The sequence below is a fragment of the Oncorhynchus masou genome, chromosome 12 (genome assembly GCF_036934945.1).
Source record: "Oncorhynchus masou masou isolate Uvic2021 chromosome 12, UVic_Omas_1.1, whole genome shotgun sequence".
Lineage (NCBI taxonomy): Eukaryota > Metazoa > Chordata > Actinopteri > Salmoniformes > Salmonidae > Oncorhynchus > Oncorhynchus masou.
In genome coordinates this window covers 55314345-55433634 of record NC_088223.1, presented here as the reverse complement: position 1 = coordinate 55433634, position 119290 = coordinate 55314345, and the positions used below count along the sequence as shown (strand labels likewise).

Below are 119290 nucleotides of genomic sequence, written 5' to 3'. Positions count from 1 at the left end.
AAGAACTGCAATGCTTCTGGGTTTTTCACGTGCAACAGTTTCCCATGTGTATCAAGAATAGTCCACCACCGAAAGGACATCCAGCCAACTTGACACAACGGTGGGAGGCATTGGAATCAACATGTGCCAGCATCCCTGCTTTCGACACCTTGTAGTGTCCATACAATTCAATATTAAGAAGGCAATATTAGGAAGGTGTTCTTAATGTTTTGTACACTCAGTGTAGCTCGTGTTCATATTTGAACAGCTTTAGTAATGACAAAATGAGATATGCCTTCTCGTGGGGATAATCCACTTTTCAAACTCACACCATTCCAGATAAGAATATCTCTATGGACCGAGCAAGGCCCAACACTAATCTGCACTTTAATTAGAACTATGAAAGGCTTTTTAGAAGCATATTTTCTCCTCTTTGCATACCTATTTCTCACCAATCCCCCTTCCATCCATCCTCCATCCCTTCCTCCCACAGCCTCTTTGCACAATAATCCCAGTAACTTGCCCTACTACTGTCATCTCAGTGGCTTCCTCCTCTAGCAGTCACAGTCCCTGTAGCTGGCTGGTGTATTAACCCAATGACGGCAAGCAATAATCAGTGGCTTAAGGCTCACATAAAAAGGATGAAATAATATACATTAAAATAAAGAAAAGATAGATTCGAGGAAGAGGGAACCGAGGGATGTCAATTGTTGTCTTGTCCTCATGTGGCTATGGGGGGGGGGGGTAGGAAGAGGAAGGAAGAGTGTGAAGTAGGAAGAGTGTGATGAGACAGAAAATGAGAGAGAGACCAACAGAGAGATAGAGAGAGAGACAGAGCACATGTGCGAAAGGGGAGGAGGGAGAGCGAGGGAGCAAACAGCGGTGGAAGTGGGTGGCATTCTCTGCTGCAGGGATCTGTCCAGGAGCAGAGCTAGACAGCGGCAATACACAGTAGTACAGAACCGAACAGAACAGAACCGCACAGACGCAGTGCTCCAGCTATAAGCAGCCCAGAGAGGACCAGGCAACAGAGAGAGAGAGATTGAGAGAGAGGTATATAAAGATAGAGAACCCGCTGTCCACAGAGCCCTCAAGAGGAACACCCCAGAGACTGGGGGAGAGAGAGGGGTGATCAAAAAGACAGAAACACAGAGGGGAGGAGAGAGGAGAGGACACAGGAGAGAGGAGAGGACACAGGAGAGAGGAGAGGACACAGGAGAGAGGAGTGGACACGGCATCTCCACGGACACAGAGAACTTTCTGCAGCGCCCGAATCTCTCTACGATGGTCTGCATTCTACGCCTTCCTGAGCCACTCAATTATTAATCTTTCGTCTTCTCATCTGATGTTGAAACATAACTTTTCCTTTTAAAAGTCTGAGAGACCGACGTCTGGGTATTTTTTACCTACCAACATATATTTGTTCCTGATACTGCTGGCTGTTTTTCTGTCTGTGCAACAGAACAGGCTTTGGGTCTTACCAGTGTGCCTGAGTGTGTGTGTAAGTTGGTGAGTGTGTGAGTCGGTGTGTGAGTCGGTGAGTGTTAGTGAGGAAGTGTGTAACTGAGCGTTTGAGTGTATAAGTGATTGAGTGTTAGTCTGAGTGAGTGAAGGATTGAGTTTTGGATTCAATGTAAGAAAGGCCGGAAGACAGGTACTGTACCTCTTACTTAAAAGTGGCTTCCTCTTTCCTCACAGTTTTCCCCATGAGGATTCTCTAAATGGGACTTAGAAATCTCTTCTCTAAGGGCCTCATCAAGAAGATATGTGTTTTCACACTGGATAATTTTAAAGGGTACGGCCTTTGCGTGTAAGGAGCCAGTGAAGGAGACATTTCTCCACCTTAGGCTCCTGTCAACTCTTTGAAGGAGGCATTCCTGTCACATATAATGAACCTTTGAGAGACACTTTGTTTCTACTCTTCTCTAACCCATCAGGAGTGGGTGAGGAGGACAGTGGCAGATCAGCTCCAGTGAGGCTCCAGTGGCCACGTCGGCCCGTCTCTGTCAGGATGGCTGGCTGTACCTGCCGCTGCAGACAGGGGGTGCTGAAGTTCATTCAGTCTCTACGCAGACTTGTCTCTGGGACGCTTACCAAAGGTACTGCACCCGACCTCATCTAACACGCCTTTACATCCTCTGTTTTCTTTCAGTTCTCTTGTTTTCCTTGGCATCCTCTTTTACTCTCACGCCAGCTATGTACTGTAGATATGATATTGTAAATATTATGCGCGAAAGGAAGTAACTGCGTCTGGTCATTTCCATGTAGAAGGACCCATGAGCACCAACATGTGAAGTTTATCGGAGCATATCAAATTGGGTGTCAAATGACAGCTAAGGGACTATATTTTTGAATATTTTAATTAAGGTATATATAACATTTTCAACCATTTGAAATGGTAAAAATGTAGAATAAGCAAAGGCTTTGTCAAAGACATTGAAATGGAGGTTTAGAAAACGGGAAAAAGACTAAAAATGTATTACAAATACAGTGCCAGTCAAAGGTTTTGGACACACCAACTCATTCAAGGACTTTTCTATATTTTACTATTTTCTACATTGTAGAATAATAGTGAAGACATCAGAACTATGACATAACACATATGGAATCATGTAGTAACCAAAAAGGTGTTAAGCAAATCTAAATATATTTTAGATTCTTCAAAGTAGCCACCCATTTCCTTTATGCCAGCTTTGCACACACATTCTCTCAACCAGCTTCAACTGGAATGCTTTTCCAACAGTCTTGAAGGAGTTCCCACACATGCTGAGCACTTGTTGGCTACTTTTACTTCACTCTGCAGTCCAACTCATCCCAAACCATCCCAATTGGGTTGAGGTTGGGTGATTGTGGAGGCCAGGTCATCTGATGCAGCACTCCATCACTCTCCTTCTTGGTCAAATAGCCCTTACACAGCCTGGATGTGTATTTTTGTTCATTGTCCTGTTGAAAAACAATTGATAGTACCACTAAGCGCAAACCAGATGGGATGGCGTAGTGCTGCAGAATGCTATGGTAGCCATGCTGGTTAAGTGTGACTTGAATTATAAATAAATCACTGACAGTGTCACCAGCAAAGCAACCCCACCCCATCACACCTCCTCCTCCATGCTTCACGGTGGGAACCACACATGCGGAGATCATCCTTTCACCTACTCTGCGTCTCACAAAGACATGGCGGTTGGAACCAAAAATCTCAAATTTGGACTCATCAGACCAAAGGACAGATTTCCACCGGTCTAATGTCCATTGCTCGTGTGTCTTGAGCCAAGCAAGTCACTTCTTATTATTGTTGTCCTTTAGTAGTGGATTAATGTCAGCAATTCAACCATGAAGGCCTGATTCACGCAGTCTCCTCTGAACTGTTGATTTTGAGATGTCTGTTACTTGAACTCTGTGAAGCATTTATTTGGGCTGCAATTTCTGAGGCTGGTAACTCTAATGTACTTATCCTCTGAAGCAGAGGTAACTCTGGGTCTTCCTTTCCTGTGGTGGTCCTCATGAGAGCCAGTTTCATCATAGTGCTTGATGGTTTTTGCGACTGCACTTGAAGAAACGTCGAAAGTTCTTGACATTTTCCGGATTGACTGACCTTCATGTCTTAAAGTAATGATGGACTGTTGTATCTTTTTGCTTATTTGAGCTGTTCTTGCGATAATATGGACTTGGTATTTTACCAAATAGGGATATCTTCTGTGTAACACCCCCACCTTGTCACAACACAACTGATTGGCTCAAATGTGTTAAGAAGAAAAGAAATTCCACAAATTAACTTTTAACAAGGCACATCTGTTAATTGAAATGTGACTACCTCATGGTGACTACCTCATTCCAGATGACTACCTCATGAAGCTGGTTGAGAGAATGCCAAGAGTGTGCAAAGCTGTCATGAAGCAAAGGGTAGCTACTTTGAAGAATCTCAAATGTAACAAAATATTTTGATTTGTTTAACACTCTTTTGGTTACTGCGTGATTCCATATGTGTTATTTCATAGATATGATGTAGAAAATAGTACAATCGCAAAACATGGTTGGGTCACCTGCTACTGTCCTACCGTCCACTGGCATACTGTTCAGCTGATAACTGTTTTCTTTCTCTTCTGGTCGTCTGGTGGTCAAAGTAAGAGTATGAAAAGTCTGGACAACCCCTACCTCACTCTCTTTCTCTTCTCTCTCCCTTCAGTTAATGTTACCTCTCCCATCTCTTCCTGACACCTACCCATGAGCCCCCTCTCTTTCCATTTACTTTAACCAGCATACTCACCCCCTGAGCACCGGCCAACATGGGATGTTCATGGACGTTGAAAAGTAGTTGAAATTTGGGCAGTCCGCCCTGGCCTTGATTTCAACGTCCACAGACGTCGCTTTTTGGTCCTTCATTTGGCCCAAACCAAATCTGAACCAATTATAGATGTCTGTATTTCACAAGTTTGGACAGCACAGTACAGTACTGTACAGTACATTGATTTGATGACAGTTCAGTACAGTGCAGAAAAGTAGAGTATAGTTCAGTACAGTACAGTCCTATACTGTACTGTACTGTTAATTAGAGTATAATATAGTGGAGTAGAGTTCAGTACACAGCAGAGCAGAGCAAACTAGAGTTGAATACACTATAAAGTACTGTCATGACGTTGGCCTGGGGGGTAGGTTTATGACAGTCATAAATACCTCTTCCCCCCTTTTTCCTCTCTCTACTCTACTGAGGTTAGATTTGCAAAACCTTTGGTGAACATCGAGATTCTGGGAACATCAGAAGGTGGGGGGAGATGAACTATATTCTGGTAATCCGAACAATGGAACATATACGGTGGTACTTAATGAATATGAAGTCATTTCGGTTGTCATCAGAGACATTCTCGTCAATGACAATTTGACATTAGCTAGGTGCTGGGTCAAGCCTGAGGCTGACAGTAGAGAACAGCAGTATCACATCAAACCATTGATGCCACTATATGACCACCCTGACTAATACAGCTCCTCTTATCACATACAGTCAATTGTCCATTTCATCTTCGTCTTTCTCACACTGTCCAATCTACCCGATGTCCTCAGAGGGCTAAGAGACTGGCTGTAGGCACGGGCTCAGAATCCTCAGAGGACTAGGAGACTGGCTGTAGGCACGGGCTCAGGATCCTCAGAGGACTAGGAGAGTGGCTGTAGGCACGGGCAGGATCCTCAGAGGACTAGGAGACTGGCTGTAGGATCAGGATCCTCAGAGGACTAGGAGACTGGCTGTAGGCACGGGCTCAGGATCCTCAGAGGACTAGGAGACTGGCTGTAGGCACGGGCTCAGGATCCTCAGAGGACTAGGAGACTGGCTGTAGGCACGGGCTCAGGATCCTCAGAGGACTAGGAACTAGGCACGGGTTCAGGATCCTCAGAGGACTAGGAGACTGGCAGGCACGGGCTCAGGATCCTCAGAGGACTAGGAGACTGGCTGTAGGCACGGGCTCAGGATCCTCAGAGAACTAGGAGACTGGCTGTAGGCACGGGCTCAGGATCCTCAGAGAACTAGGAGACTGGCTGTAGGCACGGGCTCAGGATCCTCAGAGAACTAGGAGACTGGCTGTAGGCACGGGCTCCGGTTTCTTCAACGAAGACTAATGAAGTCATTCATGTGTTCTCAATGATCTCACCTACTGAATAAGGAGGAAACAACCTGTCCACTTTCTCTCCTACTCTGGGCTGGAACATCTACACTACAGACAATCCATCAGTGCCAAATGAACCAGGCATTATTAGATGGCAGTTCAATTAAAACCCAATTGTGAACCTTTCACTGAAGGGATGTCTAATCAAATGGGGGCCATCGCGCACTTCCAGAAGTTCGGTTGGTGTGTAAAACCCCTGAATTCAGATAAGCAAATAGGTGTGAGGGGTCCCCAGGAGGGATGTCTGGCATAGCCTGATAAAACTCACTGGTAGTGTGTCAGGGATGAGCATTCCTCCCCTCTCTCTCTAGGTGCCACGGTCGGTTACCATGGTGGTGTGTCTGTGTTGGATGGTTTTTTTACGGTGAGTGAAAGCGAGGCTAGCTCTTATTTATCACCCTGGTTTACAGCTCTGTGTGACAGTAAGCTCTGGAAGATAATGAAAAAGTGCTTGACATTTTCAGAGAATGACAGTGCGATCAATCTGGCTGTTTTGGGAAGGGTACAGGTGTAAAACCACTTCCCTCGCGCGTTGGATAAAGCATGTGTGGGTGTGTTTCCTTGTGTTTGAGTCAGTGTGTGTGTTTTGGATTCTAAACCTGAATTCTTGCAGGACTAAGACCTTCCTCTCCCTGCCCCCTCCTTGAGGCTGAAGCCGCAATTGTAGTGTCCGTTTACAAAATGTGCCTCACTGCTTCCATTTCAAGGTTCTCTTTCTCTCCCTCGCTCTCCTTCCCACTAAGTACCATTACCTTGTGTACTGTATCCTCTGTCCTTTCATCCTCTCATTGCAAATATTCCAATTCCAGCCACGACGATTCCTTCTTCTCTCACACGGCACCACTGGAATATTCTGCTGCCAAATTGTCTCCGGCAGAGTCTTCTGTAGATGTAACATTAGATCCAGCAAGCCTTTATTCAGGCCCACCACACTAGCACGCAACCTCCCCCCTCCCCCTTCTACCTCTTATCTTTCCTCCCATAATGAGCAAATAATGACTGCATGATGATTATGTGTGTGTATATTTCTGTAGGTTTTTGTGTATTTCTGCAAGAGTGTCTGTAGGTGTATGCCTGAGATGCATCGTAACCTCAGGTATGAGCACAAGCAATGCTGATAGGAGGTATCTCAGGTCAGGTCCTATCTGCAGGCTGCATGGGCCTGGCTGGCGTGCCATGGGACTGCTGCTCTGCTACACCACTCATCCAGTCATCCGCTCAGATACACTCAGAGAGAGCATGGGAGAGATGGAGTGAAAAAAGGAGAGTGCCCTGCCTTCCTGGCCTCTCATGGACTGTATTTGGATTGCTATATATGACGAGTATTTGTGTGTGTGTGTGTGTGTGTGTGTGTGTGTGTGTGTGTGTGTGTGTGTGTGTGTGTGTGTGTGTGTGTGTGTGTGTGTGTGCGTGTGTGTGTGTGTGTGTGTGTGTGTGTGTGTGTGTGTGTGTGTGTGTGTGTGTGTGTGTGTGTGTGTGCGTGTGTGCGTGTGCAAGAGAGAGAGCCCTTTCTTATCACAGCCGGCCCTAAACAACAGTAAAGGTCCATGTTTTCTATTCAACCCTTTGAGGGTTGTATGGACCATTAATTAAGGGCATGTTTTTTGTCTCCATTTAAATGGCTGTGTGATATGCAATATATATATATATATTATTGTTTTACTTATTTGATCACTTAATTCTCTCCATGTACATTGTGAAGACAAGGTGTAATTATTTCCTGGAACATTATCCATTATCCATCTATTCATTGCTGGTGTTCTGTACCTTGTGTTTGGCGCATAACATCCCAGTCTCAAGGTGTTTGTATGAGCAAATGTGTCCATTGGACTGTGGCAGATCTGATTTGTTCAGGCATATCTAAACTGCTGAATTAATAAATAAATAAATGCCAAACTAATTACCATAGACATGTGAGTGAGCTGTAGCAGTTACCATGGTTATGGTTAACAGTTATTTTTTGAAAGACCTTTCAGGGGTCTTGAGGGGAAACTTGAGGGAGTGAAGCGAGACATTGAAGTGAGAGTGAGAGCAACAAGAGGCGCTGCTGACTGCACCTTCTGCCCAGTCACTCAGCTCTCTCCCAGAGGATTATGGGTAAAGTTGGGCGTCTCTTTCTTTTGAGAGACCAGAGGAGCACAAACTGAACACACACTCACACACTTGGATGCAAACAGAGACAAAGACACACTCACGAACATGCAAACACAACAAAGAGTCTTACGCACTAATACACACAGATACACACACACACATACACACAAAGGTGTGGTTGCGCGCACACACTCACAGAAAAACCTACACGACACACTTCAAATGGGCCCACACTCCTTGATACGGGCACATCTACGTTCCTATAAAGGTTATAAGGTCTGATCACGCACATTGGCATACACTCGGGTGAGTTTAGTTAGAACATCTGGACTCAGGTCCCCACTGGTTGGGGTGTGGGGCCACAGCAAGGTCATTTGTCCCCCTCCATTATATCCTAGCCCTGCCCCTTACACCCTGGCTAGACTAGCCACATTGAGTGCAAGAGCATTGCACCATAAATGTATGCGTATATGTTATTCAATCATGTCATCTACACTGCTCGCGCACGTCAATGAGCATCTGCGTTGCTAAAATGTAACTAATTTCAATTTGAGATGATTGACACGCACTGCCGTACTGCCTCTCCCATCTCCGTATTGGTTTTCACAGAGACACAAACCCACGTGGCTGCTTGAAAGATGAACAAGGAGAGATTAATCAAAGAGAACTAAATAACAACTCAAATCTGTGGAGGAATCCTTTTAATAGAGAAACACACAGTTGTGTTCTACAAAGAACCAGCTAAAAAGTGGACCATACTGTATGCATGTCAGCTATAATAACAAACCAATATTAATCTCCCAGGACAAACTAGCAACAGCTAGCTAGCTAAATATACATGAATGTTTCATGTGTGCTTCGACCTGCCCTAAAATGAATATAATTGATTCACAGTTGGTTTTGGTATTTTAACTTGATGGTGTCTGGTGGGGACAGACAAAATCCTCATGTGCACAATGATGTACACGGCATGTTGAACCAAGGTGTTAGGTATTTAATTACCCCTCTCTCTTACCCCCAGTTGCTCTCTGCAGCATCACTCTTCCCCCTCACCATCATGACCATGCTCTCCCTCATCTACCACCGCAGGTACAGTGACATTCTTTGACTCTTCATACTCACTGTGACTCAACAGTACATCCACCTGAACGCCCGGCGCACTTAAGATGTACACAGGCGACTGTCCTTTCTCCTCCTCCACTTACACCCTTCTCTCTCTCTCTCTCTCTCTCTCTCTCTCTCTCTCTCTCTCTCTCTCTCTCTCTCTCTCTCTCTCTCTCTCTCTCTCTCGGTAGTAGATTGAAGCTGACAGTGTGCACGTCACCACTTTTAATTTTTAAATCCTTTCTCCTCCCTTTTTACGTAATCTCATTCCCTCTCAGTTTATTTATATATCTGGCCTCCTCTCTCTCTCTCTCTCTCTCTCTCTCTCTCCCTCTTAAAAACACTGCCCTCATTTCTATCTCTCTCCTATGCATCTTGTTCTTTCTCTCCGTCTCCTTTGGCCTATCCTCATTTGCCATCAGTATGGTACTGTATATTACAGTACAGTTTGGTATAGTGTAGTATGGTACGGTACATTACAAAATTATATAGTATATAATGAAATAGAGAAAAAATCCACTCTTTGTTTTGTACAATTTCAAACTGTATGTACGTCTGGTATTCCATTCGCTTATACGGAAATGAGATAGCCCTGGCTTGAAGTGGTGGTGACAGGAAGACTACTGTAAAGCTACTGAAATTGTGTGCTATGCTGCCATCTGTTGGTCATGAATTTGCACCACAGCAACGTGTTACTACAGTAAGTGCGTGTTTTGTGTGTGCTCGGGTGTTCGTATGTGTTTTTGATGTGCTAAGTATGTATATGCTTGATTGTAATACAACTCGTAGAATCTACACAGCTTTGGTAGAGATAAACTGATCTGTTAGAGATGCAACTCTCTGAGTTGACAAAATGTGGAGAAATTGCTCTTTTGCTATTCTTTGGTGATCATCTCATTTCTATCTCATTTTACCACAGATGGAAATGTGCTCCTGCTCTATCAGGGGCCATGGAGAATGGCATTGAGTGAGAGACAATATCTGAAACAGAGTGAAACCAAACAAAATAGAATACGGAATAGGGGGTCATTTGAGTGTATGCTATAGGGTGAGTGTATGTATGTGAGAGAGAGAGAGTTTGAATTGGATAGGTGTGGAAAAGAAAATGTTTCGACTACGAGAGAGAGAGAAGAGAGAGAGAGAGAGAGAGAGAGAGAGAGAGAGAGAGAGAGAGAGAGATGTAAATAAATGATAAGAGAGAAGGGGGAGAGAGACGGGTGAATATTTATGAAGAGAACATGAGGATGTAAATAAATGATAAGAAAAAGACCGGAAGGGGGAACATAGAGAGAGCGTCGGGCTACGGGTGAATATTTATGAATGGAGAGCGGAAGCCTAAGTGTGCTGTCCCACTCTTCCTGTAGTATTTAACGATTAACCTCCCATTAAAGTGTCTGATTAATCCTGATGGATTTAACTCCCTTAAAATAAAGGTCAAATTAAATTAAATATGTAGAGGGCAAAGACTCAGGGGATCTTAGTCCATGTCTCAACAGTAGTACGTCTGGATGCCTTGTAGAGGGCAAAGACTCAGGGGATCTTAGTCCATGTCTCAACAGTAGTACGTCTGGATGCCTTGTAGAGAGAGGGCAAAGACTCAGGGAATCTTAGTCTATGTCTCAACAGTAGTACATCTGGATGCCTTGTAGAGGGCAAAGACTCAGGGAATCTTAGTCCATGTCTCAACAGTAGTACATCTGGATGCCTTGTAGAGGGCAAAGACTCAGGGAATCTTAGTCCATGTCTCAACAGTAGTACATCTGGATGCCTTGTAGAGGGCAAAGACTCAGGGGATCTTAGTCTGTAGAGGGCAAAGACTCAGGGGATCTTAGTCCATGTCTCAACAGTAGTACGTCTGGATGCCTTGTAGAGGGCAAAGACTCAGGGGATCTTAGTCCATGTCTCAACAGTAGTACGTCTGGATGCCTTGTAGAGGGCAAAGACTCAGGGGATCTGGATGCCTTGTAGAGGGCAAAGACTCAGGGGATCTTTGTCCATGTCTCAGAGGGCAAAGTAGGGATCTTACATCTGGATGCCTTTAGAGGGCAAAGACTCAGGGGATCTTAGTCCATGCAAAGATCTGGATGCCTTGTAGAGAGAGGGCAAAGACTCAGGGAATCTTAGTCTATGTCTCACCAGTAGTACATCTGGATGCCTTGTAGAGAGAGGGCAAAGACTCAGGGGATCTTAGTCTATGTCTCAACAGTAGTACGTCTGGATGCCTTGTAGAGAGAGGGCAAAGACTCAGGGGATCTTAGTCCATGTCTCAACAGTAGTACGTCTGGATGCCTTGTAGAGGGCAAAGACTCAGGGGATCTTAGTCCATGTCTCAACAGTAGTACGTCTGGATGCCTTGTAGAGGGCAAAGACTCAGGGGATCTTAGTCCATGTCTCAACAGTAGTACATCTGGATGCCTTGTAGAGGGCAAAGACTCAGGGGATCTCAACTTAGTCCATGTCTCTGGATGCCTTGTAGAGGGCAAAGACTCAGGATCTTAGTCAGTCTCAACAGTAGTACGTCTGGATGCCTTGTCTCAAGGGATCTTGCATGTCTTGTACATCTGGATACCTTGTAGAGGGCAAAGACTCAGGGAATCTTAGTCCATGTCTCAACAGTAGTACGTCTGGATGCCTTGTAGAGAGAGGGCAAAGAGGGGGTCCATGTCTCAACAAAGACTCAAAGGGGATCTTAGTCCATGTCTCAACAGTAGTACGTCTGGATGCCTTGTAGAGGGCAAAGACTCAGGGATGCCTGGATGCCTTGTAGAGGGCAAAGACTCAGGGGATCTTTGTCCATGTCTCAACAGTAGTACGTCTGGATGCCTTGTAGAGAGAGGGCAAAGACTCAGGGAATCTTAGTATGACAGTAGTACGTCTGGATGCCTTGGAGGGCAAAGACTCAGGGGATCTTAGTCAAGGGCAAAGACTCAGGGATCTTAGTCCATGTCTCAACAGTACGTCTGGATGCCTTGTCTGGATGCCTTGTAGGGAGTCCATGTCTCAAAGACTCTGGATGCCTTGTAGAGGGCAAAGATCTTTGTCCATGTCTCAACAGTAGTACGTCTGGATGCCTTGTAGAGAGAGGGCAAAGACTCAGGGAATCTTAGTCTATGTCTCACCAGTAGTACATCTGGATGCCTTGTAGAGGGCAAAGACTCAGGGGATCTTAGTCTATGTCTCAACAGTAGTACGTCTGGATGCCTTGTAGAGGGCAAAGACTCAAGGGATCTTAGTCCATGTCTCAACAGTAGTACATCTGGATACCTTGTAGAGGGCAAAGACTCAGGGAATCTTAGTCCATGTCTCAACAGTAGTACATCTGGATGCCTTGGTTATTTTCTCTTGTTCATCCACTCAGGTATTCATGTCTGATATCACTATTGAATAGCTAGAATCATTCAGAAAGAGTCATGATCCAATAGTAGAGACTAGTAGAGAGCACCGTCATTATAAAACAATTACAGACTCTCTCCTCCTGACTCATCTCTGCTGGTTGGTTTCCCTGTACTCACTGTCCTCGGGACCCAGTGTGAAGAGACGGACAACGTGGGCAGAGCAGGAGGGGGAGAGATGTTAAGGTTAAGGTGAGAGCAAGAGGAGAGCGACGGAGAGATGAAAGGATGATAGTTCTTGTATGGACAGATTAAAGGGGGTTTAATGGAGGCCCAGAAGCACTAAGACTTTGTTACACATTTGGCCTCTGACATTACCATCCACGTAGACAGGGAAGAAATGAAAAACGCTCATATTTCCTCCCTGATCTCTAACACTCCCTCCTCTCTTTGAGGCTATTTTCTCATCTAATCATCGGTTTCTTTATCCCCCTTTCTCAGTCTTTATCTCTTGCCCTCATTTAAATAGTCTCTACCAACTCATAACCTTTTCTCTCTCACAACATTACACCACCAAAAGTGAACCAGAGACATGGTCTCAAATGCTATTGGTTTTGTCCTCCAAATAATCATTGTTCAGTGCGTTCAGGTGCACTCCAATCTGTATTGTCCTGGTGTGTGGTCATCCCTCTGTTCTCACCGTAGGGGGACATCGAGTCAGTGATAGAGATGAACACACCTCCTTTGACCCTCCTCCCAGGGGATTGTAATGAACTCTCTCATTTCATCTCTGCTCCACTCTCTCCTCGGTGTGTGAGGGCCACTGAGTGTGTGTGACCCTGAGAGGTCCATAAAATAGCTAGTGTGGGGCAATGTTCATTGGCAAAGAGTAGAGGAACTATTTCTGCGAAGACTTACAAATGAGCATGTGTGGAGACAAACGACAGGACAGGGGCAGACGCGTTCAAGGATGTGTTGTTAATTCATCTGCTCACAACGTTTCATTGTCACGTCACACTTCAGTTTGCTGCATTTGAATGAGCATGTTGGCCATTTGTTTCCAAGTATGTTGTGTTTATTAATGCCGTTGACTTTTATGAATGACAGACAGGCGACAGGAAGAGGAAACTGTGAAGAGAAACCCATTGATTTATCACGCAAAGAAATGTCCCCTTCAAGTCTTCAGGGATTGTGTGAGATAGAGGGTAATGAAAGATTGAGGCGAGAAGAACAAAATGTGTAATCAAATGTCAAATGTCCCACTTTAATCACAATGTGTGTGTGTGTGTGTAACTCCCTGTGGACTTGTGACACTTCTATCCATAACCTCCTCTCCTCACTCCCATCTCACCCACTTATCGCCGTGTGCAACACACGCAGCCCTCTTTATCCACAACATAGAAAGTAGAGGAGGAGGAACTAGAGAGGAGGATTCAGAAAGTAGAGGAGGAGGAACTAGAGAGGAGGATTCAGGGAGCAGAAAAACAAGTTCAGAGAGAGAGAGAGGGGAGAGAGAAAGAGCGAAGATCACAGCATTTTGAAACAAAGACCATGGTTTACCGCAGAGAGAAGCACACACTGGTGTAAGAGAACAGCAGGGGCTGAGACCCGCCTGTAGAGGGGTAGAGAACAGACTAACAGCGAGGAACTCAGAAAGACAGTGAAGGAGAGAGGCCGAGAAATCCAAAGTCTTGTGAAGAGAAGAGGACCGAGACATTGAGATGGGGGTTGTGCTGGGGACTTTCTCCGTGCACACCAAACAGGTCGACTACAGAAGACGAGGTATGAGAACACCTGAAAATGTGTGTGTGTGTGTGTGTGTGTGTGTGTAGACACATGAGGAGTTCTAGACCAAGTCAATAGCACAGCACTCTCCAAGAGATGCATTTCAGAGGTTTATTATAACCTGTTTACCTATTGATTGTTCATTGATGTTGTTTATGAGGATTCAGCACATCAGTCTTTAAACACATTACAACTTTGATGTGAGAGCACTGTGTGCATTTGATTTAGAGGAGTTACTTTGTGTTAGTGTGTTTAATGCCGTATGAGGCTGCTGAAGAGTACAGCGCTGGTTACCAAACCAAGCATGTTTTAGGGCTGTGTGTGTGTGTGTGTGTGTGTGTGTGTGTGTGTGTGTGTGTGTGTGTGTGTGTGTGTGTGTGTGTGTGTGTGTGTGTGTGTGTGTGTGTGTGTGTGTGTGTGTGTGTGTGTGTGTGTGTGTGTGTGTGTGTGTGTGTGTGTGTGTGTGTGTGTGTGTTGTGGTGGCATTTATGTATATTTTCCCTATGTTTTGGGCCATGATCAAAGTGTTACAAAGTCTCTTCGTGGTTACAATTGGCTGCGAGCTGTTTTGAATGGAAAGAGGGGGGAGAGACAGTGCCAGTAGAAAGCAGAGAAAGAGAGGTGAAGAGGCTGTTAACATGAGATGAGAAGGGGAGATACAGGAAGAGAAGGGTGGGAGAGTCGGTTGGTTACACATGATTATTCACGCCTTGATGTTTAATTCATCGCTGCTGTATGTATGAATACACACTCACTCACTCTCACACATGCACACACACGCAGGCACACACAAACAGCCTCACATGACTTGCTCGGTTTGGTAACCAAGACACTACCTTTCAAGTGAAAGTGTGCGTGTAACCTGTTGACGTTCAGATGGTTGTCTATGCTACTCTACTGTATGTGGTGCTACAGATACACTGTCTGATCATCTATTTCTGCTGGTCAAGCAATGGTGACACACAGGATGGTGTTAGGAATTAGTGGAGACACACTGATCTATTGTCAATACTAAGGTGAATACAAAGGGCCTCTGACAGAGCCCAAGGATAACCAAAACACAAACTGATTTCATGGGAATGCCTAATATAGTAGATATTGGCTATTGGACCGCTTCTTATCATAGTTATCAACATCCCTTCCACAGGAATAGAATGCATCATATAACCGTTTGATGTAAATCTGCACTTTGTTGTTGCCCACTTACTCTCTCTCTCTTCTCGAAAGCCTTCCAGTCTTTTTGCTATGAGAGAGAGAGAGAGAGAGAGAGAGAGAGATCCTTTCAAGTATGAAGAGAAAGTTGAAAGGGGTGTAGAAAAAAGAGAGGGGTGCTTATGATGGGATGCATTTTTAGAACACTGACACGCAGACACACGCAGAAAGAGAGAGGTAGAGAGATGCACCGTGTTGGTACAGATCCAATGGGATTAGAAGTTCTGGGCAAAAATACAAAATCCCTCAGAATGTTTGAAGCCCTTTTTTCAAAACCACAAGAGCTTTCTGGTGGAAAATGTCCTGTCCTACTGTAACTCTCTCTGTATGTCTGTCAGTGTCTCAGTCTCTTGCACAGGCAGGAAGGAGAAAGGGGTGCTGTTGGATGAGTCCTGGATCCTGTGTAGACTGGTTATGGTTGCTGGCTTTGTTTCTGTGTATGCCTAGTTCAGATGAACTCTGTGGGGACTGACTCGGATGGCCTGCTTTCAGGACTAAATAAACCAGGTTGGTGTGGTGTGAGAGGACTGGCTATGAATTGAGTAATAAGAAGCAGACACAGCTAACTATGTATTGGCAGGCTCTGAATGCTCTAATATTTATCTTACACCTAATTAAAGCCCAGAGGGGATTCTGTCTGTCTAACTACTGAAGCTCTCCCTATCCTCCCTCTACTTCTCTTCTCTCCCTATACCCCCTCTACTTCTCTTCTCTCCCTATACCCCCTCTACTTCTCTTCTCTCCCTATACTCCCTCTACTTCTCTTCTCTCCCTATACCCCCTCTACTTCTCTTCTCTCCCTATACCCCCTCTACCACTCTTCTCTCCCCATACCCCCTCTACCACTCTTCTCTCCCCATACCCCCTCTACTTCTCTTCTCTCCCTATACCCCCTCTACTTCTCTTCTCTCCCTATACCCCCTCTACTTCTCTTCTCTCCCTATACCCCCTCTACTTCTCTTCTCTCCCTATACCCGCTCTACTTCTCTTCTCTCCTTATCCCCCCTCTACTTCTCTTCTCTCCCGAAACCCCTCTCTACTTCTCTTATCTCCCTATTTCTCTTCTCTCGATCAATCCCCTCTCTGAATACCAATTGTCCCATCATCATACTAAGGCAGTAACATATATATTCTCACAGCATGTAGAACACTGAGAGTTATGCAAAACAATATTCACTCCTCAAATGCTACAGAGATATGGTTGAGTAGAATCCCGCCATGTGCAGAGGAAAGACTGTATTAGTCTCTAATAGGCCCTGTAGCCAGAAATCCAACATAATTGGGACGAATCGGAATCTCAGTTCTTGAAATAGTTTGTTTTTCTTATAATTAATTAGGATGTGAAGTTTTGATTTAACTTCAGGAAACTCTTTCTCATCTCAAACCTCTCGGTTAATGAGAGCAAACATCAGACAAAGCAGGGAACAAAAACAAGCATCTATTTATACAGACCATTAGAGACAGAGGAAGCTCCTGCTAAAGGAACTGGGCTCCGAGACACACAAACACAGCGTGAGTTTGTGCATGAGTGTGTGTTTGTGCGTATGTGCGTATGTGCATACGTGCTTACATGCATTCAAAACTCCGTGTGGTTGATGGGATTGTGTCTACGTTTTTCTACATCATTCTAATTTCCATCATTATCTTTTTTCTCCTGAAATGGAGAATCCACATCTCCTCTACTCCTTCCTCCTCGCTGGCACTGACATGTTGTTCTTCGGGAAAATACACATGCAACAGCAAGGCAGTACCCTGCCATATGTCAAAGCAATCATGCATGAAAGGAAGCAGAGGGGTATTTTAGAGGTCATCGTGTGTGTGTGTGTGTGTGTGTGTGTGTGTGTGTGTGTGTGTGTGTGTGTGTGTGTGTGTGTGTGTGTGTGTGTGTGTGTGTGTGTGTGTGTGTGTGTGTGTGTGTGTGTGTGTGTGTGTGTGTGTGTGTGCGTGTGCGTGTGTGTGTGTGAGAGAGGGGGGTTTCCTATGGTTTGCAAAGAAGGGCACCTATTGGTGGATGGGTGAAAATAAAAAAAAGCAGACATTGAATAACCCTTTCAGCATGGCAAAGTTATTAATTACACTTTGCATGGTGTATCAATACACCCAGTCACTATAAAGATACAGGCATCCTTCCTAACTCAGTTGCCAGAGAGGAAGGAAACCAATCAGGGATTTCACTATGAGGACAATGGTGACTTTAAAAGAGTTACAGAGTTCAATGGATGTGGTAGGAGAAAACTGAGGATGCATCAACAACATTGTAGTTTCTCCACAATACTAACCTAATTGAGAGTGAAAATAAGGTACAGTATAACACATATTCCATAACATGCATCCTGTTTGCAATAACTTTGCAATAATAAATACTGCAAAAAAAATAGAAATTAACTTCATGTCATGAATACAAAGCATTATGTTTGTGGCAAATCCAACACAGCACATCACTGAGTAGGGTAACACGCCGTCATTTATTTTGCCTTGTCTTCCAGGAACATTTTGTGGGGTGAGGCTTTCAGGACTGTTGCCAACTCAGCCTTTCTTTTCCTAGGCCTCGCCTTTCTGTATCCTTGACCTATTACCTCTGCCGCTGTTAGTTGTTGTAGAACTGGTACTTTAAACAAAAAGAAACAAACAAATAAACAACAACAAACACCCATTGGTTCAACAAACACTTATTTCTAATCACTCTATATGTTACGATATATTTCAGAGAATTTGTGATGATGTTTTTTTTCTTGCCAACTTTCGGAGCAAGGTCACTGGAGACCTGTGGGTGCTGGCTAGGCTGTGGAGCGGAGGTTGTGGCAGAGGTTGTGGCAGAGGTTGTGGTAGGGGTAGAGGTCATAATGGGGTGAAGCCAACAGCTCAAACCAGACAGTTTTTTTGTGGGATACGGATGGATAAAACAAGTCTATGCCTGCCAACCACCTTTCTTTACTGAATGCGTTATGGATTCCTGTCCTCTCCGCCAGGTCAAAGGCCAGTTTCCGGAAAGCCGAGGGCTCTTTTCATTTCTGGGATATAACTCACCAGGTCACATTCGAAAGAGATTGGTAACCCACCCAAATGGCTGTGGCCTGGGGTTTTGACCTGCTTGTCTCGGCAGGGCCTCAGGGTTTTGACCTGCTTGTCTCGGCAGGGCCTCAGGGTTTTGACCTGCTTGTCTCGGCAGGGCCTCAGGGTTTTGGGTTGCACATTAAAAGCATGTGCAGTAAATGCCCTGCCCTATTCTGACCCCTAACAATAAACGCTATTCTGACCCTAACCTTCTAACCCTAACCCCTATTCTAACCATAACCTTCTGACCCTAATCCTAACCCCTATTCTGACCCTAACCTTCTAACCCTAACCCCTATTCTAACCATAACCCTAATCACCCCTATTAACCTCTAACCCTAAACTAACCATAACCTTCTGACCCTAACCCCTAATTCTAACCTAACCTTCTGACCCTAATCCTAACCCTAACCTTCTAACCTTCCCTAACCCCTATTCTAACCATAACCTTCTGACCCTAATCCTAACCGCTATTCTGACCCTAACCTTCTAACCCTAACCCCTATTCTAACCATAACCTTCTGACCCTAATCCTAACCCCTATTCTGACCCTAACCTTCTAACCCTAACCCCTATTCTAACCATAACCTTCTGACCCTAATCCTAACCCCTATTCTGACCCTAACCTTCTAACCCTAACCCCTATTCTAACCATAACCTTCTGACCCTAATCCTAACCGCTATTCTGACCCTAACCTTCTAACCCTAACCCCTATTCTAACCATAACCTTCTGACCCTAATCCTAACCCCTATTCTGACCCTAACCTTCTAACCCTAACCCCTATTCTAACCATAACCTTCTGACCCTAATCCTAACCCCTATTCTGACCCTAACCTTCTAACCCTAACCCCTATTCTAACCATAACCTTCTGACCCTAATCCTAACCCCTATTCTGACCCTAACCTTCTAACCCTAACCCCTATTCTAACCATAACCTTCTGACCCTAATCCTAACCCTATTCTGACCCTAACCTTCTAACCCTAACCCCTATTCTAACCATAACCTTCTGACCCTAATCCTAACCCCACCTTCTAACCCTAACCTTCTAACCCTAAACCCTAATCCTCCTAACCTTCTAACCCTAACCCCCTAATCCTAACCCCTATTCTGACCCTAACCTTCTAACCCTAACCCCTATTCTAACCATAACCTTCTGACCCTAATCCTAACCCCCCTATTCTCATAACCTTCTGACCCTAATCCTAACCTATTCTGACCCTAACCTTCTAACCCTAACCCCTATTCTAACCATAACCTTCTGACCCTAATCCTAACCCCTATTCGATCCCTAACTTTCTAACCTATTCTAACCCTATTCTAACCATAACCTTCTGACCCTAATCCTAACCGCTATTCTGACCCTAACCTTCTAACCCTAACCCCTATTCTAACCATAACCTTCTCACCCTAATCCTAACCCCTATTCTGACCCTAACCTTCGGACCCTAAACCTAACCCCTATTCCTTACAATAGCCCTAACCTATTCTGACCCTAACCCTAACCCATATTCTGACAATAACCCTAACCCCTATTCTAACCCTAACCCTAACCCATATTCTGACAATAACCCTAACCCCTATTCTGACCCTAACACTAACACCTATTCTGACCCTAACCCTGGCCCCTATTTTAACTCTGACCCCTAACCCTAATTCTAACCCTGCTAACTGGGGGTTATCTGGCTATGCCAGCAGACATTACCTTATGCTAACTAGCTGGCTAGTATTTATTTCACCTCAGATTGACTAAATTACTGCTAAAAACAAATGATCAACCATAAGGGGGCATTTCACCCCATTGTGGGGGGGGTGGGGGTCCTCTTAACCCCATCATACTAACCTAAATGACCTTTTTCTAAGTGGCAAAACATTTGATAAATGTACCTCAAAATCGTTTAGATGGAATGAAAAGAAAAATGTTGATGAAACAGAGGTCATTTGTAATTGATCAAGACTAGTGGCAGCTAGAGGTACTGTATATTTTTTTTTAGGGGGACATCTTGTGGTTTTTCTGAGAATTACGGGACACACACACACACCTAGCACCATGGTACCTTACCACTTTTTATTTTTCAAGCATGGTGGTGGCTGCACCATGTTATGGGTATTCTTGACATCGGCAAGGAATAGGGAGTTTTTTTATCATAAAAATAAATGGAATAGACCTAAGCACAGGCTAAATCCTAGAGTGAAACCTGGTTCAGTCTGCTTTCCAACAGACACTGGATAGACAAATTCACCTTTCACAAGATAATAACCTAAAACACAAGGCCAAATATATACTGGAGTTACTTATTAAGACGACATTGAATGTTCCTGAGTGGCCTAGTTACAGTTCGGACTTAAATCTGCTTGAAAATCTATGGCAAGACTTGAAAACGACTGTCTAGTAATGATCAACAACCAAGTTGACAGAGCTTGAAGTAATTTTCAAAAGAACATGTGCAAATATTATACAATCCAGGTGTGCAAAGCTCTTAGAAACATATGAAGAAAGACTCACAGCTGTAATCGCTGCCAAAAGTGATTCTGACATGCCACTCAGGGGGTTGAAAACTTGTTTTTCATATTTTCATTACAAATGTTAACATCTGTATTTTGTGTAGATCGTTGACAAAACAGATGTCAATAAAAACCATTTTAGGGGTGTGAATACTTTCTGATGGTACTATCTAGAGAGGTCTCACGCAGCAAGATGAGAGGCCACATAGCTTTAGATATTCCACCCTGTCATAGAGTAGACATGGAGGGAAGGTACGAAGGAGAGAAGATGAAGTAGCTTAGTGAATGTGGGTAGCATGGATCACTCTCAGCCTGACATACTCTATCTACATCCATACCATTCACTAGTCTGGAGCTGTGAGCACAGCAACAGTTACTGGCACCGCATAACAACAAGGTATGAGGAGAGAGGGAGGGAAGGATGGAAGGAAGAGGGAGGTGGGGGTGAAGAGTGAAAGACAGGGAAAAAGGAGAGTGGGGTGACCGAGGAGTGAATGAGCGCATGGGTGGGAGGGGCATGGAGAAGCAGGAGCAGCTTGTGTGCGTTTGGGGAAGGAGAATTTTAGCCATTTTTTTTCGTTCACTCAGAAACGACGGCAAAAGAACAGGGGCACCACCATAGTGAGGCCCGGCGTGGACCAGACAGAGAAGAGACAGGAGGAGGGCAGAGGTATAGAGAGGGAGAAAGCCATAGAGAGAGGAGGACTGCTGAGTCCTCAGTTTGTTTGAACAGGCGGGTTTCCACGTCGACAACATGGGCGCAGTGGTCGGCACGTTGACCATGCAGACCAAGCAGAGGAGACGACCATCCAGAGGTATGTCAACGACACTGCATTCGGAAAGTATTCAGACCCCTTGGCTTTATCCACATTTTGTTACGTTACAGCCTTATTCTAAAATGGATGAAATAAAATGTTTTTCCTCATCAATCTACATACAATACCCCATAATGAGTAAGCGAAAAACGTTTTTTTTTTTTTGTTTTTTACAAATGTATTAAATAAAACATGTAAATACCGTATTTGCGTAAGTATTCAGACCCTTTGTTATGAGACTCTAAATTGAGCTCAGGTGCATCCTGTTTCCGTTGATCATCCTTGAGATGTTTCCATTCACCTGTGGTAAATTCAATTCAATTGAGACATGATTTGGAAAGGCACACACCTATCTATATAAAGGTCCCACAGTTGACAGTGCAGGTCAGAGCAAAAACCAAGCCATGAGGTCAAAGGAATTTTCCGAAGTGCTCCGAGACAGGATTGTGTTGATGAACAGACCTGGGGAAGGGTACCAAAAAATGTCTGCAACATTGAAGGTCCTAAAGAACACAGTGGCTTCCATCATTCTTAAATGGAAGAAGTTTGGTACCACCAAGGCTCTTCCTAGAGCTGACCGCCCGGCCAAACTGAGCAATCGGGGGAGAAGGGCCTTGGTCAGGGAGGTGACCAAGAACCTGATGGTGACTGACAGAGCTCCAGCGTTCTTCTGTGGAGATGGGAGAACCTTCCAGAATCTCTGTAGCACTCCACCAACCAAGCCATTATGGTAGAGTGGCCAGACGCAAGCCACTCCTCCGCTTGGAGTTTACCAAAGGCACCTAAGACCATGAGAAACAAGATTCTCTATTCTGATGAAAACAAGATTGAACTCTTTGGCTTAAATGCCAAGTGTCACGTCTGGGGGAAACATAGGAAACCATCCCTACGGTGAAGCATAGTGGAAGCAGCATCATGCTGTGGAAATGTTTTTCAGTGGCAAGGACTGGGAGACTAGACAGGATTGAGGGAAAGATGAACAGAGCAAACTACAGAGAGATCCTTGATGAAAACCTGTTCCAGAGCACTCAGGACCTCAGACTGGGATGAAGGTTCTACTTCCAACAAGACAACGACCCTAAGCACACAGCCAAGATAACACAGGAGTGGCTTCGGGACAAGTCTCTGAATGGCCTTGAGTGGACCAGCCAGAGCACGGACTTGAAAATTATCTCGGGAGAGACTTGAAAATAGCTGTGCAGCGACACACCGCATCCAACCTGACAGAGCTTGAGAGTATCCTCAGAAAAGATTGGGAGAAAAGAATGGGAGAAACTTGCATCATTCCCAAGAAGACTCAATGCTGTAATCGCTGCCTAATATGCTTCAACAAAGTACTGAGGAAAGGGTCTTGTACATATGTAAATGTGAAACCTGTTTTTGCTTTGTCATTAAGGGGTATTGTGTGTAGATTGGTGACGAGAAAGCAAACAATGTAATCCATTTTAGAGTAAGGCTGTGACGTAGCAAAATGTGGAAAAAGTCAAGGTGTCTTGAATACTTTCAGAATGCACTGTGCATCAATCAGACAGACCACAGCGAGACAGAGAGAGAGACAAACTCAAAAGACAGACACATAGAAGACGAAAATGACTGACAAGCAGGGACACCCTAACTGGATAGAGAACCTGAACTACACTCTCATGGCTATGACTGAATAACCATGGTCCTTAACCAGCAGCTAATGATCATGAGTTTGGCTGTGACATGTCGTGGTCTCTATGGGAACTCTAAGATCGCATGTACAGGATACTGCTATTATTATTATTAGTAGTAGTAGTAGTAGTAGTAGTATTAAGCAACTTACTTCAACCTGCACAGAGAGACATAAATGGTATCCACAAGTTCATCTGACTCTGGGGAAGTAGATAAAGGGCCTCATTGCCAACATCCCAAAGTATCCCTTTAAAAGCATGAGACCTTGCGATGTTTTATTATCAACTAATAACATATTGGATCTTTCTATGTGACTTTGTTTAAATCTGATGGTCAACGATGATCGATTCAGATCATAATTCACCATAATAAGATGACAATATGGCAATACAAGGGAGACATTATTGCTTAGAACAAGTCTTAGACTGCTTTATTGCAGCATTATAGTGCATTATAGTTGTGGGCTTCAGGTCAAAGGTTACCCTCTCTAATATGTCTGATAGCTAGAAAAACAGTTAATTCAGTAAGGTGACAAATTAAGTGCTAGGGGACTACGTAAATGGATGACATTACTGTTGAGGAACAATGTCCACTCATACTGCCCTAATGGTTGTATAGTAACAAGTGTGGACAGGAAGAGAAGTCAAGGGACAGAGCAATAGAGAAACTGAAAGAGTGAGAGTGACAAAACAGAAAAAGGAGATAGAGATGGATAGCGTGACTGACACATAAGTGAACGCAGAGGAGAGCGAGGAACAGTGACCAGGGGAGGACTATGTGTGTGAAATATGTGTCGTCTTTCCTGAGGTGCACATTGCATGCTGTCCCACAGGCACGGTTGAAAGATTGTTGTCATATATAAGGATGCCCTTGAGAAAGACAGGGTTCAGAATCATTGCTCCTGACTCAAAGGCCTTTTATTACAGTTGGTGTGTGTCAGAGGAGGCTGGTGGGTGGAGCTACGGGAGGAAAGGTTCAGTCCAATGGATGGAATGGAATCAATAAAAGGGAGTCCACGTGTTTGGTACCATTCCATCAATTCCATTCCGGTCGTTACGATAAGGCTGTCCTCCTATAGCTCCTCCCACCAGCCTTCTCTGGTGCGCACGAGTGAGCATGTGCATGTGCGCTTGCTTGCGTGTGCACAGATGCACATGCATGTGTTCTCAAGAGGAGCAGAGTTAGAATGTGCGTATGTGTTTTGGCACTCAGCTCACATCTCATACCTCTTCCTGTCCGTATGCTTGAAAGGCTGTTGTCATGGAGACAGCCGGGTTGTGGGGGCATAGGAGGGGAATGTGAACAATCCTCTGTGTTTTCTGATGGATGGATTATGAAGTGATGGTACTATGATATGAAGTAGATACTCCAAGGACTACTGCAATGAGTCACACTGTGTGGTATTACATGAGGGGCACCACCAGAATCATGTTAGGCATGGCTTTCTACAAATACCCCACATGTAGTGGGAGGTTGTATACTGGAGGGATATGGATCTTTTGCCCAGACTTATTCTCAGTGATGAAATTCTCTAAATTGTTTGTTTTCTTGTTTTAAAATGGGTTAGTTGTTTAAAATGTGTTTATATTAATAGTAGATGTTAACAGAATTCCAATATACAGCATGTTCTTTTTAAATTAAAAAAAACATTTGGCAATCTTAAAAATGTTAATAGCAATATGAGTTATGGCTTGGGGGTGAGGGGGGAAATTCTGTATTCATACATCATCGCATTGACAATCAATTAGGAGAATTGATCTCCTTGATTAAAATCCTGCCATTAATTAAGGCTGACAGCAGCAGGCGGCTGTTGGATTCATCTCAAAAATCACTTGGCAACTCTTGGAAAATAATTTCACAATCACTAACACATCCAATCCCCTTCAGCGGTTTGTGAGAGAAAAATCTCCTTCAAACAGCGTGTTTTCTGCAGAGGAGAGACAGCGTGTGTTTTTCTCCTGGAGAGGAGAGACAACATGTGTTTTTCTCCTGGAGAGGAGAGACGGCATGTGTTTTTCTCCTGGAGAGGAGAGACGGCGTGTGTTTTTCTCCTGGAGAGGAGAGACGGCATGTGTTTTTCTCCTGGAGAGGAGAGACGGAGTGTGTTTTTCTCCATGGATGTGTTTTTCTCCTGGAGAGGAGAGACGGCATGTGTTTTTCTCCTGGAGAGGAGAGACGGCGTGTGTTTTTCTCCTGGAGAGGAGAGACGGCGTGTGTTTTTCTCCTGGAGAGGAGAGACGGCGTGTGTTTTTCTCCTGGAGAGGAGACACGGCATGTGTTTTTCTCCTGGAGAGGAGAGACGGCATGTGTTTTTCTCCTGGAGAGGAGACACGGCATGTGTTTTTCTCCTGGAGAGGAGAGACGGCGTGTGTTTTTCTCCTGTGTTTTTCTCCTGGAGAGGAGAGACGGCGTGTGTTTTTCTACTGGAGAGGAGACACGGCATGTGTTTTTCTACTGGAGAGGAGACACGGCGTGTGTTTTTCTACTGGAGAGGAGAGACAATGTGTGTTTTTCTCCTGGAGAGGAGAGACGGCGTGTGTTTTTCTACTGGAGAGGAGACACGGCATGTGTTTTTCTCCTGGAGAGGAGACAACGTGTGTGTTTTTCTACTGGAGAGGAGAGACAACGTGTTTTTCTACTGGAGAGGAGAGACAACATGTGTTTTTCTCCTGGAGAGGAGACACCGCGTGTGTTTTTCTACTGGAGAGGAGACACGGCATGTGTTTTACTCCTGGAGAGGAGACACGGCGTGTGTTTTTCTCCTGGAGAGGAGACACGGAATGTGTTTTACTCCTGGAGAGGAGACACGGCGTGTGTTTTTCTACTGGAGAGGAGAGGCATGTGTTTTTCTCCTTGAGAGGAGACACGGCGTGTGTTTTTCTCCTGGAGAGGAGAGACGGCGTGTGTTTTTCTCCTGGAGAGGAGAGACAACATGTGTTTTTCTCTTTGAGAGGAGAGACGGCATGTGTTTTTCTCCTGGAGAGGAGAGACGGCATGTGTTTTTCTCCTGGAGAGGAGAGACGGCGTGTGTTTTTCTCCTGGAGAGGAGAGACGGCATGTGTTTTTCTCCTTGAGAGGAGACACGGCGTGTGTTTTTCTACTGGAGAGGAGACACGGCGTGTGTTTTTCTACTGGAGAGGAGACACGGCATGTGTTTTTCTACTGGAGAGGAGAGGCAATGTGTGTTTTCCTCCTTGAGAGGAGAGACAACATGTGTTTTTCTACTGGAGAGGAGAGGCAATGTGTGTTTTTCTCCTGGAGAGGAGAGACGGCGTGTGTTTTCCTCCTTGAGAGGAGAGACAACATGTGTTTTTCTACTGGAGAGGAGACACGGCATGTGTTTTTCTCCTGGAGAGGAGACACGGCATGTGTTTTTTTTTCTGTTTTTCTCCTGGAGAGGAGAAACGGCATGTGTTTTTCTACTGGAGAGGAGAGACACGGCATGTGTTTTTCTACTGGAGAGGAGACACGGCGTGTGTTTTTCTACTGGAGAGGAGAGACAATGTGTGTTTTTCTCCTGGAGAGGAGAGACGGCGTGTGTTTTTCTCCTGGAGAGGAGACACGGCATGTGTTTTTCTCCTGGAGAGGAGACACGGCGTGTGTTTTTCTACTGGAGAGGAGAGACAACGTGTTTTTCTACTGGAGAGGAGAGACAACATGTGTTTTTCTCCTGGAGAGGAGACACGGCGTGTGTTTTTCTACTGGAGAGGAGACACGGCATGTGTTTTACTCCTGGAGAGGAGACACGGCATGTGTTTTTCTCCTGGAGAGGAGACACGGCATGTGTTTTTCTCCTGGAGAGGAGAGACAACATGTGTTTTTCTACCATGTGTGTTTTTCTCCTGGAGAGGAGACACGGCGTGTGTTTTTCTACTGGAGAGGAGAGACAACATGTGTTTTTCTCCTGGAGAGGAGACACGGCGTGTGTTTTTCTCCTGGAGAGGAGAGACGGCATGTGTTTTTCTCCTGGAGAGGAGACACGGCATGTGTTTTTCTCCTGGAGAGAGAGACAACATGTGTTTTTCTCCTGGAGAGGAGACACGGCGTGTGTTTTTCTCCTGGAGAGGAGACACGGCATGTGTTTTACTCCTGGAGAGGAGACACGGCGTGTGTTTTTCTCCTGGAGAGGAGAGACAACATGTGTTTTTCTACTGGAGAGGAGAGACAACATGTGTTTTTCTCCTGGAGAGGAGACACGGCGTGTGTTTTTCTACTGGAGAGGAGACACAATGTGTGTTTTTCTCCTGGAGAGGAGACACGGCGTGTGTTTTTCTCCTGGAGAGGAGAGGCAATGTGTGTTTTTCTACTGGAGAGGAGACACGGCGTGTGTTTTTCTACTGGAGAGGAGACACGGCATGTGTTTTTCTCCTGGAGAGGAGACACGGCGTGTGTTTTTCTCCTGGAGAGGAGACACGACATGTGTTTTTCTCCTTGAGAGGAGACACGGCGTGTGTTTTTCTACTGGAGAGGAGAGACAATGTGTGTTTTTCTCCTGGAGAGGAGAGACTGGAGAGGAGAGGCATGTGTTTTTCTACTGGAGAGGAGACACGGCATGTGTTTTTCTCCTGGAGAGGAGAGACGGCGTGTGTTTTTCTCCTGGAGAGACCATGTGTGTTTTTCTCCTGGAGAGGAGACACGGCGTGTGTTTTTCTACTGGAGAGGAGACACGGCATGTGTTTTTCTACTGGAGAGGAGACACGGCGTGTGTTTTTCTACTGGAGAGGAGAGACAATGTGTGTTTTTCTCCTGGAGAGGAGAGACGGCGTGTGTTTTTCTACTGGAGAGGAGACACGGCATGTGTTTTTCTCCTGGAGAGGAGACACGGCGTGTGTTTTTCTACTGGAGAGGAGAGACAACGTGTTTTTCTACTGGAGAGGAGAGACAACATGTGTTTTTCTCCTGGAGAGGAGACACCGCGTGTGTTTTTCTACTGGAGAGGAGACACGGCATGTGTTTTACTCCTGGAGAGGAGACACGGCGTGTGTTTTTCTCCTGGAGAGGAGAGACGGCGTGTGTTTTTCTCCTGGAGAGGAGAGACAACATGTGTTTTTCTACTGGAGAGGAGACACGGCATGTGTTTTTCTCCTGGAGAGGAGAGACGGCGTGTGTTTTTCTCCTGGAGAGGAGAAACGGCGTGTGTTTATCTACTGGAGAGGAGACACGGCATGTGTTTTTCTACTGGAGAGGAGACACGGCGTGTGTTTTTCTACTGGAGAGGAGAGACAACATGTGTTTTTCTCCTGGAGAGGAGACATGGCGTGTGTTTTTCTCCTGGAGAGGAGAGACGGCGTGTGTTTTTCTCCTGGAGAGGAGAGACAACATGTGTTTTTCTACTGGAGAGGAGACACGGCGTGTGTTTTTCTCCTGGAGAGGAGAGACGGCGTGTGTTTTTCTCCTGGAGAGGAGAGACAACATGTGTTTTTCTCCTGGAGAGGAGAGACGGCGTGTGTTTTTCTACTGGAGAGGAGAGACACGGCATGTTTTTCTCCTGGAGAGGAGACACGGCGTGTGTTTTTCTACTGGAGAGGAGAGACAATGTGTGTTTTTCTCCTGGAGAGGAGACACGGCATGTGTTTTTCTCCTGGAGAGGAGAGACTGGAGAGGCGTGTGTTTTTCTCCTGGAGAGGAGAGACAACATGTGTTTTTCTCCTGGAGAGGAGACACGGCGTGTGTTTTTCTACTGGAGAGGAGAGACATGTGTTTTTCTCCTGGAGAGGAGAGACACGGCGTGTGTTTTTCTACTGGAGAGGAGAGACAACATGTGTTTTTCTCCTGGAGAGGAGAGACAACATGTGTTTTTCTCCTGGAGAGGAGACACGGCGTGTGTTTTTCTACTGGAGAGGAGACACGGCATGTGTTTTCTCCTGGAGAGGGAGACAACATGTGTTTTTCTCCTGGAGAGGAGAGACGGCGTGTGTTTTTCTCCTGGAGAGGAGAGACAACATGTGTTTTTCTACTGGAGAGGAGACACGGCATGTGTTTTTCTACTGGAGAGGAGACACGGCGTGTGTTTTTCTACTGGAGAGGAGAGACAACATGTGTTTTTCTCCTGGAGAGGAGACATGGCGTGTGTTTTTCTCCTGGAGAGGAGAGACGGCATGTGTTTTTCTCCTGGAGAGGAGACACGGCATGTGTTTTTCTCCTGGAGAGGAGAGACAACATGTGTTTTTCTCCTGGAGAGGAGACACGGCGTGTGTTTTTCTCCTTGAGAGGAGACACGGCGTGTGTTTTTCTCCTGGAGAGGAGACACGGCGTGTGTTTTTCTACTGGAGAGGAGAGACAACGTGTTTTTCTACTGGAGAGGAGAGACAACATGTGTTTTTCTCCTGGAGAGGAGACACGTGCGTGTGTTTTTCTCCTGGAGAGAGACAACATGTGTTTTTCTACTGGAGAGGAGACACGGCGTGTGTTTTTCTCCTGGAGAGGAGACACGGCATGTGTTTTACTCCTTGAGAGGAGACACGGCGTGTGTTTTTCTACTGGAGAGGAGACACGGCGTGTGTTTTTCTACTGGAGAGGAGACACGGCATGTGTTTTACTCCTGGAGAGGAGACACGGCGTGTGTTTTTCTCCTGGAGAGGAGACACGGCGTGTGTTTTTCTCCTGGAGAGGAGAGGCAATGTGTGTTTTTCTCCTGGAGAGGAGAGACGGCGTGTGTTTTCCTCCTTGAGAGGAGAGACAACATGTGTTTTTCTACTGGAGAGGAGACACGGCATGTGTTTTTCTCCTGGAGAGGAGAGACGGCGTGTGTTTTTCTCCTGGAGAGACCATGTGTGTTTTTCTCCTGGAGAGGAGAAACGGCGTGTGTTTTTCTACTGGAGAGGAGACACGGCATGTGTTTTTCTACTGGAGAGGAGACACGGCGTGTGTTTTTCTACTGGAGAGGAGAGACAATGTGTGTTTTTCTCCTGGAGAGGAGAGACGGCGTGTGTTTTTCTACTGGAGAGGAGACACGGCATGTGTTTTTCTCCTGGAGAGGAGACACGGCGTGTGTTTTTCTACTGGAGAGGAGAGACAACGTGTTTTTCTACTGGAGAGGAGAGACAACATGTGTTTTTCTCCTGGAGAGGAGACACCGCGTGTGTTTTTCTACTGGAGAGGAGACACGGCATGTGTTTTTCTCCTGGAGAGGAGACACGGCGTGTTTTTCTCCTGGAGAGGAGAGACGGCGTGTGTTTTTCTCCTGGAGAGGAGAGACAACATGTGTGTTTTTCTCCTGGAGAGGAGACACGGCATGTGTTTTTCTCCTGGAGAGGAGAGGACGGCGTGTGTTTTTCTCCTGGAGAGGAGACGGCGTGTGACTGGAGAGGAGAGACACGGCATGTGTTTTTCTACTGGAGAGGAGACACGGCGTGTGTTTTTCTACTGGAGAGGAGAGACAACATGTGTTTTTCTCCTGGAGAGGAGAGACGGCGTGTGTTTTTCTCCTGGAGAGGAGACACGGCGTGTGTTTTTCTCCTGGAGAGGAGAGACAACATGTGTTTTTCTACTGGAGAGGAGACACGGCATGTGTTTTTCTCCTGGAGAGGAGAGACGGCGTGTGTTTTTCTCCTGGAGAGGAGAGACAACATGTGTTTTTCTCCTGGAGAGGAGACACGGCGTGTGTTTTTCTACTGGAGAGGAGAGACAATGTGTGTTTTTCTCCTGGAGAGGAGACACGGCGTGTGTTTTTCTACTGGAGAGGAGAGACAATGTGTGTTTTTCTCCTGGAGAGGAGACACGGCATGTGTTTTTCTCCTGGAGAGGAGAGACGGCGTGTGTTTTTCTCCTGGAGAGGAGAGACAACATGTGTTTTTCTCCTGGAGAGGAGACACGGCGTGTGTTTTTCTACTGGAGAGGAGAGACAATGTGTGTTTTTCTCCTGGAGAGGAGACACGGCGTGTGTATTTCTACTGGAGAGGAGAGACAACGTGTTTTTCTACTGGAGAGGGATGTGTTTTTCTCCTGGAGAGGAGACACGGCGTGTGTTTTTCTCCTGGAGAGGAGAGACAACATGTGTTTTTCTACTGGAGAGGAGACACGGCGTGTGTTTTTCTCCTGGAGAGGAGAGACAACATGTGTTTTTCTCCTGGAGAGGAGACACGGCGTGTGTTTTTCTCCTGGAGAGGAGAGACACGGCGTGTGTTTTTCTACTGGAGAGGAGACGGTGTGTTTTTCTCCTGGAGAGGAGACACGGCGTGTGTTTTTCTACTGGAGAGGAGACACGGCGTGTGTTTTTCTCCTGGAGAGGAGACACGGCGTGTGTTTTCTCTACTGGAGAGGAGAGACGGCGTGTGTTTTTTTTCTACTGGAGAGGAGACACGGCGTGTGTTTTTCTACTGGAGAGGAGAGACAACATGTGTTTTTCTCCTGGAGAGGAGAGACACATGTGTTTTTCTCCTGGAGAGGAGAGACGGCATGTGTTTTTCTCCCACGGCATGTGTTTTTCTCCTGGAGAGGAGAGACAACATGTGTTTTTCTACTGGAGAGGAGAGACGGCATGTGTTTTTCTACTGGAGAGGAGAGACGGCATGTGTGTTTTTCTACTGGAGAGGAGACACGGCGTGTGTTTTTCTCCTGGAGAGGAGAGACAACATGTGTTTTTCTACTGGAGAGGAGACACGGCGTGTGTTTTTCTCCTGGAGAGGAGACACGGCGTGTGTTTTTCTCCTGGAGAGGAGAGACAACATGTGTTTTTCTACTGGAGAGGAGAGACAACATGTGTTTTTCTCCTGGAGAGGAGAGACACATGTGGCTGGAGAGGAGAGACAACATGTGTTTTTCTACTGGAGAGGAGAGACAACGTGTTTTTCTCCTGGAGAGGAGAGAGCGTGTGTTTTTCTCCTGGAGAGGAGAGACAACATGTGTTTTTCTCCTCACGGCGTGTGTTTTTCTCCTGGAGAGGAGAGACGGCATGTGTTTTTCTCCTGGAGAGGAGAGACAACGTGTGTTTTTCTCCTGGAGAGGAGACACGGCGTGTGTTTTTCCTCGTGTGTTTTCTACTGGAGAGGAGAGACAACGTGTGTTTTTCTACTGGAGAGAGACACTGGAGAGGAGACACGGCGTGTGTTTTTCTCTACTGGAGAGGAGAGACAACATGTGTTTTTCTCCTGGAGAGGAGACACGGCGTGTGTTTTTCTACTGGAGAGGAGAGACAACGTGTTTTTCTACTGGAGAGGAGACACGGCATGTGTTTTTCTCCTGGAGAGGAGAGACAACATGTGTTTTTCTCCTGGAGAGGAGACACGGCGTGTGTTCTTCTCCTGGAGAGGAGACACAACATGTGTTTTTCTCCTGGAGAGGAGAGACGGCGTGTGTTTTTCTACTGGAGAGGAGAGACAACGTGTTTTTCTACTGGAGAGGAGACACGGCGTGTGTTTTTCTCCTGGAGAGGAGAGACAACATGTGTTTTTCTCCTGGAGAGGAGACACGGCGTGTGTTTTTCTCCTGGAGAGGAGACACGGCGTGTGTTTTTCTCCTGGAGAGGAGAGACGGCGTGTGTTTTTCTCCTGGAGAGGAGAGACGGCGTGTGTTTTTCTACTGGAGAGGAGAGACGGCGTGTGTTTTTCTCCTGGAGAGGAGAGACATGTGTTTTTCTACTGGAGAGGGAGACAACATGTGTTTTTCTCCTGGAGAGGAGACACGGCGTGTGTTTTTCTCCTGTTTTTCTCCTGGAGAGGAGACACGGCGTGTTTTTCTCCTGGAGAGGAGACACGGCGTGTGTTTTTCTACTGGAGAGGAGAGACAACATGTGTTTTTCTCCTGGAGAGGAGACACGGCGTGTGTTTTTCTCCTGGAGAGGAGAGACAATGTGTGTTTTTCTCCTGGAGAGGAGAGACGGCGTGTGTTTTTCTCCTGGAGAGGAGACAGGCATGTGTTTTTCTCCTGGAGAGGAGACACGGCGTGTGTTTTTCTCCTGGAGAGGAGAGAGACTGGAGGCGTGTGTTTTTCTCCTGGAGAGGAGAGAGGGCGTGTGTTTTTCTCCTGGAGAGGAGACACGGCGTGTGTTTTTCTCCTGGAGAGGAGAGACAACATGTGTTTTTCTCCTGGAGAGGAGACACGGCGTGTGTTTTTCTACTGGAGAGGAGAGGCAATGTGTTTTTCTCCTGGAGAGGAGAGACGGCATGTGTTTTTCTCCTGGAGAGGAGAGACGGCGTGTGTTTTTCTCCTGGAGAGGAGAGACGGCGTGTGTTTTTCTCCTGGAGAGGAGAGACGGCGTGTGTTTTTCTCCTGGAGAGGAGAGACAACATGTGTTTTTCTCTTTGAGAGGAGAGACGGCATGTGTTTTTCTCCTGGAGAGGAGAGACGTGTGTTTTTCTCCTGGGAGAGACACGGCGTGTGTTTTCTCCTGGAGAGGAGAGACAACATGTGTTTTTCTCCTGGAGAGGAGGCGTGTGTTTTTCTCCTGGAGAGGAGACGTGTGTTTTTCACGGACATGTGTTTTTCTCTGGAGAGGAGACACGGCGTGTGTTTTTCTACTGGAGAGGAGAGACACGGCGTGTGTTTTTCTCCTGGAGAGGAGACGGCGTGTGTTTTTCTACTGGAGAGGAGAGACACGGCATGTGTTTTTCTCCTGGAGAGGAGACACGGCATGTGTTTTTTCTACTGGTGTTTTTCTACTGGGAGAGACAACGTGTGTTTTTCTCCTGGAGAGGAGACACGGCGTGTGTTTTTCTCCTGGAGAGGAGAGACAACATGTGTTTTTCTCCTGGAGAGGAGACACGGCGTGTGTTTTTCTACTGGAGAGGAGAGACAACGTGTTTTTCTACTGGAGAGGAGACACGGCATGTGTTTTTCTCCTGGAGAGGAGAGACAACATGTGTTTTTCTCCTGGAGAGGAGACACGGCGTGTGTTTTTCTCCTGGAGAGGAGAGACAACATGTGTTTTTCTACTGGAGAGGAGACACGGCGTGTGTTTTTCTCCTGGAGAGGAGAGACGGCGTGTGTTTTTCTCCTGGAGAGGAGACCATGTGTTTTTCTCCTGGAGAGGAGACACGGCGTGTGTTTTTCTACTGGAGAGGAGACACGGCGTGTGTTTTTCTACTGGAGAGGAGACACGGCGTGTGTTTTTCTACTGGAGAGGAGAGACAACGTGTTTTTCTACTGGAGAGGAGAGACAACGTGTTTTTCTCCTGGAGAGGAGACACGGCGTGTGTTTTTCTCCTGGAGAGGAGACACAACATGTGTTTTTCTCCTGGAGTGGAGAGACAACGTGTTTTTCTACTGGAGAGGAGACACGGCGTGTGTTTTTCTCCTGGAGAGGAGAGACAACATGTGTTTTTCTCCTGGAGAGGAGAGACAACATGTGTTTTTCTACTGGAGAGGAGACACGGCGTGTGTTTTTTCTACTGGAGAGGAGAGACATGTGTTTTTCTCCTGGAGAGGAGACGGCATGTGTTTTTCTACTGGAGAGGAGACGGCGTGTGTTTTTCTACTGGAGAGGAGATGTGTTTTCACTGGAGAGGAGACACGGCGTGTGTTTTTCTCCTGGAGAGGAGAGACAACATGTGTTTTTCTACTGGAGAGGAGACACGGCGTGTGTTTTTCTCCTGAGAGGAGAGACAACATGTGTTTTTCTCCTGGAGAGGAGACACGGCGTGTGTTTTTCTACTGGAGAGTTTTTCTACTGGAGAGGAGAGACAACATGTGTTTTTCTCCTGGAGAGGAACACGGCGTGTTTTTCTCCTGGAGAGGAGAGACACAGCGTGTGTTTTTCTACTGGAGAGGAGGACATGTGTTTTTCTACTGGAGAGGAGACAACGTGTGTTTTTCTCCTGGAGAGGAGAGACGGCGTGTGTTTTTCTACTGGAGAGGAGAGACAACGTGTGTTTTTCTCCTGGAGAGGAGACACAGCGTGTGTTTTTCTACTGGAGAGGAGAGACAACGTGTTTTTCTCCTGGAGAGGAGACACGGCATGTGTTTTTCTCCTGGAGAGGAGAGACAACGTGTGTTTTTCTCCTGGAGAGGAGAGACGGCGTGTGTTTTTCTACTGGAGAGGAGAGACAACATGTGTTTTTCTACTGGAGAGGAGACACGGCATGTGTTTTTCTCCTGGAGAGGAGAGACGGCGTGTGTTTTTCTCCTGGGAGAGACGTGTTTTTCACTGGAGAGGAGACAACATGTGTTTTCTCCTGGAGAGGAGACACGGCATGTGTTTTTCTACTGGAGAGGGAGACACGGCGTGTGTTTTTCTACTGGAGAGGAGGATGTGTTTTTCTCCTGGAGAGGAGAGACAACATGTGTTTTTCTCCTGGAGAGGAGACACAGCGTGTGTTTTTCTACTGGAGAGGAGAGACAACATGTGTTTTTCTACTGGAGAAGAGACACGGCATGTGTTTTTCTCCTGGAGAGGAGAGACAACATGTGTTTTTCTCCTGGAGAGGAGAGACGGCGTGTGTTTTTCTCCTGGAGAGGAGAGATGTGTTTTTCTACTGGAGAGGAGACACGGCATGTGTTTTTCTCCTGGAGAGGAGAGACGGCGTGTGTTTTTCTCCTGGAGAGGAGACAACGGCGTGTGTTTTTCTCCTGGAGAGGAGAAACGGCGTGTGTTTTTCTCCTGGAGAGGAGACACGGCATGTGTTTTTCTACTGGAGAGGAGACAGGAGACACATGTGTTTTTCTCCTGGAGAGGAGAGACGGCGTGTGTTTTTCTCCTGGAGAGGAGAGACACGGCATGTGTTTTTCTCCTGGAGAGGAGACACGGCGTGTGTTTTTCTACTGGAGAGGAGACACGGCATGTGTTTTTCTACTGGAGAGGAGACACGGCATGTGTTTTTCTCCTGGAGAGGAGAGACGGCGTGTGTTTTTCTCCTGGAGAGGAGAGACAACATGTGTTTTTCTCCTGGAGAGGAGACACGGCGTGTGTTTTTCTACTGGAGAGACGGCGTGTTTTTCTACTGGAGAGGAGAGACAACATGTGTTTTTCTCCTGGAGAGGAGACACATGTGTTTTTCTACTGGAGAGGAGACACAATGTGTTTTTCTCCTGGAGAGGAGAGACAACATGTGTTTTTCTACTGGAGAGGAGAGACGGCGTGTGTTTTTCTCCTGGAGAGGAGAGACAACATGTGTTTTTCTACTGGAGAGGAGACACGGCGTGTGTTTTTCTCCTGGAGAGGAGAGACGGCTTGTGTTTTTCTCCTGGAGAGGAGAGACCATGTGTTTTTCTCCTGGAGAGGAGACACGGCGTGTGTTTTTCTACTGGAGAGGAGACACGGCGTGTGTTTTTCTACTGGAGAGGAGAGACAACATGTGTTTTTCTCCTGGAGAGGAGACACGGCGTGTGTTTTTCTCCTGGAGAGGAGAGACAACATGTGTTTTTCTCCTGGAGAGGAGACACGGCGTGTGTTTTTCTCCTGGAGAGGAGACACGGCGTGTGTTTTTCTCCTGGAGAGGAGAGACGGCGTGTGTTTTTCTCCTGGAGAGGAGAGACGGCGTGTGTTTTTCTACTGGAGAGGAGACACGGCGTGTGTTTTTCTCCTGGAGAGGAGACACGGCGTGTGTTTTTCTCCTGGAGAGGAGAGACAACATGTGTTTTTCTACTGGAGAGGAGACACGGCGTGTGTTTTTCTCCTGGAGAGAGAGACAACGTGTGTTTTTCTCCTGGAGAGGAGAGAGCGTGTGTTTTTCTACTGGAGAGGAGAGACAACATGTGTTTTTCTCCTGGAGAGGAGAGACACGGCATGTGTTTTTCTCCTGGAGAGGAGAGACATGTGTTTTTCTCCTGGAGAGGAGAGACAACATGTGTTTTTCTCCTGGAGAGGAGACACGGCGTGTGTTTTTCTACTGGAGAGGAGAGACAACATGTGTTTTTCTACTGGAGAGGAGACACGGCGTGTGTTTTTCTACTGGAGAGGAGAGACAACGTGTTTTTCTACTGGAGAGGAGACACGGCGTGTGTTTTTCTCCTGGAGAGGAGAGACAACATGTGTTTTTCTACTGGAGAGGAGACACGGCGTGTGTTTTTCTCCTGGAGAGGAGAGACAACATGTGTTTTTCTCCTGGAGAGGAGAGACAACATGTGTTTTTCTACTGGAGAGGAGAGACAACATGTGTTTTTCTCCTGGAGAGGAGACACGGCGTGTGTTTTTCTCCTGGAGAGGAGAGACAACATGTGTTTTTCTACTGGAGAGGAGACACGGCGTGTGTTTTTCTCCTGGAGAGGAGAGACAACATGTGTTTTTCTACTGGAGAGGAGACACGGCGTGTGTTTTTCTCCTGGAGAGGAGACACGGCGTGTGTTTTTCTCCTGGAGAGGAGAGACAACATGTGTTTTTCTACTGGAGAGGAAAGACAACATGTGTTTTTCTCCTGGAGAGGAGAGACGGCGTGTGTTTTTCTACTGGAGAGGAGAGACAACATGTGTTTTTCTCCTGGAGAGGAGACACGGCGTGTGTTTTTCTCCTGGAGAGGAGAGACAACATGTGTTTTTCTCCTGGAGAGGAGACACGGCGTGTGTTTTTCTCCTGGAGAGGAGAGACGGCATGTGTTTTTCTCCTGGAGAGGAGAGACAACGTGTGTTTTTCTCCTGGAGAGGAGACACGGCGTGTGTTTTTCTACTGGAGAGGAGACACGGCGTGTGTTTTTCTACTGGAGAGGAGAGACAACGTGTTTTTCTACTGGAGAGGAGAGACAACATGTGTTTTTCTCCTGGAGAGGAGACACAGCGTGTGTTTTTCTACTGGAGAGGAGAGACAACGTGTTTTTCTACTGGAGAGGAGACACGGCATGTGTTTTTCTCCTGGAGAGGAGAGACAACATGTGTTTTTCTCCTGGAGAGGAGACACGGCGTGTGTTTTTCTCCTGGAGAGGAGAGACGGCGTGTGTTTTTCTTCTGGAGAGGAGAGACAACGTGTGTTTTTCTCCTGGAGAGGATACACGGCGTGTGTTTTTTTTCTCCTGGAGAGGAGACGGCGTGTGACGGCGTGTGTTTTTCTAGTGGAGAGGAGAGACGGCGTGTGTTTTTCTCCTGGAGAGGAGAGACGGCGTGTGTTTTTCTACTGGAGAGGAGACACGGCGTGTGTTTTTCTACTGGAGAGGAGACACGGCGTGTGTTTTTCTACTGGAGAGGAGACACGGCGTGTGTTTTTCTCCTGGAGAGGAGACACGGCGTGTATTTTTCTACTGGAGATGAGAGACAACATGTGTTTTTCTCCTGGAGAGGAGACACGGCGTGTGTTTTTCTAATGGAGAGGAGACGTGTTTTTCACGGCATGTGTTTTTCTCCTGGAGAGGAGAGACACGGCATGTGTTTTTCTCCTGGAGAGGAGAGACAACATGTGTTTTTCTCCTGGAGAGGAGACACGGCGTGTGTTTTTCTCCTGGAGAGGAGAGACGGCGTGTGTTTTTCTACTGGAGAGGAGACACGGCGTGTGTTTTTCTACTGGAGAGGAGACACGGCGTGTGTTTTTCTCCTGGAGAGGAGAGACAACATGTGTTTTTCTCCTGGAGAGGAGACACGGCGTGTGTTTTTCTCCTGGAGAGGAGAGACGGCGTTTGTTTTTCTACTGGAGAGGAGACACGGCGTGTGTTTTTCTCCTGGAGAGGAGACACGGCGTGTGTTTTTCTCCTGGAGAGGAGAGACGGCGTGTGTTTTTCTACTGGAGAGGAGAGACGGCGTGTGTTTTTCTCCTGGAGAGGAGAGACGGCGTGTGTTTTTCTCCTGGAGAGGAGAGACGGCGTGTGTTTTTCTACTGGAGAGGAGACACGGCGTGTGTTTTTCTCCTGGAGAGGAGAGACGGCATGTGTTTTTCTCCTGGAGAGGAGAGACGGCGTGTGTTTTTCTACTGGAGAGGAGACACGGCGTGTGTTTTTCTCCTGGAGAGGAGAGACGGCGTGTGTTTTTCTACTGGAGAGGAGACACGGCGTGTGTTTTTCTCCTGGAGAGGAGAGACGGCGTGTGTTTTTCTCCTGGAGAGGAGAGACGGCGTGTGTTTTTCTCCTGGAGAGGAGACACGGCGTGTGTTTTTCTCCTGGAGAGGAGACACGGCGTGTGTTTTTCTCCTGGAGAGGTTTTTCTGGAGAGACGGCGTGTTTTTCTACTGGAGAGACACGGCGTGTGTTTTCTCCTGGAGAGGAGACACGGCGTGTGTTTTTCTCCTGGAGACGGCGTGTGTTTTTCCTGGAGAGGAGACACGGCGTGTGTTTTTCTCCTGGAGAGGAGAGAGACTGGAGAGGAGCGTGTGTTTTTCTCCTGGAGAGGAGAGACACGTGTGTTATTCTCCTGGAGAGGAGAGACGGCGTGTGTTTTTCTCCTGGAGAGGAGACACGGCGTGTGTTTTTCTCCTGGAGAGGAGAGACGGCATGTGTTTTTCTACTGGAGAGGAGAGACGGCGTGTGTTTTCTACTGGAGAGGAGAGACGGCGTGTGTTTTTCTCCTGGAGAGGAGACACGGCGTGTGTTTTTCTCCTGGAGAGGAGAGACAACATGTGTTTTTCTCCTGGAGAGGAGAGACGGCATGTGTTTTCTACTGGAGAGGAGAGACAACATGTGTTTTTCTACTGGAGAGGAGACACGGCGTGTGTTTTTCTCCTGGAGAGGAGAGAGAGAGGAGAGCGTGTGTTTTCTCCTGGAGAGGAGAGACGGCGTGTGTTTTTCTCCTGGAGAGGAGAGACGACGTGTGTTATTCTACTGGAGAGGAGGCACAGCGTGTGTTTTTCTCCTGGAGAGGAGAGACGGCGTGTGTTTTTCTCCTGGAGAGGAGAGACGGCGTGTGTTTTTCTACTGGAGAGGAGACACGGTGTGTGTTTTTCTCCTGGAGAGGAGAGACAACGTGTTTTTCTCCTGGAGAGGAGAGACGGCGTGTGTTTTTCTACTGGAGAGGAGACACGGCGTGTGTTTTTCTACTGGAGAGGAGACACGGCGTGTGTTTTTCTACTGGAGAGGAGAGACGGCGTGTGTTTTTCTCCTGGAGAGGAGACACGGCGTGTGTTTTTCTACTGGAGAGGAGACACGGCGTGTGTTTTTCTACTGGAGAGGAGACACGGCGTGTGTTTTTCTCCTGGAGAGGAGAGACAACATGTGTTTTTCTACTGGAGAGGAGAGACAACATGTGTTTTTCTACTGGAGAGGAGAGATTGAGCGATGAATAGATGGAGTGTGTGACGCAGAGGTTCTGACAGGAGTGTCAGATAAAGAGACATTCCACCTTGGGGATCTAAAACTACTAAACTCAGTGCCTCCTCCTTCACCACTCTCTAAACAGCCATGTCAGAACAGGTGCTGATGAATATTCATTGGGATGAGAAACCATGAACTAATTAAGAACTAACCTCAGACACTCTCTCTGACTGTCTGATTTGCCCACTGGCCTATGCCCCGTCTGGACCTGGCTGTGACTCATGGGAGATGTCTCCTAATTGTGACTGACTGCTTAAAGACCTATTTCCACAGAGGATGTATCTGGTCCTGATCATCATGGGACTGAGTCACAGGAATTGTTGTCTTTCAGATAATTGGGTTTGTTTTGCAGTGATATGTGGTATTGAAGCTCTGTCCGAAGGCCGTTGTGCATACGTAAACAGACTGTAGTTGTGGCAGTATTCTGGCTGTCTATTATAAAAGTATTGAAGCCGTTAGTATTGAGAGGCCTGGTTTCTCTTTGTACCCAGGCTGAGCAGAATGAGGGTATGTCCCTCAACATCGTGCTGGGTTTGGTTTCATGGGGTATCTCTTTTTTTTTACTCCAATTTAAATGAGGTATGTGTCTAAATCTTCCACCCGCTTCTCCTTATCCCTCCCTGTGCCCTCCAGACATCATCTGGATTCCGTTATTCTTCTCTGCCTCCATGTGTGTTTGTTTGTGTCCTCCTCTCTCTCACTCTCTTTCACTTTCTCTCTCTCGCTCTTTCTTCTTCTCCTTTTCTCTGAATCACTTCAGCCTGCTGCCTTTTCACACATTCACTCTATCTCCTACCCGCTTTTTTATCCTCTATATCATTCCCACCTTATCTATCTCCCCCTCTTTCCCTAGCTCTTTGTTGAGGACTCTATAGCAGTGAGGGGCAATTTTGATGGGTGTGTGGGCCACAAAAGATCTGAACTCATCATGAGGGGCTGCAGTGGCTTGGGGGTTTGTGTACGGACATCCATACCCCCACATGCAATCATAGCCTGCTCTAAGCCTTTTGGGGGAACTAAGTGAGAGAAAAAAAGAATTCTACACATTTTGCCATGGGGTAGAGAGAAATGTTTCCAGTTTTTTATATATCAGTCGGTAAAATCGACCATGATTACTACATGTTTAGATAGCTGGCTAGACTAACTTACTAATAAAAAAAGTTTAGCTGACAAGGGCTAATTGAGTTTAGCTGACAAGGGCTAATTGAGTTTAGCTGACAAGGGCTAATTGAGTTTAGCTGACAAGGGCTAATTGAGTTTAGCTGACCAGGGCTAATTGAGTGACTGTCAGTGACTGACATAACAAGAGAAAAACTGTAATTAACTTATGTTATTCAGGTTTTCTTTGTGCTCTTCTTCATAATTACTGGTATAGTGTGTGGGTGTGTGTGCGTGCGTGCGTGCGTTACATGTACAGAATCAGTCCAAAGTTTGGACACACCTACTCATTCAAGGGTTTTTCTTTATTTTTGACTATTTTCTACATTGTAGAATAATAGTGAAGACATCAGAACTATGAAATAACACATATGGAATCACGTAGTAACCAAAAAAGTGTAAAACATCTAAATAAGTAGCCACCCTTTGCCTTGATTACAGCTTTCACACTCTTGGCATTCTCTCAACCAGCTTCATGAGTTAGTCACCTGTAATGCATTTCAATTAACAGGCGTGCCTTAAGTTCATTTGTGGAATTATTTTCCTTCTTAATACATTTGAGCCAATCAGATGTGTTGTGACAAGGTAGGGGTGGTATACAGAAGATGGCCCTATTTGGAAAAAGACCAAGTCCATATTATGTCAGCAACAGTTCAAACAAGTAAAGAGAAATGACAGTCCATCATTACTTTAAGGCATGAAGGTCAGTCAAGATAAAAGATAAAGATATATCTCATAGTTAGTGAGGAATGAGTGTCGTTGTGAGAGTCTGTGGGTGAGTGTGTGAAGTCTGTCTCCTGTAGAAGAGCCATCTAGCCTGTATGTTTCATCTCATCATCTATAATCCCGATGATCATAAACCTGGAGGACTGTCCTCTTCCTCTGCATGATCAGTGTTGGTACTGATACGTGATCTGAATTGACTGACATCATTTAAATCAGTTCAAGGATGGAATCAAATGAAACCATGTCCACCTGATACAGTAATGATCAGAGGACCTAACCCTCTAATAACCAGAACACAATTTGTGAAGTTAATCAAATGTAAAGATTGCGTGGAGGATAAAAAAAAAAAAAAAGAGAACCAATTGAATATAAGATGTACTGCACAAAGGGATTCAAATGATAAAGAAAAGCCTATCCAGGACGGGTGTTCGGGATGGCGGTCAATACACTGTGTTCAGGGACCTATTACCATGGAGATGCCAGCAGGAGCTAGGTACTAAGGATCAGCTGATTCAGCTGTAAGGGGTTTGAAGCTTTGGACAGATTCTGTTGGAATGATGTATTATACCAATGAGGTACAGACAGACAAGAACACTCAATGTGATGTAGTAAGATCTGTGAAGTCTGGCTCATTAGGAGTTACAGGTGGGATTTGATCAGTACATCAGTCAGTCGTGTCTCTTCAATCTGAATGATTGGGGGGGGGGGCTCAGTGTCTCCCTCTGTGAATTAAAATGTCAAAAATGTCAAATGTAATTGCCAGCTTCCACTTCCTCTGCAACAGTCCCTTCTTCATTTGAATGTCCCTCCCTTGCACCCTTTCTCAAAGCCTCCGTGATGCTAACACAGTTACTGCTGGACCTGCAGGGTAGGGTAGGGTGTGTGTGCGTGTGAGGTTGGAATATTTTCCAGGTATTTTACAAACGTTCCAATCCCAGGGATAACTCACTTTTCTCCCAGGTAACCCAGTGTTTCCCACCAAACAGGAAGTGTCATGTAAAAGCATTATAAAGCATGTAAATAGGCCTGTCTGGATGTGTTTGGAGATTTGATCACAAATCCAAGCCCGATGAGCCCTACATTAAAGACATTTAATGAGCCCAAGCTCAAAAAAGACCAAGGAATTGGGGGCTTTTGATATGTGATATAGGCTACTTATCAGGAATGAAGGTAAAGACCCAAATGCAGACTGTGTGAAGTAGCAATGTTTATTGTAACCACAGGGACAGGCAAACGACAGGTCAAGGCAGGCAGGGGTCGATAATCCAGAGCAGAGGCCAAGGTACAGGACGGCAGTCAGGCCCAGGGTCAGAGACAGGCAGTAGTCAGGGGGCGGGTACAGGGTCAGAACAGGCAAAGGTCAAAAACCAGGAGGATGAGGGAAAAAGAGAGAGTAGGGGAAACCAGGAGCTGAGACAAACCACTGGTAGGCTTGAACAAACAAGTCGATCTGGCAACAGACAGACAGAAAACACAGGTAATAATACACAGGGGATAATGGGGAAGATGGGCGACACCTGGAGGGGGGTGGAGACAAGCACAAGGACAGGTGAAACAGATCAGGGTGTGACACTACATATTATGAAAGGTGTGTGTGTATATGCATCAGCCTACTAAGGCCCTAGTATATTTCAAAATTCAAATTTGCTCGCTTATCCTTGTAACTTTGTAGGCCGCAGGTGCTGCATCAGAATCGTATGCTCTCTTTCGACTTTATCACCTACTAATTGTAAGCTGATGCATGTTACACACACCTTTCATAATATGTCCCCTAATGTTATTAAACTACCTCCTCTTTCTCTATTGCTGCTTCATTCCTTCCTTGCTTTCAACAGTGAAATTAAATACGTTTAGTTGTCCTCGACTTAATCATTCTCATGACATTGTTGAATAATATAGGACTAGAATTAGATTCAGAAGGCTTTCACTTCTCTTCACGAAGATTGAATGGTTACGGGTCTGAATAAATAACCGCTATAGCCTACCACCACCGCACGTTTGCTCTTCTTTTAAACTACCCGTGAGTTCTATTGGATGCTGTATTTAACATTCAGCAAACAAGAGTCAGCGTCCCTCTTCGAATAGTCTATTGATATTAGAAATGCTATGACGTCCAGCAAGCTATTTTAGTCTAGCTTTTCCTGCACGGGACTTCAAGATCGAAAGAGCGTTTTTTAAAGAGTGAGGTCAGCGGTGCACAGGTGTGTGCGTATTGCGCAAGAAACAGAGGACATAAGTTAGAAGCTTATTATGCAAAACCCATAATTAATTATCTAAATATACAGTAAGGCTAATACTGCATTGAATGTATTACCTGAAAGAGGTAGGCTAGGACATCTATACAGTGCCTGTATTCAGACCCCTTGACATTTTCCACATTTTGTTATTTTACCGCCTTATTCTAAAATGGATTCAATTGTTTTTTTCCTCATCAATCTAAACACAATACCCCATAATGACAAAGCAAAAACAGGGTTTTTAGAAATGTTGGTTAATTTATTAAAAATATGACATTTACATAAGTAAATGTACTCTTTACTCAGGACTTTGTTGAAGCACCTTTTGTCCCACCTGAATTTGGGGAGTTTCTCTCATTCTTTTCTGCAGATCCTCTCAAGCTTTGTCAGGTTGTATAGGGAACGTTGATGCACAGCTATTTTCAGCTCTCCGCAGATGTTTGATCGGGTTCAAGTCTGGGCTCTGGTTGGGCCACTCAAGGACATTCAGAGACTTGTCCCGAAGCAACTCCTGCATTGTTTTGGCTGTGTGCTTAGGGTCGTTGTCCTGTTGGAAGGTGAAACCTCACCCCAGACTGAGATCCTGAGCACTCTGGAGCAGGCTTTCATTAAGTATCTCTCTGTACTTTGCTCCGTTCATCTTTGCCTCAATCGTGACTAGTCTCCAAGTCCCTGCCGCGGAAAAACATCCACACAGCATGATGCTGCAACCACCATGCTTGTCCATAGGGATGGTGCCAAGTTTCCTAACACTTGGCATTCAGGCCAAACAATCAAGCGGGCTGTCATGTGCCTTTTACTGAGGAGTGGCTTCTGTCTGGCCACTCTACTATAAAGGCCTGATTGGTGGAGTGCTGCAGAGATGGTTGCCCTTCTGGAAGGTTCTCACATCTCCATAGAGGAAATCTAGAGCTCTGTCAGAGTGACCATCGGGTTCTTGGTCATCTCCCTGACCAAGGCCCTTCTCTTCCGATTGCTCAATTTAGCTGGATGGTGTGCATTTCCAAATCATGTCCAATCAATTGAATTTACCACAGGTGGACTCCAATCAAGTTGCCGAAATATCTCAATGATGATCAATGGGAACAGGATGCAACTGAGCTTAATTTTGAATCTCATAGCAAAGGGTGTGAATATTTATGTAAATAAGGTGTTTTTCATTTTATTACATTTGCTAAAATATTTAAAAAACAGTTTTCGCTTTGTCATTATGGGTTATTGCTGATGTTTTTTTTTTTTTAATTAAGGCTGTAACGAAACAAAATGTGGGAAAAGTTCATGGGTCTGAATACTTTCCGAAGGCACTGAATATAGGGCTATACATCAATCTAGAACAGGACTATCTATTTTGGGGTTCATGGAGAGAGACAAAGACTGTGAGAGAGTGCTTGAGCATGCCCTGATTTAAAGCAATGATATTCGATTGATAGGCTGTTTTTTAACTCTGAAGCTGCAATTAAAAAATATATATCTCAACAATTAAGAAATAAGGTGACACCTGAAAGCCAAATGGAGATGGATAAATTTGACTCTCATTCAGTCTTTATATTACTGTAGCACAGACTATGCTGCAGCAAATGTTGTTATGTACTTGAGTGAAGACCCAAACGGGGTTTTAACAGAAAACAGAGTTCTTTAATGAAAAACAGGAATGGCATAAATCCTCTTCCAACGTAGTCAATGGAACAAAAGAACGTAGTATAATGCAGGATGCACCTGCCAGGCAGACTCCGACAGGATAGGTGGAAGCAAACGGGACGACAGCTTGCTTCTGGCATCAAAAACACAAACAAGAATCAGACACTGAAAGTAGCAGGAACAGAGAGAGAAATAGAGACCTAATCAGAGGGGAAGAGAGAACAGGTGTGAAAGAGTGAATGAGCTAGTTAGGGGAGATGTAGAACAGCTGAAGAATGAGAGACAGAGAAGGTAACCTAAAAAGACCAGCAGAGAGAGACAGAGTGAAGAGAAAGGACAGGAACAGACATAACAAGACATGACAGTACCCCCCACTCACCGAGCGCCTCCTGGCGCACTCGAGGAGGAAACCTGGCGGCAACGGAGGAAATCATCGATCAGCGAACGGTCCAGCACGTCCCGAGAGGGAACCCAACTCCTCTCCTCAGGACCGTACCCCTCCCAATCCACTAGGTACTGATGACCACGGCCCCGAGGGCGCATGTCCAAAATCTTACGAACCCTGTAGATGGGTGCGCCCTCGACAAGGATGGGGGGAGGGACGAGCGGGGCGCGAAGAACGGGCTTAACACAGGAGACATGGAAGACCGGGTGAACGCGACGAAGATAGCGGGAGAAGAAGTCGCACTGCGACAGGATTAATGACCTGGGAAATACGGAACGGACCAATGAACCGCGGGGCCAACTTGCGAGAAGCTGTCTTAAGGGGAAGGTTCTGAGTGGAGAGCCATACTCTCTGACCGCAACAATATCTAGGACTCTTGGTCCTACGCTATTAGCGGCCCTCACAGTCTGCGCCCTATTACGGCAAAGTGCCGACCTGACCCCCTTCCAGGTGCGCTCGCAACGCTGGACAAAAGCCTGAGCGGAGGGGACGCAGGACTCGGCGAGCTGAGATGAGAACAGCGGAGGCTGGTACCCGAGGCTACTCTGAAAAGGGATAGACCGGTAGCAGACGAGGGAAGCGAGTTGTGGGCGTACTCTGCCCAGGGGAGCTGTTCTGACCAAGACGCAGGGTTACGAAAAAGAAAGACTGCGTAAAATGCGACCAACAGTCTGATTGGCCCGTTCGGCTTGACCGTTAGACTGGGGATGAAAGCCGGACGAGAGACTGACGGAAGCCCCAATCAAACGGCAAAACTCCCTCCAAAATTGAGACGTGAACTGCGGGCCTCTGTCGGAAACGACGTCAGACGGAAGGCCATGAATTCGGAAAACATTCTCGATAATGATCTGAGCCGTCTCCTTAGCAGAAGGGAGCTTATCGAGAGGAATGAAATGAGCCGCCTTAGAGAATCTATCGACAACCGTAAGAATAACTGTCTTCCCCGCTGATGAAGGCAGTCCGGTGATAAAATCTAAAGCGATGTGAGACCACGGTCGAGAGGGAATGGGAAGCGGTCTGAGACGGCCGGCAGGAGGAGAGTTCCCAGATTTAGTCTGCGCGCAGACCGAACAAGCGGCGACAAATCGACGCGCGTCACGTTCCCGAGTGGGCCACCAGAAACGCTGGCGAATGGAAGCGAGCGTACCCCGAACGCCGGGGTGGCCGGCTAACTTGGCAGAGTGGGCCCACTGAAGAACGGCCGGACGAGTAGGAACGGGAACGAACAGAAGGTTCCTAGGACAAGCTCGCGGCGACGGAGTGTGAGCGAGTGCTTGCTTTACCTGCCTCTCAATTCCCCAGACAGTCAACCCGACAACACGCCCCTCAGGGAGAATCCCCTCGGGGTCGGTGGAGACCTCAGAAGAACTGAAGAGACGAGATAAAGCATCAGGCTTGGTGTTTTTGAGCCCGGACGATAAGAAATAACAAACTCGAAACGAGCGAAAAACAGAGCCCAACGAGCCTGACGCGCATTAAGTCGTTTGGCTGAACGGATGTACTCAAGGTTCCTATGGTCAGTCCAAACGACAAAAGGAACAGTCGCCCCCTCCAACCACTGTCGCCATTCGCCCAGGGCTAAGCGGATGGCGAGCAGTTCGCGATTACCAACATCATAGTTACGTTCTGACGGCGATAAGCGATGAGAGAAAACGCGCAAGGATGGACCTTGCCGTCAGAGAGAGAGCGCTGAGAAAGAATGGCTCCCACGCCCACCTCTGACGCGTCAACCTCAACAACAAACTGACTAGAGATGTCAGGTGTAACAAGAATAGGTGCGGATGTAAAACGATTCTTAAGAAGATCAAAAGCTCCCTGGGCGGAAACGGACCACTTAAAGCACGTCTTAACAGAAGTAAGGGCTGTGAGGGGAGCTGCCACCTGACCGAAATTACGGATGAAACGACGATAGAAATTAGCGAAGCCCAGAAAGCGCTGCAGCTCGACGCGTGACTTAGGAACGGGCCAATCAATGACAGCCTGGACCTTAGCGGGATCCATCTTAATGCCCTCAGCGGAAATAACGGAACCGAGAAAAGGGACAGAGGCGGCATGAAAAGTGCACTTCTCAGCCTTCACATAAAGACAGTTCTCCAAAAGGCTCTGGAGGACGCGTCGCACGTGCTGAACATGAATCGAGAGAGACGGTGAAAAAATCAGGATATCGTCCATGTAAACGAAAACAAAAATGTTCAGCATGTCTCTCAGGACGTCGTTAACTAGTGCCTGAAAGACAGCTGGAGCGTTAACGAGGCCGAAAGGAAGAACCCGGTATTCAAAGTGCCCTAACGGAGTGTTAAACGCCGTCTTCCACTCGTCCCCCTCCCTGATGCGCACGAGATGGTAGGCGTTACGAAGGTCCAATTTGGTGAAAAACCTGGCTCCCTGCAGGATCTCGAAGGCTGAAGACATAAGAGGAAGCGGATAACGATTCTTAACTGTTATGTCATTCAGCCCTCGATAATCCACGCATGGGCGCAGGGACCCGTCCTTCTTCTGAACAAAAAAAACCCCGCTCCGGCGGGAGAGGAGGAGGAGACTATGGTACCGGCGTCGAGCGAAACCGACAAATAATCCTCGAGAGCCTTACGTTCGGGAGCCGACAGAGAGTATAATCTACCCCGGGGGGGAGTAGTTCCCGGAAGGAGATCAATACTACAGTCATACGACCGGTGTGGAGGGAGAGAAGTGGCCTTGGAACGACTGAACACCGTGCGCAGATCGTGATACTCCTCCGGCACCCCTGTCAAATCGCCAGGCTCCTCCTGTGAAGAAGAGACAGAGGAAACAGGAGGGATAGCAGACATTAAACAGGTCACATGACAAGAAACATTCCAGGATAGGATAGTATTACTAGACCAATTAATAGAAGGGTTATGGCGCACTAGCCAGGGATGACCCAAAACAACAGGTGTAAAAGGTGAACGAAAAATTAGAAAAGAAATGGTTTCGCTATGATTACCAGAGACAGTGAGGGTTAAAGGCAGCGTCTCACGCTGAATCTTGGGGAGAGAACTACCATCTAAAGCGAACAAGGCCGTGGGCTCCCTAACTGTCTGAGAGGAATGTCATGTTCCCGAGCCCAGGTCTCGTCCATAAAACAGCCCTCCGCCCCAGAGTCTATCAAGGCACTGCAGGAAGCAGATGAACCGGGCCAGCGGAGATGGACCGGAAAGGTAGTGCGTGATCCAGAAGGAGAGGCCTGAGTAGTTGCGCTCACCAGTAGCCCTCCTCTTACTGATGAGCTCTGGCTTTACTGGACATGAGGTGACAAAATGACCAGCGGAGCCGCAGTAGAGACAGAGGCGATTGGTGATTCTCCGTTCCTTCTCCTTGGCCGAGATGCGGATACCCCCAGCTGCATAGGCTCAGCATCCGAGCCGGCGGAGGAGGGTGGCAGTGATGCGGCAGGTGGCAGTGATGTGGAGAGGGGAGCAACGGAGAACGCGAGCTCCTTTCCACGTGCTCGGCGACGAAGATCAAACCGTCGCTCTATGCGAATAGCGAGAGCTATTAAGGAGTCCAGACTGGAAGGAACCTCCCGGGAGAGGATCTCATCCTTAACCTCGACGAGGAGACCCTCCAGAAAACGAGCGAGCAAAGCCGGCTCGTTCCAGTCACTAGAGGCAGCGAGAGTGCGAAACTCAATAGAATAATCCGTTATGGATCGATTCCCCTGACATAGGGAAGACAGGGCCCTGGAAGCCTCCTCCCCAAAAACAGAACGGTCAAAAACCCGTATCATCTCCTCCTTAAAGTCCTGATACTGGTTAATACACTCAGCCCTCGCCTCCCAGATTGCCGTGCCCCACTCACGCGCCCGTCCGGTAAGGAGAGAAATGACGTAGGCGATGCGGGCTGCGCTCCTGGAGTAAGTGTTGGGCTGGAGAGAGAACACCACATCACACTGAGTGAGGAATGAGCGGCACTCAGTGGGCTCCCCAGAGTAACACGGCGGGTTGTTGATCCTGGGCTCCGGAGACTCGGAAACCCTGGAAGTGGGCGGTGGATCGAGGTGGAGTTGGTGAACCTGTCTTGTGAGGTCGGAGACTTGGACGGCCAGGGTCTCAACGGCATGTCGAGCAGCAGACAATTCCTCCTCGTGTCTGCCTAGCATCGCTCCCTGGATCTCGACGGCGGAGTGAAAAGGGTCCGGAGCCGCTGGGTCCATTCTTGGTCTGATTCTTCTGTTATGTACTTGAGTGAAGACCCAAACGCGGTTTTAACAGAAAACAGAGTTCTTTAATGAAAAACAGGAATGGCATAAATCCTCTTCCAACGTAGTCAATGGAACAAAAGAACGTAGTATAATGCAGGATGCACCTGCCAGGCAGACTCCGACAGGATAGGACAAGGTGGAAGCAAACGGGACGACAGCTTGCTTCTGGCATCAAAAACACAAACAAGAATCAGACACTGAAAGTAGCAGGAACAGAGAGAGAAATAGAGACCTAATCAGAGGGGGAAGAGAGAACAGGTGTGAAAGAGTGAATGAGCTAGTTAGGGGAGATGTAGAACAGCTGAAGAATGAGAGACAGAGAAGGTAACCTAAAAAGACCAGCAGAGAGAGACAGAGTGAAGAGAAAGGACAGGAACAGACATAACAAGACATGACAAATGTAGGCCTACCTGTCACAATCAAAAAAAGTTACTATGATGAGATAGATGACAGGTCTACATGCATTGTGAACTGCGTTCCATACCGAGATGGGCTGTCTGTCCCCACCCTGAGCGTTGATGATTCATCATGCGGAGGCCGTAGAGAAGCCAGATTCAGACATTGTGTATCATTTAACAGTTCCAATTTACGCCATGCTGTTCATATAAGTAATTTATTATAATTCACCTGTTTCTCACGGGTATTTATCCTGATTAAAGGGAGTGGTTTTGGGTGGTAAATCCCGATAAATTCTGCTCATAGATTATGCATGTATGAACTACACTATGACACATCCAGCACAAAGTGTGTGTGTGTGTGTGTGTGTGTGTGTGTGTGTGTGTGTGTGTGTGTGTGTGTGTGTGTGTGTGTGTGTGTGTGTGTGTGTGTGTGTGTGTGTGTGTGTGTGTGCGAGAGAGTGAGCCCTTTCTAATCACAGCAGGTCCTAAACAACAGTAAAGGTCCATGTTTTCTATTCAAACCTTTGAGGGTTGTATGGACCATTAATTAAGGGCATGTTTTTTGTCTCCATTTAAATGGATGTATGATATGCAATATATATTTTATTGTTTTACTTATTTGATCACTTAATTCTCTCCATGTACATTGTGAAGACAAGGTGTAATTATTTCCTGGAACATTATCCATTATCCATCTATTCATTGCTGGTGTTCTGTACCTTGTGTTTGGCGCATAACATCCCAGTCTCAAGGTGTTTGTATGAGCAAATGTGTCCATTGGACTGTGGCAGATCTGATTTGTTCAGGCATATCTAAACTGCTGAATTAATAAATAAATAAATGCCAAACTAATTACCATAGACATATGAGTGAGCTGTAGCAGTTACCATGGTTATGGTTAACAGTTATTTTTGAAAGACCTTTCAGGGGTCTTGAGGGGAAACTTGAGGGAGTGAAGCGAGACATTGAAGTGAGTGAGAGCAACAAGAGGCGCTGCTGACTGCACCTTCTGCCCAGTCACTCAGCTCTCTCCCAGAGGATTATGGGTAAAGTTGGGCGTCTCTTTCTTTTGAGAGACCAGAGGAGCACAAACTGAACACACACTCACACTCTTGGATGCAAACAGAGACAAAGACACATTCTCTCACGAACATGCAAACACAACAAAGAGTCTTATGCACTAATACACACAGATACACACACACACACATACACACAAAGGTGTGGTTGCGCGCACACACTCACAGAAAAACCTACACGACACACTTCAAATGGGCCCACACTCCTTGATACGGGCACATCTACGTTCCTATAAAGGTTATAAGGTCTGATCACGCACATTGGCATACACTCGGGTGAGTTTAGTTAGAACATCTGGACTCAGGTCCCCACTGGTTGGGGTGTGGGGCCACAGCAAGGTCATTTGTCCCCCTCCATTATATCCTAGCCCTGCCCCTTACACCCTGGCTAGACTAGCCACATTGCGTGCAAGAGCATTGCACCATATATGTATGCGTATATGTTATTCAATCATTTCATCTACACTGCTCGCGCACGTCAATGAGCATCTGTGTTGCTAAAATATATGTGTGTGTGTGTGTGTGTTGGGGTGATGATCGACTCCATTCATGATATGCAAGAGTGTGTTTTGAAATTGCAACATGTATTTGTGTATTTTAGTTCTGAGAGGAGCACGTCTGTGCATGTTTCCTAGTTTCCTCCAGTGGGCCAGAGGCTGTCCCTCCACCGCCCCCTCCTGAGAGGACGCTAGCTCATCACATCATTACCCAACATTCATCTCTCTCTGGCACCCAAAGCACAAAGTTACCATCTGTAGAGTTCCCCAAGTCCATAATGGGGAGACCTCTAATCCTCCCTCCCTCCCACCTCTTCCTCCATACAATCTCCTCTCTTCTGAAACCTTCTCCACTGGCTCATTTCTGTATTCTTCCTCTCCCAACATCATACTCCCCTTTTCCTCCTCTCATATTGAACTCCTCTTCTGTTTGTTTAACTTGCCATGCCTCATCCTCCTCCATTACATCCCTCTCTCTCTCTCTGCTCTCACAATCTTCTCTAGAATTCTTCTGTAGGCTTCTCTTAACTTTCCATATGTTTTGCTGTCTGACTCTCTCACCACCTATACAAAGACTTGAGACGGGGTAACTTTAAAGCTTATTCTTTCTGGCAACAATGACATTATGTACTGTGAAATAAACTGTGGTGTTTAAATTATGATGCATCTGTGACATTTCACGCTGGTTTATTGACAAACACACAATTAATATATATCTCCCTCCCTCACATACTCCCTCATTTCCCTCCCTCCTGCCCTCTCTACTCTCTAGACAAGATTGATGATGAGTTGGAGATGACCATGGTCTGTCACAGGCCAGAGGGTCTGGAGCAGTTGGAGGCCCAGACCAACTTCACTAAGAGAGAGCTACAGATCCTCTACCGAGGCTTCAAGAATGTACGCACCTCATCCTCCCTCCTCCCTTCCACTGTCTGTCTATCTTCCTCTCTCTCTCTCTCCCCTTGTCTTTCCTCTACTATCGCTCTCCATGTCTTTCCTCCGCTATCTCTCTCCCTGTTTTTCTTCCGCTACCTTTCTCCCCGTCTTTCCTCCGCTATCTCTCTCCTTGTTTTTCCTCCGCTATCGCTCTCCCTGTCTTTCCTCCGCTATCGCTCTCCCTGTCTTTCCTCCGCTATCTCTCTACCTGTCTTTCCTCTGCTATCTCTCTCCCTGCCACTCTTAAGGATACATTCCTGCCTATGTTGCCTCTCTTCTTTACAAGTGTTAATATCGAAGCACTCTTATCTCTTACTCCGATAAGTACATGCATTCAGCCTCGTGCCTTCATCACTTCATATGCTGCTAATCAGTTTGTACAGGCCTGCAGCTAGAGGAACTAAGTCTGTCATACACCATAACAACAATTAAATGCTGCGTTACCCATATACACCCAATGAGAAAATATGTAAACATATATGCTCTACACACAAACATGCTCAAACACCCACCGACACATTGACACACCCCCACATACAAGTTATATACAAATTGCTAGTTAATTAGCTGTTAAATTTGACTAACATGTTAACTCTGTAACCAAGGGTGGTGCCATTTGAGTGTAAATGATTGGTTGATCTGGGCGCTCACCAGAAGAAGCTGCATTATTTTGTTGTTTGAAGTAATGTTCTCACATGGTTTCCACAGGAGTGCCCGAGTGGAGTGGTGAATGAAGAAACATTTAAACACATCTACGCCCAGTTCTTCCCCCACGGAGGTACAGTAAACCAGACACCGCTCATTTAGACACATAACATGCCCTTTCTTGTTTGCGACTCATTTACAAGCACTCTGGGATAAAATCAAATCTCATGCCCGTATCTGGTTGTGTTGCAGATGCCAGCACTTATGCTCATTACCTCTTCAATGCGTTCGACACGACAAGCAATGGATCCATCAAGTTTGAAGTACAAACCACACACCACCACTATCACTCAGAGAGTGCTTTAAATAAAACATGTCTTTGTCTTATTTGTACTGGTGTTATCACTCAGGCCGAACTCAGTATTTTGGTCACTTTAACCTCTCTCCTTATGTGGTGACTCACTCAGGAGTTTGTAATGGGACTGTCGACACTGCTGCGGGGCACTCTGAGAGACAAGCTGGAGTGGACTTTCCATCTGTATGACATCAACAACGATGGCTACATTAACCGCGAGGTCTGTGTGTTTATTTTGCATGTCAGTTACATTGAACGATTTACATATGACGCAGTTGTTAACACAGCGTTTTGTATTTCTGTGTTAAAGGAGATGACTGAGATTGTGAGGGCCATTTACGACATGATGGGGAAATATACCTACCCTGCACTCAAGGGAGATGTCCCGAAGCAGCATGTGGATGCTTTCTTCCAGGTGACTTTACCTGACGTCATACAGTACAACGTAATACCAAAACAGATGCTTTACTGCAGAGGGTTATGAAACCCTTAGGTGTGCGCAACGGTTTAGACCACATAATAACAATTTCATACGTATTGAAAAAAATCATGTACAATTCTCTCACCTCTTCCCTCCCCACAGAAAATGGATAAAAACAAAAATGGAGTTGTGACTTTAGAGGAATTTGTTGTCGCATGCCAGGAGGTATGTATAGTACAGTATGTTTATACAATATGATATTGCTGTCGGTGTCTATGTAAGATGCTATCCCTATTTCATGATATGCTTTGAGTTCCATCATTGCCCCCCCCCTTATGGCTTACATAAGAGAACCCTCTGTCTGGCTTAGTGTGAAATGTGGACATCCTGTGGTAAAACAAATGTCTTACAACATTCTGTCTTTACCGTCTTTCTCCTCTTCTCCCCTCAGGATGAAATGATGATGAGATCCATGCAGCTCTTCGAAAATGTGATGTAAAAAGGGCGCCTGGCGGAAGGCAGGGGAGAGAGAGTGTTGAAAGAAATCGAGAGAGAATTCTGCGTGTGTGTGCTTCAGTCCGTGCGCTCCAGTGCGTACGTCCGAGCACGCGTTTTGTTTATCTGTGTGTGTCTGTCAGAGTGGATGAATGTGTATGTATGTCTATCTCTCTCATCCTCTCATCTAACTTGTCAGCGTCCATGTGTTTGCCAAACAATGTCTCTGCCTGGCTCCATGCTGTTCTATTGGATCAAATGAAGCCAGAACCGCCCAAATGACCAGCTGAGAGCAACAAGCTCTCACAGTCTCGCTGCAGAATTAGACATTCATCCACGTTCTCAAAACATCAAATTTCTAAGTGTTTTTGTTGCTCATGCTGCTCTGTATCGTTCCATTTCTCCAAACATCAAATTTAGCAGTTAAGGGTTAGGTTTAGGCACTCATTCTGAATGGTTAAGGTAAGGGTTAAGGTTTGGGATAGGGTTCAAATTAAAAATGTAAAACCAATATCCCCGACTGTAATCAAACACGCAACCTTTTGATCCAGAGTCACGGGATTACCCAAGCCTACTTGATGGTAATAGCACTCCCTGTTGCCCCTAGCGGCCAGTTTTGAAGGCATTTCCTAACGTCCTCAAGTCAAATTTCCACGCCAATCTTGAATGACCTGGCTGCTGAGAGACCCCTGGACTTGATTGTCATATTGCTGAGCCCGGGAGCATGCAGGTGAATTATCTGGATAATGCTTCCTGCCTTTTTATGTGACATGAAGGTTTGTAAATCAGATGATCATACAACACAGACTGAAGTGTGAAACAGCTGAGAAATCTCAAACCTATACGCTGCTTCCCGCTTAATATGTGGAAACCCTACCTCCGGAAACTACACTGGGCTACTTTGGGTTCTTTTGACTTTGTTCTTTTTGCCAAAATAGATGCATGCTTGACCCAGAGGGATCCCTCCCATAGAAATAGAATCGTGATTCTACTCTATGCGCCCGACCATCCATGTGCTTGACCGGGACATGGACCTTTAATAACCTCTTGACCTCTGTATTTAACTCATGCGTCCAGTGAATGATTTATGGACCAATGTGATCTACTTATCTACTTGTTTATTAACGTGTTTATGCTGTAAAATAGGAGGTTGTCCGAATGTATTATTTGTTGGTTTTAAGTGTCATATGTCGTGTCCGTTTTACTATTGTCATGGTGACCTCCGTACCTCTGTGTTGGCTTTGCTGTCGCTCTCCCGTCTATTCCTGTAGTTGTCTGTGTGTCCCTGACGGTTGCCTGTTATAATGTGTGCTTACAAATACACCCAATAGACTTGGTTTATGACTATGATGATACATAATCTTGTATGTTGGCTGGATCTAACTAATGATGGGAAATGACCATCTGCGTAATGCAATGTGAATGGTGTGACTTATCTGCTGAAGTGTACATTTACAGTATATATGTGTCTAAACCCATTGAGGAAAACAGAAATGTGAACTAAGTATTATTATGGAGTGAGGGAATGTGTCAGTAAAACAAAGGTATGGAGAGACACTGAGACACAGTAGTTAGCTATAAAAAAATATATAAAAAATGATCACAGACCAACGCCACCACTCTCCTAATGTCGAACAATTATTATTTTTCTTCAAGGAATTACTCATTTGTGTTGACTTTGTCAGTTCCTCCTCAGTGTATAAGATGGTAAATATATTGAAATAGTTTAGCTCCGGGTTTCAAAGGGGCAAAACAATATGAATACAAAATGTAAGCAACAGGTGCACCTCATACAAAACTATCTCAGACTGGGACCGATGGAAAGATTTAGATTGGAGAGAGTTTCAGCTTTAATGTTATGTTGTACAGTGCAAATGCTATCAATAAAATGTTTTAGAGAATATGTTGTGTTCTCTCTCTGTGTGTGTGTGTGTGTGTGTGTGTGTGTGTGTGTGTGTGTAGAGAGAGAGAGAGAGAGAGAGGGATCTCTGAATCAAATAAAACATTAAGATAATGATTGTATATATTAATAAATACGCCTCTTTCCTTCAAAAGCTGTGATGAAAGGACTAGACCAAAAAAAATCTTCCCACATTCTAGAAAGAAGATGTGGTTGGAACAACCTTCCTGAGTTCCAGAAAGTGCCCAGTGGGGGTTAAGGGAGTTTGAAATGTGGAGGCAGTGCAGATAGTTGAAGGAGTGAGTGGAAATGAGGAATAAATGGCAATGGGATGCCCAGCAGCCTGCAAGAACGTCTTATTCATCAGAAATACTGAAGTAGATTTATTAGAATAGTTTCTGTATTCTGTAAGTGTGTCTACCACAATCTGTGCGCATATTCAACATAACTCACAAACAAAACTTTGAGCTGTGAATATAACATTTTACACAAATTAAACCATAATCTGTGAATGTAAAAAATATTTCCCAAATTAAACCATAATATGTAATATTCACAATTAATCACAAATGAATCCATGATCTGTAAATATATTCAACATAGCTAAAAAATAAAGGTACTATTTGATCAAATGTTTAACGATTTGTGAGCAAATGATTAGAAATCCCAAACATTTACAACTGTGGAATGTGCATTTGCGCATTCAAAAAGTGCTTGTGGATCTGTAATTTACACATACATCATTTTTTGACAAACTTTCCGTCTGTTGATGTATTACTATCTACAAATCTGTGTTCAAATGAGAGTCAGCTATCTCCATTCATTGAGATAATCTTTGTGTCATTCTCATTCAGTAATTTCTTGGGTGAACACTTTCTGGCTAGATAAACTTCATCAAATGTGAGTATAAGGATGATTATTGATTTCTAGTTTCATTAAATAGTGGTGTATAGGTGTAGGGTAAGTTGGTGGTGCACTTTTTTACTTTTCCTCTTCCTTTTGTATATCACAACATGTAACGTGATTGACCACACACTACCGCACAGTAGGTGGTGGCACGCACAAACAAAGTGTGAGAAAGCCAAGATACCAAAGAAGAAGAGGAAGAATTTGAGTATAACATTTATTTATTCAAAAAATGATGTTAAAATGTTCAATAAATTACTTTCATATGAATGTTAAATTCAATCATTGGGGCATGCAACACAGAGTGTGTGCTTTCGACATGAGCCCACTAGCCTAGTCTGATTCATCAGGTTGTAATACACCATTAATTGGTATATACAGGCTAACACATTTGTGGTGTAAATGTTCCTTAGAAGCCAGAATGTTGAATAAAATAAAATGTAAACTTGCTCTACCGGTTGTCTGTGCTGTTTGTCCTTCTGCTGCGTGAAATTTTTGACTAAATATCCACAGAGTAGGGTTACTGAACCTCTTGAGTGTAGGGGGTAGTATTTTGATGTTTGAATGAAAAACGTACCCAAATTAAACTGCCTATTTCTCAGGCTCAGAATCTAGAATATGTATATCATTGTCAGATTAGGATAGAAAACACTCTGAAGTTTCCAAAACTGTCAAAATATTGTCTGTGAGTATAACAGAACTGATATTGCAGGCGAAAACCTGAGGAAAATCAAACCAGGAAGTGGCCTCTATTTTGAAAGCTCCATGTTTCAAAGCCTACCTTCACTACATTTAAAGGGGTATCAACCAGATTATCTTTCTTATGGCTTACCCATGGTGTGTACCATCTTTAGACATAGTTTCAGGCTTTTATTTTGGAAAATGAGCGAGAACGATCACATTGCGTCATTGTATGGCTGGGTGCCAGCAGCGTTTTGTATGCGCAACAGCTTGGAGCACCCTTGGGTTGTGCCGTGGCGGAGATCTTTGTGGGCTATACTCGGCCTTGTCTCAGGATGGTAAGTTGGTGGTTGAAGATATCCCTCTTGTGGTGTGGGGGCTGTGCTTTGGCAAAGTGGGTGGGGTCATATCCTTCCTGTTTGGCCCTGTCTGGGGGTATCATCAGATGGGGCCACAGTGTCTCCTGACCCCTCCTGTCTCAGCCTCCAGTATTTATGCTGCAGGGGTTTATGTGTCGGGGTGCTAGGGTCAGTTTGTTATATCTGGAGTACTTCTCCTGTCTTATTCGGTGTCCTGTGTGAATTTATTAAGTATGCTCTCTCTAATTCTCTCTTTCTCTCTTTCTTTCTCTCTCTCAGAGGACCTGAGCCCAAGGACCATGCCTCAGGACTACCTGGCATGATGACTCCTTGCTGTCCCCAGTCCACCTGGCCGTGCTGCTGCTCCAGTTTCAACTATTCTGCCTGTGATTATTATTATTTGACCATGCTGGTAATTTATGAACATTTGAACATCTTGGCCATGTTCTGTTATAATCTCCACCCGGCACAGCCAGAAGAGGACTGGCCACCCCTCATAGCCTGGTTCCTCTCTAGGTTTCTTCCTAGGTTTTGGCCTTTCTAGGGAGTTTTTCCTAGCCACCGTGCTTCTACACCTGCATTGCTTGCTGTTTGGGGTTTTAGGCTGGGTTTCTGTACAGCACTTTGAGATATCAGCTGATGTACGAAGGGCTATATAAATCAATTTGATTTTGATTTGATTTTGATTTTCTCTCTCTCTCTCTCTCTCTCTCTCTCTCTCTCTGAAGAAGATACATTCCCGGTTGATATATTATCGATTATATATTGGAAAAACAACCTGAGGATTGATGATAAAAAACGTTTGACATGTTTCTACGAACATTACAAATACTATTTGTAATTTTCGTCTGCGATGTCGTGACCGCTCGAGCCTGTTGATTTCTGAACATAATGCGCCAACCAAAATGGAGGTATTTTGGATATAAAAATAATCTTTATGGAACAAAAGGAACATTTATTGTGTAACTGGGAGTCTGGTGAGTGCAAACATCTGAAGATCATCAAAGGTAAGCGATTTAATTTATTGCTTTTCTGACTTCGTGACCAATCTACTTGGCTGCTAGCTGTTTGTAATATTTTTCCTACTGAGAGAGATGTGCTTACATAAACGCTTGGTATGCTTTCGCCGAAAAGCTTCATTGAAATCTGACAAGCCAGGTGGATTAACAACAAGCTCAGGTGTGTTTTGCTATTTTGCACTTGTGATTTCATGAAAATTTTATATTTTTAGTGATTTAATTTGAATCTTTGCAACTCAGCGGTGGTTGACGAAAATGATCCCGCTAACGGGATGGGTGCATCAAGAACTTTAACCTGCCTGTTCAGTATATTGGTTTGTACTTCCATTTTTTTTATCGAATGTGACTAACACTTCCACAATATGGCCGAGCCTAACAGAACCACAGCCCGAACGAAAAACACTTCTACAATATGGCTGAGCCTAACAGAACCACAGCCCGAACGGAAAACACTTCCACAATATTTCCGAGCCTAACAGAACCACAGCCCAAACGAAAAACACTTCCACAATATGGCCGAGCCTAACAGAACCACAGCCCGGACGAAAAACACTTCCACAATATGGCCGAGCTTAACAGAACCACAGCCCGAACGGAAAACACTTCTACAATATGGCCGAGCCTAACAGAACCACAGCCCGAACGGAAAACACTTCCACAACATGGCCGAGCCTAACAGAACCACAGCCCGAACGAAAAACACTTCCACAATATGGCCGAGCCTAACAGAACCACAGCCCGAACGAAAAACACTTCCACAATATGGCCGAGCCTAACAGAACCACAGCCCGAACGAAAAACACTTCCACAATATGGCCGAGCCTAACAGAACCACAGCCCGAACGAAAAACACTTCCACAATATGGCCGAGCCTAACAGAACCACAGCCCGAACGAAAAACACTTCCACAATATGGCCGAGCCTAACAGAACCACAGCCCGAACGAAAAACACTTCCACAATATGGCCGAGCCTAACAGAACCTCAGCCCGAACGAAAACACTTCCACAATATGGCCGAGCCTAACAGAACCACAGCCCGGACGAAAAACACTTCCACAATATGGCCGAGCTTAACAGAACCACAGCCCGAACGGAAAACACTTCTACAATATGGCCGAGCCTAACAGAACCACAGCCCGAACGGAAAACACTTCCACAACATGGCCGAGCCTAACAGAACCACAGCCCGAACGAAAAACACTTCCACAATATGGCCGAGCCTAACAGAACCACAGCCCGAACGAAAAACACTTCCACAATATGGCCGAGCCTAACAGAACCACAGCCCGAACGAAAACACTTCCACAATATGGCCGAGCCTAACAGAACCACAGCCCGAACGAAAAACACTTCCACAATATGGCCGAGCCTAACAGAACCTCAGCCCGAACGAAAAACACTTCCACAATATGGCCGAGCCTAACAGAACCACAGCCCGAACGAAAACACTTCCACAATATGGCCGAGCTTAACAGAACCACAGCCCGAACGGAAAACACTTCTACAATATGGCCGAGCCTAACAGAACCACAGCCCGAACGGAAAACACTTCCACAACATGGCCGAGCCTAACAGAACCACAGCCCGAACGAAAAACACTTCCACAACATGGCCGAGCCTAACAGAACCACAGCCCGAACGAAAAACACTTCCACAATATGGCCGAGCCTAACAGAACCACAGCCCGAACGAAAAACACTTCCACAATATGGCCGAGCCTAACAGAACCACAGCCCGAACGAAAAACACTTCCACAATATGGCCGAGCCTACCAGAACCACAGCCCGAACGAAAAACACTTCCACAATATGGCCGAGCCTAACAGAACCACAGCCCGAACGAAAAACACTTCCACAATATGGCCGAGCCTAACAGAACCACAGCCCGGACGGAAAACACTTCCACAATATGGCCGAGCCTAACAGAACCACAGCCCGGACGGAAAACACTTCCACAATAGAAAACACTTCCAGAATATGGCCGAGCCTAACAGAACCTCAGCCCGAACGGAAAACACTTCCACAATAGAAAACACTTCCAGAATATGGCCGAGCCTAACAGAACCTCAGCCCGAACGGAAAACACTTCCACAATAGAAAACACTTCCAGAATATGGCCGAGCCTAACAGAACCTCAGCCCGAACGGAAAACACTTCCACAATAGAAAACACTTCCAGAATATGGCCGAGCCTAACAGAACCTCAGCCCGAACGGAAAACACTTCCACAATAGAAAACACTTCCAGAATATGGCCGAGCCAAACAGAACCTCAGTCCGAACGGCAAACACTTCCACAATAGAAAACACTTCCAGAATATGGCCGAGCCTAACAGAACCTCAGCCCGAACGGAAAACACTTCCACAATAGAAAACACTTCCAGAATATGGCCGAGCCTAACAGAACCTCAGCCCGAATGGCAAACACTTCCACAATAGAAAACACTTCCAGAATATGGCTGAGCCTAACAGAACCACAGCCCGGATGGAAAACACTTCCACAATAGAAAACACTTCCAGAATATGGCCGAGCCTAACAGAACCTCAGCCCGAACGGAAAACACTTCCACAATAGAAAACACTTCCAGAATATGGCCGAGCCTAACAGAACCTCAGCCCGAACGGAAAACACTTCCACAATAGAAAACACTTCCAGAATATGGCCGAGCCTAACAGAACCTCAGCCCGAACGGAAAACACTTCCACAATAGAAAACACTTCCAGAATATGGCCGAGCCTAACAGAACCTCAGCCCGAACGGAAAACACTTCCACAATAGAAAACACTTCCAGAATATTGCCGAGCCTAACAGAACCTCAGCCCGAACGGCAAACACTTCCAGCTGATTGAGGAAAACATGCGTCAGTCGACGTCTTACGCCCGGCTATTGTTTACATATTGTCCATCACGTGCAATGTCAAGAGATTGAAAATACAAGCAATATAACTTGTGGATACCTTATCTCCACCTAGTACCTCCATTCATGTACAACTGGTAAAGTAACCTCATATCATTTCATGAAACATTCTGAATTTTAGAGAATATTGCATTATTTTTTACAGCGACTTCTTTCAGACTGATATCATGGAGTAACCATGGTAACAGTTTGATGTTTAGGCAACCCACTAGCCAAGCTAACTAACTGGCAAACGTTGGACACTCCCGAAAGATCCCGTCAACTGTTTAGACAAATAACCAAAGAAAAGCGAATTAGTTCATTGTTAATGTAGAACTGCTCAGTTTTAAAATCCCGAAGTGGTGATCTGCCTACCCAGCTAATGATAAATGTATTTTTCATTATGTGATTTGTTTTGCAGGACGAAGCACTCTTTCCCAGTGTGGAGGAAAGAAATTGTACTGTTGTCTGATTAAAAACGTTAGAAATTCAGCTAGCTATTTTCTGTTCCATTTAGGCTTGCTTGCACATGCAACAGATCCACTCGGGTGTCCCCAAAAGTTTTCAAAAGCACCATTGCTTGTAAGTGCCCAGCCGTACTTTGGTGTCTCGTTGCTGCCTTGGTAAGACAACTCAGGTTTGCAAAGCCAGTGTGGCTCCAAACACCAAATCGATCACTTGCAAATAATAGGCATTCCCAGCAGTACAGTTTGCTGTGCTTCTCGGAGCCTGTGAGTCATTGATAGTGGCCATAATTGAAAGTGGCGAACGAACCCCTTTCCCGCCTGTGACAGGCTTTGTAGCGTTGGCGTCTATCTCTCCGTACAATGTCTAACTTTTCTTGAAAAGTTTGTCTTGAGAATGGCGTTATAATTATATCCTCGACCAAATCAATATCTTCTCCTTCCGCCATTGTGGGTTGAAAAAACAGCTTAGTAGTATGCAAATTAATTTGATGATCAATTTCAGTTTCCTAGTTCTGAGACCTGCCCATATAGGACCTGCCCCTCAATATTGGTAATCCAATCAAAAGACGTGCACGCACTTCGCCTGCTAGCTGGCTCCTGTGTAACACTGGAGCCAGCCAGCAGACGTACAATAGCCAACTCTAAAGCTGATTGGTTGACACTAAATTTTAATTTCCATTCACTTTAAGCTACAAGCGCCCGCACTGTTGATTCTGAAGGCCTGAGGGCAGATTTTAGACCCCTGGCAACACATGATGGCTGAATATGATTGGATAAAATATCTAACATAAAGACCAGCCCTCCAATTCTCAACCTCGGGCTGGAAGCAGTGCAACCAAGAGGAACGCTATGAAATGAAGAGTGTAACTCTTACTCTGGGGAATAATTTAATACATATTTGTGGGAAAATATATTTTAAAAAATTATATTCTGATGATGTTTAGGCCAGCAGAGAAGGCCTTGCTGGCCCTGACGGCCCACCCCTGGTGTATAGGTAGAGCAGGTGACCAGGAAGGGTTATCACAGGTGAGAGGAGAGCACATACAGTTGTTACTGTATCACATTGCCTTAACTCCCTTATCTTATCTCATTTGCCCTCACTGTATTGTTCTCAACTAGCTTACCTGGTTAAATAAAGGTGAAAAAAATAAATAATAATAAACATATATAGCTCATGGAACGCATCTCTGCACCTTTTGTATAGGAATGTGTTTTGGAGCTATTTATATACGCAATAAATGGGAACTTCGCCCCAAAAGAGTAACGTTAGGAAAGCTGATTTTTGTGGATTCATTATGGACAGCTCTTCTGTGCCAGTGGCAGTTCATAGGGAATCGCAACTGCGACACCTAATGTCATGACTCAAAATGGATAAGAAAGGTTTGCTGAAAGAGGTTCTCTTGCAACTCAAAGACCCTTGAGCAGATTGCTGTATTGTACTCTAGGGTTTTTTCTGGACCACACAATTGTTTTACTTCTTGAGCGACCTGTGTCTGCCTTAAATTATGCCGAATCTTAAAGGGCGGCTGAGCATCCGGATTTGCCCTTGTTTTAGATTTGGTTCATTAGGAAACACTAGAGGCCATGAGTGAATTAATTTCAGGGTGTAGTTTGTCATGGATGTTCGCAGGTGGAAAGAGTTAGACTAATTATTTGGCCAATTAGCTTCAGCTGTGCATCACGTGACAAAGTATATCCCAATGAATGGACTGGAGAATTGTTTTATGTTTTATTCTGTAAGCACAGAATTGTTTTTATTTAGTTAACCATTATTTTACCAGGTAAGTTGACTGAGAAGACATTCTCATTTACAGAGGGGAGTTACGGGGGGGAGGGGGATGAATGAGCCAATTGTAAACTGGGGATGATTAGGTGACCATGATGGTATGGGGCCAGATTGGGAATTTAGCTCGGACACTGGGGTTGACACCCCTACTCTTACAATTAATGCAATGGGATCTTTAGTGACCACAGAGAGTCAGAACACCTGTTTAACATCCCATCCAAAAGTCTGCACCCTACACAGGACAATGTCCCCAATCATAGCCCTGGGGCATTGGGATATTTTTTAAGACCAGAGGAAAGGGTGCCTCCTACTGGCCCTCCAACAACACTTCCAGGAGCATTTGGTCTCCCATCCAGGGACCAACCAGGACCAAACCTGCTTCGCTTCGGAAGCAAGCCATTTGCTCACATTGTTCTGCATTAGTTCAAATTGTAGTTTTATTCATGAGCTATGTTGAATATATTTACAGAGCATGGATTTATTTGACTTATGGTGAATATTTTTATTTAACTAGACAAGTCAGTTAAGAACACATTTTTATTTACAATGACTGACAAACTCTAACCTGGACAAACGCTGGGCCAATTTGTTCGCCGCCCCATAGGCCTCCAAATCACGGCCAGTTGTGATAGTCTGGAATCGAACCAGGGTCTGTAGTGACAACTCTAGCACTTACACGCAATACGATTTGATTTATCCCTAATTTCCCCGTGTTTATTTTTTTCGCGTTGAAGTTCCCCAGTTTTTCACCCTACATAGTAGGTGGCAGCATGCACCTCTGTGTGTTTGCGGAATGCCATAAATACAATAGAAGAAGAAGAAGGCGTGGCGATTGAGCCCGGGTAGTGTGTCTGCGTAGTGAGGGGGGCCTGTCAGTTTCTCCATTATCTTCGAAGTGTCCTGTCTCAGCAAAGAAAATGAATGGTCTGGACGAGGAACAAATGGGACCACAAACCTTTCTCTATGGTGAGATACTCTATTTGAACTGACAATAGTTTTCGGAATCACTTTTTTTTAAATAAACATATAAGTAAGCTAGCTACTGTATTGAGAAAAAACGCCGTTCATCAGACACAAGCAACACGAGGTACAGCAAGCTAATATTAGCACAATTAGATAACTTTACCACCAAACGTTAGTTGTAGCTCTAATGGGTGACATGTCAGAGTTTCATCGACGTATGGCCTAAATACCATTGCATTGCACTTTGGTAATGGAACTTGCTTACCCACGAGATATCAACTTAGCTAACGTTAGCCAGCTAGCTGATAGTTAGCACATGTGAGCTAATTTTAGTTGGCTAGCCATCCTAGCTAGCTAGTCAAGCATCTTGAAACCACATTTGTTGCGTTATATTTTGAAGGTCTTGGTGTCCCGGTTGATTTGTATGTGTTGTGTTAACTGGACCATACTGATTTGTGATGGACATTAGCTTCTCGCTGGGTACCCCTCCATGCTTATCAAATTTCTCAACACGTGCTTTAGGTTAAAGATGGCGCACAAGGCCCTTTCGATAATGTCCATGCAACGCAACACGAATTTGTGAACATTGCCCAAATTTCTAGTGTTGGCTAAAGTTGTTTATCTATAATTATTCCACTTCATGGAGGTAGTATATTTGAAGTGCATTGATCATGGCATGCTTTGTCAGGGGCGGCAGGGTAGCCTAGTGGTTAGAGCGTTGGACTAGTAACCGGAAGATTCAAACCCTCGAGCTGACAAGGTACAAATCTGTCGTTCTATCCCTGAACAGGCAATTAACCCACTGTTCCTAGGCCGTCATTGAAAATAAGAATTTGTTCTTATTATTAACTGACTTGCCTGGTTAAATAAAGGTAAAATAAAATTGGGGTAACCATTCCAGATTGAAATTGATTGGACACATTTTTTTTTAATTTAACGTGGCATAGGTCTTTGTCCATTGTGTAGTTGTTGCTTAAAAAAATGGCCTGTCTACCTACCTGGTTGGCTGGCTGGCTAGTTTCATTGACATGGTGAGAGTGCACGTGCGCATTCAACCACGTGGGTTGGTGGCCCACGTTTGCCTCACCTCAGTCTACCTTTTAAGGAGATGTCCAGCTGAGACCTTATTCCCTCAGGGCCGGTTTGGGTGCAGGCTTTTTCTCCAGCCAAATAAGAAATCAACTGTTTTTTTAAAGAAGTGTTCTATTGAGTCTTTTTGTATCGGCTATTTAACTGTCTCAAAAAAGGCCTGAAACCACACTATGGCATCCCACATGTTGCACACCCCAACATTGGACCCCTATACTGATAGCAATGCATCATTTTCTCTTAGGTAATTTCCCATTTTGTAATTTACTGTTTTTCTCAACAGGGTGCGAGTTGAAATCTGGGAAGGATGTTGTCTTCAACCCTGAAGAGGATGACTTTGAGCACCAGCTAGACTTAAGGATGGTGAGTGTTACAGCTGTCTTTCTGCAGAATAAAATATAAATTACTTTCCAGGTATCTGTTTTTCCTCATGGGAATGAGAAACTATTTCTAAACTTGGTGTCTCTTGTTGATTGCTCTTAGCTGTGTGTGGACCTCAGCACCAAGGATGAGCTGCACATCGTGGAGGTGGAAGGACAGGACACAGAGGGTCAGAAGGTTAAGGCTGTGCTGGCTTCACTCAAACCTTCCACCCTGCCAAGTGTGAGTAGTCAGACCTAGAGTATCATCAATACTTCTGTGCCATCCCTGAGTGAGGGATTGTGGGTGTATGGCCTGTGTAGAGTTCATGTTAAGTAACAAGTTAATTGTCTTGCAGGTGTGTCTTGGTGGGTTCGCAATCACACCCCCAGCAGTTTTCCGTCTCAAGGCTGGATCCGGGCCAATCCACATCAGTGGCCAGCATCTTGTCAGTGAGTGACTTTGTTATAGGACAGTGTTCCCGTGGTTTCTTTAGTGATGCAATGGCATCTGTTGTCGAAGATGATATTTGTTGTGCTGATTTATTGATGCATTTTCAACACTGCTTACCAAAAGACTGAGACTGAAGATGACCATTCCCTTGTATGGACAATGTAGCTTGTCTACTCAAAGTTAACCAAAATCATTCTACCAGTGATGGGGGGAGATCAGTCTTTTGACGAGGATGAAGATGATGAAGAGGAAGAAGAGGTACAAACGTCCAAAAAAAGGCCTGCGTCAGCACCGGCTCTTAAATCTCAGGTTAGTCTTGACTACTGGCCTTCAAGCCAACACACTGTCTGGATAATCACTTGTCACAGTGTACATGTCTGCTGTGTTACTGTTGCGTTGGCCTCTGTAGTCAAAGATGATATTTGTTGAGCTGATGATCCACTGAAGCATTTTCAACACTGCTTACCAAAAGACTGAGACTGAAGTCGGCCACTCCCATTTCTTAGAATGTTCCCAGTCTTTGCTCTTGCTACACACATCCTCACCTCCATGCCCCTAACCATGTCCTTCCCTTTCTCCCCTTCACAGAAAAAGATGAAGATGGATGTTGGTGACGAGGATGACGAAGAGTAAGTATGTTTGACTTGAGCATCTGCTCCTCGCTGAGGTTTTATAAAGAGTTGAGTTGTAACATGTGACTCCTCTTTAGGGATGATGACGAGGATGAAGAGAGTGAGGCTGAAGAATCTCCTGTTAAGGTGAGTACATTTTTTATTTAAGCCTATACTTATTCTGCCCTTGAAAGCATAGAAAATGTCACAAGAAACCTTGCTGTTTTTATCAGGCTAAGAAGACTCCGTCCAAACCTCAGACTCCTGCCCACGGTGGAAAGGGCTCTAAAGCCAACACACCAGCCGGAAAACAGGTTAGTCCTCTTACACATCTTTTGCCCTACTGTAACTTGGCATCTCGTCGAAGATGATATTTGTTGAGCTGATGCTCTACTGATGCATTTTCAACACTGCTTACCAAAAGACTGAGACTGAAGATGGCCACTTGTGTTTCTGAGAGCATTATTGTAGTGATGCATGTTCTCATGTTACATGTCCTGTCTAACAATTTGTATGGTTTTCACAGGCAAAGACCCCCGGCAGCAAGGGTGAACAGACTCCCAAAGCAACTGTCAAGACCCCCAAACAAAGTCTCCATGTCTCTGAGCTCAAGGTCAAGATGATGGCGACTGTGGAGAAGGTTGGTGTCTGTTGGATTATGAGAAACTTGATGCGCATGATATAATCTGGAAATACAGGCATTCTTACAGTGATTAGCTGATCTTATCTGATGTATGCTAAAGAAATGTTAACCGAAAGACTAGGGACACTTCTGAATATCTAGACTAATGTCAAGTCTTGCTATTTCAGGGAGGGAAGTTGCCTAAACTCCAGTCCAAGTTTGAGAGCTTCGTGAGGAACAGCTTCAAAGTCACAGAAACCAAGGTATGTTAATGCTGCTCTGGGACATCGTGGTATTTGTCAAGAACACAGGTTAAATGGAATGTTTGGGAAATGAATGACCGTAGCACTGTCAGGTAATCGAAACACTCCTAAAGAGCAATGAAGACTATTTTGGTTTTGATCAGCAATGAGGAAAAACACCAATACCTCTAAGAAGTGCTGAGCTCTCATCAATGACATGTTTTCAACCAGTTGCACAGTTTTGATTATGCTTCAGTAAATATTTTCCCCCATCTTTTTCAGACCGTAGATGAACTGTGGCAGTGGAGACAGACTGTTGAAGACGGCAAATAACTTTTCTTAAACTATTTTTAGTTTGATTACTTCAGCCATCTCATCACCCCCCCCCCCCCCCCCCGCCTGCCTACTCTGCCCTCTCTTGGCCCTTCCCATGTCTGAATCAATGCTCTGTTACTCTACACTGCTGCAGCATTTCATGTCCAGTGCCCTGCTAGAGTGGAGCTAATGGCACTGAGCCCCATCACCCCTGGCCCTACCAGCATCACCCTCTCCAAGAGGACGGGAGGGGTGGTACTATTCCAGCTTTCATGTGGACGGACCTGGGGAAACCCATTTTCAACTTTGCATTTTGTAAATGTGTAAATTTAATCCTCGCTACTGTGTTGTACGTAGCATTCTGAAGTTTGTCAGAACTGTCCCTCTGGCATTTTGGAAGATATCTGTTCATGTTTGTTTCATTTTGAATTATTTAAATGATGGTTGAAGTGAAATGGCAAGTGTTGTCATCCATAAGCTGTTGAATTTGTCAAAGCTTGTCCTTCCCTTCCAGGTGGTAGGCTCTAAGGTCTGAGACATTTACATTTAAGTCATTTAGCAGACGCTCTTATCCAGAGCGACTTACAAACTTTTGACAAGCATTGTATTGAACGGTTTTAAGAAATTCTCACGTTTTATATTTTTTGCAGAAAGGGTAGAGTGAAGCAGCTAGTTCCCTGGTGACATGAATGTCATTTTGAAAGTAAAAATATTCATGTTTTATTAGACCTGCATCTCATCTGTTTTAATTGTTATACATGAAGTATATGATCAGTTCTCCATCCACAGAAATATTCTGATCCACAATTAAAAGTTCTGGGGAAGATTGTGTCAAAGCTTTGTTATTGATGGTAGAATTTCAGTGTGAAGCCTTCAATGAAATCCTTTACATGAGCCTCTGCAGGACATTTTATCCCATATAGACCCCCGAAGTAGGAATTATATTGTTACATGAAATTATGAAGGTATTTTGAGGATATACTTTTGGTCTACTCTGATAAATAGGCGCAAACATGAACTAACATGAACTAGATGGCTGGTAGACATGCTTTGCTGTTGGCCCACTGTCTTAAACTATGGGACAGCACTGTTGCTCCATGACCTGTCCATTGACAACTCGATAATGCTACGATGCAGAGAGAACTACAGCTGCAATGTGAACTGCACTGTTAAGGGCTTGTAAGTAAGCATTTCACGGTAAGGTCTACTCTTGTATTCGGTGCATGTGACAAAGTTTGCTTCGATTCACAGAAATGCAATCTATACTTTTGCATCTCGGGCTGCGCTCTGTCATACCTGGCTCCTACCAGGTGCTATGGAAAGGCCAGTGTCCATACCTTGCCCTCTCGCTGTATACATGTTTTCTCATCTCAAGGTTCACTTAAAAGTTACTCTAAAATGTTGTGGGTTGACTATTTAATCTTAAATCAGCCATTACCCCCCTCCCCCTACTGACAGGTAATGGAAGCTTGTGTGCTTCAAGGGAGGGTAAAGAAGACAAGCATGACCCTGTTGGAGCATTTCTAGCCTATTGATCTATGGGTAACGGGGTTGATGTGTAATGCTTAACACAATGTATGCTACCCAACTTGAATGTTTCAACATTTACACAAACTGAGGGACATAACTTCATGGACTCACACCCTAAGTATGGTTTTATACCTGTTCAAAGTATCTGACAGGGAGACCCATTCTCCACTGCTTCACTCTGACAAGTACAAGACACCAGCCAGTAAACCAACTACCACTATGCATCTTCTGTATTGCTTTGGTCCCAAATAAGGTGGACAGACTCAAGTCAGTAGCTTTGGAATGTCACCCAATCTCATTCCCCTATGAGTCACTATAGACTCTGGCCAGCAGAGGGGGCTGGTGTATAAGTAAGCCCTTTCCTGACAGCCTTGGTTGTGTTGCATCCCTGAGGGGTGATCTCATCCTCCCTCCCAGATCTGGAGCAGGTCCAGGAGGTCAGGAGACTTCCTGTATCAATTATCCTGAGCAGAGAGGCTTTATTAATGGCTGCTCTCCCTAATGGCCTCTCAGACTATCAGGAAGAGGGTTCGTCCTCTTGCACCATCACGTCAGCTCAGCTCTAGTGTGTATGAGTATGAATAGGCCTATCTAAATAGCTGTTGGTGATTCTGCAGCTTTATATGGCGATGCTGAGATATCTTTTGTGATGTCACATTCTTCACCACATTCATAATGGACACAGCACTGAGACCTATCAATCTCCCCCAGGTCAGCTGAATGTGAGTCAACAGCACTCAGTGGGGTAGGTTGGGGGGGGGGGGGGCCTTAATGGGGAGAGCCTTTTTATGGTCTCTGTGGATCTCCCCCTGTAAGTGCCTTAGATCTGTCGTATGCTAAATCCTCCCAGGTCAATGTGTTTGTGTGCGAGAGAACGTTAGTGGTATCGATCTGCCTGCTGCTGTTTTTGTTTGCGTTGTATTTGAGTGTAACGAGCATGTTCTGCAGACATTCCACTTTCTATGTAAACAATAAAATAGGTATGGAGACCAACAGAAGGGCATTGAAAAATAAAGAGTGATTCAAAGCTAAAACAAGATGGGTTTTTTTATTATTAGGTTTTGTTTAGTTATTTACATATTTCTCAAATATGATACACGGGGAGAGATGCTGTTATCATCCATCTATTTCACCGCGTCAAATATTCTCAGATGACTCATACAACAAAGTCCTTTACACCACATTTGAACAAAGTCAACCAGACTCTCCACCTCTCAGGTCTGATATACCACCCTCATGCACCACACTTCCCAGTGAATGGGTCCAGCCTGGCATGAATAACACAACACTATAAATAATTAGCTTCCTCTTTTACTGAATTGCTTCTTGTCCCACTGGCAAATGTTATTATTCTAAAATAGCCCTTGAGCTGTGTATTAACCCTTCAATGAGTTATATATATAGAGAGAGAGAGAAAAAAAAGTAGATGTCTTGCTAGTGTTCTGGGTGGCCAATAGAACAGCAAGTTGTTTTTTCTACAATATCTCACTTGTGGCTATCTGGTTTTATAGTTTGCCTTCTTATTCAAATGTAATTATTCACCCTAATTGAGCTTCAGAGTGTTAATAGATTGGAATCAAAGCGTGTAATACATTCAGTGGCTTTTTAGGATCTGTGTTTGCCTAAGTCCGTCTCCACCCAGTACAAAAGAATCCTGCTAACCAGCAGTCTAAAGAGGAAACAATTAGATCGAATTCAAGATGGAAAATGAGAGGATGATGAGAATGATTCCATGCAACAACGACATTTTATATATTCTCAGAACATTAGTGTATTCTCTCTCTCTGTTTCCCATCCATTTCTCATCCTTTGCAGACTGGTCGGCTCTGAGATGCAGGGGCACAGAGCTGATAGTGTAACTGTAGTGGTGAAGGAACAGATGGGACGTGGGAGAAACAGATGAGCCAATCTGTGCTGTGTCAGTCAGTCAATATGTCAGTTTGGAATTATAGGCCTGGCTCAGTGACGTGTGTCACGTACATCGCCACAGCTCATAGGCTACCACCTAGGATGCGTCTGACACAAAGGACCCAGCAAACATTCTGCATGTCCAGATCATATCAGGGTACTTAGAAGCTGGAGTTTTTGTTTAATCTTCAGACTCCCTCAGACACAATTTGGCTATGTTCTGGATGGACAATAATAAATCATTCATTTCAATTTGCTCACGGATCACCTTTGTGCAGTTTCTTAGATATCAGTCCGAGTGTGTAATGTCCCAGAGGGCCCCACCCTGTCCCTGTCACACTAAAGCGGTGACACGGCCCATCTTTGCTGCTTCCTCAGAGGCCCACGGCTGCAGGTTCTGCAGGGCGAACAGGGAGGAGTTGTGGATGCAGAGTGGATCGGACGGAACCGAGTCACTCAAGGACTTCTGGAAGGCATCATGCTGCAGCTGGATCATCAGCCGATTGGCCTGCTGCCGCTCCGCCTCCCTCTCCTCAGCTGTCTGTCGCCTGGCAACGAAGACAGGGCGGGTAGGGAGAGGACAGGGACAGACAGACATAGGCAGGACACTTATTAAGATCCACTGTCAGAGAAATTGGTTACACAGATAGAAAATGTGATGCACCCAGAGACATGGAGGCCAACATCAGAACAGGGACACTGATGACGACCACCTGTCAGCAGCTATCACATGGTTGATTCAGTAGAGCAGGAGAGACACCACACTGGCATGAGCCATAATGAACCATGGGAGAAATCAGAGAGGACACTGACCTATGTTGCCAAACAGAACATGATTGCACATTATTGCACTCAAGATGGAGCAACTCTTGCAGATAATATAGATAACAGAACCTTCTGTGTACATTTTATATTTTGCCGACACCACTATAAGAAATATTATTATGATTCATTCTAAAAATAGTAACGTGTTGATTATTTGCAAACGTGTCAATTTGTTAATTTATTATTCGTATTTGACCTCTGACATTTTCCAGTGGCAACCTGTGCAGTAGCTAGACTAGACGACAGTATCATCACGTAAGCACATTTTTCTGGAAATATAAGACAGTTCAGTATATTTCAGTGGCATTAATCGTGCACCAAATTGTTTCATAACAGGCTACAATGTTGCATGCATTTACGTTTGATACATTTGCACTGAGCCTGACATCTTTTTTTGACCGTGTGTAGGCCAAAGCTACTGTGAGCGCAACAGTGTATCCACAGCTGATGACCTGGCTAAATAAATTGTTAGCCTATCCGGTAGGTTAGGATAGGCTACGTTTCATAATGATATTACCCACTGGCATATGCCTCCCCCCTTTCAACATACAAAATTATCTCAGCCTCATTGAAAAATGTGTAGAATAGCATGAGATTAGCTATAAAACTGCACATTTATCTCCAAATGATACTTGAATGTAATGAAATTCCAAAGATCTGGAAATCATCATTTGTCCTACCACTTATACAAGGGGGAGATCCAACTCTTTAAATAATTATAGGCCAATATCAAAGCTGTCACCCCTGGCGAAAATACCTGAAACCCTTGTTAGTGAGCAGCTAAAATAATTTTTATACACTAACTCTATTTTATCAATGTACCAATTCAGCTTCAGGAAGAAGCATAGCACAATTACAGCAGCCATGAAGGTTTTAAATGATATCACTGAAGCCCTTGACAAAAAACAGCACTGTGTTTCACTTTTTATTGATCTCTCTAAGGATTTTGATACAGTTGATCATGCTATACTGAGGCAGAGATTGTCGAGCGTAGGTCAGTTGCATGGTTTGCCAACTATCTGTCTGACATAACTCAGTTCACTCAATTTGATGGGTTCAAGTCTGTTAAATTGTCTGTCTGTAATGGTGTGCCCATGGCTCTGTACTTGGTCCCCTCTTATTCACTATTTATATAAATAATTTAGACAAAAATTTGCAAAATGCGCAACTTCACTTTTATACTGATGATACTGTTATTTATTGTTGTGCCTCATCTCTCACAAAAGCTTTACAGAACTTGCAAACTGCTTTTTATACTGTTCAACATACCTTGTGTCAATTGAAGCTTATCCTCAATACTGACAAAACTAAACTAACTGTGTTTTCTAAAGCAAGAATATGAAACTTTCTCTGAACCTTTCACCTATTACTACCAGTCAGGGCAATGAGATTGAGAATGTAACCTCATATAAATATCTTGGAATTTTAATTGATGACTGCCTCTCTTTTAAATTGCACGCTGAAGTTAATTTAAGCTGAAGTTGGGTTTTATTTTAGGAATGAGGCCTGTTGTTCTTTTGAAGCCAGAAAGAGGTTAGTATCAGCTATATTTATGCCTTTACTAGACGATGGGGATATTTTATATATGAATGCTTCCACTCAGTGTTTGAGATCAATTGACACCGTTTACCATGGAGCATTGAGATTTATTTTAAACTGCAAAACCCTTACGCACCACTGCACTTTATATACAATGATTGGCTGGCCTTCTTTAGTCAATCATAGGCTCAGTCACTGGAATACTTTATTTACAAAGCCATTTTGGGTTTACTACCATTTTATTTGGGCATTTTTATTGTTCAGAAATGTGGTGGGTACTCTCTTCGTTCGCAGGACTTTATTCTGCTAAGTGTTCGAAATGTCCGAACTGAATTTGGTAAAAGGGCTTTTATGTACTCTACGCCATAGACTTCGAAAAGTTTTAAAATACTTTCAAACTGGAGGAACTTGCCTCGATTAGTGTTTTTAAATCATTGTTGAAGGATTTTGAGGCTGATTCCCTGACCTGCCAATGGTTTTAATTAGCTGTTTTATGATTTTGTTATACTCTTGTGAATTACATATATTTTTTTACTATATTACCTGTAGTTTTTCTACAGGTACTACTAGATTACCTGATTTCCTGTAGTTGTTGTCTGTTTGTAATTGTGTAATGACTTGGTGCTGCCTATCTTCTTTTATTTGTTTTTATTTATTTCACCTTAATTTAACCAGGTAGGCCATTTGAGAACAAGTTCTCATTTGCAACTGCGACCTGGCCAAGATAAAGCATAGCAATTGGCCAGGACGCTCTTGAAAAAGACATTTCAAATCTCAATGAGCCCTTCCAGGTTAAATAAAGATTAAATATATAAAAATGGCAACGTGGAATTGCAGGAAATTATTGAAAAACTGCAGCCTTTTCTCTCAGTGTCATGGCCTAATGTGTAAAATAACATGAGATCAGCTGTAAAACAAATCTTTCTGTTTGCCCCTTAGAAAAGTGTGTAGGATTTTGGAAAGTTAGCTGTCCTCCCTTCTCTCAGACCTTGCGGAAACTGCCGGTACACAGTTGATATTACCGAAGTTGTAGGCTAGTTGTACACTTTTTGGCTATATAACCTAGGATTTTCTTCATCAAATAAATGCAGATATGCGTGTCAACATAGCTCACATAGATTTAGCCTAGTCCTACATAAGATAAGCTAATTCATTTTTGTTATGAGTCAAATGATAAGCCTACTTCAGTAGGAACATCTTAATACTGACCCAATCCAACACATATGACACCAGGGCCATGCCCGTGCAATACTCATAAAGCTAGCTCTTTCAAACTAACTCTCTTAACACTGTTTATTGTACTCAGGCTTATTGCTCCAAGAATGCTCCTTTGTGATATAACATCACAATTTATTTTGTGTCCCTACATTACATTTGATTGTGTGGATGTGCAAGTGATCCACTTAATACTTTATAGGTTAAGCTATTACGTCTGAGTGTTTTATCTCCGAAACTGTCAAGCCATGTTTTACATATGTCACAAGATCTTTGATCCAAACACTTTGTCCAATATTACTGATACTCTATAGAGCTGAGTGAACGGTGTTAGGAAAACCATGAACTGTCCCTAGTCTTGTGTCCCGACTGCAGAGCGGAGTGGGCAAACTATGGCCCGTGGGCCAGATCCGGCCCACAAGCTCATTCAATCCGGCCCGCTCAAGGTTTGAGTAAAGAAAATATGCCATGTTGGGTTAGATTAAAACACTCCCAGCCACTCTTCAACGTCTAAAACTAAATAGAAAGTATGGAGAAATTATAATGGACTTTTATATATTCTAATGACTGCCCTTTTTCTGGCACGCAAATTGATTTTGACAAACAGTGCGGTCCGCTGTTGAATTTCAAAATCTCAATGTGGCCCTTGAGCCCAAAAGTTTGCCCAGCCCTGCTGTCGAGGGTCATGGTTGTATTTGTGAGCTGTCCAGTAACATAAAGCGGAGTGAATATGCCTGTTAGGATTTGCGCCCCTGAGTTATTGGGTACCCATTAGCATTGATGCACAATTAGCTCGGGACCTAACACACCTCTATAACATGTATTACAAGTCAAAGTTACTGCGGATATTGTATTCAAGCGATCATTTTAAAATTGAAAATTAACATCAGAAAGTAGTAACTGATTATATGTTTCTCTGCTGACCACTCTAGAGAAAATGTAGACTAGATCCTCATCTTTCTCCAGAGAAAGCATTCAGAAAACAACTCATCTTTCCCCTAATACCCCTCTCCAGCCCAGTGTCTCACCTCCACTTGGTCCTGCGGTTCTGGAACCAGGTCTTGACCTGTGCGTCGGTCATCTTGAGGGTCTTGGCGAGAGCGGCCCGTTCAGCGCTGGCCAGGTACTTCTGTCTATGAAAGCGTTTCTCCAGCTCACAGATCTGCACCCGGGAGAAAGATGTCCGCGGCTTCTTCCTCTTCGGAGGGGTGCGGTTCTGATAGGGGTGACCAATCCGCCGGGTCACTGTGAATGGCGTCAGTGCAGCTGTGTGTGTGTGTGTGTGTGTGTGTGTGTGTGTGTGTGTGTGTGTGTGTGTGTGTGTGTGTGTGTGTGTGTGTGTGTGTGTGTGTGTGTGTGTGTGTGTGTGTGTGTGTGTGGGACATTGGACAAACAAAGAAAGCAGGTCATGAACAGGTTCACAAGATCTTATGTTGCGTTTAATTTGTTGAAGGACATTGTAGTCCGCATGAGAATCTCTAAATTGATACTATAATCAAAAGAACTGTACAAGCACATTGGTTTGACCTATATACCACACTTCCCTCTCTCTCATAAAGGTGGAATGTTGGAGTACAGCTGAATATGTTTTATAGGTGTTTTATGGGTCTTTAGAGGCCAATTTTTTTCATTGAGTAATTCTAATCTAATTCTAATCAACGCAAAATCCAAGTTGAGCATATGTTTAAATTATTCTTATTTATTTTGAAACATGGCAAAATGATCAATTCAGTGTTAGTCCATGGTTAGTTGATAAAAGTACTGCTCAAAGGATCGTTGGATTATATTTCCTCTGACACAGTGGGTTATTGCCGAGTAGTAGCAGACATTGCTGTAATAGTCAGGAAACTAAGATGTGTTGACAGTCAATAATGCTGATGATGTCGATGAAAAGAGGTTGAGTGGTTTTCCCCATTCAATTCTGATGTGGAGAGTTTCTTCCTTTTGTCACAAAACACTGACAGGCAATCATCTATAACCCTTCTGCAATATTAATGACACTTTACATAGTGCCCCCCGGAAGATAAACAAAGGTTCTGATACATGTTATAGGACATCCACTGAGACAGACTGGGAAAAATTATTTACGTTACAGATGGAGAGGTTTCCTATTTTACTTTTTTTCCTGAAGTGTCCGATTTACAATTATTTTATTACAACGTGACAATGGCAAACAGTAGGCCTCCATAAGTATTGGCCAATTATCTAATTTCTGTCAATGTAGGAATAGCTTAGTAACTTTCAAGTATTTTCTACTGTTAATTCATTTAGATGTTCCATGTAAACATTTAGTTTGAATAAATAGAAACAGAAAGGCTTTACCCCTTCTAGTACCCCAAATTATGGTTTAAAATACTGCAATAACTGTATATGTTTTGTGAAAATAATAATTATAATTATAATTATTATTATTAATTATAGGCCACATTTGAGTAATAATAACAATAATAATAATAATCATCATAATACACTTAGCATTATAATATGTCCCGTTTAGCAAGACACACACACAGGATTCAAAATCCAAGCAAAAACTGTTCCTTCAGTAGTAACAAAATTAGGTCGAGTTGCTAAAGACAAGTGATGTAGCTAATACCCTACGAAGAAGTCTGAAACACTTGCGCAACGTATCTGAGCACTTTCGATAACAGCACACCGCACCTATTGATCTAAATCGAAATATTAATTCCACATTTGGATAAAATGTGTTTCTTTTCATAAACGGTTCTAAATTGATGAAAATGTAAATAGTTATAGTTTAATGCGAGTATACAGTTTTGGTCTTCCGGTGAAATAGGCCTGTGTTTATTTATTAGAATAACACGGGTTGCATTTTTATATTTGTGATCAGTTCATATTTTCTTGTTCAATTGTGTGGTAAAACCTGCATGAAAAGTGTGCTTATTGTTATATTGACATAGTTTTAATGGTGCAGCTTGCAAAGTATCGTTGTGCCCAACGCATCGCTTTGAGAGAACGAACCTAACTCGGGTAGTATTTCTACCGCATGTTTTAAAGTTGTTTTCATGTTAGTCTTTCGCCCTTGAGTTAGGCTAAACCTTAATTTGAAATATGAAATAATATAGTATAATGAATAATTCAGTGTTTCCTTATTTGGATATGTTTGCATTTTCTTTGCATTTTCTTTGCATGCTATGTTCTTGTTGATTTTATTTATATCCGTGTTTTCCCTCAATAGAAAGCTTTCAGAATTAGGCTACAATTCAAGTTAATCTGGTGACCTGATTCGACTAGTCCTGTATAATTTATTTGTGGAACTGGGTAAATCCATGATAAACTCCACGAGTGAAACGAAAATTCCCGTTTGAAAAATAATTAGGCTAAAACTTATGAAAACACTGAATTTACCGAGTTGAAATGGAAATGCCCATAGCCTGGTGATGATCAGGTCTGCGGCAGTACATCCCAACTATGTGATTGTAGGGCCGGTTCCCCAGTCCCAGATTAAGCCGCTCCTGGACTAAAATAGCCTACATATTGAATGGAGATAGTTTTACCTGCGAATCTTTCCTTTGCGAATCTTTGGCTGCTCTCCATCCAGGGGAAGCTGATGCTGCCGAGCCCTGGTACCGCGCTGGCTATAGGAGGAGGCACTGCGGCGGCCAGCGGCCTGTGCGCCGGGACTCGTATCACCCCTCCTGGGGTGAAAGTCAAGTTCACTCCGTATGCACTTGATTCCTCGTATGATGATGCGATTCCATGGAAAGAACCGGAAAGCGAAGTGAAGGGCGCTGCACTGGCTCCACTTGGACTAACGAGGTGGTAACTTCCTCCACTTGTGACGTTCCCAGTATCCGAACCACTCCGGGTGGTGTTCTGTGAACCGTCCTGGTCGGTACCACTGAGAATCTGGTCAATGCCGAAACTAATAGGTTCATGCTGGGGAGGTTGTGCGGGCTGATTTACGCCGCTGGGGCTTGAGCTTGGCGCCCGCTCCATTCTCGCTCCCAAAACCTTTCCAGTACCTTTACGCAGTCCTCGGACAGAGCCGATGTTGCATAAGGTTATGATGTAGCCTACGAGTAAAAATGTGTTATGTTGAGTTAAGCATCCAGCTCTTTCCCGATTAAATCTCGTTTTGGATAGTTTGCGTTCTATGGCTTTCTATGGCAGCGAGTTTTCCACCATCCTTCGCGGCTCTGACGGATCCGTCCATTTGCGATTTGCTGATGTTTGGCACACTGACTTTGCAAGGCAATCGCAGTTCGGATCAATTCTATTTTGCCCACTACACCCCCCGAACGCAATAGTGTTTCCTCTGACCCTCTTCCGATTGGTTAGAGTAGCTTTCCTGCACCTTATTGGTTGAAGTTTTAACTTTAATTTGCTGAATTGAATGGGAGCTGAGGGAACATTCTAAAGTGACATCATTTCTTAAAAAGCGCTCATTGCGTTCGGATTCATTATTATGTTGGCTGTAGGCCTATTGTCTACCACCAATGGTGTGTTGTTATAGTCCATCATAACCACGGTTTATGAAAAAAGGGAACGCTTTCAGAGATTTAATGACAATGCTTTGATAGGCTTAATGATTAGCATGCATATTCCAATTTAGCGTATTTCTACATCAGTGGCAACCCAATGGGCACAGACAACATTTCAACTTCTAGTTTTGATTTACATTTGGTTGAGTTGTCAACTAACATGAATTCAAAGTGAAATCAACAAAATACGTCAGCATGTCATTGGATTCAGGTCAAAAGTTGGGTGAAAAAAATACTAAATATCTTTAAAGATGACTAAGCAGAAATCGCTCCATTTCCTTGTTGCTACAATTCTAATACTTCGCTTAATTTCAGTTTATGTAACAAAACAAGCAAGTATAGTGTAGAGAATAATTGTACCATCTAAACCACTGTGAAATATATTTTCCATAAACAAAAATATTGCATTTTCAGCTGTTTGAAGCTGGTATACAAAACCAAAAGTGTACATAGAACATATCTACCACATTTTAGACGTGCTTTCAACGAGAATGACAGATATATAACACACAGTCAATGCGAATTATGTTGGTTCATTCAAAAAGTTAAACATTGCAGCTTTAAATTGATGATTTTCTCAAATCCAATCAGTTTTCCACGTTGATTCAATGTCATCACATTGCATTTTTTTTGTTAAACTGACAGGGAAACAACGTTGATTCAATGTCATCACATTGCATTTTTTTGTTAAACTGACGGGGAAACAACGTTGATTCAATGTCATCACATTGCATTTTTTTTTGTTAATCTGACGTGGAAACAACGTTGATTCAATGTCATCACATTGCATTTTTTTGTTAAACTGACAGGGAAACAAAGTTGATTCAATGTCATCACATTGCATTTTTTTTGTTAAACTGACGTGGAAACAACGTTGATTCAATGTCATCACATTGCATTTTTTTGTTAAACTGACGGGGAAACAACGTTGATTCAATGTCATCACATTGCATTTGTTTTGTTAAACTGACGGGGAAACAACGTTGATTCAATGTCATCACATTGCATTTTTTTTTTTTAAACTGACGTGGAAACAACGTTGATTCAACCCGTTTTGTGCAGTGGAAATGTGGGAACTGAGACTTGCAGAACTCCTCATCAACAGCCACTCATTTGTTGATTGGACACAACCATAGACTTTTCACCGGGGCTGAGGTAAACTTGATTCAATTCAGAGTGGAAGTTCGATGGTTTTCATACAACGAACATGAACTGATTTGATTTACTATACAACATTAAGCTCTATTATTATTATTATTATTATTATTATTATTATTGCTATTATTATTATTACTATTATTATCATCCTATTAGGCTGTTATTAAGTATATGCATAGCGTAGAATATTGATTCGATGAAGAGCTGAGATGGTTTTTACGTGCCTTATACGGTTGATCTGAAGACGGAATATCATAGGCCTATTTTGTAAAAAAAAAATATATATATATATATATATGTATATGTTTCATTCACTTAAACTGTCGATTCATATCAGTAGCGAATTTGAGCTTTGATCTTGGAACCCAGATTTGTATAATGCCTTATACGTCGGCTATAGCCTAATAGTAGATCAGCTGCTTCTAAATTCTAAACTCCATGCACTCCAACGAAGTAGCTGGTCGTTTCAATGCTAAATATTAGCCTGAAGGGCACGGGCCTATTTACTATTCTGTGTGCATAAAAGCCATGATTTCTTTTTGTTTTCAAAATGCATGTTTTTCAGATTCAGTGAAAACAACGAGCTTATAAAAAAATCACACGAATCGCAACGGTTTATTATGCCAATGTTTCAGGTTAGGATATAGGCTAAAAGTAGACCTGGTATTTGTTCAATTTGATGAATTGAAAACATTGCCATTATTAGGCCTATTAGTTCGTTATACGAATTCATGTTAAACAGGGCTCAAGTTCAGTTTTTAAAGATTTTGTGGGGTTACTTTGTGCTGGCGGTCAAGAGTGGCACGGGGACACCGTTTATTTATACCGGAGGAAAACAGTTTCCACTCCACGCGCTAACTGAACGGGGAGCGCCAGGACACCGGATCTGCTGACATGGGATCTAAGTGGTTCCTTGTAATCTGCCGCGTAAAAGCGATTATGCTCCTAGGGCCTGGCCACCGCGTTTGATTAGCTTCAGGGGATTCAAGCTGACCGAGGAAAAATCCGTTTACTTTGAAGTAGTTGATATTTTAATAGACCATTAGTGAGTGCTGATGCTAGGAAGCACCATTCCACTGAGACCTGCGCTCAGCCAGTGCCTGTGGACACTTACGTCATCCCATGGCGCTTAGTGGTGAACATGGATAACCCTTCACGGCCAGCCCAGAGCCCTCTCTGACCCTTGCTTAATGTGCATGTTTAAAGCATTTTCATCTATTGTGTCCAATGCATATTGCATAACCCCCAATTATTTTTTATTTTATTTATTAAAAAACGTAAAATACTGCACTCATTCGCCATCCTCATCACCATCCCCATTAGACCTATGCTTACTATTGGGGCATTGACAACGACCAGAAGACATGAAGAAAACTGAAGGACTAGGAAAAAGCATGCCATATTCTGTATACTCGACCATTGATCTCAAATCCCGGAGTAAAATTTGTCAGTCTGCCTGCACACCGCAGAAGGCGCATATGACGCACAATGTAAACCAAATTAAAAGCAGCTCCATTAAAGCCCAGAAAATAATATGGTAGAGAACGACAAGAAAAACATTGGCAAAATATGAAAGGGCATTAAGCTTTAGAGCTTTATATAAAAACGTAGTTAATATTTCATAAGAGGAGACAAGAGTGGCAAAGAAAAAAAACGAGAGACGGTAAACTTTCATTAAGCAGGTTATTTCGCTGGGAGGGAATTTCGGCGTTTTTCTCTTCCATTCCTTTTATTGCAATCATACTGATATCTCTCTCACTCCAACCCCTCCTCATTCAACCCATTCCCCCTCCCCGTCTCCCTCATTCTCGGCTTTTTTTAAACGTAGTAATAAAAATATACTAGATCCTTTTTAAATGCACTATTACTTATCATAGCCTTTTCATATTGTACCATCAGAGGCGTTTTAGAGGCGCTATAAAAGCGCATCATTTATTATTCAAAAGCAGCGTCGTCTTTTTGCATATTGTCTGCTGCGCTTTAGCTGCGAGCCTGCCAGATTTCCCATTACCCATGCATGGCGAAATTGATAAAGGCAGACACACGCAATAAAAACAGCACCAGGGGCGGTCCGGCACGCGCACCCTCATATGCAGATCGCAGTAATTACTCTAGCATCTCGCATGCCTCTGTTTCTTATCTTTTTTTTGTGGAAGATGGAGGGATTTCATGCTTTCATTTATTTTGGGTCAATCCATCGGTTTGATCGCCCATTTCTCAGTGGATTTCAAAAGTTGTGGAGGGAAAATAACAGTCTGTCTCACAAGCACACCCAAGGTTAAACACTTTGGCATGCTGGAGGTATGAGGTAACTTCAATGTGTGTTTTAATCATGTAAAGTAATATGTGTTTGGCCTCAACTCCAGATTACATTACCATCCAACACAATGGCATACAGTTATGTAATATGGAGTCGCTGGCACAGTAATAAACCTAAAAAAGCTCAGTGCGGTGTTTGTGTGAATATTGCCTTTCTTACCACAGCTTGTGTTAGCTTGTCCCATTGGTGGCCAGTGTCAATAGTACAATATTGATAATTGTACAGAAGAAGTAGTGAACAAAGCTCTACTTTCCTTGCAGTCACCAGATGAAAAATGACATAGAGAACTGATTGAACGTTGCTGCATTTTCTAAATGTAACCTTTATTATACTAGGCAAGTCAGTTAAGAACAAAATCGCCTAGGAACAGTGGGTTAATTGGAGGAACAACAGATTTGTACCTTGTCAGCTCGGGGGCTTGAACTTGCAACCTTCCGGTTACTAGTCCAACGCTCTAACCACTAGGCAACCCTGCCACCCCATTTGAGGACCAGGTCGCTCTGGATAAGAGCCTAAAATGTCAAATGTAAATCTAATGAATGAGAGTTCGTGTTAATGAACTACAATCAGCTGCACACATGTGCACCAGCACCTGCACACACACGCACACACACACACGCACACGCACGCACGCACGCACGCACGCACACACACACACACACACACACACACACACACACACACACACACACACACACACACACGCACGCACGCACGCACACACACACACACACACACACTCCATCCTCCCCCACTCGCCCTTCCTGAGGTCATCAATCCCAAGGAGGTTTTCTCTATGGCCATCAGTCTGGAAGTATCTGCTGCTGTTGCAGACTTTCCATTACCCACACATATGCCAATGGACTCACTCAGAGTACTCACAGCTGCACAGACATTAGCAGAAATAGACATACACACACACACACACACACAAATGCACTTACATACCGACATATGCACGCACGCACGCACGCACACACAGTTGTTCAAACAGCATCTGCTCTTAAAACAAGGCCTCCATTACTTATTAATGGCCTGCAAATGACACGCAACCAGACACACTCACACAATTTAAAGCCAAAACAAACACATTCACGGCATCAATTGTCCTCCAGTTTTATTAATTGATTCATATCTACAGTAATCTGCAAAAAAAAAAGTAATTTATGGTGTTTTTTAAATCTAATCTTATGTTGCATCTGCCACTGAGATGCTGAGGGTAAAACAAATCTAATTGCCCTGTTTACAGAGGGGTGTCGAGGGTAATATGACACCTCAAGGATATGTAGGACCTCAGAAATGTTCACACCAATCCTAGAGTCTCCAGGAAGAATGAATAGCAGGCCTACCCTCTGGTCATATATTCAATTGTATAAATGTCTCCAATGTATATGCAGTCCTATTAGTTATAGCTAGCAAAAATGCTTTCATTTGTGTTCTGAAACATTCATTTAGTAATTGTATCACAAATAAAATATAATTGAAATACAATGGCTGTAATACATAAGGGAAGGATTTAATACAAACGCCAGTTGTGTTGTTTTACAGCTGTTCGGTCAGTCTGATTACCTGTTTATACAGGCATTGGACACCATTCAAGTTAATTTGGGAAATTAGGGACATAGTGCCATGTTATTGTACTGCATGAGTATAGTTATAAAGTGTTATAAAAGTTACAATTAGTCAACTAAGGGAATTAGAATTTAAAGGTAATGTAAACTGTCAATGTGTTTCCCAATGTGATCAAATTGATTTAGACATTTTAGCGTGAAAGGATGAACCCAACATCAAACTTTTCTCAAGAAAGCGGGAATGTGATTTAGATTAGCAGCAAGTCTGTTTTCACCGGGGAACAATGTTGACCATTACCCTGGATGTTTACAGAGTAATTCAACTACAGTGACGGTGATGGTTCAATGGACAAAAACGGGTAAATGTGCCTCGTAGTCTTCTAACTCTGTCCCAGGGGTGAGGGAGAGGAGGAGGAGAGACGGGGGAGGGAGAGGAGGAAGAAGGAATAAGAGGAAGCAGACCTCAGCATTTGCGGCCTCCAGCAGAGTCCAGTCAGACAGTTGGGGTTGCAGAAATGCCGGCTGCACTTGATTATGGAGGCTGAAAGAAAAAAGAGATGGCTAAACACAGTGGAGGGGAGACAGATAATGATAGTGAGACTGACAGCTGTTTAAGACAATGGTCCATGCTCCAGAGTAACCTGCTAGTTGGGACTATTTAAGGAACAAAGAGCAGAAACAGGGTCTGCCTGAGGGAGGAAATGTATACCCTCTCTGCCCACTACCCCCTGGAGAGATGCTCTGCCTCTCTCTCTCTCTCTCTCTCTTGCGACAGTGTACGAGGGCTGGCGGGGGGGAGATAGACGCTCAGACAGGCAGACAGACAGTAACATAGCAATCATGTTCACAGGGCTGAGTGTGTGTGTATCACATTACCAGGCTGGACCCCTTGCCCCGCTCAGCAGAGCCACGCTTGATTGAGCCGAGTTTAACGCGCCACGCTCTGTGGAGACGAGCTGCAATCGGAAGCGATCTCCTTGTCTTCCTCATGGTTGATTGTGTGTCTTGTAACCTCACTAAACAGAGGGGTACAGGGCTTTGGTTTCACATAACGGCCCGGTCGCGTGAGAGGGCTTAACACGTCATGCTCTGCAGATTGACGACACTAACGCAGGGTTGGTTATGTCTCTGGTCCGGATTTGGATATTGAAGTTTGTCTTCAGTCCTTTTCAGCTTGTGGTCATTGTCGAAGAGGGATTAGTGTCCAAGAGTAGTGTGTATACTTGGGTAGAGTTTGATACTTGGGTAAGTGGAGATTAGTTTTAAAATGCAAATGTTTGAGTGTCTCTGAGCTCTGTAACACAATAGAGAGAGAGAGGGGAAGGGTGTTGGGTCTGTAGGACAGGGTTATGGGACAACAGTGATGGAAAGGTGAGAGGCATGATACGAGAGGTACAGTGTTGATACGAAAATAAATCCTTGGATCACATGGTGTGTGTTGTAGGAAAAGGCTTTTTACATGAGAATGAAGGATTCATTCATTTTTTGAATTTCTAGATTTGGATCATGTAAAGAGTAGTGAGGTAGATTTAGGTAGAATGTAGTTCCTGATGATAGGTCAGTGAAGGACATGATGCAGATCTCTGATGTTAAGTGCTGTGGAGTGCAGAACCGCTCCCCTGATGGTTGAACGCGTGGCTGCTTATCACGCTAATGAAAAACAAGGAGGAAGGGGTGAGGGGTCGTGGGGTGGGGTGGTGCGCTGAAAAGCATAGGAGGAGATGGGTCATAATGACAGATATGGAGCAATAATGTGTGTTATTGTGTGTGTGCTTGAGTGTGTGCACGAGTGTGCGTGCTCGTGTGTGAGTGTTCATGTGTGTCTGTGTGCATTCGTGTGTTTGTGTTTTGCTCACGCCCACCCGCGGGGCAAGGGATGTCTGTGTGTGTGGTGTCAGTGTCGGCAGCACTGTAAGCCTTGTCAACGGCACTCAATAAAAGCCGATTATCCTCTCTTGTCGCTGTGCCTCCCTTTGTCCTCCTAACGACTGGCTTTTGACCTTCTCACCCTGCCTGCTGCCTGCTGGTGGGGGGGAGCCAGGACCAGCTGCCACCAGCAGTGGCCTCCCTCTCCTTGGCAGCAGCGTTACTTCAGCCCCCTGCTTTTTCCTGGCCTGCTGGGCCCTCAGGGTGGAGCAAGCTGTTGAGCCACCAGTTTCCCCCTGCTGTCCCACCTGCCCTGCCTGGGGGCAGTAGCCCAGAGCCCTGCCCTCTACCTCTTCTGGCTCCATCCCCTCTCTGAGTGCCTTGCCTGGGGCTCCCAGTAGCCCACCACCTCCCTCATCCATCCATCTCTCTCCTTTCTCTCTCTCTCGCCCTCCATCTACTCATAAACGCTCTCTTTATTCCACCCTTTTAGCGCTTTGTTTGTTTACGATAGGCCTCATCCATCTCTTTCTCTCCTTTTTTCTCTCTCAGTGCTCCCCTCCATTTTCCCTCTTAGCTTGAAATATCCCTCAGAGAGAGATGGCTAATATATCTGATAGAGGTAACGTCAGTCCATCCAAACACTCTGGATTTTGGATCCTGTGTGTGTGTGTGTGTGAGTGTGTGTGTGTGAGTTTGTGTGTGTGTAAGAGTATGGGGGCTAGTCACCTAACCTGGTGCAGAGGTTAGTGAAGGGGATTTGTGACTGGGAATATTCTTAAATAAGGGGTTTTGTGAATATCATCATACTAAATGGATGGAGAAGTCATTAAAGCCCAATACAACCAGCCATGAACTCCACCGATAATGTTTTGTAAATGCAGGATATCACCAGTTATCACCTGCTTATTGCGTTTGAGGTTTGCAGGCACACACAAATGTACTTTCATACGTACATACCACAGGAGGTTGGTGGCACCTTAATCGGGGAGGACGGGCTTGTGGTAATGACTGGAGCAGAATCAGTGGAACGGTATCAAATACATCGTTCGCTCTGTTCCAGCCATTATTATGAGCTGCCCTCCCCTCAGCAGCCTCATGTGGTACGTACACATCGCTTTTCAAAACACAGACACTTTCATATCAGGAATGGAGTCGACCACAACCCCAATGACACACGCAAGCAGACACACGTGCACACACGCACACACGCACAGACACACACCGCCCACACTTGTTTTAGTCCTGTCTCACTCTCCTCCCCTCCCTCTCCCACACAAGCATGATGGATGGGTCTCAAACACACACTTTATGAGCTCTGGATTCATCTGGAGTCAGAGCACTCTGGTAGAGGGAGAGAGGGAGGGAGGTAGTTGTAGCTGTGAATGGAGGGGTAAGGACTTAGGAAATAGCCTGAGATATTAGTGGATCAAATGCACAATACCTTTTTTTGAAAGTTCACAAAAATGCAGAAAAATTAAAAAAAAAACATGTTTCACTTGATGTTGACTATTTGGACTCATACATAAAAATGCTATTCTAAAGAGTACCTACTGTACTGAGACTAGCCATTTCCCTGGTGTGTCTGAGGCAGTGTGTAACTTGGTGGACTTATGTAAATTTGACATTTGAGTCATTTAGCAGATGCTCTTATCCAGAGCGACTTACAGTTAGTGCTTTCATCTTAAGATAGCTGGGTGGGACAACCACATATCACAGGCATAATAAGAACACTTTTCCTCAATAACGTAGGTATCAGCGAAGTCTACACTAGAAGGGGGGGAGAGGGGTCGAGGTGAGGAGGGGGATTATTTAAGATGATATTTGAATAGGTAGGGTTTAAGATGTTTTTGGAAGATGGGCAGGGACTCTGTAGTCCGAGCTTCAGGGGGAAGCTGGTTCCAGGACAGAGAAGAGCTTGGACTGGGCTGAACGGGAGCTGACCTCCGGTAGGGGTGGGAGGGCCAAGAGACCAGAGGTGGCAGAACGGAGTGCTCGGGTGTAGGGTTTGAGCATAGCCTGACGGTAGTCAATGGCAGGTCCACTTGCCATTGAAACCTAGGTGGGCTGCAGCATTCTGAATAAGTTGCAGGGATTTGATGGCACAAGTGGGGAACCCAGTCAAGAGTGAGTTGCAGTAGTCCAGATGGGAGATGACAAGTGCCTGGATTGTGCCGCTTCCTGTGTGAGGTAGGGTCGTACTTTACGGATGCTGTAGAGCATGAACCCTCAGGAGCGAGGGTTTGATGTTTTGATGTTTACAGAGAATGACCATGTGTTGTCCAGGGTCATGCCAAGGTTTTTTGCACTCTGGGAGGGCGACACTGTGGAGTTGTCAACCGTGACGGAGAGGACTTTGAGCCGACAGGCCTACCCAGGAAAGAAGAGGAGCACAGTCTTGTCGAGGTTGAGTTTTAGGTGGTGGGCCGACATCCATGAGATATCTGCCAGGTATTCAGAGATGTGTGTCATCTCCTGGGTATTAGAAGGGTGAAAGTAGATGAGTATCATCATCATAGTAATAATAGGATAGACCATGTGAGGATATGAGGGAGCCAAGTGACCTGGTGCATAGAGAGAAGAGGAGAGGGCCTAGGACCGAGCCCTGGGAGACACCAGTAGTGAAAGTAGGTGGTGCAGACACAGATCCTCTCCATGTCACCTGGTAGGAGTGGCCTGCCAGGTAGAATGTCATCCAAGAGTGTGCAGAGCCTGAGACGCCCAGTCCTGAGAGGGTGGAGAGGAGGATCTGATGATTCATGGTGTCGAAGGCAGCGGATATATCTAGGAGGATGAGAACAGAGGAGAGAGAGTCAACTTTGGAAGTGCGGAGAGTCTCCATGACACAGAAAAGAGCAGTCTCGGTTGAGTGACCCGTCTTGAAGCCTGACTGGTTAGGGTCAAGAAGATCGAGCTGGGAGAGATAACGAGAGAGTTGATCAGAGCACGCTTAAGTGTTTTGGAACGAAAAGAAGGACGGGATACAGGTCTTGTTTTTTACGTCAGATGAGTCGAATGTTGGTTTCTTGAGGAGGGGACTGTGGCCATTTTGAAGTTAGAGGGGACGCAGCCAGTGGTCAGGGATGAGGGAAGTGAGGAACGGGAGACAGTCTCCAGAGATGGTCTGGAGAAGGGGACGGGGTGGAGCGGGCAGGTTGTCGGGTGGCCAGACCTCATTAGTCACAGGAGGGGAGAAAGAGGTCAAAGCACAGGGAAGTTCTGTGTGAGTGAGACCAGTGGACTCAATAGGCAGAGTGAATGAGGAGTGCATGTCTGTCACGAAACGGCTCAAAGCCCGTAACAAAGGGAGACAACGTGGAGACAAGGAGTAACAAAATATATATTTATTAACCAAAGCAACGAAGGAAAATATACAATGGTGTGTGTAATCAGTAATCAGTAGTGTAAGTGAGTGCTTTGCATGAATGTGATAATGCAGGGTGTTGAAAGGTGCCAATGCAAACAAACAAAAAGCCACCAAGAACCACAACACAATCTACAAAGGTGTCTGCATGGAGAGAGAGTCTCCTCCATGAATGTGGAAGAGGTCCATTGATTCTGGGACACACCTGGCCCAGGTGTTTCCGATGTAGCTGACAACCCTCCCCAACTCCGCCGACCGGCATCCTAATAAGGAAACAAGAACAAAGACAGAATACGGCAGACAGAGTGGGAGGGTCGTCACATTCCCCCCCATAAAACCGGGGACCAACAAGGACCCCGGAACATACCAGCCTCTGCGTCCCAAATTGACACAGCCTCTGCGTCCCAAATTGACACAGCCTCTGCGTCCCAAATTGACACAGCCTCTGCGTCCCAAATTGACACAGCCTCTGCGTCCCAAATTGATGAGGGGTTATGTGTTCACACCTCCACCTGCACCAACCAACCTCCTCCTCCCCAGACCTCAGCAACCTTTGCGCATAGGAAGCAATATTTAAGAGGAAAGAAGAACACAAGACCAGGAGGGAACAGACAGGAAAGATAGAAGATGACAACCCCAACCAATGGTCAGTCACATAAACATTCAGTAAAATGGCACAAAAGACCACAACAGCTACAAACTCCAACAAAAAGAACATCAGGGTCCTTAATTTTTACAACTCCCAACGATTCATAGTCACTTCCAACGATTCATAGTCACTTCCAACGATTCATAGTCACTTCCAACGATTCATAGTCACTTCCAACGATTCATAGTCACTTCCAACGATTCATAATTTCACTAATTTCAATCATTTAACCTTGTAGTGTTCAGCCATCTTCAACAGCTGTTCTTTAGTACATAATTCTAACAGGTCCTCTGATGGAAAGCGAATGAACTTGGGTACATGAGACACCATAGTCATAAGTAAATAATCTTGCTCAACCCCTCTGCTGAGCACATCAGACCACAACCAGAGAAATGACAATCACCCTGAGCACCACAGAAGAGAGATGAGATACGGAGCTTCCCCAAACCTACAATAACTCAACCCTAGTCTTTGTGCAGATTTGTGGTGGGAATTTACACACTGTAGCCCGCTGGCAAGGAAATAGAACTCCCCAGCATGCTGGCAAATTCCACCAAGCCATGGATGTGCCCCCGAGACAACTGCTCAGTCCACAGACACCACACAAAAATAACAAACATTTAACCATGCCAAACATGTCCAAAAATGAAACACGTCGCTAAGCCTATCAGGGGTAAAAGGCTATAGCTCCAGGTAGCAAGTTCCACTACCCTACACAAATCTCCTACCGAGGTACACAGCCGATTTACTCACCTCAGACTGACTTCCCAACAGAAAGCAGAACAAGAGTTCAGGCTAGGCAGGGCCTGGAAACTAACCATTATCTCTCTCCAACGCAGCACACAAACCAAGCAACAAAAGCAACCAATACTGGGCCTATCAAACTCAAACACAATATGCAAACCAAACACGTACCTCCACGATCTCCCAAACCAATAGTTCAAAGATCCCGGACGAGCCCCCACTTGTCACGAACCGGCTCAAAGCCCGTAACAAAGGGAGACAACGTGGAGATAAGGAGTAACAAAATATATATTTATTAACCAAAGCAACGAAGGAAAATATACAATGGTGTGTGTAATCAGTAATCAGTAGTGTAAATGAGTGTTTTGCATGAATGTGATAATGCAGGGTGTTGAAAGGTGCCAATGCAAACAAACAAAAGGCCACCAAGAACCACAACACAATCTACAAAGGTGTCTGCATGGAGAGAGAGTCTCCTCCATGAATGTGGAAGAGGTCCATTGATTCTGGGACACACCTGGCCCAGGTGTTTCCCATGTAGCTGACAACCCTCCCCAACTCCGCCCACCGGCATCCCAATAAGGAAACAAGAACAAAGACAGAATACGGCAGACAGAGTGGGAGGGTCGTCACAATGTCATTAACCTTCTTTTCAAATTGGTTGACTAAATCATCCGCAGAGATTAGGGGGGGGGGGGGGGGTGGTAGCAAGGTGGGGGAGAAAGGATGATAGTCTCAGGAAGTTGAGTTTTTCAGCAGCCCTGTTCTGTAAGCTAGCAACGAGTCACTCAGCCATGGAGCAGGTGGGGAGGATCGAACTGGCCAGGAGGAAAGGGGATAGTGCGAGTCATAGGATGCAGAAAGGGAGGAGAGTAGGGTCGACATTGCATGACTCTTCAGTCACTGAGCCACTGAACTTTGCCTGAACAAAGTTTCATCTAGTCTCCGCCATCACTGGCTCTCAGAGACACGAACAGGCAATGAAAACTCAGTTACTGTCGGTTACAAAGGACCTAAGAAGCCTGGGTCTTAAGTCTGCTGCTGATTCAACGTGTGTGTGTGTGTGTGTGTGTGTGTGTGTGTGTGTGTGTGTGTGTGTGTGTGTGTGTGTGTGTGTGTGTGTGTGTGTGTGTGTGTGTGTGTGTGTGTGTGTGTGGGGGGGGGGGTCTCGCTCTCCTCTTTCCTTTCCTCTTTTATTTCTCTCCCTCTCACAGCGATTAATGCCTGGAGGAAAAGACAATAAATCCAGGACGTGCTGAATGAACGCGATTCATCATATTCATTTTCCTGTCGATACAATTATGAAAAGCCTCTGGCCTTTCTCTCTTCCTCTGGAACTCAATTCTACTCTGGGAAAACGCAATTAGCGCAGTATGAGTGGGAGAGGGCTATCTCAAAATCCCTCGCCCTCTCCTCTTCCAAAACTATGTCCTGTTCCCTCTCTCTCTCTCTTTCTCTCTCTCTCTCGCTCTCTGTCTCTCTCTCACTTCGTCAAAAATGTGAATTCAGATATTCCATATTGGTTGGAAATACATTGTGTAAATATTGTCAGTGCATATTGTTTGATGCTGAGTTTCTCCCTCTGTCCCACCAGCGTCAGCCCTTCTCCTGAGAATATGTGGAGCAGAAAACCTGAGCACTGCCCCAGACGGACTGACACCCACTGGTCCTCTGTAGTATTGCAGTAAGTGCTAGGATTTCCTCTCTCAGCCACGTCAATATTAATTGAGCGTTACGTGGATCTCTGCCTGTGCTTCTCTGTCAGCCACCGCATCCTAGCTTGTCAATTAGTGTGTTTGTTAATGGGTCAGTAGATCTCTGAGCGTCTAAGTGATTATCACCCAGTAATGGCCTGAGTGATCAATACCATCTTAATCCACAGAGAGAGAGAGAGAGAGAGAGAGAGAGAGAGAGAGAGAGAGAGAGAGAGAGAGAGAGAGAGAGTCCAGCTCTCTGACCACTTACCATACTTTATCACTTGTTCATGAAGCTGCACTTTACCAAAGTATGATGCAAGTTGCGTTACAGTTACTGTGAGATGCAACACATAGGAACATATTACTGAGGTAAAATAAATCAAGGAATGGATATGGAGGAATTCTGGAAGTCCCTTTGCAAGCTAAATTATTCATCCCTCGCTTTCTGAAGAGAGAGAGAGAGAGATGGGCCAAGGTGAGAATGAAAGAGGAGAGGAAAGATAGATGGTGGAGTGAGAGAGTGAGAGATGGACAGAGAGATTGAAAGAGGAGGAAGCTGGGCGGATGGGTAAGCAATAAGAGAGGCGACTCCAGGCCCTCTAGCTGTTCTCTGAAAGATGATTTAACATTCATTAACACACATCTTTAACTGGTTTCAATTGTACTTTCAGCAGCAATAAAGACCAATTGTTCCTTAAGCCATCTCTCTCATGTTCACTCCTCCGCTGTCCTCAAGTCTTCCTCTCATCTCAGGTAATTCATGAGGTCCACACTCTGACTCTATACTTCAGTTTCATCTTTCTCCCCTCTCATAATATTTTCCTCTTTCATACCATTATTAATGAAGACAGAGATGGGGGGGGGGGGGTGAAATAGGGAGATTGTTAACCATTGAAAAGACGGATGAGAAAAATAAGATCATTAGAGAGGGAAGATAAGATACAGTAGTGATAGAACAGGGGGAAGAGGAGAGGAGAACAGATGGGATCAGGGAGGAGAGGGAGAGGACAGAAAGAGAGAGAGGAGGTTGGATCACAGGAAAGTGAGGCGAGGTGCTGCGTGGAGGCTTTGGGGGTGCTGGAGTGAGACAGTGTCCAGAGACAGGGCCATGTGTGGGGACAGTCGTCCTCTGTGGGTCCTGGCCCCCCTCTCCCCATCTCGTCCACCCCCCTCCCGGTGCTAATTGATTCTGGCTGGGCAGGGCTGATTGGTGTGAGGACTCCTGGGGGTGGTCGGAGGGGAGAGACAGCTGTCCCTGAGTAGGGTGGCAGGGGACGACTCCCTCACTGTGACATGACCACACCAGCGCCCTCTATTGGGCTGGAGCAAAACTGCCCCAACCCCAGGTCTGCCCCAATCCCAGAACTGCTACACAGACAGGCAGGCAGGCAGGCAGGCAAGCAGGCAAGCAGGCAGGCAGGCAGACAGACAGACAGACAGACAGACAGACAGACAGACAGGCAGGCAGGCAGGCAGGCAGGCAGGCAGGCAGGCAGAGAGGGAAATAATAAAGATTAGAATGAGAGAGAAGAGAATAAGAAGAATTTAAAATATCTTGTTTGTGATGATCTGAATAGTGACTCATGCCTTGAAACCAACAAAATCCACTGGAGCCACCTGTGCATAAACTAAACGGTCTGGTAATAATGACAGTGAATATAGAGGCTAGACAAAAATGAGCAGGTTAAACCAGATGAGGGTTATGTTATGATGGAATCCGGTAAATTACAGAAATGGTGTCACAAAGTGCTGTAAAGAAACCCAGCCTAAAACCCCAAACAGCAAGCAATGCAGGAATAGAAGCACACGGTGGCTAGGAAAAACTCCCTAGAATGGCCAGAGAAACAAGGCTATGAGGGGTGGCCAGTCCTCTTCTGGCTGTGCCGGGTGGAGATTATAACAGAACATGGTCAAGATGTTCAAACGTTCATAGATGACCAGCAGGGTCAAATAATAATAATCACAGTGGTTGTCGAGGGTGCAACAGGTCAGCACCTCAGGAGTAAATGTCAGTTGGCTTTTCATAGCCGATCATTCAGAGTATCAGAGTATCTCTACCTTTCCTGCTGTCTCTAGAGAGTGGAAAACAGTCCGGGACAAGGTAGCACGTCCGGTGAACAGGTCAGGGTCCCATAGCCGCAGGCAGAACAGTTGAAACTGGAGCAGCATCACGACCAGGTGGACTAGGGACAGCAAGGAGTCATCAGGCCAGGTAGTCCTGAGGCATGGTCCTAGGGCTCAGGTCCTCCGAGGGAGAGAGAGAAAGAAAGAGAGAGAGAATGAGAGAATTAGAGAGAGCATACTTAAATTCACACAAGACACCGGATAAGACAGGAGAAGTACTCCAGATATAACAGACTGACCCTAGTCCCCCGACACATAAACTACTGCAGCATAAATACTGGAGGCTGAGACAGGAGGGGTCGGGAGACACTATGGCCCCGTCCGACGATACCCCCGGACAGGGCCAAACAGGACGAATATAACCTTTATTATCTATGTATAACAATTGTTCTGTGGGAAATGTCTGAACATGGAAAGTATGGGTTGTACGTAGACACTCAGCTTCATCTCCAACAAGGTGTTCAAATCGCATCATCAGGCAATAAAATGAAAACTTGTTTAAACCGGTTGAAATCAAAGTATGAACAGATCAGTTGATGCGATGGTGTGTACCAAGTGAATCAAAGCATGTAATTCACAAGTGTGAAAGGAAACAAAGCAAAACAGAGAAATACAGAGTGCATGTGTGCTATTTGTCTTGAGATTGTTTGTGTGTAGTGTTTAGTAATTGGCTGAATATGGAAGATAGTTTTGGTGCTGCCCTCACTAACATGGCAATAAAGCCCAAATAAGCAGTATTATTAAGAAACACCCAGTTGAAAGGCACAGAGGGGGTGGGCAAGGAAAAAATAGAAAACTGAAAAGTATTGGACTTTTTCTTTGCTCATTTTTTTGTCTTTAAAAGTCCAAATGACCACTCAAATTGGGTAGTGCATCATTTCCTGTCAAGCTGGTGAAAGGGTGGCGGACAGCCCTAATTCATCATTTAGTGATTTAATAGCTCAGAAATATATTAAAATAATAAAAAGAAGTCTGAAATGCCCTGGATCTGCGGTGATAAATAGCCCTCCCTGTACTGATCGGATTAGGGGCGCTAACAGATATATTGCGGTCAGGATTCACGCAGGCACGCGCAATTGTTTTCCAATAAAAAGTTGCATATTAAATTCCGACACAGAAAAGGAGGGGAGAGGTCCCTCCATCTCCAAAAGCCGAAAGGAAAAGAGAGGGAAGGAAGAGAAAAGAAAGAAAAAAGGACGAAGTCAGTCTTCAAAAGGATGTGTTGGTTATGTTTTCTCACCATCTTGTGCTCACACACACTCTTGTGCGTAACGTGTTGTGTGTGGTCTCACGCCAGGGATAAGAAGACTCTAATTGTACACAGACTCATCAGGATGAGCTTAATTGTAATTAATTAGTTCATTTGTTTATGCAAATGTGCGCAATTAAGTCGTATTGTTTACTAAACAGATCATTGTCTAAATCAGGGAGGTATGTTGTGAATCTGAAAACAAATTATGTTCTGGTAATTAAGCCCATTAGTCCAAAAGTGTAATTAACAGTTCCTAATTAGGAAAATATTCAATTCTGAGGATACCTGATATGTATGGACTCCTCAGTTGGCAGCTGACAGACAGAAAGACTGTAAAGATGGCCAGGATTGGAAAGTAACCAAGTACATGTAATCAGTTACATGCTATCTGATTTTTTAAATGTATTATCAGGTTACAGATGCTTTAAACAAAACTAGATGATTACGTCTTGGATGACGAATTCAGAAAGGATGTTTGTGAAAAAAAGAAATAAAAGAAAGTACATTATGACACATTTCTGTTTTTGAAAATGACATTCAATTCAGGATTGAAAAAAAGGTGCCAATTTGTTACCCCTGAGCGAGTCTGACCACAAGTCAGAGACCACTATGATGTCAGAGACCACTATGATGTCAGAGACCAATATGATGACACATCTAATGTGTTTGATGGATCCTTCTTGTCTTCTTCGTATGGCTCTTTATTAAGGGGAAAGCCATCCAAAAGTAACTGAAATTAATCAGATTACATTACTACAATTTGGTAATCCAAAAGTTACGTTACTGATTAAATGTTTGGACAGTTAACTAGTAACTGTAAGAGATTACATTTAGAAAGTAACCTACCCAACCCTGAAGTTAGTTACAAAGAAAGAGGGGTAATCCTGACGTTTTCTATGCCAAAATAAGGCATATTTTGCTCTTCATATTATAGTTAAATAGGAGATGAGTAGTAGTATAGTGTGTGTGTGTGTGTGTGTGTGTGTGTGTGTATGTGTGTGTGTGTGTGTGTGTGTGTGTGTGTGTGTGTGTGTGTGTGTGTGTGTGTGTGTGTGTGTGTGTGTGTATGTGTGTGTGTGTGTGTGTGCGTATGCTTGCATGCATGTGTGTGACTGAGGTCAGAGGTGTTGGCCACATAGGGGTTAAATCATTTTCATTATTACTTCTGAGATCGGCCTGAGGGGATGCAAGTATGAACGATTAGAGGAAGACGGAGAGAACGAGAGAGAGCGGGAGGGAGAAAAAGAGCGACTGCAGGGTCTTATAAATCATAAGAATCATAACCCCGGGACACACGATGACAAAGAGGGGGGAGACGAGACACAGTGCAGGAGGAGAGGACGACCCAGAGAAAAGAAGGATGGATAACGGAGAGAGCAGACAAAGACCGGTGTGTTTTAGAAAGAGAAGGGAAAACGACTGGGGGGAGAAAGAAAGGCAGAGGGGGGGGGGGGTCTTATGTCTAAGGGATGCCAATGTGGGTGTAGACCATTCATCTGGTGTTGGTGAATAATCAGTAATATAATCTGAGTTGTTCAGCTAGTCTGTGTGTGTGTGTGTGTGTGTGTGTGTGTGTGTGTGTGTGTGTGTCTGTGTGTGTGTGTGTGTGTGTGCATGCGTGTGTGCGTGCGGGCGGGTGTGTGTGTGAGAGAGAGGTGCTCAGATATGAGCTATTTCATGCTTCAACTCAATCTAACAGATCTTGATAAAAATACATGTTTGAAAAGCACAAAGAGAATGGTGTTAGTGTGTTGTGGCTTACATTCTGTGTGATAAACACTGAACCTGCACAGTCGGGTGGACATAGAGAATGACATTTAACACTGTGTGTGGAGTAATGTTTGCGAATATCTCGGAGAGTGAGAGCGAGCACATTATTAGACCATGGAACATGAAATGAAAAATCTTCACATCTCTTCCTCATAATAACAAATTAAATCAGGACGACAGTAGGCACAGCTTAAGAATGGTAGAGAACATGCTGAAAGTAGACTTCGAGTCAATTATTTTTAGAGCTCTCTCGTAAGACTCGTTATACCAGACACCATCCACATTAAGGGAAGTGAAGAGCCCAATTTGTTTCAACGCAAGGACGTTGAGAAGAGCGGAATGGAAATGGGGCGAGAGGGGGCAGTTGAAGAGGAGAGGAGAAATGAGGAGTAAGGATGACTTGTTTTGGGACAGTGAGCGGCCCTAAAGGAATTTGGACAGGAGGATTTCATGTGAGAAACAAATCAACAACAAGTTAACTGTTATGGAAACAGTTGACAGACGTGTAATACTGAGCGAGGATAAAAGAGGTGTGTTTGTGTGAGTGTGTGTGGGCGTGCGTGTGTGTCAGTCAGTGAAAGGGTTTTGAGAGTGACAGGGAAGATCAATGTGGCGATATGAATGGTCAGGCTTGGAGGGAAGGGTTTGATCATGGTGTCTTACTCAAATTGGTTTTCAGTTTTAATCTCTTCATGGTTCAAACAACTAGGGCAGTTTGATTAGCACTAAGTAGGCTGCTGTAATACGTTTCCGTGACCTGCAGGATTCCTCATCGTTTGAGTACAGGCTAAGGACCTTGCTATCTTAAACTGCTATTAAGGCCATCTCTCTCTCTCTCTCTCTCTCTCGCTCTCTCGCTCTCTCTCTCTCCCCTCTCTCTCTCTCCCTCTCTCTCTCTCTCTCTCTCCCTCCCTCTCTCTCCCTCCCTCTCTCTCTCCCTCACTCTCTCTCTCTATCTGTGTTTGTGTATGCGTACGTGCGGACTTGTCCCTTCCCACATTCCCTCCCTCTCTTAAGACTAATGAGCTAATGAAAACAGCAATTTGTGAGAGCAGCGTCTTCATTGCTATTCCCATCATCTCCGACCAACCGGGGGGTAGGAGGGGAGGAGGAGGAGGGTAGAGGGATGGAGGAGGGAAGGGAGAGACAGCTTATAATGAGATAAGAGGAGTCATTAGAAACTTACATTAGTGACTACAGTCCTTCTCAGTGTACATCTTCAGTTAGCTATAGCGATATCTCTTCATTCTACATCCTTCAATCTCTTTATTTGCATGTGTTTTTTTCCATATGTATTTTTCTCTGTGCTGTATGAACACTTCATCCAGGCTAGCCATCTATGTATGAACAGATGGTAGCCTAGTGGTTAGAGCATTGGACTCGTAACCGAAAGGTTGCTAGATCAAATCCCCGAGCTGAAAAGGTAAAAATCTGTCTTTCTGCCCCTGAACAATGCAGTTAAACCACTGTCATTGTGAATAAGGATTTGTTCTTAACTGACTTGCTAACTGACCTAGTTACATAAAGGTACAATTTATGTTTGACTCTGAAAGATAAAAGCTCAGTGTACGGATCTCATCTGATGTGTTACTCTGTCTCCCTCTGCTGGTGATTTTAGGATAACACAAATATCCCTCTGAAAGCACGTTTCATAGAATCTTGAACAGTCTCCATAAATAGCGAACTTGAAAACGTGGTGAAAGGTTAAGACCAGAGTGAGTCTATGCTTGCTGTAATTTGATTATTCAATTTGAGTTCAATTTGTAATGACAAAAGCAACTTTAAGAGGTGATGCTGCATAACGGAGGGACAAGTAGAGTATGTAAGTGTGAATGAATTAGAAAAGGGGAAAAAACTAACAAGAAACTAAGGTAAGTAGGGGAGAAAACGGAAACGGAATGGGACAAGGATGGAGAGACTGGAAGAAAGTGAAAAAATATTCAACGAAGTAGTAGATAAGAAGAAAATAATATTTTTAAATTGATAGGGATTGCCAAGACAAGCATTTCATAGCACTCAGCATAACACTCACACAGCAGAGTTCCACTCAGGTTTTAGTCCTGCTCTGGTGAGAAGCGTCGGTTGGTGTTGTCGATGAAATCTCTGAACACTGACACACGGGTGTAGACAGACAGATTTGCTCCCCAGCCTCTTACAAGACTTGAAATCCTGGCCAGTACAAAATGGCAGTGATTTTGACAAATCAGAGGTCCCCCAGAGCCTCCCTGCAAATACAGTATAACACACACACTGGAAAATGAAAGGAAAATAAATGCATTGCATTGGTATCGTACCTATACATTCGACACAATTACTGTAATCACTGTATATTTTATGCATAAGAAATGCATGCCTTTCTCACCCCTGTAACTTTCAATCAATCATTTCTCCACTGAGTGATAGACTAACAAAGCAGATGCCATTCCCCATCCGTCCAGCACACATTATGGATGGTGTGACTTCAGGGTGTGTCCTCAAACAGACATCATTGGCCTCAACTAGGGCATACTCTTCTTGAAGAATGTTTGGAGGTGTCAAAACGACTGAACAAAAAATAGGGAATAACAAATGTTGAAGAGAAAACCTATGGCGCCTCATAGGTTCTTATTTTATTTTGTCGTTGTGTAGTTTCTGTTATTGGTACTTGCAAAGCACACACTGTTTTGCAAGAACGGTCTACAGTAGCCTCAACAGCACTTCGTAGGGTAGCACCATGGTCTACTGGAGGACAGCTAGCTTCCGTCCTCTTGGTATATAGACTTCAATACAAAACCTAGAAGGCTCTTGGTTCTCACCCCCTTCCATGTCCAGAGGACATCCTCCAACCCATCAGACCTCTTGCAGCATGAACTGACATTGTCCACCCAATCAAAGTATCAGAGAATGAATCTAGCACTGAAAGCATAAGCTACAGCTAGCTAGCACTGCAGTGCATAAAATGTGGTGAGTAGATAACTCAAAGAGAGAAAGACAATAATAGTTGAACAGTTTAGAACAAATACATTTCTTAAAAAATGAAGGAGAAGCGAGAGAGAGTTATAATTTTTTTTCACTTTCAGTTTCACTTAGCTAACAAATTCAGTGAGCTAGTTTAATCTACTCAAAACACCCTGCTCAAACAGAGGGATGCTAAGTTAGCTAGCTGGCTATGACTATCCAACACAACACGGGTACTCTTCCGAGTCAAGGTAAGCTTTTAGATTTATGAATTTATTGCCACAGGGGTCTGCCAGTTTAACCGCTAAATTGCTTAGTAACTGTAACGTAACTGCATGATTGCAGCGGATTTACTAACGCATTAGTTCTATTAGATATGTTGACTAGGACGTTACTTTAGCTAGTATGGTGACAACGATGTAGGCTGTGTGTAGTGGTTATGATATGGTTTGGCTTGGAAAGGTTTTTTCACCTGGTTACGTCGAGCTGATGTGCTGTGCATTGAAGTCCACAAACAAAGGGAAAATGTGAGAGCAGGAGAGAGCATAGATGTGAGAAGGAATACAACGTGGCTGCTATGAAAGTGAACTCTGTTTATGCCTGATCAGGGGTGTATTTATTCCACCAATTCTGTTGAAAACATTTCTTAAACGGAAGCAAACGGAACAAAACACGGATGAACATACAGCTACGAGAGGCAGTATTGAATGTGTCACTGTCTTTCCACGTGTCACTGTCTGTAACCTCAAAATGTTGTCTCGGCCTGTGTGCAACGACATTGTAAACCCTCATTTATCGGCTAGGTTGTAACAACCTCATGATGGGTGCAGGGGAAATGAGAGTATCACGTAGGAGCCTAAACCTATCAATGTTACATTGAACTGGGTGAATAGAATATGAATGACAGTCATCTAATATGCTGTAATAGAAATAAGGCAATGCTCATGAGAAAAATATTGTCCTCCCTCATCATAAACGACACTGACCGCCACTGTTGAAATCGTAAACAATCACTTCAGATATTATTAGATGCATTGTGAAGCCATCATGAATTCACTTAAAATACATAAATCCCATTATGATTTTTTTATATTCATGCACTCAAAAACAAATGTATCAGTTTCTACATATCATTTTGCTTTTAGAATTGTCTTAGAACATTGACAAAACAATACTAGACAATCTTATTTCCAGCACGTTCCATGCTGCTCTGTACTTTTTAGACAGGTATTTTGTCACTGGTGAGATAAGCTTTCTTTCAGCAAACAACTGAAAGTGACAGCAATCAAATGTATGGGACAATGCACTATGCAACCTGTATTATGTACCAGTATTGTTTATCAAATCAAATCAAATCAATTTCCAAAGCCCTTTTTTTACATCAGCAGATGTCACAAAGTGCTTCTACAGAAACCCAGCCTAAAACCCAGCCTAAAACCCAGCCTAAAACCCAGCCTAAAACCCAGCCTAAAACCCAGCCTAAAACCCAGCCTAAAACCCAGCCTAAAACCCCCAAAAGCAAGCAATGCAGATTTGTAGAAGCACCTTTTGCGTATGATACACAGAGAATTGTGAGTGAGAAATTGTTTGACTTAGTTTTTAAAAATCTACATCAAAACATCTGTATCTTAGGACCAGGTCTCCCAGTTTCCCGTGTTTTGCTCTTCACTATCTGTGTTTTCTCTGTTTTTTCCTATCTGCATGGGACATTTTCTCTGTTTTCTTTTCATCTAGTTGTGTGTTTTCCACTTTTTTCCCTTTGTTTTAGGTTTGTCCTCTATCTTTGTGTTCTCCGGTTGGGGCATTGACTTCTTGGACCTTCGTTTGAGTAGCACTCTGAAAAAGGAGAACAGAGCCCCTACAGAGCCCAGTGGGATGGTCAGTAGTAGAGCCAGCACATAAATACCAGGGCATGCTGTAGGCCTCAGTACGGAGGTGGGCATCTCCTTCGCTCCTGATCACATACTCCACCCAGAAGGCAGCACGCTCCAGGGGTTGGAGAAGCTGGTCCCGGTTTAGGGTGCAGAGTCTCTTCATGCTGCGCTGGTAAGAGGGGTTCTTCAGGATGTCCTGCAGCGCCTCCAGGAACTCCCATTCAGTGAGCGTGGCTGCATCCAGCAACCAGGCCGCCCTGCTGGCTTTGCCAACGCACCAGGTTGTCCTGCTGGTCAAACAGCAGAGGCAGGCCCAGCACATGGACACCTTGGTAAATGGCCTCATAGACACTGTTGGTGCCTCCATGGGCCACAAATGCACGGGTCTTTGGGTGGCCCAGGAGGTCATTCTGGAGGAGCCGTCCAGCAGCAGGGTGTTGTTCCCTAGAGCGGACAGTTTTTCTCCCATGAACCTCCACACCACCTCCTGTGGCAGTTGGGCGAAGGTGGCAGCGACAGCCTCAGTCACCTCCTTAGGCTGGAGCAGAGATGAGGGTTCCCAGGGACAACCCAACCACACCCTGCTCCCCAGAGCTCTGCATGAACCCCCTTATGTAGTCCACATTAGGCATACTGGGCCACAGAAACTCAAACATAAGTCCACCCTCATCAGCCACACATCACCTGACTGCTGCATGGGCAGCAGGTCACTCCCCCGGGGGAATATTGATCCAGTGTGTCACTGTAAATGGGTTGGAACAACAGGAGGAGGTTGATGATGTAATGTAGGAGGTTCTGTGACCTCTGGATGAGACCCATGTTGTCAGTGAGCCCAGAGCCTGGTACAGGCACATACGAGATAGGAGAGGAGGCTTTGTAGAAATGGTCCTCTCCAAAGCTCATCCAGTACACATTGTAGACCATGGTTGAAAAAATTTGCTAAGATGAAACCAGCATGCATGCCAAGGTCTGTGAGCATGAGGTCAAAGCTTGAGTCCTTGAGCTGTGCCATCAGGGCCCGGAGAGTATGGTTATGGTGGCACTGTCGGCAGCTCTCTGATCTGGATCAGGCCTGTGTCCCTCCAGGACATTACGCACAGCCTGCTCAAAAAGGTCGAACTCGGTATCCTCCGGCTTCACCGTGACTGAGGTGTAGTGGGGTGAGCTCTCCCTGACAAAACCAGCTATCAGCCTGTCGTATGACGGTCATCTGTTGGCCCCGCCCATTGAGTTCCTTCACCAGCTCCTCCATGTTGACCCAGTGGCTACCATCCATAGGGAACACCAGGATCCTGCTGCCATGGCAACTAGGGGTTGGTGTGAGAAGGAGGAGCAACAACGGGAGGAGGAGCCAGACAAAGGTGGGCAGGACCAGGGCTTTCAGCACACGCTTAGACATTTCTTTCACCTGAATAGAAACAAGATCGTAGTCATGGGAAATGGAAATAATTTACACAAAAGTGTATTTATTTTTAATAGCAAAAACAAAATCATGCAATGCTTAATAGTAGTACAAGTACAGCATTTTAAGGTGTAGAATATATATTTGGAAGGTTGGAATGAGTTGTAAAATAAACTTTCAATGTTTTATATCATTCTTACAAATGAATGATTACATTCTGTATGTTGATTTTGATTGCTGTGTTGTCTAGGTTTTTCTAGCTAGGACAGACTTGTGCGTGGCACACAGATGTGCACCTGAAAAGCAACCAACCAAGCAGGGCCCATGAGCTCCAGTAAAGGCAGACAGGTACTCTATCTAAACTCTTACTACAAGGAGTAAAAACAGTCATTGCCTGATCGCGTCTGTTATTCATCAGTGTTGCAGTGGTGGCTTTGTGAAGGATACTCAGAGCATAGGGGCTGATGGGATATGATTTCCATTGGATAATCACAGGAAGGAATGTCCAGACAGCAGTCAAAGAGGCCAGTATTCCCGCCCTTCAGAGAAGGTGCTGCCACCTGCTGATGGACTATGATATTTACTGCATGGTGATCAGACCTGCCTGCAGACACAATGACACGGAAGACAACACTCTTAATAGTCCTTTTCTTGAGGGGGAAAATATGTCTTGTAATAACACAGAAGTAGCGACATACAACAGACTTTACATATGCTGTATAATGTATATTGTTGGCTTTTTACTCGTGACCCAAGGTTTTTGTTTTTGATTACATAGCATCAGCATGGTTGAGGGAACAAAAATGGATGGGGTTGGAATGCTGTTAACAAGCCTAAACCACCTAAAGGTTACATTAAAGCTGGATAGAGTAGCAGCATCATGACCCCTTCAATATTTTCAAAATAAGTATTGTTTTAATTGTTGCGCTGATATTGAGTTCTATGTTCTATGCTTGAATGCCTCAGTAGTATGCTTCCTCAGGCTCTAAATGTCAACTTTGTATTGTTCTCTGAGCTCTAGCAGGACATACCTGGCATCTTGTGGGTTGGTTTGGCTTTTTTAAATGGTTTTTCAGCGTCAAGTTCAAGCCTAATTGTTGGCTGCGCTGTAAATCATTCAAGGTGGTCCAACTCAATAATATTGACTTCCACTTCTTTTTGAACTTCACCTAACATTTGTGTTGCATGCAATTCACATTTGACCAACACTTTTTCTGAGTCAATGAGACAAGTTGGGAAATAGCAAGTGATAGACAGATGACTGATAAAAAAATAAATAAAAAATAAAAGTAAATTACTGCTCTACTAATAAAATCCACTTCCTTTCTATCTTCAGTCATGGTCCAATCATGGACCAGATGGAGGGTTCTGTCAAATCTATCCAACCAGATAAACAGGTGCAAAAATATCCCTAATAATGAGAACAAATCTCCATTCTTGCTCTTTGGTTAAATGCCACATATTTCAACTGATATCTATGTTTTGAATTGTAAATGTTCTTTAACAAGTAAATTGAATAAAATAAAGTACTTGCTGAAAGGCACAATGGGCAATATGTTTATTAAACTCATGTATCTTAAGCCAACACAGTATTTTAAATTGTTAGTCTTGGTAAAATAAACTTGTTCTGTGAGTAACTAGTTGCTAAATCCTATTTAGTTTGCCCCCCCTCAGATGTTTTTTTTTTACAGTGTACAGAAGTAAACTCATAAAAATGTTGCCAGGAATGTATAGCAGCGTGACACAATTGTGGCTTCCTGTTTACTCATTCACAGTCCGGCTGTAACCCTGTAGAGAAATGACCAAATCCTCCACAAAATAACTGCATCCTTTTTACCCTTTTTACACTATTATCAATTATTTATAGCTTTTATAATAAAGAAACATTTTTGGATCTATACCAAGCTAGCACATTCAGTTCCTTGGAAGTTGTGGGAACATGTTTTTGGTTTCACATTGCTTGTGGGAACGAAGCCAGAAGCTTCCTGACTGGTAAAACTGAAATTTGTAAAAAATAATAATCTGAGAACAGAAGTGAACATTTTGACTGTTCTGGGAAATGTTATTTTTAGGTTGAATGGAGGTTCTGAGAATGTTTTACTCTTGTTACTTGAAAGGTTACTGGGAGGTTTTTATTAACACTCAGAGAAATTCAATTATGGGTTATTTGGAGGTTAAAACCTTCACTGACTGTTTCAATAACACTTTAAATAACACTGCTAGCTAATTTTGGGTTCACTTTTTTTGAAAACCAAGCACAGATAGGACACATGGAAATGCATTTCCTTAGGCATTAATCATGTGAACCCATTTCTTTTTTATTGTGACACAGCATCAGTGAGATTCAAACCTATGATTTTCTGGTCTCTATCCATTGAACTAGTACACTGTGGCACCAGGATTAGTTGATGCTGAGAACTGAACACATATGTTTTTAAATAGCATTCTTAGAACATTCTCGGAACGCTCGTTAAGTTTTCTTCACCATCTGAGAATGGAATTTAAAGCTTATTGATGTTTATGCGCACACTTCTATTTTGTAGAACACTCCCCGAATATTGCCATGAACTGACATAAAAGAGAACCATACATTCTCTGAACGTTCTGAGAACGTTCCCAGGATTTAGTAAAAATCTGACAATAAATTGAACCACATGGTGGTGTGGATTGTGTGGATTGTGCTAAGACAATGTCAGTACTTACACAGAACATTCCAAACACGTTCCCATGTGGTTCTACTTAAGAACGTTGTTTCTTAAAGTTCTCTGAACAATTTGAGAACATGACTTTAGGAGAATATTCCATCAACGTGGTTGCCATGTTGCTTGCAATGTTCTCAGAATATAAGATGATATTCTAGACACGTTTCATGAGAACATTGCAAAACCATTCATGTTTCCAGATTTCTGAGGGTTAGAAGAATTTTCCATCAACGTACCACCAAACATGGTTGTAGTTTTTGCTTCCATACATCCTAACTAATAGAAAACTGGACACTAAAACATCTGGGGAACATTACGGGTTACGGGTTACATTACAAATACATTCTCTCTCCCTGGAATTGTTAGCTGGGATGACAGGAGACAACTTTGACTTAGTCATGAAGCACAATACAATATGTCTGGAATAACTGCAGGTGTGCAAGCTACTTAACGGAAAGCTCACACAAAAGCTGCAAAACCTGAATGAGGGCCTTTCGTTTTGATTAACGGAAAACAAAAGTGTTACAACTGGAATTAGGTTGGTGCTTTGAGTATAAATAGTGCTTTACAAATAAAGTTCAGATCAGTTCAGATCTGTTTAAACTGAGATAAATTCAAATGTAGTTTGATTGAGAGGGCATTGTGGCAGTGGAGATTAACAGCAAACTGGGCCAATGACGGATATATATACAGTATGCCCTGACTTTAGCAGCATTCACACTATGCCTATCTGCCCGCCACTGGGAACAGACGTCAATTCAATGACTATATCACGTTGGTTCAATGTAATTTCATTGAAATGACGTGGAAACAACATTGACTCAACCAGTGTGTGCCCAGTGGGAATCATCTGAGGGGCCAATGTGCTGCTCTGGTCATTTGATTACTACTGTTGTTTTCATAGTAGTAGTAGACTACCTGTAGGTTATCTGCTACCATGAATGTCTGGATGACATATTAAGTTATTTCTCCATGAAAAGGTTTATTCAAATGATCCAACAGGAAATACAGAAAGGATCAGTTTTAACAAGGCCAAAAGACGGAACCAGGGCCGGCATGAAAATCCTATGCAAATGAGAGGGTTGAGTTGAGTAACATAATGACATAGCCAAGATGAATGCCAACTCCAAGGAAATGGAGAGAAACATACATTTTAGAGAGGCGGAGAAACAATTTGTTTTACGCCTCTAAGGTGTTATGCAATCATTGTCACAAAATGGCCCCCCTGGACAGTCAGAACAGACATCTTCCTGCAGATACAGACATACATACCTACAGTTGAAGTCAGAAGTTTACATACACCTTAGACAAATACATTTAAACTCAGTTTTTCACAATTCCTGACATTTAATCCTGGTAAAGATTCCCTGTCTTTAAGAATGTGAAATGTCAGAATAATAGTAGAGAGAATGATTTATTTCAGCTTTTATTTCTTTCATCACATTCCCAGTGGGTCAGAAGTTTACATACACTCAATTAGTATTTGGTAGCATTGCCTTTAAATTGTTTAATTTGGGTCAAATGTTTCGGGTAGCCTTCCACAAGCTTCCCACATTAATTTGGGTGAATTTTGGCCCATTCCTCCTGGCAGAACTGGTGTAACTGAGTCAGGTTTGTAGGCCTCCTTGCTCGCACAAGCTTTTTCAGTTCTGCCCACAGATTTTCTGTAGGATTGAGGTCAGGGCTTTGTGATGGCCACTCCAATACCTTGACTTTGTTGCCCTTAAGTCATTTTGCCACAACTTTGGAAGTATGGTTGGGGTCATTGTCCATTTGGAAGACCCATTTGCGACCAAGCTTGAACTTCCTGACTGATGTCTTGAGATGTTGCTTCAATATATCCACATAATTTCCTCTCCCCATGATGCCATCTATTTTGTGAAGTGCACCAGTCCCTCCTGCAGCACGGTTGGGATGGTGTTCTTCGGCTTGTAAGTCTCTTCCTTTTCCCTCAAAACCTAACGATGGTCATTATGGCCAAACAGTTAGATTTTTGTTTCATCAGACCAGAGGACATTTCTCCAAAAAGTACGATCTTTGTCCCATGTGCATTTGCAAAAGTAGTCAGGCTTTTTTATGGCGGTTTTGAAGCAGTGGCTTCTTCCTTGCTGAGCGGCCTTTCATGTTATGTCAATATAGGACTCGTTTTACTGTGGATATAGATACTTTGTATCTGTTTCCTCTAGCATCTTCACAAGGTCCTTTGCTGTTGTTCTGGGATTTACTTGCACTTTTCACACCAAAGTACATTCATCTCTAGGAAACAGAACGCGTCTCCATCCTGAGCTGTATGACGGCTGCATGGTCACATGGTGTTTATACTTGCATACTATTGTTTGTACAGATGAATGTGGTACCTTCAGGAGTTTGGAAATTGCTCCCAAGGATGAACCAGACTTGTGGAGGTCTACAATTTATTTTCTGAGGTCTTGTCTAATTTTATTTTGACTTTCCAATGATGTCAAGCAAAGAGGCACTAAGTTTGAAGGTGGGCCTTGAAATACATCAACAGGTACACCTCCGATTGACTAAAAAGGATGTAAATTAGCATATCAGTAGCTTCTAAGGCCATGACATCATTTTCTGGAATTTTCCAAGCTGTTTAAAGGCACAGTCAACTTAGTGCATGTACACTTCTGACCCACTGGAATTGTGATACAGTGAATTATAAGTGAAATAATCTGTCTGTAAACAATTGTTTGGAAAATGACTTGTGTCATGCACAAAGTAGATGTCCTAACCTACTTGCCAAAACTATAGTTTGTTCACAAGAAATTTGTGGAGTGGTTGAAAAACAAGTTTTAATGACTCCAACCTAAGTGTATGTAAACATCCGACTTCAACTGTATGTATCAGCATGGGTTACTTACACAGTGACACTCTACTCTAATACTTAAGTTAATCATGAAAAGATGCAGCCTAACAGCAGGAGGGAGAGACAAACACATTGATATTTAACTGACTTAATGAGAAACTGACTGACAGGCAGAGACAGTCATTACTGAGCTGCAAACAAAGGCTGATATACTGTACACAGACATAGCTGACACACAGGGGTTCAACCTAAATTCATTTGATTTGTTTCATACTGATCTACACAACCTTCTCCACAATTTGTGAAAGAAGATTATAGAAAATGTAAAAAACAAGTAAAAAATAAATACATAATATATATAAAATCAAATAAAATTTTATTTGTCACATACACATGGTTAGCAGATGTTAATGTGAGTGTAGCGAAATGCTTGTGCTTCTAGTTCTGGCAATGCAGTAATAACCAACAAGTAATCTAACTAACAATTCCAAACTAATTTCTTATACAGAGTGTAAGGGGATAAAGAATATGTACATAAAGATATGAATGAGTGATGGTGCAGAGCAGCATAGGCAAGATACAGTAGATGGTATCGAGTACAGTATATACATATGAGATGAGTATGTAAACAAAGTGGCATAGTTAAAGTGGCTAGTGATACATGTATTACATAAGGATGCAGTAGATGATATAGAGTACAGTATATACGTATACATATGAGATGAATAATGTAGGGTATGTAAACATTATATTAGGTAGCATTGTTTAAAGTGGCTAGTGATATATTTTACATCATTTCCCATCAATTCCCATTATTAAAGTGGCTGGAGTTGAGTCAGTGTGTTGGCAGCAGCCACTCAATGTTAGTGGTGGCTGTTTAACAGTCTGATGGCCTTGAGATAGAAGCTGTTTTTCAGTCTCTCGGTTCCAGCTTTGATGCACCTGTACTGACCTCGCCTTCTGGATGATAGCGGGGTGAACAGGCAGTGGCTCGGGTGGGTGTTGTCCTTGATGATCTTTGTGGCCTTCCTGTAACATCGGGTGGTGTAGGTGTCCTGGAGGGCAGGTAGTTTGCGTTGTGCAGACCTCACTACACTCTCGAGAGCCTTACGGTTGTGGGCGGAGCAGTTGCCGTACCAGGCGGTGATACAGCCCGCCAGGATGCTCTCGATTGTGCATCTGTAGAAGTTTGTGAGTGCTTTTGGTGACAAGCCGAATTTCTTCAGCCTCCTGAGGTTGAAGAGGCGCTGCTGCGCCTTCTTCATGATGCTGTCTGTGTGAGTGGACCAATTCAGTTTGTCTGTGATGTGTATGCCGAGGAACTTAAAACTTACTACCCTCTCCACTACTGTTCCATCAATGTGGATAGGGGGGTGTTCCCTCTGCTGTTTCCTGAAGTCCACAATCATCTCCTTAGTTTTGTTGACGTTGAGTGTGAGGTTATTGTCCTGACACCACACTCCGAGGGCCCTCACCTCCTCCCTGTAGGCCGTCTCGTCGTCGTTGGTAATCAAGCCTACCACTGTTGTGTCGTCCGCAAACTTGATGATTGAGTTGGAGGCGTGCGTGGCCGCGCAGTGGTGGGTGAACAGGGAGTACAGGAGAGGGCTCAGAACGCACCCTTGTGGGGCCCCAGTGTTGAGGATCAGCGGGGTGGAGATGTTGTTGCCTACCCTCACCACCTGGGGGCGGCCCGTCAGGAAGTCCAGTACCCAGTTGCACAGGGCGGGGTCGAGACCCAGTGTCTCGAGCTTGATGACGAGCTTGGAGGGTACTATGGTGTTAAATGCCGCGCCGTAGTCGATGAACAGCATTCTCACATAGGTATTCCTCTTGTTCAGATGGGTTAGGGCAGTGTGCAGTGTGGTTGAGATTGCGTCGTCTGTGGACCTATTTGGGCGGTAAGCAAATTGGAGTGGGTCTAGGGTGTCAGGTAGGGTGGAGGTGATATGGTCCTTGACTAGTCTATCAAAGCACTTCATGATGACGGAAGTGAGTGCTACGGGGCGGTAGTCGTTTAGCTCAGTTACCTTAGCTTTCTTGGGAACAGGAACAATGGTGGCCCTCTTGAAGCATGTGGGAACAGCAGACTGGTATAGGGATTGATTGAATATGTCCGTAAACACACCAGCCAGCTGGTCTGCGCATGCTCTGAGGGCGTGGTGGGGATGCCGTCTGGGCCGGGGATGCCGTCTGGGCCTGCAGCCTTGCGAGGGTTAACACGTTTAAATGTTTTACTCACCTCGGCTGCAGTGAAGTAGAGACTGCAGTGAATTAACTTCCGGCGCCGACAGAGATGGCCGCCTCGCTTCGCGTTCCTAGGAAACTATGCAGTTTGTTTTTTTACGTGTTATTTCTTACATTAGTACCCCAGGTCATCTTAGGTTTCATTACATACAGTCGAGAAGAACTACTGAATATAAGATCAGCGTCAACTCACCATCAGTATGACCAAGAATATGACTTTCGCGAAGCGGATCCTGTGTTCTGCCTTTCAACCAGGACAACGGAATGGATCCCAGCCGGCGACCCAAAAAAACGACTTCGTAAAAGAGGGAAACGAGGCGGTCTTCTGGTCAGACTCCGGAGACGGGCACATCGTGCACCACTCCCTAGCATTCTTCTCGCCAATGTACAGTCTCTTGACAACAAGGTTGATGAAATCCGAGCAAGGGTAGCATTCCAGAGGGACATCAGAGACTGTAACGTTCTTTGCTTCATGGAAACATGGCTCACTGGAGAGACGCTATCGGAGGCGGTGCAGCCAGCGGGTTTCTCCACGCATCGCACTGACAGAAACAAACACCTTTCTGGTAAGAAGAGGGGCGGGGGCGTATGCCTTATGGCTAACGAGACGTGGTGTGATCACAGGAACATACAGGAACTCAAATCCTTCTGTTCACCTGATTTAGAATTCCTCACAATCAAATGCAGACCGCATTATCTACCAAGAGAATTCTCTTCGATTATAATCACAGCCGTATATATTCCCCCCCAAGCAGACACATCGATGGCTCTGAACAAACTTTATTTGACTCTTTGCAAACTTGAGTGTATACATACACTACCATACACTACCTTTCAAAAGTTTGGACACACCTTCTCATTCAAGTGTTTTCCTTTATTTGATCTATTTTCTTCTTCTATTTTCGTCTAGAATAATAGTGAAGACATCAAAACTATGAAATAACACATGGAATCATGTAGTAACCAAAAAAAGTGTTAAAAAAATCAAAATATATTTTATATTTGAGATTCTTCAAAGTAGCCACCCTTTGCCTTGATGACACCCTACAATTAGCATACTAGCGAGCTAGCATCCAAGACAACATAGAAACCTCCCTCCAATAGCTCTGTTATCATCATTATTATGATTTCTATCGTTTAGGGTTTAGGCATATAGCCTGCAGTTATTCCAGTTGTGTTATCCAGCTAGCATTATACTAATAATGGGGCTTGCTAACACTAACAAGCTAGCTAGTGTTTACATTGAAAATGAACTACTCCTAATACTAGTGTTGACACAAGTCGCGAGCTAGCTAGCTAACGTTAACATGATGGGTGTGTCTTATGTAACACCCTTGGGTAAAGATACCCTGAGAACAAGGTTCAGGGAAGATAAGACCATTGAGCCCAGTTAGCTAACCTTTGGTAGCTAGCTAATGTTAGCGGTCAAGGCATTGAAAGTATATTCTGTATGTTAAAGACATGCTCCGGAACTTAGTTCATACATGCGTAATCTATGAGCAGAATTACTGTTTTACCTCAATTAGCCACAAAATCCCTAGTTTGAAAGTGACTATTTATTGGAAGCTGTGTGGCGCCATTTTCCCCCACATGGGACAGCCCCTAGCAATTTGAGTTCCAGCCAATGAGATACAGCCCCTTGACATTTGAGTGACAGCTAGCAAGATGCACATACAGCAGAGCGATAGAGACTATGATGTGGTGCACACATGTGATGTGGTACGCAATTTTGGGGACCACTTTTGGCTCATGAGCACTACTTTCAGAACTACAACCTCTTTAACTAAGTTAGCCTAGTTGGTAGGCCTACCAAAAAGAGCAGCTAATATTTGCTAGCTAGCTTGGATATTATGCTGGATGATTTAACATAAGTAGTTCGCTAGCTAGCTAGCGTTTGCCAGCTAGCAAGCTATTGTTAGTTAGCTAGCCAATACCTGACTAGATAGCTGGCAAACGCTAGCTCACTACCTATACGCTAAATCATTCAGCACAATTGCTGTGTTCAAAAAGCCAAACAAATTGTATCTCTCTTTGTGGACATGTGTGTCTCCTCTACAACATTCTCTTTCATGACAATCTCATGATTTTGCACACTCACTATGCACTATCAATATAAATTGTGGGCACGTCATCGTTATTTTGAGCATGTTGCACAGATGAGCAGATCGATGCGTGATGCCTTATTTTCTGGGATAAATATATAAGTGCACCAATGCATCCCATCCAATAGTGAGAATGTTCCTCAACCGTGAAACCCTTGCAAGGTTCCATGATGAAATAAGAAATTGTCTTATGACCATTTTAAGTGAATTTATAAACCGTTATTCAACCAAGCTTAATAGGCTCACAATTTGTCAAGCACTGAATGGCTATGTCACAATTTTAGTCATACCTGTTTATTAATGTGTTAAATCTTTTTGATTTACGCTTAACCCAATGAGTCCCACCGTATTGCCGGTGCGCTTTGGACTTAAAACTCCTTTTAAACACTGTATGGTTGAGCTACAGACTTCTGGGTTGAACAATTGAATGTGTTTATTCTTTCCGCATCCATAGATACCATTAGTCTGTGTGATTAACGAGGGTAGAGCTGAGACAAGGGCGGAATCTGAAGGAGACCGAATGGTTTGAGCTACAAACTCTGGCGAGTTGCTGTCACGAACTCCAAACTCCACACAGTTCTCACTGACTGGTTGAATATTAATTTCCCAGTGGGTAAATCATTTCTGTACTTACAACATTCATGTTTATGTCAAAATGTTTTGTGTTCTACTTGTAGCCCTGGTTGTCCTGAAAAGAAAAGGGTAAAGCCATTGCTGCAGGAAGATGTTTTGAGTAGAGGGTGCTGAGTGCAGGAAGATGTTTTGAGTAGAGGGTGCTGAGTGCAGGAAGATGTTTTGAGTAGAGGGTGCTGAGGGCAGGAAGATGTTTTGAGTAGAGGGTGCTGAGTGCAGGAAGATGTTTCGAGGAGAAGGTGCTGGGGGCAGGAAGATGTTTTGAGTAGAGGGTGCTGAGTGCAGGAATATATTTTGAGTAGAGGGTGCTGAGTGCAGGAAGATATTTTGAGTAGAGGGTGCTGAGTGCAGGAAGATGTTTTGAGTAGAGGGTGCTGAGTGCAGGAAGATGTTTTGAGCAGAAGGTGCTGAGAGCGTGGGGGGGGGGGTCCTCTTTATAATTAAGTAGTTGCAGGCTAACAATGAAATGTAATTCCTAATGTGATGAGTAGTCTAAGCATAGGACAAAATTTGCTAACAGTATCACTGCAGCTAAAAGCATATTGAAATTAATTTGCCAAAATGATATAGGCTTAATTACTGTATACAGAAATAAATAATCATTCAAAATACTTTTCCAGACAGGGTGATTTCCACCGCTTCTTTAAAAGCGGTGGAATGTTTCAAGCCTATATGCCTAGTTGGGAAGCCAACATTTTGAAGCTGTCAGTGAAATGCAATGCATCTAATATATGTGTGAAGATAATGTGTCTTGAGTATATTTTGAAATGTTACTTGAACTCCGTGAAGCTTTTATTTGGGCTGCAATTTCTGAGGCTGGTAACTCAAATGAATTTATCCTTTGCAGCAGAGGTTACTCTGGGTCTTCCATTCCTGTGGCGGTCCTCATGAGAGCCAGTTTCATCATTGGGCTTGATGGTTTTTGCGACTGCACTTGAAGAAACTTTCAAAGTTCTTGAAATGTTCCGGATTGACTGACCTTCATGTCTTAAAGTATTGATGGACTGTCGTTTCTCTTTATTTGAGCTGTTCTTGCCATAATATGGACTTGGTCTTTTACCAAATAGGGTTATCTTCTGTATACCTCCCCTATCTTGACACAACACAACTGATTGGCTCAAATGCATTAAGAAGGAAAGAAATTCCAGTTAAATTAACTTTTAAGAAGGCACACCTGTTAATTGAAATGCATTCCAGGTGACTGCCTCATGAAGTTGGTTGAGAGAATGCCAAGAGTGTGCAAAGCTGTCATGAGGCAAAGGGTGGCTATTTGAAGAATCTCAAAGAGAACATGTTTTATTTTTAACACTTTTTTGGTTACTACATGATTCCATGTGTGTTATTTCATAGTTTTGATGTCTTCACTATTATTCTACAATGTAGACAATAGTAAAAATAAAGAAAAACCCTTGTGTTCTAAAACTTTTTACCGGTAGTGTTCACTGAGTGTACAAAACATTAAGAGCACCTGCTCTTTCCACAACAGATTGTCCAGGTGAATCCAAGGGATAGCTATGATCCCTTATTGATATCACTTGTTAAATCCACTTTAAATCAGTGTAGATGACGGGGAGGAGACAGGTTATAGAATGATTTTTAAGCCTTGAGACAATTGAGACATGGATTATGTCTGTGTGCCAGTCAGAGCGTGAATGAGTAAGACAAAAGATTTGTGTGCCTTTGAACGGGGTATGGTAGTTGGTGCTAGACACACTAGTTTTTTCACACTTAACAGTTTCCTGTATGTATCAAGAATAGTCCACCACCCAAAGGTCATGCAGTCAACTTATTATTTATTAGGACAGTGTTTTTTGTTTTGTACACAGTAATTGGGCCAAATATTAGGAAGGTGTTTCTTTAATGTTTTCTGCACAGTAATTGGGCCGGACCCACACTCATTTGATTGATTTCATACAATATTGCACTTCACTAGCGATAGCAAACGTTAAGACAGATAGAAAGGGAGCCAGACAGGAGGAATAGAGATTAATGTGATTTAAAGAACCTGTATTTTCATCACAATGTTTTCTGTTTATTTGTTGGCTTTATGTATTTTGACTCAGTTGACAATGGAGGTTATAGGCCTACTGATACATTGGCCGAGGCTACTTCTCTAGCTGCCAATGGCTCTAGGTAAATCAATGTGTCTATATGGCAGAGGCTGGTGCTCTCGCATTAGTGGAATTTGAACTTAGCTTTATCATTTTAGTTCTGATTTGTATTATTAACCACGATACAATGATTAAAAAACTAAAAAGTTATTGAAATTAAACTAATCCACAAAAAAAATGGCTCGCAGGTTGGTAGAAATTGTAGGATGCATTTTAAGTCTTCCCCA

The 119290-nt window shown here is 44.4% G+C and overlaps 3 protein-coding genes, 1 non-coding gene and 1 pseudogene across 5 annotated transcripts; 3 read left to right on the top strand and 2 right to left on the bottom strand.

Moving 5' to 3' along the window:
- Positions 1 to 13588: 13588 nt before the first annotated feature.
- On the top strand, positions 13589 to 57439 carry LOC135550460 (Kv channel-interacting protein 1-like). 2 transcript variants are annotated; one of them, XM_064981256.1, is made up of 8 exons: positions 13589 to 13945; positions 53457 to 53581; positions 54329 to 54398; positions 54518 to 54588; positions 54733 to 54840; positions 54931 to 55035; positions 55204 to 55266; positions 55493 to 57439. In XM_064981256.1, the coding sequence occupies exons 1-8, from the start codon at positions 13885 to 13887 to the stop codon at positions 55538 to 55540; spliced, it is 651 nt and encodes a 216-aa protein (XP_064837328.1). In that variant the 5' UTR covers positions 13589 to 13884; the 3' UTR covers positions 55541 to 57439. The 2 variants fall into 2 exon arrangements, with proteins under 2 accessions (XP_064837328.1, XP_064837329.1); XM_064981257.1 differs by lacking the exon at positions 13589 to 13945 and adding an exon at positions 21241 to 21535.
- An 8941-nt stretch (positions 57440 to 66380) lies between these two features.
- Positions 66381 to 71027, top strand: LOC135550459 (nucleophosmin-like). Its single transcript, XM_064981255.1, has 11 exons — positions 66381 to 66514; positions 67884 to 67963; positions 68084 to 68203; positions 68319 to 68412; positions 68616 to 68722; positions 69002 to 69042; positions 69123 to 69171; positions 69258 to 69338; positions 69551 to 69664; positions 69835 to 69909; positions 70171 to 71027. The coding sequence occupies exons 1-11, from the start codon at positions 66466 to 66468 to the stop codon at positions 70219 to 70221; spliced, it is 861 nt and encodes a 286-aa protein (XP_064837327.1). The 5' UTR covers positions 66381 to 66465; the 3' UTR covers positions 70222 to 71027.
- LOC135551182 (small nucleolar RNA SNORD61) lies at positions 70024 to 70094 on the top strand. Its single transcript, XR_010457227.1, has one exon. It is a non-coding gene; the product is annotated as a small nucleolar RNA SNORD61 (small nucleolar RNA).
- Positions 71028 to 72782: 1755 nt separating the features above from the next.
- LOC135549165 (T-cell leukemia homeobox protein 3-like) lies at positions 72783 to 81444 on the bottom strand. The gene is made up of 3 exons (XM_064979208.1): positions 80739 to 81444; positions 78249 to 78486; positions 72783 to 74189 (listed from the first exon to the last, which is right to left on the bottom strand). Exons 1-3 carry the CDS (start codon positions 81178 to 81180, stop codon positions 73976 to 73978), a joined length of 894 nt encoding a protein of 297 aa, XP_064835280.1. The 5' UTR covers positions 81181 to 81444; the 3' UTR covers positions 72783 to 73975.
- A 23401-nt stretch (positions 81445 to 104845) lies between these two features.
- Positions 104846 to 112905, bottom strand: LOC135549364 (UDP-glucuronosyltransferase 2C1-like; annotated as a pseudogene).
- Between the last annotated feature and the right edge of the window lie 6385 nt (positions 112906 to 119290).

Bases quoted from the DNA above. Each gene is read 5' to 3' on its own strand.
- LOC135550459 (XM_064981255.1), top strand. From the start codon at position 66,466: ATGAATGGTCTGGACGAGGAACAAATGGGACCACAAACCTTTCTCTAT. The intron at 67,964-68,083 runs GTGAGTGTTACA...GATTGCTCTTAG, and splicing joins ACCAGCTAGACTTAAGGATG to CTGTGTGTGGACCTCAGCAC. The intron at 69,665-69,834 runs GTTGGTGTCTGT...TTGCTATTTCAG, and splicing joins TGATGGCGACTGTGGAGAAG to GGAGGGAAGTTGCCTAAACT.
- LOC135550460 (XM_064981256.1), top strand. From the start codon at position 13,885: ATGGGGGTTGTGCTGGGGACTTTCTCCGTGCACACCAAACAGGTCGAC. The intron at 53,582-54,328 runs GTACGCACCTCA...TGGTTTCCACAG, and splicing joins TCTACCGAGGCTTCAAGAAT to GAGTGCCCGAGTGGAGTGGT. The intron at 54,399-54,517 runs GTACAGTAAACC...GTTGTGTTGCAG, and splicing joins CCAGTTCTTCCCCCACGGAG to ATGCCAGCACTTATGCTCAT.
- LOC135549165 (XM_064979208.1), bottom strand. From the start codon at position 81,180: ATGGAGCGGGCGCCAAGCTCAAGCCCCAGCGGCGTAAATCAGCCCGCA. The intron at 78,487-80,738 runs GTAAAACTATCT...ACACACACACAG, and splicing joins CGCAAAGGAAAGATTCGCAG to CTGCACTGACGCCATTCACA. The intron at 74,190-78,248 runs GTGAGACACTGG...CTTCGTTGCCAG, and splicing joins AACCGCAGGACCAAGTGGAG to GCGACAGACAGCTGAGGAGA.